We start from the raw sequence: 144,179 nt of genomic DNA, 5'->3' as shown, positions 1-144,179 counted from the left end.
TTACGATATAATTTAAATCAGTTTTTGTTAAATTTCGTCCCATAATTGTTGGTTGTCTCTATCCGCCTGGAATCGGACGAAAAGAAAAAAAAAACTTTGATTTCTGCCTCATTATTTCTTCATACTAATTCTGGACTTGCATTATGTATAACACGGCCATACGGATTCTTTTCAGAATAAACGAATATGTAGTGTTGACAGGCGCTCACTGCGTCAGATGGATCAGGCACGGGTTTGCTCCTTAGTACTAAGCTCCGGGGTCTATATTGGGTCCCCCACTTCCTCAGTATGGTAGTATCGGTGCTATGTGTGAGCTGGTGCAATAGGCCAGTACTTTGATTTCACCTCTAGGACCTCCACCGAACCTGAGAATTAAGGGGACAGCGCTCTGGCTGGTGGGTTTCCGTCCGCCTCCGTGAATCTCTAGTATGGCCGCATTCAAGTGAATGGCCAAGTGCTGCGTTTCCATTACGGACGGGTGGGTTTCCAGCACTGCGCCGCCTTCATTCTCAGGATTGGCACAGGTCGGACTCCCACTGATCATAGTGATTGCTTATCCTAGCCATGCTCCATTAAATGGCCCGTGACAAGACGTTTAGAGGCCGTATGTTGAGAATATGAGCTTTTCTGACCAGCTCATCCTTCTAATATGAATCCCTTTTGTTTAAAGATGATCTGTGCTCTCTCCTATAATGTATTGAGTTCACAGTGATGAAAAAAAGAATAATGGTAAACTTTTGTCGTTCCTCTGTTGTTCCTCCTGGCACCTACATTGACAAACATATGTCCCCTTTCCCTTTTTGGTAGGGTCTCTCCACTTTGACATACAGTTATATGAAAAAGTTTGGGCACCCCTATTAATCTTAAGCTTAATGTTTTCTTAAAATTGGTGTTTTTGCAACAGCTATTTCAGTTTGATATATGTAATAACTGTTGGACACAGTAATGTTTCTGCCTTGAAATGAGGTTTATTGTACTAACAGAAAATGTGCAATCTGCATTCAAACAAAATTTGACAGCTGCATAAGTATGGGCACCCTTATCATTTTCTTGTTTTAAATACTCCTACCTACTTTTTACTGACTTACTAAAGCACTTTTTTTGGTTTTGTAACCTCATTGAGCTTTGAACTTCATAGCCAGGTGTATGCAATCATGAGAAAAGCTACTTAAAGTGGCCACCTGCAAGTTGTTCTCCTGTTTGAATCTCCTCTGCAGAGTGGCATCATGGGTTCCTCAAAACAACTGTCAAATGATCTGAAAACAAAGATTATTCAACATAGTTGTTCAGGGGAAGGATACAAAAAGCTGTCTCAGAGATTTAACCTGTCAGTTTCCACTGTGAGGAACATAGTAAGGAAATGGAAGAACACAGGGACAGTTCTTGTTAAGGCCAGAAGTGGCAAGCCAAGAAAAACATCAGAAAGGCAGAGAAGAAGAATGGTGAGATCAGTCAAGGACAATCCTCAGACCACCTCCAGAGAGCTGCAGCATCAACTTGCTGCAGATGGTGTCACTGTGCATCGGTCAACTATACAACGCAGTTTGCACAAGGAGAAGCTGTATGGGAGAGTGATGCGAAAGAAGCCGTTTCTGCAAGCACGCCACAAACAGAGTCGGCTGAGGTATGCAAAAGCACATTTGGAGAAGCCAATTTCTTTTTGGAAGAAGGTCCTGTGGACTGATGAAACCAAGATTAAGTTGTTTGGTCATACAAAAAGGCGTTATGCATGGCGTCAAAAAGACACAGCATTCCAAGAAAAACACTTGCTACCCACAGTAAAATTTGGTGGAGGTTCCATCATGCTTTGGGGCTGTGTGGCCAATGCTGGCACCAGGAATCTTGTTAAAGTCGAGGGATGCATGGATTCCACTCAGTATCAGCAGATTCTTGACAATAATGTTTAAGAATCAGTGATAAAGTTGAAGTTATGCGGGGGATGGATCTTTCAGCAAGACAATGATCCAAAACACCGCTCCAAATCTACTCAGGCATTCATGCAGAGGAACAATTACAATGTTCTGGAATGGTCATCCCAGTCCCCAGACCTGAATATCATTGAACATCTGTGGGATCATTTGAAGAGGACTGTCCATGCTCGGCGACTATCAAACTTAACTGAACTGGAATTGTTTTGTAAAGAGGAATGGTCAAAAATGCCTTCTTCCGGGATCCAGGAAATCATTAAAAGCTACAGGAAGCGACTAGAGGCTGTTATTTTTGCAAAAGGAGGATCTACTAAATATTAGTGTCCCTTTTCTGGTGAGGTGCCCATACTTATGCACCTGTCAAATTTTGTTTGAATGCAGATTGCACATTTTCTGTTAGTACAATAAACTTAATTTCAAGGCAGAAACATTACTGTGTCCAACACTTATTACATATATCAAACTGAAATAGCTGTTGCAAAAACACCAATTTTAAGAAAACTTTAAGCTTAAGATTAATATGGGTGCCCAAACTTTTTCATATAACTGTAAGTGCGATCAGACTGAAGAGACGCACCCCGGGTTATTCATGTATTTCCAGGAAGTAGAACAGAGGCGCAAAACTGAAATGATTCTACAGGATTCCAATGTTCAAGCATTTGCTAACATGGACCCGATACAAAGAGAGGTCTCATTAATTATGAAGTGGTGGTCTCACTTACCGAAAGGCCTCACTAAATCTCATCGTGGCCCCTAAGCTTTGGCCTAGAGCGTAGATCATGTGATTGTGACAGTAATGCCGAAAGGGGCTTCTTCCTCCTCATGACCGGGGGTCTCTCTTTTCAGGGATCGCAGAACGCCGTCCCCTCTGATTTTGCTCTGTGGGTGCTGCTTGGCAGCATCTCCTCCAGGTGAGTGTGCACTTAGTATTCCTCACACTCGGCTCCAAACACTGAATGTCATAAAATATTTACTCAGCGACATAGAAGACAAAAGCCGAGGGCTTCAGTTTCCAGAAAACCATCTGCCGCCGCCGCTCTCTGTAGATGAGATCAGGTTACAGATTGTCATGGACGTCACAGGCCCAGAAAAGCTCATTTTATGACTGTTCTGTGGAAGGAAGAACTTGCCCAAAGAAGGAGAGGAGCGACCGCAGGATCACAAAACGCAGGGCTTGTTCATAGTCTGTAATCTATAGACAGCGTAGGAGCTGCGTACACAAAACGGGGGGATACTTCTATAACTAGACTCTTTCCAGGATTGTCTCAATTTTTAAAGTTTTCACTCTAATACATCTGTCTCCAATCCGCTCACAACTCCCACTCCTAGCATGGCAGCACAGCCAGTGGATGTCCAGGCAGGCTGGGAGTGTTAGTTCCACAAGAGCTGGAAAGTAGCAGGTTGAAGTCCACTGTTTTGTTAGAACCAAAGTCCATTAACTCCTTTTGACGATTTAACTTTTTGCACTTTGGTTCTTGGACTACGAGGAGAAATAAAAAAAAATAAAAATAAAACTTTTTTTTTTTCTTCAGTCAACATGTCTTGCGAAAAGTAACCCCTTCTACCATTTTACTACACCATGTGATGTACGATGGTTATTTAAAACAAAAAACAGCCATTTGTCTAGTTTGTTTTTTTACGGCATTCATTGTGCGGTACAAATGTACCGGTAACACAAACCTCCAGGACAGCACGATTATGGTGGTCCCAAACTCCTCTCTTGTGTTTTTTCTTTTCGCAATACAATTTAGAACATTGTTTCAAACTTTTTTTTATTTTTTCCTAATCTTTTTATTTTTTGCTTATTTTTGAGACCGTAATTTTTGTGCAAATGTAAGCATTGCATCTGCTTTTACTGGATCATGCTCTAAAAAGGTGCATAAAAGACAAGCGGAGAGCATTTTACTCTGTAAAAATGTAATTTTGAAAAATGTGTCGCAAACACAAGAAAACCACTAATGCCACAAAACTATGAAAAAAAAAAAATCCTGATTTCATTGTTTTTGTTTTATTCTTTAAAGTAAAAATTAAGACCCCCATCGGGGATTGGAAGCTGTCATCCATTTATATACATTATATAGTAAATATCGCCATCCCTCATGAAGCCCACCCTGTGACTGGTCTTGGTGGGAGTATGACAATGGCAGGGTCGGAGGCTTTCATGGTAACCCATCGGCAGCAGAGCGATAGACTTAAACATGGATGCACCAGCAGGACTGCGCCACTTCATTGCAGTTGTCAGAAAACAGCAGCACTTAAGTGGTTAAATAACTCAAGATGGCTGATGTTACAGGACGGTGCCGGCTGTATAACGGCTTTATGTCATGGAGCGTGAGGGGGTTAATGTTCTATTTGCTCCGGTTGTGTTGACCTCGTCTTTCTCTTTTTTTTTTTTTTGCATTTGTTCGATCCTTTTCGAGTTAATATTTAACACGACTGATCCAGGTATAAACCCGCACAAGTGTGGCCGGAAACGGAGCAAAACCTAAGGGGTACATTATATAGGTCTCAGGAGTATTCCTCGCCACATGCACCCCGTGTATATCTCAATGGCCAACGTATACCGGCTGGTTTCCCGTTTTTTTTTTTTTGCACTTTCATTTCTTTTATGGCTTTTATACATTTTGGCTAATAAGGGGTAGCAGAGGTGGCACTTACATTAAACAAGAAGAAAAATGAGCCTTGGTCCGTCACCAGTAAATATGGCGCTCATCACCTTCTGTGGTTAAAGGGATCGTCCAGTTCCTAAAACAAAAAAAAAAATAACCTCAGACTGGTGTAAAATCATAATAAAAGTCGTATTTCTCTACTCTGTTTTAACGCTCCCTGGGTCTGTCTGGATGGACATGATGCTGCTGCAGCCCAATCGCTGGTTGTGGCAAAGTGCTGATCGCCTCTGCAGCCAGTGATTGACTGCAGTGGTCACATGTCTGTGTGAAGGTGGGCACAAAAAATATAAACACTAGGGGATCTGCGCAGCCTCTGCATCGGGGGGAGATTACTAATCTTTATATTACATCCCCCTTTTACACCAGTCATCCGACACTCATCTTGAGAGTAGGACCGATGTGATGTTCCCTCGTGGAGGCCTCGTTATGGCGTCATCCACATGGTTTCCAGACTAATCTCCGGCTAGCAATGCGCCCAAGACAAAAGCGAGGCTCATTACTGACGAGGATAGACCTCTATTGCAGCCTCCATTTCTGTTTTGCGCTGCTCCATGATGACTTTTGAAAGTCAAAAGGTCAATGAAGAGGCCTTCACTTGGGAACGTCACACTCCCGGGATTATGGGGTGGTGCGCAATGTACGGCAGCCGGACTCCTGTAGTCTTCCAGGTGCACTAACCGCTCGTTGTTACATTGATTGATGGTGGAACCAGTGGTGCCGCCATTTCTCCATGGTGACAAAGGAACCATTTTTCAACATTACAATGTTGTACTACTGTGAGCAGCCTGTGTGGCGTAAACCTGCTCCCATGGCTGCAGCATCTCTGGACTTTTCTCCCATCGAGCACATCTAGGACATCAGTCGGTAATTACACAGGAGCTGCCAGCAGAGGATCTTGATGATTTTCCCAAGTACATGCAGCGGCAGAACCTTCCTCAGACGACCATTAATAACCTCAGTGATGGCAGCCGAGGCTGGGGGTGCCGGGATTTCTGCACGTGGCTCTCACACTCCAGACTGCATAAATGGAGGTTTTTTTTAGTTGTCTTCATTTTTTCTCCATTTGCAGACTTCTCTCCATCCTGTGATTTTTGTAATTCCACAACTTTTACTTTTTGCTGTTGTAATCTCAATATTGAGGATTATGTGTATATATGTGACCTATAAAATATTGTTTTTCCCGAAGCCACATCTGGCTGATTTTTGCAACCCTAAGACCTCATTCACACGTCCGTGTTTAAACACGTGCAGAAGGAAATGGTACTGGTGTCTGTTCTGACAATCAGTTTTTTTTATGAATGGATGAATTAATTACACAGCTTCTCCCGTAACATTGTTGCGCCCTCCATGTTTTTCACGGACCTATAGACTTGTATTGGCCCTTGTCATCTGTGCTGCCCAAAAGAACAGCCATGTCTGTGTGTTTTGCATGGACACACGGTCTGTGATAAACATGGACATGTGAACAGCAGCATAGATTATAATGGGTATGTGTGGTATCTGTGCAAAAAAAACGGATAAAACACAGACGTCTGAATGTGGCCTAATGGAAGATACTCAAGCATGTGCACCCAGCGAGGGGGGAATCCGAAAAGAGAACATTTGTTCCACTGCGATTCTTTCTCTATTCCTCCTTGCCCTTTTAGGTTACCTGCTCATGGTGGGTGGTCATACAAGTTGGCAGGGACTAGGGCCTTGGTTCATCAACGTCGATGTTGGCTCACACTGGTCTTGATGAGGGGGGTGCTCCTATTCATGAATCAGGACCGTCTTTGTCCCAAATCTTACTACAGTCAAAGCTCATCAGAAATTAGACAAATGGGCGTCACCACTCCCCATTCCTCCCCAGCTCTGCCTGTTTCGGTGGAGCTTGCCAAAACTTGTGAAAATGCCAAAAGTTGCAAAAATTTTGCGAAACTTTACATTGCACAAAAACTTTGCAACTTTTCAAAGTTTACATGTAAGATTTTTTGGTACAATTTTTGACCCATCGGTGGCCACGGTGTTTCCATAGGAGCATCTTCTGACCTGTGATCTGCTGCTCCACATGGGATGTCAGGGGGCGGCCTGTGAATGGGGATTGATGGAGAAAGAAGTTAATTTCCATTGAAGGCTGAATGACAAGAAAACTGTTCTTGTAAATTTAATTTTTAGCCTTGATGTGGAAGGAATCAGGAAAAAACACAAGGTATAGAATAAGAAGAAGGCGATGAACCCTTCTCTTGTTCTCCAAATTCTGCTCTGTGCCTTTAAAAGTAATGACCTCTCGCAGTTCCAGTATCGGTGGGATGTAGCAGCTCTTTCTGTTCAGTTGTGGTCGTTTACCGGCATACGCGCCAGCGACAGTGACAACGCTGCACCCCATCCATCCTCCGGATCCACTATCCAAATCTTCATAGGAAATGTTCTATGATGGTATCCTTACGAGTTTAGATTTGTTTGAGTGCAGTCAGGCCCCGATCACTCTAAGGGCGTGTTCACACTGAGTTTTTTTTTTCTGCTGAATTTTCTAACTCTCTAATAAAAATCTGTAGTTTTTAAACTCATGGATTTTGTACATTTTTTTGCTCTATAAACTGCAAAAAAAAAACATGTTAACACACCCTATGGGCGCTGAGATTATGGCTGCTGTATGCTGCAAAGTAGCTTAAAGGGTTTAGGAAAAAAATATATATTTTTCGGGAGTTTAGAGAGAATATGATCCTCATCTCTCGGCCAGAGTAGAGAACGGGAGGATCGTCCCTGCCCAACTTTACACTGATCTATTGATGTACATAGACATTGTGTAATGCCTCATCCCTCCTGTGGTGGCGCTGCAGGGAAATTGAACACTTACTGTCAAGTTTTCCTAACTGATCGCTGGAGGTCTCGGAAGGCAAATCCTTTCTGATCTGCTCATTGTCAGTGAATTCTTCGGAGTAGGGATTGGCCAAAGTTAAGATCCCCCGCAAGCTGTTTTTATGTCTCCATAGGGGTGGGGGGCAGTCGCGCTGCTTTGGCTCAGGCAGGATAAAAACACGACTGAGATTTTGTCTCTGACAATAATTCCTGAATTGATCAAAGTAAAATAAATCTTATTTGACATCTGTTCCAGGTGACGCTTAAGTTCAGATCTTCCTTGTGACTACATTAAGCCGGGCGTGTCGCCAAGATTTAGTGCCGCAGGCAGCGCTAACAAGACGCCGCATGTTTACTCACCTGTACGGATGTAATTCAGTGTAAATGGAACCAGATGGGATGTCTTGTATGTAAGAGATCATCGATCACGGTGCAGGATCCATTTTTTTTTTCTTTTTCGCTCCAATAGATCTTTACTTAAATACAGTAAAATAAAATCCTACCGTTTTGTGCATGCAGCTCCACTGCAGAACTATACGTTTCCATGGTTACATACTACAAATAAGTCTGAGCCTGGAGTAAATAGAAGAGGGAGCAAGCCCAGTTTCGGATGATCAACTGATTTGCGAAGATTATCCCCCCCAACCGGCACGTGATCCATTCATCTTTGCAGTAGCAGCGTGTAGAAATGCAAATAATGTGTGAATGCCGCCATATAATTAGTTGCAAAAGGGAAAGGGCGCATGTGTAGACTCACAGGGCTATTTGGATAAATTAAAAAGTGCCAGTGCACTCAAAAATCACTCAATTTTTTCGGGTGGCCCCAGGGCGACACCCCAAAAGAAAAAGAGAACAAGAGGGTGTAGAGGCAGTGGAAGAGCTAGAAGAAGAGAACCCCACGGCACAGAGCACCACTCTGAAAAAGACCAAATCAGGTTAAACCCTGTAAGCATGATACAAATAGGGGATCCTGATGATCAGGATAGTGGAATATACAACTTATCGAGCTATACACTTACTAATGATGAACTCTCCCTTCTAAGTAAGCGGCTCTCATTTTGTCCCACAGCAGAAATAGACACATTCTCGCTTTACCTTGACTTTAATGAGTTTTTTAGGAAACTCACCGTACAAAGACATTTCTTACTTGAAGAAAAAAATGGTAAAAATGTTAAGAGGAAACTCCCCCATGATGAACAAGAGACAGGAAAGGATAGAACCACAATAGATGAAATGATACATGTAGAGATCAAACACCCAAATATAAAATGTTATCCTCTACACCATAAGGGGTCGCATATTGAGGCATTCCAACAACTAATATTAAAGGAAGTAAGAACAATTCCCCGCATGAAAATGAGAAATAATTTGAAAAAAGAAGAGAGAGCAGCCATTGAATCCATCAGAGAAAATAATGATCTCATCATTCGTAATGCAGATAAGGGAGGAGGAATTGTCCTTATGGATAGATCTTGTTATGTGGAAGAGGGCATGAGAATATTGAGGGATACGGAATTTTATGAAAAATTGGAGGATGATTCTAATATCAGTATCTTTATAAAGTATAATCTTCTAATTAAGAAGGCTTACGAAAAGGGGATACTCAATAAAAAAGAAAATAACTTTTTAGATATTGCGCAGTATAGAATACCTTTTTTCTATTTTCTGCCCAAACTGCATAAAGACCCAAAAAATCCTCCTGGACGCCCAATAATATCAGGGATCCAATCCATTACAAGTAATCTATCGCATTATGTAGATTTATTTTTGCAGACATATGTGCTGAGATTAACATCATATCTAAAGGACTCGTCACAATTAATTAAAGGATTAAGGGCTCTACCACCCAGGGCCGGCTCCAGGTTTTCGTGGGCCCCGGACGAAAGAGTCTCAGTGGCCCCTTTAACACATACAGCATTCATGATGCACAGATACGGCGGAGAAATGTAGGTATACAACACAGGGCAAAGGCTGTCCCCTCACCCTTCACATATGCAGACATGCGCACGCACACACGGTACACAGACATGCGCACGCACACACGGTACGCAGACATGCGCACGCACACACGGTACGCAGACATGCGCACGCACACACGGTACGCAGACATGCGCACGCACACATGGTACGCAGACATGCGCACGCACACACGGTACGCAGACATGCGCACGCACACACGGTACGCAGATACATGCACGCACACACGGTACGCAGACACGCGCACGCACACACAGTACGCAGACACGCGCACGCACACACGGTACGCAGACATGCGCACGCACACACGGTACGCAGACATGCGCACGCACACACGGTACGCAGACACATGCACGCACACACGGTACGCTGATACATGCACGCACACACAGTACGCTGACACATGCACGCACACATGGTACGCAGACACATGCACGCACACACGGTACGCAGACACGCGCACGCACACACGGTACGCAGACATGCGCACGCACACACGGTACGCAGACACATGCACGCACACACAGTACGCTGACACATGCACGCACACATGGTACGCAGACACATGCACGCACACACGGTACGCAGACACGCGCACGCACACACGGTACGCAGACACGCGCACGCACACACGGTACGCAGACATGCACACACGGTACGCAGACATGCGCACGCACACACGGTACGCAGACATGCGCACGCACACACGGTACACAGACATGCGCACGCACACACGGTACGCAGACATGCGCACGCACACACGGTACGCAGACATGCGCACGCACACACGGTACGCAGACATGCGCACGCACACATGGTACGCAGACATGCGCACGCACACACGGTACGCAGACATGCGCACGCACACACGGTACGCAGATACATGCACGCACACACGGTACGCAGACACGCGCACGCACACACAGTACGCAGACACGCGCACGCACACACGGTACGCAGACATGCGCACGCACACACGGTACGCAGACATGCGCACGCACACACGGTACGCAGACACATGCACGCACACACGGTACGCTGATACATGCACGCACACACAGTACGCTGACACATGCACGCACACATGGTACGCAGACACATGCACGCACACACGGTACGCAGACACGCGCACGCACACACGGTACGCAGACATGCGCACGCACACACAGTACGCTGACACATGCACGCACACATGGTACGCAGACACATGCATGCACACACGGTACGCAGACACGCGCACGCACACACGGTACGCAGACATGCACACACGGTACGCAGACATGCGCACGCACACACGGTACGCAGACATGCGCACGCACACACGGTACGCAGACACATGCACACACGGTACGCATACACACGCACGCACACATGGTACACAGATATGTACACATACAGACATACACACATTTTTACACAAATTCTTAAAAACATATATAAAACAGACAAATATATATACACAGTCATACACACTGACATTCACATACATGCACTCACACAGACCCATTACAAATATTTTTAATATGGTGATTGGGGAAGCCTCACTCACCTGTCCCCAGTCCAGTGTCCTGTCCAGCAGCTCCTCAGGTATGGGGCAGTGCAGGGCCCCTGGCGTGTCACAGACTTCATGGCCCTGGAACATCAGAGGGGCCCACTTGCGGTCAGGTCTGGGCCGCTCCCCCCCATCTGTGCAGGACCTCCGACGGTGTTTGATTGCCGGCACTCCCCCAGACATGGCCGCGCGCTGTGCGGCTGTGTCTGCTAGTAATGACGCGGCAGGGGCGACACACAAGCACAATTAAAGGTGCAGTGCCGTCGACCCTGCCGTGTCGTTACTAGCAGACACAGCACACTGTGCGCGGCCATGTCTGAAGTGCTGGCAATCAAGCAGCGCCTGCGTCACTGAACAGGTGCCGAGGAAGCTGCCAGGGCCCCGACAGTGAGTGGGCGGTGGGCCCCGACAGTGAGTGGGCCCCTCTGATTTTCCAGGGCCCCGGCACTTGCCCGGGTACGCCGGGTGCTGACGCCGGCCCTGCTACCACCCATGGAGGGATGCATCTTCCTCTCTCTGGATGTAGTGGCCCTCTACAATAATATTTCACATATATCGGGAATAAAGGTCATCGAAGAGGTTTTAACTGGAGACACTAATATGCCTATAAACCAAAGAGAATTCATTCTGAGCGCAATAGCGTTCATATTGGAGAACAATGTGTTTTCTTTTGAGGATGGATTATATAAACAGATCAAGGGCTGCGCGATGGGGACGAGATTTGCACCAAGCTATGCCAATCTCTTTATGGGTGCGGTGGAATCCGTCCTCATCGCGCAGCCGGGATCATCCACGAGTGGAGTACTTTTCTATAGGCGCTTTATAGATGATTTATTCATTATATGGCATGGATCAATGGAGGAGGCATTGAGCTTTGCGGACAAACTAAATATCAATGATTGGGGGATAAAGTTCACGGCCACAGCATCATCCACTTCTCTCCAATTCTTGGATCTATGGGGGCAGTTCGACCACCTGAGGAGAGTATCCACATCCACGTTTTTTAAACCAGTGGATGTGAATAGCTACCTCAAATTCAACAGTGGACACCTTCCCGGATGGATCAAAAATGTGCCTTATGGGCAGTATTGGAGAGTCAGGAAAAACTGTACTCTGGATTCTGACTTTGAGGTGGAATCCAAGATTCTCAAAAAGAGATTCTTGGAAAAAGGCTATCCAAAAAAACTTTAAAAAGATGCATATAAAGGAACGTGCACCCTATCACAGGACTCGTGCTTGGACAGAAGGGAGAATCCGGATAGGGCTTCTTTAAGAACAGAGGAAAAGACAAAGTGGAGTTTAATTACTACATTTTGCCAATCCAGGTCAGTAGTACGGGAGTTATTACAGAAACATTGGTTTATTCTAAAAGGTGACCCCATTCTCTCCAAAAGCATTCCAGAGAAACCAAATATTATCTTCAGGAAGAATAGAAGTGTAAAAACCTTGCTTGCTCCCAGCAACACGAATAGAAAGAAAAAAATAAGGGATGTGACGACTAATACTAACACAGGAGGCGGCTTCACATGCAATACACCTAAATGTATGTGCTGCGGCGTTATAACCAATAATGCAAAAACCTTTAAATCTAATACCACTAATGAGGTTTTCCAGATCAAGCAGAGATTAACATGCCAATCCACCTATGTAGTATACCTGCTGGAGTGCCCTTGTGGCTTGCAATACATCGTCCGGACAATTCAGACGGCCCATGCCCGATTAAATAAACCCAGATCTAATATAAGGGCAGGATATCAATTACATAGGGTCTCTAGACACTATGCAAACCATCACCACAAAGACCCGAGTAAGATGAAAATAACCATCATTGACCATATGGTGGATAATGGACAAGAATGATTGAGTACACTTATAAAGAAAGAAAGTTTTTGGATATACAAAATGGGTACTTTGCACCCTGAGGGTTTGAACCTTACAATTGAAAACACATCAAACCATTAAATCTGAGAAGGTTTAACGTTGTTCCCCTCATATCTTTCCCGGGTTGTCATCAGCCGTTTAATGATGGCTTGCGGGGTTACCTGCACAGGATTGAAGGTATGGTATGAGGCAGCCTAGCAGGAGACTTGCTCGCCCTTTCGGGTTGTCATTTAGCTCATTTTTACTATTGTCGTCGGTTACTTGGTTTATTGGAAGCATAGGTTCCGATCATGATAATGATAGTATTGGGTTTTAGGAGCTTTATAATAGTAGTGGGCAACCGTACGAGGTTATTTTCGCCCATTTTATATGAAAATGTACTGTCTCTTTAAGAAACGTAACTTTTGAATTGGGGGTTGGTAATCACAGTATAGCATTGTTAGGACACCCTGGGAAGGTTCCCAGGGTGTTTTTAAAAATTTATGGGGTTCATAATCGTAGTGGGCAACAGTACAAGGTTATTTTCAGCCATTTTATATGAAAGTGTACTGTCTCTTTAAGAAACTTAACCTTTGAATTGGGGGCTGGAAATCGCAGTATAGCAATGTCAAGACATCCTAAGAAGGTCCCCAGGGTGATTTTAATAGTTGGTAATAAAAAAAAATAAAAAAAATGTAAATTTTTTTTAAACACAAATAGGAAGTTTTTATTAAGAATTGCGAGTTTATGAATCCATGTAGGGATTTTTAAACATGAGTGCACAATGCTGTTTCAAGGGGAAATAAGAGGTTAATTGGTAAAGAATGCATTATATGGAGTTTTTCAATGAAAGGGTTAATTGATTACAACACGTGGTCTAAATGATGTAAAATACCATCCCTTTATAAAGCTGTCATTGTAACATTCTCCTTTACCCCACCTGATGAAGACGGCTTAGACCGGCGAAACGCGTTGTGGCAGTGGTATTGGAGGAAGAATAAAGGTGGGTTATCATCTAGTAAATTGTCCAGTATTCCTTTGGCGCTCCCTGAGACTGCTGCACCATTGTTTACATGTCGTATAATTAGTGGCAGCTTCGTATTTGGGATCTAGACTAGGATTACATCGCATGAGTTACGCATGTGTACAAGGTCTTTAAGGGGCCGTCATGGAATCTAGTCTGCCGCGCCGATGTGATCCTTTTGAAGATGATCTGACGGTGGCAACATCCAGAATTGTCCAGGCTGCTGCAGTGATCATCCGAAATCTCCAGAGTTGGCAGCAACTGTTTCATTTTCCTGCAGCACCCCCACAGGGCAGATGAAGTATTACACAGCTCTGCTAATGTACAGACGTGCTCGGTCCTCCACAATTGGATCCTCTCTTTGCTGCCGTCGGACCCTGTACTTTATCCTGACAAATATTTGCACATTATCGTTCCCGGACCGTTGTCCTCATACAGCGCTGCGTCTACAGGGTCAGACAAGGATCTCTGACAACCAATTCTACATGAGAAAATAGCAGAAATCACGTTTTTCTCAATGTACAGCGTCCATGGATCCCCTAAGGGCGCAGAGGACTATATTTGCAAACAGCGCCCATGTACTAGTGTAATAGTGGGGAAGGACGTAGCCTTCCCTTGGCACTGAAGTAGTTAAAGGAAGTGTTCCTGTAGTTAGACCTCTCTGAACTGTTGGTAGGCCAAGCTAAGGGGTTAGCTTCAGTGGTCCAGTCAGTAGAGTAGAGGGGAACTTAGTGCCCTGATCAAGCCTTGAGAGTTATAGAGCTTGTTCCTGGCATAATGCCTTGTGGGCTGCAGTACTTGTAATCAGTCACAAGATGCCACTGTCCTGGGTGCAGATGTCAGGTTGAGTCTGCTAGCAGTGTTACAGACAGTGATGGGGTTAATGCTGTGTGATGACAGTCCACAGAGGGTGAGCACATTAGGAAAATCTCTGTTTAGTTTCCAGAAGCAGGAAGTGATGAGTAGTAAGAGATAGGACAGTGAACTGTACGGGCAGCCTGACTATATGGTGGCTGCTAGGGTAGACGGGAGCTCCATACCCTCAGACAGTGGGATCACCAGTGTAAAAGTCTCCCTACGCAAGAGTCCTGTTAGCCGGCCGGAGAAACTCAGCAGAGGTATTGAGGACCTGGGGCACTTCTAGTCTGCAGGAAGCAGAGGAAGATAAATAGGACTCCAGGCTAAGACGTGGGGGAGATATCGGATCCAGAACACTGTTGGTATTGCAGAAGAGTCTCTTGGGCTAGAGATTAGAGTCACAGAGATACTTCACTTAAAGAGGGAACCAGGGCTGAAGATGTTGCCAGCGCCTGTGAGGGAGATAATAACCTGTCGGGCCTTATCCATTATATCTGCCTGTAAATACTGTACATATTCCTCTTCCCCAAGTAAAGTCCAAGTTATGGTTAAGAACCTCGTGTCCTCTGAATTTATTGCTGCCCTGGTCCCAGAAGAGAAATGCCTGGAGACAGCCGCGATCGGATGGTTTGAAGTAAGTGGTGAGCCCCGCGTACACAGCCACACATTAGAGGGAGGACACGTATTGTCTGTAGGGTGCCAGAGCGAGAGGGGGCTACAGCTCGCCCACGACTACCTCGCTGGGGCACCTTACATTTGGCGTAGTCGGCAGGATGCGAGCTCCTTGCATGAAGAAAACGGGGAAGAGCCGACCAGAACACTGAGGAGGAAGTGTTGGAAGACATGCGGCCCAAGATGGCGGCCCGAAGCATGGATTCCAAGATGGTGACAGTGGCGGTAAAGTCTAGCAGAAGAACCGCCTATCGTGGGAGTGGACGGTGCCAGAGGGCGCGAAAAGATGTCCAGCCACTACGAGGTCCAGCCCAAAGAAGGATGGGCCCAGCAGTGAAGATGCGTCCCAGGATGGGACGTCCAGTGAAGAAGAGGGCGCAGCGTAAAGCGAAGTCCAGCCCAGTGAGTACCAGCGTGCCCAGAGAAGGGGCGCGGCTGAAGGCGGAGCTGTCGCGAGTGACACGGTGGTCTCGTCAGAAGGCCGTCCCAGAAAGAGGAGGAGTTGGACGCACAGGACGCGCGTCACCGGTAAGCGACCAGCGCCATTTTCTGTCCAGCGCACGAGAGGAAGGAGGTGCTGCAGTGGACGCTCTAAGAAGATGGCAGCCGGAGGATCGGATGACCTGTCCGGGATGAGCGGTGAGGAGGAAATCCTAAAGCTGATCACCCCAGGGGCCGCAATCGGAAGTCACTCACCTGCGGACGCTGCTCGTGAGTCTTTGCCTTTGCCCCCAGTGGCCGTCCAGTGGTCCACTAGGCCTGACCCGGAGATGGGTCTGCTCATCCATGAATTGCGTGTGTGGAGTTGGAGCCGGATGCGGGAAGATGCTTCCTCCTCGGCGGAGGGCGAAGTACATCCCTGTGGGGCCGAAGCAGCAGCCACAGCATGGCCTGATGAAGGTGAGCGGCCCATACCCCGGTGGCTGGCCCCGCTTGCGGAGCCGCTGATGGCAACTTCTGGGGCAGCGGAGGGAGTCCCTAGGCCTGAAGGAGCTGATGCGGGGCGCGAGGCCTCCTAGAAGGAAGGCCACACGGGAGAATTTCTGGCAGTTGGCATTGGAGGCCCTAAACGCCCCCTCGGCAGAGCGGTACGCCGAGCTCGGTAGTCTGAGGTGGACTACCCGCAACCCCCCGATGACGCCACGAGAACAGCGGCGATGGACTGATACCTTCCTGAGAGGCTGGCTGGAGGGGTCCAACGCGGTGCGGAGGGAGTTGGTAGAGGCTTCCCAGATCCGGGGGTGGGTCATAGAGTTCTGTATCCGTGAGGGGTATGGGTTTCTAGAAGAGGAGTGGACCGGGCACGAGGTGTTCATGGCCCATGAAGTGATTAAGCGGGACTATCTGCCCGACCGTCTCCACAACCTGCGTGTGGGAGACATCGTACACTTTGTAAAGTGTGAATGCTCTAGAGGGTGGTATGCGGCTGCACTCACCCGACCGTATAAGTGGGAAGATGTCCTTGAGAAGGACGAGGAGGTCTTTCGGCGAAGGGCCAAGAGAGAGGCCCTGCAGCGCTGGGCTAGAGAAGCCCCTAAAGGATTCTTGCCCCCTCCGAAGGCCGGCGTCCTGCAGGAGGACGAATCCAGGAAACAGCAGTGGGGAGAAATTGTAAGTGAAGAGGAGGAAGACTTCACGAGCTGCAGTAGAGCTGACTCTCCCAGTGAGACGCCTGATGCTGATTCAGCAATTAAATACCCAGGAGGGGCTGAGGCAGTTGAGCAGGGAGCTGCTGGAAGATTTCAGGCTGGCGCCAGTAATGTGGTGCACAATTTTACAGTTACCAGCTATGACCCTACTCAGGTTGGTTGCGGCAGTGCCACATCCTCGGATGAGGACCCTGGGCCCAGTAGGTACCCTGATCAGCCCTGGAAGTGGAAAAATCCACCTTCATCTACAGCATGGGCTGCCTTTATGAAGGAGCGGAAGGAGGCTGGGAAGAAGTGAGCTAATTGGCTAAAAGGTCCGTTGACCTTCTACTTCTTCCTCTACTAGGATCCACCAGTTGTGGTTCTGTGTCCGGGACTGTTTCCCAATGGGGGCAGAGTGCCCCATGTTGAGTTAAGTCAAGAAAAAAAATTGAGGACTGTTTCCCTGCCTCCCAGGCCAGGAAGGCCCTAAGCAGCACTGAGTTGTGTGCCCAAGAGAGCGCTGTTTTTGTTTTTACTTTTATTTTTGTTGCGCTTGTTGCGCCTTTTTCTGCTGGAATTTGAAACACTGAGGCACACTGTGAGGATGACGGTCCTCTAAATCTAAGAGACTTGCGGCCTAGCGGGAAGAACCGGTGACCCCCGCTAGGGCCAAGAAGAAAGTGACTCACAGGGTGTTCCCTGTGACCGTGTGCCTCAGAATGCAGCCTTCAAAGGAGATTGAGGGCTATTAGTGTGTGACCTGTCTTAAAAAGATATGGACATGGACATTGTGTTTCCAGGGTCCTTACCATGAAGGACCGGTACCTTTGAGAAGTTTGAAAGTTGATAATGGACTGTCCTGAATTGCAGTTCCGGGGCCCTTAACCTAGAAGGGCCGGTCTCCTACTCAAGAAGAAGACTTCAGGACCAGTCGTGTACTAAAATGTTTTAGTAAATGTAGTAATGTGATATGATGTCATAGCTGCTGATATGTATTGATTGTTTAGTGTGCTCGGGGACGACCAACATTAAAGTGTAGGGGAATGTAATAGTGGGGAAGGACGTAGCCTTCCCTTGGCATTGAAGTAGTTAAAGGAAGTGTTCCTGTAGTTAGACCTCTCTGAACTGTTGGTAGGCCAAGCTAAGGGGTTAGATTCAGTGGTCCAGTCAGTAGAGTAGAGGGGAATTTAGTGCCCTGATCAAGCCTTGAGAGTTATAGAGCTTGTTCCTGGCATAATGCCTTGTGGGCTGCAGTACTTGAAATCAGCCATAAGATGCCACTGTCCTGGGTGCAGATGTCAGGTTGAGTCTGCTAGCAGTGTTACAGACAGTGATGGGGTTAATGCTGTGTGATGACAGTCCACAGAGGGTGGGCACATTAGGAAAATCTCTGTTTAGTATCCAGAAGCAGGAAGTGATGAGTAGTAAGAGATAGGACAGTGAACTGTACGGGCAGCCTGACTATATGGTGGCTGCTAGGGTAGACGGGAGCTCCATACCCTCAGACAGTGGGATCACCAGTGTAAAAGTCTCCCTACGCAAGAGTCCTGTTAGCCGGCCGGAGAAACTCAACAGAAGTATTGAGGACCTGGGGCACTTCTAGTCTGCAGGAAGCAGAGGAAGATAAATGGGACTCCAGGCTAAGACGTGGGGGAGATATCGGATCCAGAACACTGTTGGTATTGCAGAAGAGTCTCTTGGGCTAGAGATTAGAGTCACAGAGATACTTCACTTAAAGAGGGAACCAGGGCTGAAGATGTTGCCAGCGCCTGTGAGGGAGATGATAACCTGTCGGGCCTTATCCATTATATCTGCCTGTAAATACTGTACATATTCCTCTTCCCCAAGTAAAGTCCAAGTCATGGTTAAGAACCTCGTGTCCTCTGAATTTATTGCTGCCCTGGTCCCAGAAGAGAAATGCCTGGAGACAGCCGCGATCGGATGGTTTGAAGTAAGTGGAGAGCCCCACGTACACAGCCACACATCAGAGGGAGGACACGTATTGTCTGTAGGGTGCCAGAGCGAGAGGGGGCTACAGCTCGCCCACGACTACCTCGCTGGGGCACCTTACACTAGCCACTATTCTGTCTAGGGAGCATTAAAGACTGAGGTGTAATAATTGATGTGCTCAGGGAATTATATCCTCAGCATTTCCTCATTGTTTGTAGGGACTTCCGTAATACTAGACCCCAAAACTGGCGGGACGCGTCAGACGGACGAGCCCTTTGTTCCCGTGGTGGTGTAAATGTCAGACGCTTTACACAGCCTTTTTTTCCATCTATAGGAGAGTTATTCTAGGTACTTAGAAGAGCTGTTCGGCAGCAACGGTCGAGAAGACGTGCACGCTCGGCCAAATCCAGCGTGCATGTGTCTGTTAGCCTCACAACCATTACTCCTAAGGGTGCATGGCTTCATTATGGGGGGAGTGTACGCTGCCGACAGACGCCCTTGGCAGTTGCTTTTCTTTCCTCAACAGAAAAGAATGGGTGGTCCCACTTTGCTAAACAGCTTAAAAGTTTATTCTTAAAGTCATAAGTTATGTGTAAAATAGGGGATAAGTTGCTGATTGCTGGGGGTCTGACTGCTGGGACCCAAAAATGCATAGAAAGGGCTCCAGTCATTGTCTATGGGACTGTCAGTGGAGTGCCGCGTTCTCAATGTCCTGGTAGTCCCGTAGACCATGAATGCAGCAGAGGATAAGTGCGCATCTCTGCTCCATTCAAGACTTGGATGGATCCTGAACACTTGTGCACTGAGCCCTGCAGACCGCATCCTGATGTTTTCCAGTACATGGAAGTGTCAGAAGCACCGCGGTGTATGGCTGCTCTCGCTGGTCTCTTGTCTGAGGCTTTCAGGCATTTTCCCATCTTCATAGACAGTATACAGCCTGTTGTTGCTGATGGGTGTTACATTGATGACCTTACCCTAGTTAGCTCATAGCAGTGTGATACCTCAGTGGTTAGCAGATGCTTTTCATTGCTGGGGTCATTGATTCAACTCTGACTGAGGACAATGAGTTTCCACCTCTCAGGCACATCTTAGAAACGGAAATCAGTGACTGCAAAGAAAACCTGCTCCTCCTTTTCATGCCCTGCCCATAGGTGCTGAGAGTCATACTGATGACGTAGCCAGAGCTCAGCTCTTGGGCAGCATGGTGGCTGAGTGGTTAGTGCTGGTGCTGTGTTCTGCTGGGGTCCTTAGGTTGAGTCTAGTCAGGGATGATGAGATTCTACCACTCAGACGCGTCATTGTAGTCAGAGATGGAGCCTGCTCCTCCTTTTCGTCATCTACTATAGTCATATTGATGACCGAGCCATCAGGTAGCACAGTAGCGCAGTGCTTAGCTCTGCTGCCTTGCAATGCTTAGTTCTGCACAGACTAAGGTCAATGTGTTTCTACCTCTAAGTCACATCTTGGAAATAGAAATCAGAGCCTGCTCTTCCTTTTCATCGTGGGGTCTGGGAGTCATATTGATGACCTACTAGCCATCAAGAACCTCTCAGCAGCATGGCAGCTTAGTGGTGAGCTCTGCTGCTTTACAAAGCTGGGGTCCTTAGTTCAACTCTGACCAATGGCAATGAGATCCCACCTCAGGTATACATTAGGAAGTGTTATCAGTAAGTACAATGGGCTCCTGTCCTTCCTTTTCATGACCTGCCCATAGGTGCTGGGGTTAGTATTGATGACTTAGCCAGAGGACAGCTCTTGAGCAGCACAGTGGCTCAGTGGTTAGCACTGGTGCTTTGCAGCATTGGAGTCATTGGTTCAAATCCCACCATGGATGACATCTGCAAGGAGTGTGTATGTTCTCCCTGTGCTTGAGTGGTCTCCACGCCCTGCTCCAAAGACATACAGGTAGGGGCCAGTGATGAAAGTACAGGGGCAACTGATGGCATTACCTGTATTAAAGGCTTGTGCAGCATCCAGGAGGGACATTGCTGCTAGGTGGCTGCTTGCCTGTCCACTTCATTGGGCAAGTATCCTGAACAGTGTGTCCTGATACGAGTAGAAGCTAATTATTGATGACTTGCTATATATTCAGCTCAGTTGCCAAGAATGGTAACTGAACTGTGAAAAGCATTTTTGCACTTAACAAACTTTTACATTATTTTCTATAAACAAACCCTTCCCATCTAGAAATCCACTAATAACTGACTTCAACTTATATCAGAACACCCACCCAATGAGGACAAACACTCCTCAGGATCCATGCACAGGCCAGCAGCCCCATCCCTCCTGGCCACTGCACAGGTAACTCCATCATTTGGCACAGCACTTTCATCACTGGCCCCTGTATGTCTTTGGAGCAGGGTGTGGAGACCACTCAAGCACAGAGAACATACACACTCCTCACAGATGTCATCCATAGTGGGACTTGGACTTGAACCCAGGACTCCAATGCTGCAAAGCACCAGCACTAACCACTGAGCCACCATGCTGCTCAAGAGCTGACCTCTGGCTAAGTCATCAATACTAACCCCAGCACCTATGGGCAGGTCATGAAAAGGAAGGACAGGAGCCCATTGTACTTACTGATTTCAATTTCTAAAGTGACCCTTAGGTGGAATCTCATTGCCCTTGGTCAGAGTTGAACTAAGAACCCCAGTGTTTCAGAGACAGTGTAACAGAGGTAACCACTAAGCTACCATGCTGCTAAGAGCTACCTGATAGCTAGTAGGTCATCAGTATGACTCCCAGCAGCCACAGACAGGTCACAGGTTCCCTTTGCAGTTACTAACATCCACCTGAGAGGTAGAACCTCATTGTCTTCAGTCAGAGTTGAAGTAAGGACCCTGATGCTGTAAAGCCATGGATCTAGCCCCTGAGGTCCAGCGCTGCCCAGGAGTCGTCCTCTGACCAGGTCACCCATATGACCCACAATAAACCCCACAAAGCCTCATCATCAGAATGTAGACAGTATTCAATCAGTAGAAAAGTACTGGAAAACTTTAATGAGGGGGGTTAACCTTTTGGTAGGATTTACAGCGGAATATGGCTGTACTCATATACAACAGGCCTGTCTCCATGAACTTATTCTTTAGCGCTCCAGATCTGAGGAGGGAGGGGGCTGACACCTTTTAGGGGTACGGCTGCTGAACGCCTCTGTTTGCAGTGACCATCAGTCCATGATCAGAGGATGTGACTCTGATGCCCACCTGAACACCAGTGTGAACGATCTGTGCCATTTTCAGGTGGGGGTTTTCCACCTCGTGCTTGTTCTGTCCTCCGGCTGGAGCCTGATCTGCACAAACTATAGAAAAACATTGGTGTCAGTGAACCCTCAGAGCCGAGTACGAAACAGGCAACAAGTTAGCTGACCCTTGTATGATTGATGGCCTCATCCTTCCGGACTCAGCTCATTTCCTGGGAAAAAGAATGCCGGTTATGATAAGAGCCGCTGAAAAAAAAACCCAAAATCTGGACTTGTAGTGCACCATGGTCTGCAGACCGCATCATGGGGTTTATTACAGATGTTATTGTACATGGAAGTGTCAGAGGTGCATTGTAGTATGGCTGCCGTACATCGGAGATATACCTGAGCATCCACCATTAAAGGGACTCCGAACAGAATGACTGCTCAAACCAAGCACAGGCGCTTGATGCATCATGGTGCGGCCAGTCATTTATACAGATCTTCCCACCTGCTTGTTTTCCAACTATCTCCACCATTCTCTCACTCTATGAAGCCAGAGCTGTCAATCAAAGAAGAGGGGGAGGAATAGATGGAAACAAGCACATGGCCGCACCATGATGCATCGAGCGTCTGTGCTTGGTTTGAACAGTCATTCTGTGCTGAAAGACTCCTTTTAAGGCCCCCTTCACGTGGCCGTATAATACCAGAAAAAAATAGTACTGGTGTCATTAGTGTTTTGGATCCGTGCGCCATCCGATTTTTTCCGGTATGGCTTAAGAAAAATCTTTTCCAAAGCTTCACCTATACTTTGCAGTGTTCACCACGGACAGCACATGTATGGTACATGGATGACACCCGTGTGCTGCACGTTTTCACAGGCCCATACACTATTGGCTCTCGTCATCTGTGCTGCTGGTGTAAAAGTCATGTCTCCATGTGGTTTGCACAGACACACGGACATGTGAGCAGCATTGTAGATTAAAATGGGTGCGTGTGGTAGCCATGAAAAAGCAGATGCCACACATACCTGAAACACAGATGTGTGTAGGGGCCTGAAGAGGTATCCCAGTTTAATTAAAATGGTCACCTAACCACTGGCAGATTGTTGTGGATCCATCCACTGGGGCCCTCATCGGTCTCAATGCTTCTTGGCTTTCTTCTTCGGTGTTCTAGCCTTTGAATAGAGCGGCAAGGACATGACCGGCCAGCGCTTCATGTATCTCCTGTTACACTCTTGCATTTTTTGCGAATAGGATCTAATTTCTAGTGATTGGTAGTAGCGGGTTCCAGGGGTCCAGCTCACCCTAAACTAAGTTTTCACCTACAAGTGTATCTATTACCAGACTTCACTGGATGAGACTGGTGTACTTACTTTGACAATCCATGGCAGAATTGCTATATAATCCTTTTTGAAAAGTTTCCTGCCTAGTCTAATATTTTACTGATGTTAGAATGTCCGTTACACTAGCATTTTATTTTTAGCCTAAGTTTGACATTAAGATGATTAACTACATAAAGAGCACAATCACTTATTACAGGAACCCAGAACCAAGGGGGCATCACTAGGAATATAGTCTATAGGCTGGTGAGCCTGAGCATCAAAGCTTGGGCAGGGGGTCCTTTGTGGCCAGGCAGGTCATTGCCCATTTTCTATAGTGGGGATGGGGATGGGGGAGTTTAAGAAACAAGGCATATAATATGCCTAATTAGCTCATGGCCCAGTTACAGACTTGCAATTTCAACAATACTATCTAGGCTGTACCGGAAACTTGAGCCCAGGACCAGGCATATAAGAGATGGGATATATAATGTAAAGGTGTTCACATGTGGGGGTCAGCAGGAGCTGGATGTGATCCATAAACACATTATTATTATTATTATTATTATTTATTATTATAGCGCCATTTATTCCATGGCGCTTTACATGTGATAGGGATATACATAACAAAAGCATTTACATAATCTTAACAAAACGAGTCAGCGACTGGTACAGGAGGAGCGAGGACCCTGCCCGCGAGGGCTCACAGTCTACGAGGGATGGGTGAGGATACAGTAGGTGAGGGTAGAGCTGGTCGTGCAGTGGTGTTTACTGCAGGTTGTAGGCTTGTCGGAAGAGGTGGGTCTTCAGGTTCCTTTTGAAGGTTTCCACGGTCGGCGAGAGTCTGATATGTTGGGGTAGAGAGTTCCAGAGTAGGGGGGAAGCACGGGAGAAATCTTGTATACGAGTGTGGGAGGAGGAGATAAGAGGGGAGTAGAGCAGGAGTTCTTGTGAGGATCGGAGGTTGCGTGCAGGTAAGTACCGGGAGACTAGGTCACAGATGTATGGGGGAGACAGGTTGTGGATGGCTTTGTATGCCATGGTTAGAGTTTTGAACTGAATTCTCTGGGCAATAGGGAGCCAGTGAAGGGATTGACAGAGAGGAGAGGCCGGGGAATAGCGGGGGGACAGGTGGATTAGTCGAGCAGCAGAGTTTAGGATAGATTGGAGAGGTGCAAGAGTGTTGGAAGGGATGCCACGGAGCAGGAGGTTGCAGTAGTCGAGGCGGGATATGATGAGGGCATGCACTAGTGTTTTTGCAGAGTCTTTGCTGAGGAATGCACGGATCCGGGAGATGTTTTTGAGTTGGAGTCGGCAGGAGGTGGAAAGGGCTTGAATATGTGGTTTGAAGGAGAGATCAGAGTCCAGGGTTACCCCAAGGCAGCGAGCTTGTGGGACTGGGGAGAGTGAACAGCCATTGACGTTGATGGATAGGTCGGATGGGGGATGTGAATGAGAGGGTGGAAAGATGATGAACTCTGTTTTATCCATGTTGAGTTTTAGAAACCTGTCGGAGAAGAAGGATGAGATGGCGGACAGACATTGTGGGATTCTGGTTAGTAGGGAGGAGATATCGGGTCCAGAGAGGTAGATCTGTGTGTCGTCAGCATAGAGGTGATACTGAAAGCCGTGAGACTCTATGAGCTGTCCCAGGCCGAAGGTGTAGATGGAGAAGAGCAGGGGTCCTAGAACTGAACCTTGGGGGACACCGACAGATAGGGGGCGAGATGAGGAGGTGGTGCGTGAGTGGGAGACGCTGAATGTCCTGTCTGTTAAGTATGAGGAGATCCAAGATAGAGCCAAGTCCGTGATGCCAAGAGATGAGAGAATCTGGAGTAAGAGGGAATGGTCCACTGTGTCAAAGGCAGATGACAGGTCCAGAAGGAGGAGGATGGAGTAGTGTCGCTTGGATTTGGCATTTAGTAGGTCGTTTGTGACTTTGGTCAGGGCAGTTTCAGTCGAGTGATGCGGTCGGAAGCCAGATTGTAGACGGTCGAAGAGGGAGCAGGAGGAGAGGTGGGAGGACAGTTCAAGGTGGACATGTTGTTCTAGAAGTTTTGAGGCAAAGGGGAGAAGTGATATGGGGCGGTAGCTGGTCAGAGAGGAAGGGTCAAGGGAGGGCTTTTTGAGGATGGGTGTGATTGCGGCATGTTTGAAACATGAGGGGAAGACTCCGGTTGTTAGTGATAGATTGAAGAGGTGGGTTAGGGTTGGGATGAAGACTGAGGTGAGGTTAGTGATGAGGTGGGATGGGATTGGGTCAAGTTCGCAGGTGGTGAGGTGTGATTTGGAGAGTAAAGAGGAGACTTGACCTTCTGTAATGGTGGAGAAGTGGGGTTTGGAGGAGGATGGTTGAGAAGATATGAGGAGGGGTTGTGTGGACTTTAGGCCAAAGTTTTGTCTGATGGTGTCAATCTTCTGTTTGAAGAATGAGGCAAAGTCGTCGGCTGAGATGAGAGAAGAGGGAGGAGGTGCTGGGGGACGAAGGAGAGAGTTGAAAGTGTTAAATAGCTGTTTAGGGTTGTGAGATAGGGAGGATATGAGAGATAAGAAGTAGGTTTGTTTTGCTGTAGTGAGTGCGGACTTGAAATTAGTGAGGGATTGCTTGAATGCGTTGAAGTGCTCGATGGAGTGAGACCTTTTCCATCTCCGCTCCGCAACCCTGGAGGCCCGGCGCAGTTCTTTGGTAAGTTTAGTGTGCCAGGGTTGCCTGTTGAATGTGCGAGGTGTGGTGTGTGTGAGAGGGGCGATCGAGTCTAGAGCTGCAGCTATTGTGGTGTTATATGAAGCAGCAGCAACGTCTGCATCGTGCAAGGAATTTATGTCTGTGAGAGGAAGGAGGGATTCAGAGAGAGAGTGTAGGTCAAGGTGTTTGAGATTTCTGCGAGGGTGTGTGAGTTTGTGGAGTGGGGATTGTGCACCCGGAGAGGAGAGGGTAGAGAATGTGAGGAGGTTATGGTCAGAGAGAGGGAGTGGTGAGTTAGAGAGGTTAGATAGGGAACAGAGGCGGGTGAAGATGAGGTCCAGTGTGTGGCCATCTTTGTGGGTGGGTGTGGAAGACCATTGAGTGAGTCCAAAGGAGGAGGTGAGGGATAGGAGCTTAGAGACAGACGAGTGGGGAGTGTCAATGGGGATGTTGAAGTCACCCATTATGATAGTGGGGATGTCAGTGGAAAGGAAGTGAAGCAGCCAGGTAGTGAAATGGTCTAAGAAGGTGGTGGCTTGCCCTGGGGGTCGGTAAACGACGGCCAGTTGGAGGTTGGAGGGGGAATAGATGCGCACACAGTGCACTTCAAAAGAGGGGAGTGTAACGGAGGGTGGCAGTGGGATTTTGGTGAAAGCGCAGAGTTCCGATAGGAGGAAACCTACGCCTCCACCATGTTTGCCATTGGGGCGGGGGGTGTGGGAAAGGTGGAATCCGCCATATGAAAGGGCAGCTGGGGAGGCTGTGTCAGAGGGGGTGAGCCAGGTTTCGGTGATGGCGAGGAAGGAGAGTTTGTTTGTAATGAAAAGATCGTGGATGAAGGAAAGTTTGTTGCAGACAGAGCGAGCGTTCCATAGAGCTCCTGTTAGTATAGCTGAGGAGGTGGGTATTAGTTGGATGGGTATGAGGTTAGAAGGGTTGCGACAGTTTGAGGAAGGTCGTGGATAGGAGGTAGAAGTGACTGTGGGGATATGGCGAGGAGGACCAGGATTTGGAGAGATATCTCCAGCAGTGAGGAGGAGCAGAGAAAGTGTTAGCAGGTGGGAGGAAGAGAGAGCATGAGGTGGCTGTCTGTGTTTGGAGATCCAGGATTGAATGCTGAGGAATAATTTGGAGGAGGAGGTGAGATGAATGGGGAGTATGGAGGGAGAGATGAAGAGTTTCTTACTTGGTGTAGGGATTTGAGGGGTTATTAGAAAGTGGAGGACTATAGAGGAAAAAGTGAGAGCTAACAGAAACATAGTTAAAAGAGACTAAGTGGTCAAAGTGTGGGTTACCTGACTCCTGCCCTGACTAACTGCCTCTGAAATAACTGCCACTTCTCTCCGAAGCCACTTTGCACAAGAAGACGCGTGCACACCCCAGCACGCGTGCACCCCTTACAGAGAGTCTAAATATATAGGCCACATTAAACTATATCAGGTGTAGGGCATTGTGGGAACGGCTTGTGGATAAATTAACAGCTGGTCATTTGAACAGGAGATGGCTGGGTGATCAAAGACAGAGCCAGGACACAAGTCTCTGCAGTTTAACACCTCTAAAAATCAGATAAGGTATATAGTGGGGAAAGAAGAAACATATGTGAATATTGATTGGAGTGGGACAGATGAAGCAGGGGAATTATGCAGAGCATATACCAGAGAGACGGGTCAGCAGAGCGTTAGCAGACAGCATACATAGGAGCAGGGGAATTATGCAGAGCATATACCAGAGAGACGGGTCAGCAGAGCGTTAGCAGACAGCATACATAGGAGCAGGGGAATTATGCAGAGCATATACCAGAGAGACGGGTCAGCAGAGCGTTAGCAGACAGCATACATAGGAGCAGGGGAATTATGCAGAGCATAATTCTCCTTACCTCAAGGAAACAGAAGTGCAACTTTAGATGGAAAAGTTTCATATTTCTTAACTGTTCGTGTGTCGCTTTGTTTTTCTCTTTTTATACCTTTTTCTTGTAAGCAATGTTTTTTTTTTTTTTATATATATATTAAAACTTTAATAAGTCTAACCTAATCCTAACCCTTTAGTATCAGAATTACATAGCCATTGTGACAGCTTTTAAAAGCAAGTACCCCAGCCTCATCAGCTCTAAGTGACTCTAATGCACATAGTTTCTTTTGCTAAACCTGGAGACAGATTCCTATAAAACCAGACGACCTCTGTAGCTTATAGTCCTGCGTTCCCTCTGGTATTATGTCTGATGGATTGATATTTGGTTACTGTGAACCAACTGGACACAATTTCAGACTTCTTTGATAATGGGCTCGATATAAAATAAAGCATTAAGTCAACTTGTAGCTGTGGAAAAACTACAACGAGTAGTGGTCCGGAGAGTTGGATGTAATGCAGTGAGCCAATATCTAAAGGTTTGTCTACATATGGTAAAAAAACAAAAACAAAACACACATCACACAGGACTTTTTTTTTTTGTTAAATTTAATCTGCAACACAAAAACAATAATGAATTCTTATAACGCTTTGCTACAGTGGGATTTTTGGCCCCGGTAACTGCTGAATGTTCAGTCGTTGCCAGATTCCAGCAGCAGGAGCCATTTTCTACTTGTTTCGCCAGGATCCATTCACAGTTTTGGCAAAGAAATATACAGCGGAGACACGGACCAAAAGGATAATACATTTGTAAACAGGTTCAGGAAATCTTTATCTCTTTGGCACACAAAACAATAACTTATCATTAAGGCACAACCATCTTCTAGAAGAAGCAAACAACGCACAGGTCCAAGGGGGGGGGGGGGGGGGGCTGTCCGCAGCAAGGGAGATAAAAGTATCTTTAAAGGGGATGTTCACCATTAGAAAAACCTGACTGGTTTTGCCAATAAACAGCGCCACCCCTGTCCACAGGTTGTGTGCGGGATTGCAGATCAGCTCCATTAAAGCAAATCGGAATGAGCTTAGATACCACTCACAAACTGCAGACAGGTGTGGTGCCATGGAGCCATGTTTTTATTATCTTGTACAGCCCCTTTACATTAGACATTGTAGAATTGAATACTTATATTCCCCATAGGATAACACCGGGTTAAAAAAATGAAAAAAAAAAAAAAAAAAAAAAAATACGTTCCTCTGTTATTCCTCCAGGAAGTTATGAATGAACAGACTGCTGGGCGTTTAAATATAATATATATCCTTGACAATTGGACGTACCCCAACAGCATTGATAAGATGTATGATAATAGACTTCCAGGAGAGTTAACAGAGGAACTACACAATGCAAAGTTAGACGCCCCAGAATTATCTCACAGGGGAATACTACTGAAGTAAACATGTTAGGAAGACTGAGATACTGATCATGTTCGGCCTAGCGCAGTGGATGGCAGATATCAGTGTACAACGTCGACAGGATCCGTGTACCATGTTGCGCCCTGTACTAGGCCGAACACATCAGTATTGCCTAAAGGAAATGTGCAAAATCCAAACATAAGAGAAGATAGAAATACAGTGCCCACTCCCCCTAAAAAACATGAAGGGCTCAGAGCACTGATTTGATTTTGCCTCACGCAGGAGATACTATCATGCCATGGTAGTGGAGGTCAGGACACCGACTCCTGGGTACGGCCTCATTCATACGACCATATTTTCAGTTCTGTGTTAAGGCCGTGGGTCTCCTAACCTGAACTAACAGCATCAAATCATATACTAGGGCTGTTAGTTCAGGTCGGGTATTGCAGCGGTAACAGATTGGAAAATACAGCCTAATGCGCTAAAGCCCCAGAGAATAGAGACTGAGAATCCAGATCCCCCTGTATTCCACCTTCTCACATATTAGGAGAGCCTAGAAATCCAATCCATGCTCAGTACCGGCACATGTCTGACAAGTTTGATATAACAGAAAAAAAAAAAAAAAAATGCAACCTCTAAATAGTGATGGAATTAAATACCGCTACCCAACCATATCTGCACATAATAATCAGTCTAGATCAAACAACAAGGCATTGTCAAACGCAAAGGCACACTGTGTTCTGTGGTCGGGGAGGACGAGGGCAGAGCTGTCGCAGGAGGCCACGTCCTGTAGGACCTGCTCTGTATTGGAAGGGTTGGGCAGAGGATTCCGCACAAGCTCTGCACATTCCGGCAGATCATCTTCATCAAGTTCCTTGGCCGGTGTGCAGAGATACTCATCATCCTCAGTGGAGTGATCGGTGCCCGGTAGCTGGACAGGACACTGTGCAGCGGGTGAGGTAGGGCGGTCTACGGCTGGGTGTGGGCTTTGCCATCTTTCTTCTGTGGTGTCATCGGTATCGGATTGGTCTGTGTTATCAGAGCGGCTGCTCCCCAGCTTAGTCACCCCGCTCAGGCCTGATGATTGATCTCCGTCTGTCAATAACCTTTCCTCCTCAAGTTCAGGTTTCTGCAGGTTAAAAAGAGAAGTCATGAAATATTCATCAAGATCCTAATCCTGTTACATTACAATGAGGGGGAAGGTTGGAAAAGCCATTAATATAAACAATAATGGAGAGAATTTCAGTTTTTTGGGGGTTGGAAACAGTCAGCAAGGCTGTAGACCAGCATATCACTAACAGTTTGGCCCATATAAAAAGGATCAAGACGTTTCTGATGGACTTTTTTTGGGGAATGCACAGAAAAACGAGCAGTCTCACTCCATTATATGGGCACAGCCGTTGGTGACGTGCTGGTCTACAACCTTGTTGACAGTTTCCAATTAGCTTATCTGTTTCTACATCCCAAAAGACTGAAAGAAATTCTCGGCATTAAAGCTTTTTATATCAGTGGATTTCCAACTTTCTCCTCACTGAGGGGAAGGTCGGAAAAGCCATTAGTATAAAAAACAATAATGGAGAGAATGTCAGGTTTTTTGGGTGTAATAACTGATAAGCTAATCGGGAACAGTCAGCAAGGCTGTAGACCAGCACGTCACTAACAGTTTAGCCCATATGAAGGAGTAAGACTGTTTTCCGAGGGACACTCCTTTTATCCATATAATGTTAGTGATGTTCTACAGCCTTGCAGACCATTTACAATTAGCTTTTCTGTTTCTACACCCCCCCCCCCACCCCGCCAAAAAATAAAAATAAAAAAAAATTTGCACTAGTTCTCTCCATTATGGCTTTTATATCAGTGGATTTTCCCAACCCCCCCCCCCCCCCCATTGTAATACATTACAATAAAGGGAAGGTTGGAAAATCCATTAATATAAAAACCATAATGGAGAGAATTTGTGGCAGAGTTTTTTTGGATTGCATGGTGTATTGTGTACAGACATGTTCACATGCAGCATACTTCTGAGACAGGTCTTCTTGGGTAATGGGATTTGCAGATCTCCATGGGGAGGCTGCAAGTACCAACCACAATACACTGTACTGCAAAGACTTTGCAAGTGCACACTACTTACCTAGGAATCCAGTAATCTCTTATATACTGCAACGGTGGTCGGTGACGTTGGTAATGAGCTGCGGACTATAGAACAAAAAAGGACCTCTTTGCAATTTTTTCCACTTGATAGATAACAAAAACAAGAAGAGGCTCCAGACCGAGGTCCCTGATCCAACTGGTGCCCGACCTGCATTGCCAGGAGAGGTGGCTGCGCATGCTCCAGCTCCACACACAGAACACACAGGCCTTGTGGCCTCCTCTCCTGTCACTGCAGGTCGGGCACCAGCTGAAATTGGAAACAGCTCAATGCTTGTGAGACCGTCTCTTTAAATACGAGCATGACATGAAAAAGCAAGTATATAAATAAAGAGCACGAAAAAGTATATGGCAACATTTGCTGTATACAGGTCCCGAGAGTTACATTGGCAGTATGGTCACATAGGCAGTCTGTCACTTATGTAAAAAAGGAAAGACTATAGAGCCAGAGTGAAAAACCCCCAAATATTATAATTATATCTATCGCATCTATCCACAGGACAGGGGGTCCTAACACACATACAAGTCTGGGGGTAGCAAGTCCTTTATGTGAATGGAGTCCATGCATATGCATTATCCCAGCTCCATTTTCTGGCCATATGAGTTGTAGCCATCAGTCTTGAGCGAGTATGTTCTGTCCGAGCAGTTACAGCTGCTTGGTGATGTGGTTGAATCGCTCCCGTGTGCATGATTTGCGACTGTTTGACAGTTTTATTACATGGGAGGAATGTCTATTTCTTACACATTCCTCCCATGGAATAAAGCTGTCAAACAGTCGCAAATCATGCACACGGGAGTGATTCAACCATATCACCGAGCAGCTGTAAATACTCGGAGCTCGGCCTGTGCATACTCGGACAGAACATACTCGCTCAACACTAGTAGTTATACATGTGCACAAATGCCCTCAGACAAAAAAAAAAAAAAAAAAAAAAAATGGGATGGTGGGAACATGTGCACTGGCACTCCATTCACATAGAGACCCAGGACAGTCAAACCCCATTAAGCATACATTTATTATCCATGTGTGGGATAATAATCCCTTAAAAAAAAATATATAAATATATACAAAAATTGACACCAAGAAACTCAGCCATTGTCTGGACCTACAAGGGACATGTATCTATATTGCATTGGATGACACTTTACAAACACATTAACCTTAAGAATTTCTCCACCACTTTTTCATTGATGTCTGATCGGCAGGGGGTGCGGGTGTGGGTGTTGGACCCCGGCCGATCAGCTGTTATAGGTGTTGGCAGTAAGATATACTCACTCCTGATAGTGGCTGTGGCAGGGTACAGCACATCCGCCTCCTATTGATTTGAATAGGAGGATGTGCAGTACCCTGCCTCGGCCACTATCAGCAGATGGAGCAGCTCCACAAGTAAGTACTTCTGGCAGCAGACACCAATATGGCTATGTGCCCACGATGCAGAAATGCTGCATATTGTTTTACGCTTCTCCCTGGCAGGAAAAACGCATGCGGATTTCCCGCCAGGTAGAAGAGTCTGTGAAGAGTCTTTGCATACATTTCTGCATGCGGGTTATCAAGCGATTTTAGCATCACTTGGAAAGTGCTTGACAACTTGGTCACACTATATAAATCCATGCAACCGGCATGGATTTATAGTAGTGTGACCAAGTTAGTTAACAAAAAAAAAGAATAAGAATGGTAAAAAAAATAAATAAAGTTTATACTCACCTTCAGATGTCTTCCCAGTGTTTTGTCTGCTCCGTCCAGTGTCTTGCACTGCTCGCGGTTGTGTGAAGGACCTGCGATGACGTCATTGAGCCATGTGACATCATGGCAGGTCCTTCACAACAACGCAAACATTGCAAGACACCGGGAAGACATCGGAAGGAGAGTATAAACTTTATTTTTTTATTTTAAATTCTTATTTTTACAGGTTCTATGGTACCCAGGTCTGGATGAGAGTCTCCTCTTCTCCAGACTTGGGTACCATCCGCATATTGAAACGCATATAATCCGTGAGCACAAATGTACCGGCACTGATTATATGCGCCTGAATGCAAGGCAATGGCGGCGATTACGCCACACTTCCACAAAATTAATGGACATGCTGCGGATTTTTGAGTGTAGCATAAACGCTGCGGAAAAAAAAGCAGCATGGGCATTGACATTGCGACTTGTCATTGGGGACCATGGGGGGGGCGGATTACCAAGCGTTTATGCTGCGGAAATTCCGCAGCATAAACGCTTGAAAAAAGCATCGTGGGCACGCAGTCTAATAGCTGATCAGCGGGTGTCAGACCCCGGCCAAGCAGATATCAATGAAAAAGTAGTGAAGAAGCTCTTTAAAGAATAGACATTTAGGTGGGAGCTTACGTTCAGCCGGATGTGGGTCCTTCTATCAGTCATTTCCATGACATCTATCAGCGGCTGATCCACCGTGGTCGACCATGGAATAGTAGAAGGGCGCAAACCATTTTCTAAGAACTCAGACACGTTCTCCTCGTTAATAAACCTTCTCTCCTACAAAATAAAAAAAGGGAAAAAAAAAAAAAAAAAAAAAATGTGTCAGATATCATCTTGCATACAATTATGAAAGTAGCCATTAACCCATTCTGGAATTTTATTACTGGTTAAACAAGCACATTCATTCACTGGTTAAACAATGGGAAGGTATATTTTAAGCAAACCTGGTTTGCTGTGTACATGTGGCTGTGCACTGAGAGATAAATGGATATATCTCCATCTACAATGACCCAGGACTCAGACAACCCACCTATCATGTTACAGCTTGCAGTTATCACACGTGCCAACAGGTGGCAGCACTGAGTCATCACAATGTAATGCTACACTAGGCCCGCAGCCTCGCACCCACATCCAGATCAATGTTTCCAAAACGCCAGTCCTCACAGCCCCCAACAGATCATATTTTTTTTAGGATTTCCTTAGTATTGCACAGGTGAGAGAACCCAAGGCAATTTCTGATGCCTTGATAAGTATTCCATCACCTGTGCAATGCTGAGGATATCCTGAAAACATGATGTGCGGGGGGCCGTCAGGACTGGAGCTTGGGAAACAGGGTACCTGTACCACTGCAGACTCAGACTACAACTCCCAGCAAGCCCTGGACCGCCTGAGGCTGATAACACCAAAGAGAACTGTACACTAATCAGCTTTTAAAGCCAAAATGATCTCAATTCACTGCCATAAAGATAGTAGCTAACAACATGGGAAATACAGAACAAGAACCAATAATGTAACTGGACCCCACAGTACACATCACTCAATTACATAGAACCGTGTTCACACATCAATGTGTCACACACCAGTTGTAGGTCTCCAGACTCAAACTCAACAGCCTCATGGGAATATAAGAGGCTGTCAAGTTCAGATCAAGAGACCTGCAACATTAGTTCACATGGATGTGTGAATCCGGCCTAAGGCTGCCTGTGTTAAGATTTTTAAATTGGACCACACCCAGACACATCCTCAAAATCAGATCAGAATAGCACATGCTCCCAGATCTCATTTTCATATATGTGATTTTAATGCAGAGTCAAACTGTGAGCATGTAAAATTCTGATACATCAATGGGTCCGTGTGCTGTCCAATAAAAAAAAAAAAAAAAAAAAAAAAAACAACCAGGTCGCACACTGACATCTCACATGGATGTGTGAACGCCGCTGAATACTGATCTACCCCATTACCCACCTGCAGAGAATTGCTGTTTACACCAAAGAAGAGGTTCTTCCACGGTCCGAAGCACTCAGAGGATTTGGTCAGCTCGATGACCATGTTGTCCGCTGACACGTTGACGGCAATATAATGTGTATTCAGGTTATACTGTGGCAGGAACGACACAAATAAAACGTACGGAGAGTTCCCAGTCTTCACACAAAACCGGATTTCGCACTGGTAGCTGCTGGCCTCTGAGGTGACGCTGTGCTTGTCGATATCCTTCACGTGGATGATGAGAGTCAATGTGGTGGCATCCTGGGAGCAAGTAAATATGGGACATTCGGGGTGGTCTTGAGGTAGAGAACATAGGGGGGGCATCTCGGTATTTTCAGCGATCCCGTTGGGTTGGGGGGAGTCATCGTCTTTGGGGGTGCTGGCTGGTGGATGAGCCGGTATAAGTTTGGGGAGGTTCTGCTGTACTACGGGCACCGTGATCACCAGCTGCCTCTTGATCTTGTTGAATTGGGCCGTGCCCCGCTCGTCCTCCACCAGGTAGGGCAGCTTTAGCTGCAGCTTGTAGGCCGGTTTCTGGGATTCCAGGCTCAGATCTTTGTCTTTGATGTGAAGGTTGACGTCATTCCCGCAGCCCAGCAGTGGCATGTCCACGGTAATCACCAGCTCCTTGGGCACGGGGCTGGGCGCAGAGTCCCTGGCGTCACGGTAGTCCTGTAGGTCCACGTAGGAGCGGTGTCGGATGGTGTACCGTGGGACGGTGGGCTCCAGGGGAGTTGGCCTTTCTCGGTGGGGCTTGCTGGGCAGGGGCCGGGTGGTCTTCCTGCTCCTCTTCTTCTCATCGTAGGGATAGGGGAAGCGTAGCGGGTCGGCAGGGTCCTGTGGCTTGGGGGCCGCTCCTGCCAGGGGTTTGCGGATTACGGCAGTTTGGGGGACCCCCTTATACTTCTCGCTCAGGGTGGTGACGTTTCCGGTGTCCAGGTTGACGTTGAACTGCTGGGACACGGTGTTCAGGGCGGTCAGGTCCACCATGGAGCGGAACTTGTCACTCTTGGAGGCCAGGCGCAGGGTGTCCGGGTGGAAGACTACGTCGTAGATGAGCTCCCTGCCGCCCCCCGGGCCCTGCTCCTCTCTGGGTAGGGTCAGAGTGCAGGGCAGGCTCCAGTGCGTGCCGAGCCGCCCGTCCTTGTCAGTCCCGGCCACACAGTGCGGCTTACGCACCACAGCATTGGTGCACAGGTTCAGGTAACACGTCTGCCGCCCGTCCACACTGGTCCGCAGCACATGTCCGGCCTCGGGGTGCACAAACTGCACGTCCATGCCTCGCTCCCGCTCCATCTCACGGATCTCCTCCTCGTAGCGGCGCCGGTTCTCCGGGTTGCTCAGCTCCTCCGCATACTGAGCGAAAAGCTCCCGGAAGCGGGCGTCCTGGAAAGCGACCTTAAAGCGCTCCAGCTCCTCCGAGGTCACGCTGAGCTCCTCCAGCTTGGTCGCCATTCTAATCCTGCACTGATCACCTAGGAGACAGGCGCACAGTGATGAGCCGAGAACTGATCTGCCAAAGGACGCGCAGTGATGACAAGATAAGGGCACGGAGACAGGGCGCTGATTGGCTATCAAGTGATCACATGTTTGAAAGCCACACCCTCAGCCAATGGGGAGAAAGCGTCGTGCTGGTTGCCATGGTGATCAGAGACCGCGGTTATTTACAGAATAAGCGGCCGTAGAGCGTGTACGGAAAGCTGCTGTGTACACAAGGAGGGGGCGGCCGTGTCCCAGCCTGCACTGCAGTACAGCCTGGGGGGCTATATTGTATAGAACATGGACAGTCACATACTGGCTACAACAGGTTTAATCACAGCAAAGCTGTTTAGTAATTAATAATGGTCCGGATGTATGATCGGGGGGCTGTGACCTCCCGGGGTCAGACCCTCTGCACAGTCTGCTGCATATGATGCTTATTGGCTGTTTTCCGTTATGAAGGTTGAAATTTGCAAAAAAAAAAAATCTGGGGCAAATCTGCATCTAACACCTGTAAGATTAGCTGTAGCCAAAGAGCAGGAGGGAACAAGGGGCCACATGTGAATCTATAGAGAAAAGGGTTATTCTGTAGGTTACATGCACAATCACAACGCAGGAGCTCAGATAATCAGTGTGCCGTGTGAACGCGGCCAATGAGCAAAACCATCATTGGGGGGGAATTAGCTTTTTGGATGCACAAAAGATTGTTGTTGTCGTGGCGTCGTCCTGCGCACACGGCTCGCGCTGATGGGAACTATGGCAGCTTGAGCGCACTGATCTATCTATTCTCTGAAGCACAGCCTGATAGTGTGAACAGGCGATTAAAAGTCCACAAATGGTCCCAACAATGCAAAATCAGGTCCTATAACCCATCGTCAGGTCTCATTCAGACCTCTGTAATTGTTCTACATAAAAACGTGGATCTCTGTACATCAGTGGCTCACATACGAGTGTCCTCAGTGTTGGGTCAGTTTTACCATCACGTATGTAAGAATAAATAGACATAAGCTTTCATTACATGTTCCTCATGGACGGCACACAGATTGTACACCGATGCCATCCATGTGATTTTCATGGACCCATAGACTTGTATAAGTAATTAGGATCCGTGACGCGTTTATAATTATTTTTGAAAAAAAAAAAAACTAACGTGTGACTAGCACCATAGACTGAAGGATACATGTTCTATCCATGAAAAATAGAAGTCTGACTAAGGGGTTACGGATCATTGGGGTACGATCCAGACAGGGAAACTTACACTGGATTTTTCTCTGCAGACAAGATATAATGATATCTGTTTGACAGACGCCTGTCTGTCATTGTGAAAATCTGTGTATACAACAGAAATCCTTAGCTTTTTTGGAAAGAAAATGTGGAATTTGCACAAATTAAGTAAGCCGAATGGTGTCATTAAAATAAGCCTGGAGCATGTGCCGTATCTGTAGAGGGGTCTTATAGTGCACCTTCAGACACTTATTACAAGGATTTATGTTTGTGGATCACCTATGACAATGGAAAACACAATGCAATGACTCATGCAAACCATCATGTATCATTTCTGAATTATGAACCCAGTACAATCATTTACATATTATTTATTACAAAACATTTTCTAATTAGCAAATACATAAAATACACAAAATGTACATTAAAAAGCACACATTTTTGTACGGAGAGGGTCTTAAAATCTTCGGTCGCCACAAACTTATCCTCATTGTCCAGTCAAACATTCTGCAGTTTGCTAAAACACAAAAAAATGAATGTTATTTCACATCACAACAATAAAAGCCTCTAATCCAGGATTCCCATTGAGAGAATGACTTTAAATGCTCCACTTTAAATATGACCTACCAAGTGTGGGATAGAAGTAAACATATTTTGGGAATTGGAGGATTTACAAACTATACACAATCTGAAATATATAAATTAATAGGTTTTAGCAATTGGGAACATAGTGGTATATTCCTGGTATCTCAGCTGCTGAGAGACGGGTCACTTAAAAGTTTTGAACAATTAAACACTGATTTTATTCTTCAACATAAAGGTTTTTTTTAACAATATTTGCAATTGTGCAGTGTATTCAATGCACAACTAAGAGAAAACACCATTATAGTTCATGCAATTGCCAGGTCTGTGAACACAAGGGGCTTAATCTCGTCAGTATATACAAACAATTATCTCTATTTAGATACAACAAAGTGTGAGGGGGGATTTGTGTCCCATATCTGAGGAGCAGTGCAATGAGATGCTGGACTTAACACCTAAACCATCCTTGTCTGAGTCTCAAAGATGATCCCAACTTTTCCTTATTCATAGTGTTCAAGATTCCTGGGTATTTTATTTTAAATTGGAATATGGGTGGATGATACATCTCCAGGATGTGAACAACGAGGTGCCCACCTAATGCACATGATGTGTGAATATTGGGAGCTATTGGAATGGGACAAATGCCCTTATTGAATATGTATTTGGGGTACAAGTACAATCAGAACAAAAAATCTGCATTATCGGTGGGTGCGGATTCACATTCTTGATATAGCCATTTTACAAATGCTATTTCAAGCTAGAAAGTGGTTGGCATTGAACTGGATAGACCATACCGCCCCAACAGGGGAAAAACTACAGTCTAAAATAAATAATATTTTATGTATGGAAATGGGAACTTACATTAAAAGAAATAATCTAAAAAATAAAAAAGTAAAGATATGGGAACAATGGCTAATTACACTGGGTATAGCATCTGAAAATCCTAGGAACACTATTCTATCCATTTCTATATAATAAATTAGACGACTCTATAGACTCTTATATGGGTCCATAAACATTTATTCACATTGTCAGATATTATGCTGCATAATATAACGCACGTTTCCATCCGAATAACATTCATTTGTTAGTACAGTGAGTGGGCGGTCCGGCTGTATTCAATTATCTCTTTATCCCTAAGCGACTTTATATTTTGCAAATACAGATGTGTACGTCAATGTTGATAAATCTATATGAATTGGTTTTCATATAGGTTGAAGTTTGTGTACTGTCGGTTATTGTCTTAATGTTTGTAAAAAGGAATAAAATGTTGGTGAATTTCTTTGTTCACAATAAAAATGATATCATTTAAAAAAAAAACTCCTCTAAATCCTGCACAAGCCAAACTGATGGAAGCTTCTAATGGATGTGTTTTATGCGCTGCGTGTTTCCATAGATCTGGTGTAAGAAATAAGGTCGATGTGATCAGTGTGTACCACCATGGAGCTAAATTTGTAAAGGTCATGGACTTCACACCTAAGACTCCTTGACATGCCCGGCCATCAGACATGCTGTCTGCACTGCCAGATCGGGAAATGTGATCACTTGACAAGTTTTTATCAAAGGGGAGAATCACTTTGCAAGTGAAAGGCAATGCGCTTCTGAATAATCTAATCACCTTTTAGCAGTAAGATAACATTAATGGTGGCCATATGTTTGAACTGTTTTACATGCGCTCATACTGCTGAAATCTACTCCTTGTGTCTCCCCGGCTTTCCAGTGAGTGGTGGAAGTTAAGCTGCACTTTACACTTCAAGATAATCATGACCGAGCATTGATAAAACCACTCGACAATTATTTTGCCATGGAAACAGGCTGCCGAATATGTTTATTATTGCTGCTGTTTATTATTATTTATTATGCTTTGCTTATATAGCGCCATCATATACTGCAGCGCTTTACAGACATCATCATCACTGTTGTCCCCATTGGGGCTCACACTCGACATTCAGCAGTCTTCCAGTATTGTCTACCTATCAGTTTGTCTTTGGAGTGTGGGAGGAAACCGAAAAACCTGGAGGAGCAAACACGTGGAGAACATACAAACTGCTTTCAGATGTCCTTGGTGAGATTCGAACCCATGACCCCAGCGCTGCAGTGCTACCCACTGAGCCACCGTGCTGCCCCTGCTCAAAAGATCAGACGGACATAGGTTCACCGTCCTATGTAAATAGGACTCGTGCTGATGAGAACTATGGCCGCCAGTGCGTACTGAGCGATTGGCGGTTGTATCGTGTCGTGAGTCATTCCATGTAAACGGACCCTTAGCCACTTCCAGACAAATGATCAGAAACATTGAAATCAAATAGTTTGATTCATCTTTCATCATTTTGGAGTCAAGACTGCATGTTATATGGTCATACAGTCCAACAGACTGGTAGACCAGCTGATGAATGGGCTATTCCCATGATTAACAGATCTAAATGTTTTCGCAGTCCAATAGACAATGAATGAAGCAGTCAGGCATATGTGCGGCCATCGCTTTAGGCCTCATTCACACATCCTCGCGTCAATATATGAGTACGGACCAGCTGCAGGTCTCCTAATATGAACTTGGCAGCCTCATAGATATGGAGTTGTTGTGGTCGGGTGGGGAGACTCATGGTCCAACACTAAATTGTGACAAGCGGATTTGTGAATGCGGGCTTATTCCAACCAGGCATTTCAAAGCCCCATTCTCGGGATCAGTGTGGGCACTAGCAGACAGATCCTTGGGATAGGTGATAACTGGAGATGAGCAAACCCGAACTTAAAAGTTTGGGGTTCGTTGCAGACAGAGTCCGGTGCTAAACGCCGAACACAGACTTCTCCCGGGAGCCCATTGCAGAGAAAGAGAAATTTCCAGCTCAAAAGTTCGGGTCCCCATTGTTTTCAATGGGGTTCGGGTTCTGGTTCAAGCTCGGGTACAATTCGGGTACCTGAACCGAACTTTGGAATAAAGTTCAGGTTGTGTAACAGAACCCAAACTTGCTCGGGTCAGCTCATCCCTAGTGATAACTTTTAATGATGTGAAAAAAACCTTAAAACAAGTTGAAATAGAATAAAATCCACCAGATTTACTACGTGGCGAGACACAATCCCTGAACCCCTGCTGCACACGGAGCAGCCCCGGCATGTACTTGTACCCAGACTCTTACCTATCTTCTGCTGTTTTATTAGAAGGATAATAGACTTTAAAGGAGAATCCACTTCTTGGAAATGAACCCTGAAAAAATAATAATTAAAAATGAATAAATGCCGTGTAGTACATAATGACCGCTCCTCTGTGCCCAATGAGCGGCTGCCATGTTTTATCCTCCACGTGGTAAATGTAGCACATATTGATATGTTTAGACCTTTTCAACGCCATAATAATTCAGAGAAGGGTCACATCTAAGTTACTGACATATTGGACAGATTACCAACTGTAGTTTATTAATGCCAGACAGGTTAATTGCCTAATGTGATCTTCAGCAACACATTGTGTGCAAAATGCATCAACTACACAAGCAATTATGCAAGTAGAAGGGAATAGGTTTCTGTTCTTGACTCGCATAAGTAGTCATGTTGTTGTGCAACTAAGCCCAAATACTTCCATAAAGCCTTCAGTATATTTTATAGCACAAGAGCCTGAACTAAAGGCTGCTTCTGTAAGAAATACAAATGTAAGTGAATTTAACATATCTAAAGGCATTTCATAAGGTGATTGAGTCAGGGGTTTGGCTGCATGTGTGAAAGGAATCCCTCCATTACTATGCAAAATTCCCATTGTTCACAATGATTTTAACATCAATAGGTCTGTGGATAGAGCGGGGTGAGATGCTAACCTAGGAGGGAGAACAATGCCCCTCTGCCCTGCAGATACAATGTGTGAAGCAACTGGTTGATGGCTCCACCACTGTCTCCACATATTGTCTGAGCTGGGAAGTTTCACCTGCCCTGCTGCTCCATTAGAGATTCACCATTTATGCTGCTAATTTGCAAATACTAAAATGAAAGAAAACTTCAGCCGCAGGAAAAAAAAACAGGCAGAGGTAGTAAAGAGGTTTTCTTACAGGATTAATGGTGAGACACTCCGTATTCGAGATGGAGAAAGGGTCATATTTATCTGCGATGACTATTAAATCAGGAAGAGGATATAATCGCAAAGTGTAGTCATATGCCCAGTACACGGGGCTGACGAACAGCGGAAGAGGCGTCAAGTGGCCCTGAGACAGGATCGTCTTCACAAACTAGGGAGAAAGCAAAATGTATTAGCAAAGACATCTGATTACATCTAAAAAGAAAATAATGAGAGAGGGGGCAAATTAAGGTCCCCAGACACATTAGGCTTAAATTGTCCAAACCTGCTGATAACGGCAGACAGACTAATGTGAATGGAGAGGTCCTAAAGGTCGGTCTACACCAGGGATGTCAAACTCAAACACACAGAGGGTCAAAATTAAAAACTTGGAAAAAGTCTCGGGCCAACCAGTATACAGTATAATGGGCCCCACATATTCCTCTATACAGAATAATGGGCTCCACATAGTCCTCCATAAAGAATAATGGGCCCACATAGTCCTCCAAAAAGAATAATGGGCCCCACACAGTCCTCCATACAGAATAATAGGCCCACATAGTCCTCCATAAAGAATAATGGGCTCCACATAGTCCTCCATACAGAATAATAGGCCCACATAGTCCTCCATAAAGAATAATGGGCCCCACATAGTCCTCCATACAGAGAATAATGGGCCCCACATAGTCCTCCATACAGTATAATGGGCCCCACATAGCCCTCCATACAGTATGATGGGCCCCACATAGTCCTCCATACAGAATAATAGGCCCCACATAGTGCTCCATACAGAATAATGGGCCCATATAGTCCTCCATACAGTATAATGGGCCCCACATAGCCCTCCATACAGTATGATGGGCCCCACATAGTCCTCCATACAGAATAATAGGCCCCACATAGTCGTCCATACAGTATAATGGCCCCACATAGTCCTCCATACAGTATGATGGGCCCCACATAGTCCTCCATACAGAATAATGGGCCCCACATAGTCTTCCATACAGTATGATGGGCCCCACATAGTCCTCCATACAGAATAATAGGCCCACATAGTACTCCATAAAGAATAATGGGCTCCACATAGTCCTCCATACAGAATAATAGGCCCACATAGTCCTCCATAAAGAATAATGGGCCCCACATAGTCGTCCATACAGAATAATAGGCCCACATAGTCCTCCATACAGTATAATGGGCTTCACATAGTCCTCCATACAGTATAATGGGCCCCACATAGTCCTCCATACAGAATAATGGGCCCCACATAGTCCTCCATACAGTATAATGGGCTCCACATAGTCCTCCATACAGTATAATGGGCCCCACACAGTGCTCCATACAGAATAATGGGCCCCACATAGGCCTCCATACAAAATAATGGGCCCCACATAGTCCATTATGTGCAGTCACTGCCATTTTTATATTGTTTAGGGGCTATTTTTATGCATTGCAGTGTTATCGACAAAGTCTCGGGCCTACCAGTATGCAGTATGATGGGCCCCACATAGTCCTCCAAACAGAATAATAGGCCCACATAGTCCTCCATACAGAATAATGGGCCCCACATAGTCCTCCATACAGAATAATGGGCCCAACATAGTCCTCCATACAGTATAATGGGCTCCACATAGTCCTCCATACAGAATAATGGGCCCCACATAGTCCTCCACACAGAATAATGGGCCCCACATAGTCCTCCACACAGTATAATGGGCTCCACATAGTCCTCCATACAGTATAATGGGCCCCACATAGTCCTCCCTACAGAATAATGGCCCCACATAGTCCTCCCTACAGAATAATGGGCCCCACATAGTCCTCCATACAGTATAATGGCCCCACATAGTCCTCCATACAGAATAATGGGCCCCACATAGTCCTCCATACAGAATAATGGGCTCCACATAGTCCTCCATACAGAATAATGGGCCCCACATAGTCCTCCATACAGAATAATGGCCCCACATAGTCCTCCATACAGAATAATGGCCCCACATAGTCCTCCATACAGTATAATGGGCTCCACATAGTCCTCCATACAGTATAATGGGCTCCACATAGTCCTCCATACAGAATAATGGGCCCCACATAGTTCTCCATACAGAATAATGGGCCCCACATAGTCCTTCATACAGAATAATGGGCCCCACATAGTCCTCCATACAGAATAATGGCCCCACATAGTCCATTATGTGCAGTCACTGCCATTTTTATACTGTTTAGGGTTTTCTTTATGCATTGCAGTGTTTTGTTTGTGATGGCATATTGTAATCTTTGTATATCTGTCTTGTGGAGTAATTTCGTTATTTGTCCTACATTCTATGATACTGATTTTACCGCAACCAACAGTGTGGTATATACCATCTGCCTCCCGCTTTGTTATTTTCCAACTGTTGTTTTTATCCTTTTCTTGATTTTAATTTGACAATCAATCAATAAACAATTATTTTTATTTTAATACTACAATGGTGTGTAGTTCTCTGTAGGTATTTTGTTTTTCCCCAGTATGGCAGCGTCTCTCTCATAGAGCACACAGTAACGCTCGCCAGCCCTCCCTGTGTATGGGGGAAGTCGCTGCCGGCCATTGCTTCTGATCTGATCGTGTCTGAGGCTTTCACTCACGTGATTAGGAATATCCAAACTGCTGCTGGGGAAGCGCACACAGTTCCTGCACATTTTGTTCACCAGATCCTCCCGAAACACAACTATTTCCTGAGTGCAGTACTGGATTCTGAGAATGGAAAGAAGTTACATTCAGTACACCACATTCACTTCTCTATTCGGCCTTTTTTTTTTTTTGTTTCCCGAACATTGAGAATTTTTTTCTGTCAAAGCTGATGAACGTTGCAATTCCCAAACCAGTCATCTCCTCAAATTGTGCAGTGACTGCACCCGTACACAGCTCCATGTTCCTGGTCGTATCATGGATGGTGCATAAGCTGCTGAATCTAGCACCGTCTCGTCCTGAGAAACAAGCGCTTCGTGCATACCGCCAGCACTCCTATGGGCGCATAAGATCGCTCATGTGGCTGATGTTGGTCCGCGTGCGGCCTGATCTAGGAAAGCATGCTGACTACAATTAGGTTTGTCTGAACATAGCCTGACAATGTAAAGTGAATGTATCGGCACGAGTAACATTCAATGGAGTTATCATGCTCATTCTTCCTAAGGATGAATTTTTCCCAGTGCCAAAATCATCATTAAATCCTGACCATGTGAACAAAGCATAAAGTAATATCATGTATTACTATATTTGATATTATGTATCAAAAAGATAAAGAACAGCAGCATTGCAGCCCAATGGAACACATTAGAAAAATCTGCATGTATTTTCTAAGTTGCGCTATTATCTGGGTCGGGTTGAGTACAGTTACATCTTTGTGACATTAGGAAATATAATTAAAAAAATGACAAAATGATAAATTATTCCTTGGTTAAGCGACAAGTAAACTCCACCTGCAGGGGTTCGTAGTGAAAATGGAGAAAGGCACTCGTTGTCTGAAGTCGGCTGTAATGTGTTCTGCGATAGGAGGTCTGAAAAGGAAAAAAGGATTCAAGTTCAGCAAAAATAAGATGTGGAACAATTACACATAACAGAATGGATACAATGTAACAAAGTCTAATAAACTGCAATTATACCTGGGCAGGATGAAACCAGGGCCGGGGTCCTCGGGACCAGGTACAAACACAAACCGACTGCTGGGGAACGTGAAGCCATACAAGCAATTAAAGGAGAAACTTCATAAAGGCACATGATATTTGTGAACGTTTTTAAAGGTACGTTGTCATCTTATACAGTGATGATATATCGCAATTATATGTGATCACTTTATGGCCTGATCTGTGTAGCTGCCACCAATACAAAGAATGGCGAGTATGCATTCCTGGGGTAGGGTTTCATCTCCTTCAAAATCATCTCTGCACAGCGGCGCTCCCGGCCACCAGCTATGTGCGGGAACCACAGCGGTCCCAATTTACTACTACTACTACTTTAAAAGTTAGACCTAAAAGATCCAAGCGTGGGGTAAGAAAGAAAAAACCTATGGTATACTCTATTCACAGACTGGGGCTGCTCCTCAGCACCTACTACTTAGGTCCCCACAGGTCTTCTGGCATCAGCACCCGGTGGGGGGGGGGGTCAAGTGGCAAAAGGAGACTATGTGACCGCTGCAGCCAAACGAGAAGATAGAGTTTTCCAACATGATGAAATGTGACTGCTGCAGCCGATCAGCGGTCACGTCATTCCCCTTTGCCTCTTAGACCTCATGTTGATAACAAAAGACTAGTGGGGACACAGTACTGTCTGTCAGCCTGGGAAGTTATTATTATTTTTTTAGATTTCTTACACTATCCTGAGCTCATTAAGTGTAACTTATAAAGAAGGGGGACCATGTTACACCAGTGCAATCCTTTATAAATCTCAGGATCGGCGGCAGTCCCAAGGATCAGCCCATCACCAGTCATAAGCTGATGGAATAAACTTACACTATATACTTTACAATGTGGGAATACCCCCTCCGAGTGCTCATGTAATGGTAGAATTATCTGAAGAAAACAAGTATGAAGCAAACATGGCATTCTTACCTTTTGTGTATACTGGGGTACTCGCATATCACATCTGCCAGATTCTTCAAAGAGTCTAAATTTCAGAAGGAGAAATTCAGAGGGAGTAATAATCTTAGCTACAAATGATCCTCTCTTTCACACACCATCCTCTTTTCTTTACATTTATGATCTTAGCCATAATTCTGGATTATTTCGTTTATTTCCCATGGCCAAGTGCTTGCGCTCCAACTTTTAGGACTCACAAGTGAATGTACAGAGCCAAGCAATCATGGTCAGTATGTCATTTCTCCACCACTACAGGGCGCTATTTTCAAAATAGATATTGGACCCAGTGATAGAAAGTGCATCTATCAGACATGACAATGTCCAAGACAGGACAATTAGAAAACTATAATGATGATATACGAGCTCTTTTGTGCCTGTACTTTTCTCCTCGGTGTTCTCGTGCCCATAACTTTACCTTTCAGTGACTGGTTTTGATTTTTCCCATATGGTGCTGAAGAGAAATTGCCGCAGAAGATGAAGCAAGTTGGAGGAGCTGTTGAGTAGCCTAAAAAAATAAAAATATTATTTATAACTTTAGATGTGGGAAGTGCTAAACATTTGCCATTATAACTTCTGCAGACAAGGTTCCTATTAGAAACCAAAAAAAGAATTTTCCAATGGGAAGAATAGCATAAATATATTTATTTTGATAATTCATTGCTGGAGACTTTTTACAGGTTAAGGTGCCTATTAGGAATGATTTGTAAATGGTAGCATGGAAGGGCTACATATAGACTTTCAGCACAACAGCTTCATTTCTGTCGACTACAAGCTGCAGCGCAAATAAATTAGACAAGTAGTGAGTATATGTACTTTTTAGTGAAATTTTAATGCAATGATGCATTTTTTTTTATTGACAGTCTGAGGTTGTGATTTCTCCACCAAAGAGGGAAAAAAAGGGCAGCTTGACACAGAAAAAAGTGCACTAGGATGTAATCCAACAAAAGCTCTCTGACAAGAGAGAAGGGTTCCCAATAAACCTATTGCAATGGACAAGATGGCTACAGCAAGGGTAGGTTATGGGATGCCTCCGATCGTCAAAGTGAAGGTGAAGCCCAAAATTGCACCCAGCGTCTAACTGTGCTGCCACCCCAGTGTCGCCTGTCTAAATGTCATAAAGGAGGAGAGGAAAGCGTTACAGCGGCGAGTGCAAAACGTGATGGCCACGCTCCACTCTAAACCAGTCAGAGGGTCTGATACGACAGATCCATTTCTATAGGTAGCGGTCCAAAGTTCTTAAAAAAAATTAAAATAATAAACAGCTTCTTTCTTCCAGAATTAGCATCACACCTATCCACAGATTGCATATTGTATTGCAGCACAATACCAGACAATAGTAGCCATGTTTTTTTTCTAATCCCAAGAATCTAAGTGATATTTAAAAATACCTGAAAACATTACATGAAGTTTCTCCATCACTTCGACCTGATCTAACCAGAGATCGGACAAAAACACGAACATGGCGTCCTCATTCTCTTCTTCCAGCTGTTTCAGCTTGGCTGAGGATTTTACAGATGTTGCGGATGGTCCCCCAAAGAAATTCGTATTACCGTAATATGCACTGAAAAAAAAAAAGGAAAGGATGAGAAGGTTTTCAATTGGACATAAAGAGCTTTGCTATACTTTTCTCATAAGTCTGGTAACAAATATGATCATTGCGATGATGAACTGGAGGGTCGATGTACAATTAATATGTCAACTATGATAACATGAGACTGACCCTGACTCTCCCCTGGGGAAAAACTCTTTGTCCGTATGGATTTTATATGTGGAAACCCTTATAAATATTAGGCATCTGCCTAGAGCCACACCACATCACTCCCTTATAGTGGCACGAGATGCTGTTATACATAGGGCTATACGCAAAATAAACCCCTTCTGGCTATCATTCAAACCTCAAGAAAAGGATCAAGTTTCAGGTCCAGATGCCCTGTTATATATAAAAAGGAAATTCTCCCCTACTTGTTGAAAATGTATGAAGCTTCTTATGATACCGTCTCCCTGCCCAACTTATTCTATGAGATTGTATAAATATTAAAGCCGGATAAAAATCCTTTATATTGCAGGTCTTATAGACCCATATCATTATTAAATATGGACTATAAACTTCCTACTAAAATATTAGCCAATAGATTAAATACGGTCATATCTAATTGAATACATCTTGATCTATGGCTTCATACCAGGCAGAAGGACCTCCGATAATCTGACAAGAGCGCAGGTTGTTACACAGATTTGCGCAGATAGAGAAGAAGATTGGATTCTGATTTCTTTGGACGCAGACAAGGCCTTCGATTCCACTGAGTGACCTTTCCTGATAGAAATTTTAGGCTATGTTCACACATCATGGTTTTTTCAGCGTTATTTTGATGCATTTTTTTAATGCAAATTTTCATCTGCGTTTTACAGTACCAGCAAAGTCTATGAGATTCCAGAAATCTCATGCACACATCATGGTTTTTTTTTTTTTGTTGAGGATTTTGTGCTTTGCATTTTTATTTGCAAAATAGAGCATGTCACTTCTTTCAGCATTTTTTCACCCATTGGAAGTAATGAGTGGTGAAAAAAACCCCAACAAAAACGAAGGTGTCAAGTTTTCAGTGTTTTTTGCGCCTAAACCAAAATGAGATTTTTTTTTTCACTGAACTTTATGTACATGCATAACAGAGACAAAAGAACAGTGAAAAAAAAAAACGCTGAAAAAAAGCACCAATAAAAAAAAAAAAAAAGGAAGAAAACAGGAACAAAAATCCTGGACAACCTCCTGGCAAAAGATCATGTTTTTCTGCAAAAAAATAAACACTGAAAAAAAACATGATGTGTGAACACAGCCTTACATAGATTCGGCTTTGGAACTAATTTTATAACATGGATTAAAATTCTCTATAAAAAGCCTAAGGCTAATATCCATGTAAATGGTGTCGGTTCTGGTTCCTTTGCATTGTATAGAGGCACCTGACAAGGACGCCCCTCGTCTCCTCTGTTGTTCGCTTTAGCAATGGAGACCTTAGCTAATCATTTTTTTAATGGAGTGAGGCGTAGGACAGGAGAGGATCGCCTGGCATTGTATGCAGATGACCTGCTATTATATGTTTCAGCCACAGAATTGATTGACCTTTATGGGATAAATTGGACAAAGTCTCCTAACAGAAATAAGCTTGTGGGTTCAGTGACTCGGGGTCTTCTGTGGTAAACCACCAAGTACCTAAGGAATAATTGTGTGCTAGAACCCTTTGGAGATGATTACTCTGAACGTGATCCCACTATTTAAAGATAAATTCCAGTAATGGGGGGATCCATCCTTTATCAGTAGCAGGCAGGATCAATTTAATTAAAATGGTTATCCAACCTAAGTATCTATATATTCTCAGAGACATTTTTACTCAGATACCAAGATCCTTCTTTAAAACACTGGATTCTATGATCAGCTCCATTATGTGGAGATCTTCTAGAGCTAAACTACAACTCGCAAACTTGTAAAGACCTAAGGAGACGGCCGGGGTGGTCCTTTCAGATATGTTTTGGTATTATCTATCAGGACAACTTAAATATTTCAAATCTTGGACTATAGTTGATAAGGACAATAAATCCTGAGAGATACTTGGGAGATTTTATTGATTTAGAGTTACTTTGGCCCATTTTGGAAAATCAGAAACCCCATAATAATAAGAAGGTGCTTCCTATCCATAGATTGGCCAGCAAAGTATGGAGAGAGGCTAAAAAAATATATATATAACCATGTAGATACCCCCTTAGGATCGCCGTTATGGCATAATCCCAACCTGTCACATTTTCTTAAACTTCAGGATTTTGGCTCCTGGGAAAAGAAGGGCATAATGTCTATTAGTCAAAGTGTTTTGTACTTTTTCCCACCTACAAGCTAGATTCCAGCTTCCAAATTCACACTTCTTTAAATCTCTTCAGATCAGACATGCGTTTCAAGCCCAATTTTCCGGTCGTGAAGAATGCATGTCTTCTTTTCCATTGACTGGAATTATTAGGTCTCAGGGTCCGGTGGGCCTGATTTCTAAACTGTACTCCTCAGTGATACATGCTAAAGTACGGAAAAACCCCATTGGCAGTTCTACACAAACGGAAATCCAAGATACCTTCTATACATGATGAGATTTCTGGTGATATTCTAGAATCTCACTTATAGGGTTCACCTGCTAACTCAGCTATATATTATCCATCAGAGCTACATCACTCCAATAAGGTGGAGGAAAATGGGTAGACTATATGACGCCAAACGCCCAAGATGTAGTTTTCAAGAAGCGGACTTCTGGCAAATGATTTGAGATTGTCCAGTCATAAAGTCCTTTTTTTTGGGGGGGGGGAGATAATTACCTTCCTATCAACAATAATAAATATCGATATAGAGCTGGATCCCCTAATGTGTTTGTTCGGGACATTGGATGAAGAAGAGTGGTCACATTATTCACTCACGTTTCTGAGAGAAAAGCGATTACCACTTGATGGATGGACAGACGTCCCCCCAAAAAATTCCATGCGGATTAAAATTATAAAAGTATTCAAAAGACAATATCGAGTTTATCTTCAAAAATAAAAAATGCCCAGATAAATTTGACAAAGTATGGGGACCATGGATCGGTTCCCTACAAACAGGAGGTCCTCCTTAGGGGATCTAGTTGAGGGTGGGGGTCAAAACTATTAATATTATATAGATAGGCTACATTTCTCTATTGTATATAGCTGATGACAAGTATTACAACAGGATGTTGCTGTTGAATGTTATTTTATTTGTCTTGAGACGATACCATAATATGTACACTGTAATCCTGGTTTGACCTATGTATGAAACTCCTACAAGAATTGATGTTACTGCTATGTTGGTTATAATTTCTCTGTTATATCGTTGACATTTTTTAATAAAACGAGTTTAACACGGCACTGACACAATGGGAAAGGTAAAGTTTATGTCAAAGGAATAAGAAAAGTATGGTTACCGTGTTGTGCTGGAAGGTTCAGTGGGAGGAAATCCAAAGGCATTTACGTGAAATACTTTGTCTTCATACCAACCTGTGTAAAAGGCAAATCTCACATTATATATCTACTCTATACAGCAATGAAGAGAAATGATCAGCGGCAATATTACCTTCCGCAAGAACAAAGCAGGATTCTGTGTACAAGCCGCTGTGGAACTGGTGCAATGATGTTAAAGAAATATTTCATTACATATTTACAGTGAAAATGATTGAAAAGAAAAATGCAAAACAAGTGAATATAAAAGTATGTAGGTTTGTATAACAAAAAAGTAAGGATATTGCCTTGCTGAGTTCAAGCTGAACTGTTCCAGTGGGATCTTCCAGGAAATATTTGCCCTATGAATAGAAAGTAAAGGTTTCTAATAGTTAATTAGAATCAAGACAAATATTTATCAAACACTCATCGATATAATAACAAAGAAAATACAAGACATAGTGAAGTCCAGACAATTTATAGGGATCTTCCATTTTATATCACTAGGATACACCATTACTTTATGATCAGTGGGGTCTGACAGCTTAAGACCCCCCCACCACCACAGCACCAATAATGAAAAGGAAGAGTCAGCAGCGCTGATTAACCACTACGTCTTCTACATTTTCAAGAGAATTAAACTGACAAAAGGTAACGAAGAAGCCGGTGCGGCAAAAAGACCCCTGTGCGGGGAAAGCATTTCTAAATCCACTCATTCTCAGGACCGATGACAGTTCCCAGAGATCAGACCCAATCAATCAAAAAGTGATGGCAAATCCTAATAATAAGTCATCACTTAATAAAGATGGGAATACCCCTTTAACAATTCCCAGTAGCAGAGTTCCCTTAGATGACGGGGATAATGAAGACCTTGTTTTCCGCTCACCTCCTTTAGCTGTGCTATCATGCCGAGCACAATCACTTCTCCCATCTTTGCTGCACTGCCTAAAAGGTTTTCCACAGTTTTAAGCTAAAAAAACACAAATACAGAATAAGAAAAAAATTAATAACAGTGAGAGCTAATCTCCATCCTGATAAACATATGACATTGTGAGCCCGGAGGGGCCTTCATGCTGTTCATACGCCCCATTAGGACACATGGATGGGTTCATACACCCCATTAGGACACACACACACAGGTTCATACGCCCCATCAGGGCACACGGATGGGTTCATACGCCCCATCAGGACACACACACACGGGTTCATACGCCCCATCAGGACACACACACGGGTTCATACGCCCAATCAGGGCACACACACGGGTTCATACGCCCCATCAGGACACACACACGGGTTCATACGCCCCATCAGGACACACACACGGGTTCATACGCCCCATCAGGACACACACACGGGTTCATACGCCCCATCAGGACACACACACGGGTTCATACGCCCCATCAGGACACACACACGGGTTCATACGCCCCATCAGGACACACACACGGGTCCATACGCCCCATCAGGGCACACACACGGGTCCATACGCCCCATCAGGACACACACACACGGGTCCATACGCCCCATCAGGACACACACACACGGGTCCATACGCCCCATCAGGACACACACACACGGGTCCATACGCCCCATCAGGACACACACACACGGGTTCATACGCCCCATCAGGACACACACACGGGTTCATACGCCCCATCAGGACACACACACGGGTTCATACGCCCCATCAGGGCACACAAACGGGTTCATACGCCCCATCAGGGCACACACACGGGTTCATACGCCCCATCAGGGCACACACACGGGTTCATACGCCCCATCAGGGCACACACACGGGTTCATACGCCCCATCAGGGCACACACACGGGTTCATACGCCCCATCAGGACACACACACGGGTTCATACGCCCCATCAGGACACACACACGGGTTCATACGCCCCATCAGGACACACACACGGGTCCATACGCCCCATCAGGACACACACACACGGGTTCATACGCCCCATCAGGACACACACACACGGGTTCATACGCCCCATCAGGACACACACACGGGTTCATACGCCCCATCAGGGCACACACACGGGTTCATACGCCCCATCAGGGCACACACACGGGTTCATACGCCCCATCAGGGCACACACACGGGTTCATACGCCCCATCAGGACACACACACGGGTTCATACGCCCCATCAGGACACACACACGGGTTCATACGCCCCATCAGGACACACACACGGGTTCATACGCCCCATCAGGACACACACACGGGTTCATACGCCCCATCAGGACACACACACGGGTTCATACGCCCCATCAGGACACACACACGGGTTCATACGCCCCATCAGGACACACACACGGGTTCATACGCCCCATCAGGACACACACACGGGTTCATACGCCCCATCAGGACACACACACGGGTTCATACGCCCCATCAGGACACACACACGGGTTCATACGCCCCATCAGGACACACACACGGGTTCATACGCCCCATCAGGACACATAGATGGGTTCATACGCACTATTAGGACACATAGATGGGTTCATACGCACTATTAGGACACACACACGGGTTCATACGGCCCCATCAGGACACACACACGGGTTCATACGGCCCCATCAGGACACACACACGGGTTCATACGGCCCCATCAGGACACACACACAGGTTCATACGGCCCCATCAGGACACAGACACGGGTTCATACGCCCCATCAGGACACACACACGGGTTCATAAGCCCCATCAGGACACACACACGGGTTCATACGCCCCATCAGGACACACACACGGGTTCATACGCCCCATCAGGACACACACACGGGTTCATACGCCCCATCAGGACACACACACGGGTTCATACGCCCCATCAGGTCACACACACGGGTTCATACGCCCCATCAGGACACACACACGGGTTCATACGCCCCATCAGGACACACACACGGGTTCATACGCCCCATCAGGACACACACACGGGTTCATACGCCCCATCAGGACACACACACGGGTTCATACGCCCCATCAGGACACACACACGGGTTCATACGCCCCATCAGGACACACACACGGGTTCATACGCCCCATCAGGACACATAGATGGGTTCATACGCACTATTAGGACACATAGATGGGTTCATACGGACTATTAGGACACATACATGGGTTCATACGCACTAGTAGGACACATACATGGGTTCATACGCACTATTAGGACATATACATGGGTTCATAAGTTCTATTAGGTCACATGGATGGGTTCATACGCTCTATTAAGACACATAGATGAGTTGTACAACTTTCAAGCCAAAACTTAATTAATGTTTCCTTTTGCTGTACCTGAAATTTGCTTCTGCTCTCATCAGGGTTCGCACCAATGACAGGCGGTGTGAAAAGCTCATGTCTGTGAGTTCTCTGGAATTCACAAAAACATTTAATTACTTTCATTCCTTATTTCAAAAGCTGGAAATGTATAATAATCAGGAGACACATTTTACATAGCAATCCATCAGATATGGGTTGTGGTATTTTGCAGACCCAGGTGTCTCACCTGCTGCAGTATTGTGTATCTCTCTCGGAATAACTCGGCTTTGTCTTTTGCACTTCCAAACAGATTTGGTTCAGGATAGTTGGCTATTTTAATCCTGCAGAACACAGGTAAAGTTATGGAGACGCTTGTAACTAATGAAATGTTGCGTACAAATCTACACTGAACCATTGCGCTATTACAGACAATTAATAAGAAGGAAACAAGGTGGAGTGTGTGAGCAATTACATGTTTTATTTTACAATATCATTTGTGAAATATGAAAATATGTAAAGGGAACCTGTCATCACCATCTCTGAAAAGCGCCAGTGTTTCCAAGAAAATACCGTAAGAGGATCTGGCCGGGGACCATCACCGGAGACCAGACTATGGGGGCTCGGCTCCCTCTTCCCAGCGCCGCTTCAAGTGATTGACAGATTTCTGCCATAGTGAAAGATCTGTCAATCACTTCTAGCAGCGCTGGGAACGGCCAGCCGAAGGTGGCGCTGGACTGGTCTCCCCTCGGCCTACGGTTCCCGGCCGGATCTCCTATCTATATACAGTATATCTGGCTGCAGTCATGCAGTCAGGCTCTGATTTATGCTGCCAGTGATTTGGGCACCATGTAGCAGATGACATGCTGCCTTCAAGTCACTAATGACACTAGCACTTGCAACAAAGAGGGAACAAAAAAATGGATCAACTCACGGCAAGAACTTTTTTCTTTCAGAGTTATAGATAAATCGTGGGATGTCAAATGCTCCTATAATGTTGAAGATGTGATCTCTGGAATAGATAATAAGAGACAATCCAACGTAACATGCTGTCACAGAAAGCTAATGGCGGATTAATCATGTTCATTGTGTGTCGAGGAAAGAAGGATTCGGCATGCTTGATTTCTACATACCCAATACTCTGTTCTCAATAAAGATAAGCTGCCAACAGAAATGTCTTTTGAGAACACAGTAACGTCCCTGTATATATATCCCGTATACATCGATGGGGAGGAATAGCTGATGGCTAAAAAATGAGTTTACAGCGAGCCTCTTCACATCATGTCTGCACCGTCCACCAGAAGAAAACATCCGAACTATTGCTCAACACACTCTGATGGGAGGCTCTATTGGCTATACCAGTCCGTATAGCAGTCACGCTCACTGAAATTACGCAGATCAGTAGGGTTATGACAGATCTAGTCAGTGGCTTAAGATCCAATAGTTGGAAATCAGCGCTTGGACAATGGAATGGCCGATCATTCGGATAGAGGCTATGAAACAAGAAAAGAAAAAACCGAACTTAGTCCTAAAACTCAGATACCACATGTACTTAGATAATTAAAAGACCTTTATTACTTGTTGGGTTAAAGTGGTGCTTCAAACAGAGAAGTGCTCGCACAATATGCAATGGCATCATATGCAACAAACAATAAGGCTGAGTTCACACGATGCGTATTTCATGCGTTTCCGCGGCGTTTTTGCAGTTGCGTAAACGCCGCGGAAACGCATGAAAAACGCATGGTAGAAGGGCAGCAATGTTCCCCAATGGAAATCCGCATGTGCTGTGCCCGTGATGCGGATTTTTCCGCAGCGTTAACGCTGCGGTCAAAAATCCGCAGCATGTCAATTAATTTTGCGGAAACGCGGCGATTTCGCCGCCATTGACTTGCATTAGAACGCGCCAATTCCGCAAGACAGCATTTGTACTTGCGTTATTGGCGCGTTCTAATATGCGGATGGTACCCGAGTGTGGAGAAGAGGAGAGTCTCATCCACACCCAGGTACCATTAAAAAAAAAAGAATAAAATAAAAAATAAATGTATTCTTACCTTCTGTCGGCCCGCGCAGCGCTCCCGCTTGGTTCCCGGCACTTGCAGTGAGTTGTAGGACCTGCGGTGACGTCAGAGTCATGTGACGGGTCACGTGACGCTGACGTCGGCAGGTCTTTCAATTCAAAGTTGCCGGCAGCCGGGAGAACGGAGTGAGCAGGACAGCGCGGGCCATCGGAGGTAAGTATATACACTCTCTCGGGTCACACTATATAAATCCATGCTGTTTGCATGGATTTATATAGTGTGACCTAATTGTCAAGCACTTTCCAGGTGATGCTAAAATCGCCTGGAAAGCGCTTGTCAATCTGCATGCGGAAATGCATGTGAATCTGCATGTGGATCCGCATGTATTCTGCAGGAAAAAAGCATGCACAATCTGCATGCGTTTTTTCTGCCAGGGAGATGCAGAAATGATGCAGAAATTTTCTGCTTCATTTCTGCATCGTGTGCACATACCCTAAAAGTTAGCAGGATCATATGCAACTGATAGAATTACATGTCAAATTTGCAGAATATGTAGGGCCCACACTGTGTAGATATACCATATACGTTAGAATATAAAAGTAACTAGTACACACTAGACCGTAAATAGTATGGCATAATACACGTGTGTTAATACTAGAAAAAGCTCATAGGTAGTATGTCCACTGTGCACCTCACCTAGATTAGGAGCACACACAATAGTCAGCAAGCATGGACAGATAAGAGGTGTGATGAAACAAAGCCATGCGCTATGTACAGTGTGTCACCATGGACACAAGTAGATAGAAAAGGCTGTACAATTGAAGCAGATCAGATGTAAGAATATAGTAATCCGTATAGCCTGTCAGCACTACATGGGACATGTGGGTTACCTAAGTGGTCCTTAATTGTGCGATGCACGCCCCGATGCGCCTTTCGGACAACAGTCATTCGTCAGGGGTCCTGCTAACTTTTGTTTGTTGCATATGATGCCATTGCATATTGTGCAAGCACATCTCTGTTTGTAGCACCACTTTAACCCAACAAGTAATAAAGGTCTTTTAATTATCTAAGTACATGTGGTATCTGATTTTTAGGACCCAAGGTTCGTTTTTTTTCTTTTTTTGTTTCACAATCCACAGAGCGGACTGGACATACACCAGTCCACAGAGCGGACTGGACATACACCAGTCCACAGAGCGGACTGGACATACACCAGTCCACAGAGCGGACTGGACATACACCAGTCCACAGAGCGGACTGGACATACACCAGTCCACAGAGCGGACTGGACATACACCAGTCCACAGAGCGGACTGGACATACACCAGTCCACAGAGCGGACTGGACATACACCAGTCCACAGAGCGGACTGGACATACACCAGTCCACAGAGCGGACTGGACATACACCAGTCCACAGAGCGGACTGGACATACACCAGTCCACAGAGCGGACTGGACATACACCAGTCCACAGAGCGGACTGGACATACACCAGTCCACAGAGCGGACTGGACATACACCAGTCCACAGAGCGGACTGGACATACACCAGTCCACAGAGCGGACTGGACATACACCAGTCCACAGAGCGGACTGGACATACACCAGTCCACAGAGCGGACTGGACATACACCAGTCCACAGAGCGGACTGGACATACACCAGTCCACAGAGCGGACTGGACATACACCAGTCCACAGAGCGGACTGGACATACACCAGTCCACAGAGCGGACTGGACATACACCAGTCCACAGAGCGGACTGGACATACACCAGTCCACAGAGCGGACTGGACATACACCAGTCCACAGAGCGGACTGGACATACACCAGTCCACAGAGCGGACTGGACATACACCAGTCCACAGAGCGGACTGGACATACACCAGTCCACAGAGCGGACTGGACATACACCAGTCCACAGAGCGGACTGGACATACACCAGTCCACAGAGCGGACTGGACATACACCAGTCCACAGAGCGGACTGGACATACACCAGTCCACAGAGCGGACTGGACATACACCAGTCCACAGAGCGGACTGGACATACACCAGTCCACAGAGCGGACTGGACATACACCAGTCCACAGAGCGGACTGGACATACACCAGTCCACAGAGCGGACTGGACATACACCAGTCCACAGAGCGGACTGGACATACACCAGTCCACAGAGCGGACTGGACATACACCAGTCCACAGAGCGGACTGGACATACACCAGTCCACAGAGCGGACTGGACATACACCAGTCCACAGAGCGGACTGGACATACACCAGTCCACAGAGCGGACTGGACATACACCAGTCCACAGAGCGGACTGGACATACACCAGTCCACAGAGCGGACTGGACATACACCAGTCCACAGAGCGGACTGGACATACACCAGTCCACAGAGCGGACTGGACATACACCAGTCCACAGAGCGGACTGGACATACACCAGTCCACAGAGCGGACTGGACATACACCAGTCCACAGAGCGGACTGGACATACACCAGTCCACAGAGCGGACTGGACATACACCAGTCCACAGAGCGGACTGGACATACACCAGTCCACAGAGCGGACTGGACATACACCAGTCCACAGAGCGGACTGGACATACACCAGTCCACAGAGCGGACTGGACATACACCAGTCCACAGAGCGGACTGGACATACACCAGTCCACAGAGCGGACTGGACATACACCAGTCCACAGAGCGGACTGGACATACACCAGTCCACAGAGCGGACTGGACATACACCAGTCCACAGAGCGGACTGGACATACACCAGTCCACAGAGCGGACTGGACATACACCAGTCCACAGAGCGGACTGGACATACACCAGTCCACAGAGCGGACTGGACATACACCAGTCCACAGAGCGGACTGGACATACACCAGTCCACAGAGCGGACTGGACATACACCAGTCCACAGAGCGGACTGGACATACACCAGTCCACAGAGCGGACTGGACATACACCAGTCCACAGAGCGGACTGGACATACACCAGTCCACAGAGCGGACTGGACATACACCAGTCCACAGAGCGGACTGGACATACACCAGTCCACAGAGCGGACTGGACATACACCAGTCCACAGAGCGGACTGGACATACACCAGTCCACAGAGCGGACTGGACATACACCAGTCCACAGAGCGGACTGGACATACACCAGTCCACAGAGCGGACTGGACATACACCAGTCCACAGAGCGGACTGGACATACACCAGTCCACAGAGCGGACTGGACATACACCAGTCCACAGAGCGGACTGGACATACACCAGTCCACAGAGCGGACTGGACATACACCAGTCCACAGAGCGGACTGGACATACACCAGTCCACAGAGCGGACTGGACATACACCAGTCCACAGAGCGGACTGGACATACACCAGTCCACAGAGCGGACTGGACATACACCAGTCCACAGAGCGGACTGGACATACACCAGTCCACAGAGCGGACTGGACATACACCAGTCCACAGAGCGGACTGGACATACACCAGTCCACAGAGCGGACTGGACATACACCAGTCCACAGAGCGGACTGGACATACACCAGTCCACAGAGCGGACTGGACATACACCAGTCCACAGAGCGGACTGGACATACACCAGTCCACAGAGCGGACTGGACATACACCAGTCCACAGAGCGGACTGGACATACACCAGTCCACAGAGCGGACTGGACATACACCAGTCCACAGAGCGGACTGGACATACACCAGTCCACAGAGCGGACTGGACATACACCAGTCCACAGAGCGGACTGGACATACACCAGTCCACAGAGCGGACTGGACATACACCAGTCCACAGAGCGGACTGGACATACACCAGTCCACAGAGCGGACTGGACATACACCAGTCCACAGAGCGGACTGGACATACACCAGTCCACAGAGCGGACTGGACATACACCAGTCCACAGAGCGGACTGGACATACACCAGTCCACAGAGCGGACTGGACATACACCAGTCCACAGAGCGGACTGGACATACACCAGTCCACAGAGCGGACTGGACATACACCAGTCCACAGAGCGGACTGGACATACACCAGTCCACAGAGCGGACTGGACATACACCAGTCCACAGAGCGGACTGGACATACACCAGTCCACAGAGCGGACTGGACATACACCAGTCCACAGAGCGGACTGGACATACACCAGTCCACAGAGCGGACTGGACATACACCAGTCCACAGAGCGGACTGGACATACACCAGTCCACAGAGCGGACTGGACATACACCAGTCCACAGAGCGGACTGGACATACACCAGTCCACAGAGCGGACTGGACATACACCAGTCCACAGAGCGGACTGGACATACACCAGTCCACAGAGCGGACTGGACATACACCAGTCCACAGAGCGGACTGGACATACACCAGTCCACAGAGCGGACTGGACATACACCAGTCCACAGAGCGGACTGGACATACACCAGTCCACAGAGCGGACTGGACATACACCAGTCCACAGAGCGGACTGGACATACACCAGTCCACAGAGCGGACTGGACATACACCAGTCCACAGAGCGGACTGGACATACACCAGTCCACAGAGCGGACTGGACATACACCAGTCCACAGAGCGGACTGGACATACACCAGTCCACAGAGCGGACTGGACATACACCAGTCCACAGAGCGGACTGGACATACACCAGTCCACAGAGCGGACTGGACATACACCAGTCCACAGAGCGGACTGGACATACACCAGTCCACAGAGCGGACTGGACATACACCAGTCCACAGAGCGGACTGGACATACACCAGTCCACAGAGCGGACTGGACATACACCAGTCCACAGAGCGGACTGGACATACACCAGTCCACAGAGCGGACTGGACATACACCAGTCCACAGAGCGGACTGGACATACACCAGTCCACAGAGCGGACTGGACATACACCAGTCCACAGAGCGGACTGGACATACACCAGTCCACAGAGCGGACTGGACATACACCAGTCCACAGAGCGGACTGGACATACACCAGTCCACAGAGCGGACTGGACATACACCAGTCCACAGAGCGGACTGGACATACACCAGTCCACAGAGCGGACTGGACATACACCAGTCCACAGAGCGGACTGGACATACACCAGTCCACAGAGCGGACTGGACATACACCAGTCCACAGAGCGGACTGGACATACACCAGTCCACAGAGCGGACTGGACATACACCAGTCCACAGAGCGGACTGGACATACACCAGTCCACAGAGCGGACTGGACATACACCAGTCCACAGAGCGGACTGGACATACACCAGTCCACAGAGCGGACTGGACATACACCAGTCCACAGAGCGGACTGGACATACACCAGTCCACAGAGCGGACTGGACATACACCAGTCCACAGAGCGGACTGGACATACACCAGTCCACAGAGCGGACTGGACATACACCAGTCCACAGAGCGGACTGGACATACACCAGTCCACAGAGCGGACTGGACATACACCAGTCCACAGAGCGGACTGGACATACACCAGTCCACAGAGCGGACTGGACATACACCAGTCCACAGAGCGGACTGGACATACACCAGTCCACAGAGCGGACTGGACATACACCAGTCCACAGAGCGGACTGGACATACACCAGTCCACAGAGCGGACTGGACATACACCAGTCCACAGAGCGGACTGGACATACACCAGTCCACAGAGCGGACTGGACATACACCAGTCCACAGAGCGGACTGGACATACACCAGTCCACAGAGCGGACTGGACATACACCAGTCCACAGAGCGGACTGGACATACACCAGTCCACAGAGCGGACTGGACATACACCAGTCCACAGAGCGGACTGGACATACACCAGTCCACAGAGCGGACTGGACATACACCAGTCCACAGAGCGGACTGGACATACACCAGTCCACAGAGCGGACTGGACATACACCAGTCCACAGAGCGGACTGGACATACACCAGTCCACAGAGCGGACTGGACATACACCAGTCCACAGAGCGGACTGGACATACACCAGTCCACAGAGCGGACTGGACATACACCAGTCCACAGAGCGGACTGGACATACACCAGTCCACAGAGCGGACTGGACATACACCAGTCCACAGAGCGGACTGGACATACACCAGTCCACAGAGCGGACTGGACATACACCAGTCCACAGAGCGGACTGGACATACACCAGTCCACAGAGCGGACTGGACATACACCAGTCCACAGAGCGGACTGGACATACACCAGTCCACAGAGCGGACTGGACATACACCAGTCCACAGAGCGGACTGGACATACACCAGTCCACAGAGCGGACTGGACATACACCAGTCCACAGAGCGGACTGGACATACACCAGTCCACAGAGCGGACTGGACATACACCAGTCCACAGAGCGGACTGGACATACACCAGTCCACAGAGCGGACTGGACATACACCAGTCCACAGAGCGGACTGGACATACACCAGTCCACAGAGCGGACTGGACATACACCAGTCCACAGAGCGGACTGGACATACACCAGTCCACAGAGCGGACTGGACATACACCAGTCCACAGAGCGGACTGGACATACACCAGTCCACAGAGCGGACTGGACATACACCAGTCCACAGAGCGGACTGGACATACACCAGTCCACAGAGCGGACTGGACATACACCAGTCCACAGAGCGGACTGGACATACACCAGTCCACAGAGCGGACTGGACATACACCAGTCCACAGAGCGGACTGGACATACACCAGTCCACAGAGCGGACTGGACATACACCAGTCCACAGAGCGGACTGGACATACACCAGTCCACAGAGCGGACTGGACATACACCAGTCCACAGAGCGGACTGGACATACACCAGTCCACAGAGCGGACTGGACATACACCAGTCCACAGAGCGGACTGGACATACACCAGTCCACAGAGCGGACTGGACATACACCAGTCCACAGAGCGGACTGGACATACACCAGTCCACAGAGCGGACTGGACATACACCAGTCCACAGAGCGGACTGGACATACACCAGTCCACAGAGCGGACTGGACATACACCAGTCCACAGAGCGGACTGGACATACACCAGTCCACAGAGCGGACTGGACATACACCAGTCCACAGAGCGGACTGGACATACACCAGTCCACAGAGCGGACTGGACATACACCAGTCCACAGAGCGGACTGGACATACACCAGTCCACAGAGCGGACTGGACATACACCAGTCCACAGAGCGGACTGGACATACACCAGTCCACAGAGCGGACTGGACATACACCAGTCCACAGAGCGGACTGGACATACACCAGTCCACAGAGCGGACTGGACATACACCAGTCCACAGAGCGGACTGGACATACACCAGTCCACAGAGCGGACTGGACATACACCAGTCCACAGAGCGGACTGGACATACACCAGTCCACAGAGCGGACTGGACATACACCAGTCCACAGAGCGGACTGGACATACACCAGTCCACAGAGCGGACTGGACATACACCAGTCCACAGAGCGGACTGGACATACACCAGTCCACAGAGCGGACTGGACATACACCAGTCCACAGAGCGGACTGGACATACACCAGTCCACAGAGCGGACTGGACATACACCAGTCCACAGAGCGGACTGGACATACACCAGTCCACAGAGCGGACTGGACATACACCAGTCCACAGAGCGGACTGGACATACACCAGTCCACAGAGCGGACTGGACATACACCAGTCCATAGAGCGGACTGGACATATACCAGTCCATAGAGCAGGCTGGACATACACCAGTCCATAGAGCAGGCTGGACATACACCAGTCCATAGAGCAGGCTGGACATATACCTGTCCATAAAGCAGACTGGACATATACCAGTCCATAAAGCAGACTGGACATATACCAGTCCATAAAGCAGACTGGACATACACCAGTCCATAAAGCAGACTGGACATATACCAGTCCATAAAGCAGACTGGACATATACCAGTCCCGTATAGGCAAAATTAATTATAATTTTTGTCACCATCAGGAGAATGCAGTCAGTCATTATCTTTCTGGACCTATACCATGCCAAGGACCAGTCATTATGCTTCTGAAACAGATCGGTCCACTGTCCCCAGAAATTTTGAGAACATAAATCCTTATAAAACTCACATGGTTTCATCACACGTGCGGCTGCACTCCTGGACGGCCGTCTCCACCGTGCTCTTCTCAATCATGTTAGAAGACACTAAAATATTGTTATAGTCAGTAAAAGCCACAGTGCATCATCATCACAGCAAGGATATCCAACATACACATGAAATCAGAAAATAACAGAAAGGCTTGTGGATTGCCGGCCACCTGCACATAAATGTTACAAATGGATTACTCTTATTCTTCTACCCAATCCCCTTGTGAATGGCCCTTTGCTAAAGATATTGTTGCAGAGATTTCTAATGATGGATAGTTTTCGCAAAAATATTCAAGAGGTTCCTGGGATGTAGTTGCACAAAGCATTTAATATGAGGTGGATAGTCTGTGTGCCGCTGTATACTTTTGGGCTTCTGTGGAGCATATCAATTGTTTTTTTTAACCAAGATTCATTTAATGTCTGAATAAGAAAAAAAATGTCTAAAATCAGAGGGCAGCGGAGGGACAAGATGAGCCACTGGCAGCTTCTGGACATCACATTCCTGCATTAGGAATGTGAACACGAGGTCTGAAGAAAGGCAAGAAAAAGCAAACACCTACATGGCTGCTTCTCCACCGCATCGATGACGCTGTCGATGACATCCTCCAGCTCCACTTCATTGACCGACCTCAGCACCTCACTCAGGTACCTGCTGGCCTCCCTGAAATACAGACATTCAGGTTGGCCAATTACTTTTCTGCTGTAGCCATTTCTTACCCTGAGGACCACTCTGTCCCACTCGTCAGGAAGCCGCTGGTCATCACCCCAGGAGAAGTAGGTGAATATCAGTCAATGTACCACTTGAAGGGAATGTGCCATAAAGCACTTTTTTTTTCCAACAATTGAAACAAAATGTAAAGTATTAATGTTTTATTTAAAAAAATCAACTTTTTTTAATGGTATAAAATATGAAAAATAATTTAAAAAGGTTTAATATTTTCCACACTAGGGGGAGCCATGAAACCTAGTGTAGTGTTAAAGACGTTGTCCACTACTTTTACATTGATGCCCTATCCATAGGATAGGGGATCAATGTATGATCGTCCGGGGTCCTGCACGCGGCACTCCCGCCAATCAGCTGTTATCAGTGCCAGCGGCGGCGGTCGCCGGCCGGAACTGCTCACCTGCGGGGCTCCACCGTCAAGTGGTAGTGGCCGCCGCAGTGTACTGCACATCCGCCTCCTATTCAATTGAATGGGAAGCGAATCTGCAGTACACCGCAGCGGCCTCTAACATTTGACGCCGTATGTGCTGTGTATAGGTGATGTGCACAGGGGCTGCCGTATGTGTATTGTATAGGTGATGTGCACAGGGGCTGCCGTATGTGTATTGTATAGGTGATGTGCACAGGGGCTGCCGTATGTGTATTGTATAGGTGATGTGCACAGGGGCTGCCGTATGTGTATTGTATAGGTGATGTGCTCAGGGGCTGCCGTATGTGTATTGTATAGGTGATGTGCACAGGGGCTGCCGTATGTGTATTGTATAGGTGATGTGCTCAGGGGCTGCCGTATGTGTATTGTATAGGTGATGTGCACAGGGGCTGCCGTATGTGTATTGTATAGGTGATGTGCACAGGGGCTGCCGTATGTGTATTGTATAGGTGACGTGCACAGGGGCTGCCGTATGTGTAGTATATAGGTGACGTGCTCAGGGGCTGCCGTATGTGTATTGTATAGGTGACGTGCGCAGGGGCTGCCGTATGTGTATTGTATAGGTGATGTGCACAGGGGCTGCCGTATGTGTATTGTATAGGTGATGTGCACAGGGGCTGCCGTATGTGTATTGTATAGGTGATGTGCTCAGGGGCTGCCGTATGTGTATTGTATAGGTGACGTGCGCAGGGGCTGCCGTATGTGTATTGTATAGGTGATGTGCGCAGGGGCTGCCGTATGTGTATTGTATAGGTGATGTGCACAGGGGCTGCCGTATGTGTATTGTATAGGTGATGTGCACAGGGGCTGCCGTATGTGTATTGTATAGGTGATGTGCACAGGGGCTGCCGTATGTGTATTGTATAGGTGATGTGCTCAGGGGCTGCCGTATGTGTATTGTATAGGTGATGTGCACAGGGGCTGCCGTATGTGTATTGTATAGGTGATGTGCACAGGGGCTGCCGTATGTGTATTGTATAGGTGATGTGCACAGGGGCTGCCGTATGTGTATTGTATAGGTGATGTGCTCAGGGGCTGCCGTATGTGTATTGTATAGGTGATGTGCTCAGGGGCTGCCGTATGTGTATTGTATAGGTGGCGTGCGCAGGGGCTGCCGTATGTGTATTGTATAGGTGATGTGCACAGGGGCTGCCGTATGTGTATTGTATAGGTGATGTGCACAGGGGCTGCCGTATGTGTATTGTATAGGTGATGTGCTCAGGGGCTGCCGTATGTGTATTGTATAGGTGATGTGCTCAGGGGCTGCCGTATGTGTATTGTATAGGTGATGTGCTCAGGGGCTGCTGTATGTGTAGTATATAGGTGACGCGCTCGGGGGCTGCTGTATGTGTAGCATATAGGTGACGTGCTCGGGGGCTGCTGTATGTGTAGTATATAGGTGACGTGCGCAGGGGCTGTTGTATGAATAGTGTATAGGTGACGCGCTCAGGGGCTGCCCTATGCGTAGTATATAGGTGACGTGCTCAGGGGCTGCCGTATGTGTAGTATATAGGTGACGTGCTCAGGGGCTGCCGTATGTGTAGTATATAGGTGACGTGCTCAGGGGCTGCTATATGTGTAGTATACAGGTGACGTGCTCAGGGGCTGCCATATGTGTTGTATATAGGTGACGTGCTCAGGGGCTGCTATATGTGTTGTATATAGGTGACGTGCTCAGGGGCTGCTATATGTGTAGTATATAGGTGACGTGCTCAGGGGCTGCTGTATGTGTAGTATATAGGTGACGTGCTCAGGGGCTGCTATATGTGTTGTATATAGGTGACGTGCTCAGGGGCTGCCGTATGTGTAGTATATAGGTGACGTGCTCAGGGGCTGCCGTATGTGTAGTATATAGGTGACGTGCTCAGGGGCTGCCGTATGTGTAGTATATAGGTGACGTGCTCAGGGGCTGCCGTATGTGTAGTATATAGGTGACGTGCTCAGGGGCTGCCATATGTGTAGTATATAGGTGACGTGCTCAGGGGCTGCCGTATGTGTAGTATATAGGTGACGTGCTCAGGGGCTGCCGTATGTGTAGTATATAGGTGACGTGCTCAGGGGCTGCCGTATGTGTAGTATATAGGTGACGTGCTCAGGGGCTGCCATATGTGTTGTATATAGGTGACGTGCTCAGGGGCTGCTGTATGTGTAGTATATAGGTGACGTGCTCAGGGGCTGCTATATGTGTTGTATATAGGTGACGTGCTCAGGGGCTGCTATATGTGTAGTATATAGGTGACGTGCTCAGGGGCTGCTATATGTGTAGTATATAGGTGACGTGCTCAGGGGCTGCTGTATGTGTAGTATATAGCTGACATGCTCAGGGGCTGCTATATGTGTAGTATATAGGTGACGTGCTCAGGGGCTGCTGTATGTGTAGTATATAGGTGACGTGCTCAGGGGCTGCTGTATGTGTAGTATATAGATGACGTGTTTAGACCAGATAGACATAGCAGCTGCTGAACAAATAATACATAAAAAATGTTAATATCGGAGATTTAATAATGTATTAGTGATCATATAACACAATAATCATCATCGCGGCTCCTTTAGTGTTAAGATCCCCTGTAATGAAGAGCTGAGCGCGCACACACAGCCCCACATGACCTCTCACCCCCGCCCTGCACACCCGCCGTGTCCGGGTTACTCACGCCCGCAGGAGGAGGCCGTGCATTTTAAAAGCCGAGGACACTTTACTCTTCAGTCTGTCAGCTGCCATCTCGAATCGTTCGCGCCAAATCGCGCAGACAGCTGTGATGACGTCACACGAGACTGACGCCAGAGCTCCACCGGCGCACTGCTCTGATGTCCGCGGGATGCCGCCATCTTGTTGGAGACCAAACTTCGCTGGACTGTAACGTTCTTCTTGCACTGTTCAGCTGTCGCGTTTTCTATACGTCTTTGCTGAAACCTCCTGAACACAAGGAACGAATTAGAAGCTTATTAGGGTTTAGTTCTCTGTCCAAAAAGGTCGTTCATCGTAAACGCTGATTGGAGGTTTGTCCCTCTCTGCCACCCGTGCAGTTGTAGTTATACCTGCTGCCAATGCTGAACGTTCGGGATTAGTTGTGTATCCCCTGAGACCGGACTATGGCCACTGCACAGCGCTTCTGTGTGGCGGAGGAGAGGAGCGGGCACTGCGCTGCCATGGACCGGCACTGCCTGTATGTGTGGGGCGGATACGTGGTAAGAGGAGGCTGGACCGTGTGCGCGGATTTTGCAGCTGATTTGTCACATTTCTTCCTGTCCTGTCCAAAATCTGCGACGTAAATCGACATTTACGCGGATCTAGGGACTTGTGTAGAAATGAAGCCGCTTCTCCAGAGCGTGCGAGCTGCATTCATTGTGTGCGTAAAAATCAGCAAGTAACCCAGATTAGCGTGCCTGTGATCTCATCAGACCAGAGTTTTTTTATGCATTTTTTTTTTTTTATTTCTAGGTTATCTGAATAAAATTCAATTGCATTTATAAGTGCAGAATCGCAGCCTTTCTACAATAAAGAAAAACGCATATACAATGTAAAGGGGAAAATAAAGTTAACTGCAAAAAAAAGTATCAATAATCAGAGCAGATTGCTATTGAATATTTTAGTGCAAAGTCCTGCAGGAAAAAAAAACACAACTGGTGGGCTAAATGGGAACATGGGGCTCAGCATAGGGACAAGATGGCAATAGAAGAGCTACTTTACTGAGGAGTTTTTGGAAGGTTTGGACAGCAGCTTGTTTTAGAGAGGTTTCCTTCAGGATCCGCTTCCAAGATAGAAACTTTTTTTTCCCCAAAAAAGCTCGAAAACCTCCTCATATGATGAAAAGCAAAAGTTGATTTCCCTTAGAAATTAATTGGAAGAGTTTTTGAGATGAATTTAGCTGAGGATCTGCTCCAGAAAAATCTCCAAAAAACCTCAGTCCCCAAGATTTATCCTTGTTGTTTCTCCTCTTTTCTGTGCTGTAGTGTCTGCACCTTATTCTCAATCTGTTTTGCACCACTTTATGTTTTTTTTTTTTTCTGAAAACGTTGCTTATCCATGTTTTAAACACATTAATGAAGTGCGACTTAACAACTGTCTCCTGTCTTGGTGCTTCTAACTCCAGTCCCTGCCTGAAGTAAGATTTCTAGAGGAGTTTTCAATTTGCTGCATTTTATTTTTGCTTTTGCTTTGCAATTTTTGATGCAAAAAAAGTCTTTAAAAAAAAAACAGATAAAGACAAAAATAAAGAGTATTTTTGATTTTTGCGCCACGTTCTTGAACAGTGTGTGCAATTTTGAAAAATTTGATGCAAAAATGACAGCATATACCTCAGAGCCAACATGTCTCCCCTTCCCTCTGGCTGTGTGCCCACTATGCGTTTTTTATGCGGATTTTTCGCAGCGTAAACGCTTGCAGAACGCTCGGTAATCCGTGCCCCATGATCTCCAATGAAAATCTGCATGTTCTGTGCCCATGCTGCGGATTTTTCCGCAGCGGATTTTCCTTGCGGAAAAATCCGCAGCATGTCCATTATTTGTGCGTTTCCGCATGCGGATTTGAGGTCCCAATGCATCTGAAAAACGCAAGTCAAATCCGCATGTAAAAACGCTTAAACGCGTGTAAAATCCGCAAGCGTTTTTGACTGCCAAGAACATGCAGAAATGCTGAAGAAATGTTCTGCATCGTGGGCACATACTTTCTTTCTTTCTCTTCTTTCTTTCTTTCTCTTCTTTCTTTCTTTCTCTTCTTTCTTTCTTTCTCTTCTTTCTTTCTTTCTCTTCTTACTTTCTTTCTCTTCTTACTTTCTTTCTCTTCTTTCTTTCTCTTCCCTCTGTCTGCCCTTCTTTCTTTCTTTCTTTCTCTTCCCTCTGTCTGCCCTTCTTTCTTTCTTTTCCTTCCTTCCTTCCTTCTTTCCCCTCTGTCTGCCCTTCTTTCTTTCTTTCTTTCTTTCTTTCTCTTCCCTCTGTCTGCCCTTCCTCCTGTCTCCTTACACCATATATTTTTTTTCCCTTTCCAGACGATTGAAGAGAATGAGGTTTACCTTCCCCATGATGAGATCTGGGTGTATGACTCTGAGAGCGGCTTATGGTACGTCATCCTGTACTATCTCCATTGCGGAGTCCGGTCTTGTAATACATAGTTCAGACTACTGTTTATTTTACCTTCTTAGCTATTATAGATTCTTGATACTAATTTTAGGGAAATGCACCTGACAGACGGCGACCTGCCCCCTGCCATGTCCGGCAGTTGTGGGGCTTGTTTGAATGGAAGACTGTATATTTTCGGTGGATATGACGACAAGGGCTACAGCAATCAGGTAGGCACAGAATTATGTACTTTTCTGTGACAGAGTGTTAAAGGAGTTGACCCCATTTTTTTTTTTTATTTATTTATTTTTTAATGGGTCCTTGAAAGCCCCTCAGTATTGCAGCCGCCTGTAGTCCCTGACTGTCTACTTGCTTTATCCTCTAGTCACTGATGGGCTGGAGCAGTGAAATGCTGTCTGAGCTGGAGCATACAGTCTCCTCGCTTTGTTACAGCTCAGACGACAGGTATCCGCTGCAGCAACCACATGATGTCCGCCGCCAAAGGGGCAAGGAGACCGTCAGGAGGGGAGAGGCAGCCGTACCAAGGAGCTGCCAGAGTTTGTTTTATTGCTGTTTCATTCATTTTTTTTCCTACCATCCTGACCCCATTTTAAAACTTTAACAAGATTCGTAAATGGAAATTTAAGCAACTTTTTTAGTTAGTCTTCTTTAAATAATTTCTGCAATTTTGTGACAGTCCTTTATCTAGCTGAGTTGTCTACAAAAGTGTTAAAAATCAATCAGAGGTCTCGCTCCTGGTTCTGATGTCTCTCCCTGCTTCCCCTCTCCCTTTTCTCAATGTTAGAGATACCAGGAGGTGAAGGGGGTTGTGCACAGATCTGCACTTGCAAGGGGAAAGAGTAAAGTTTTATGGAGTGCAGAGAAAACCAGCTATAGATAACAAGGACAGCCCTGTTATGTGTAGGACCTTTATTCTTGGTGTCGGAATAAAGAACATCTGTACCGCTGTGTTTTCCTGCCATTACATTTCGTGACCATTTGTATATTTCTACAGCTGTATTATGTGGATCTGCGACCCGGCATGGGGGAGTTCACCTGGAAGCAAGTGAAACATTTTAAGGGTCAACCACCAACAGCTCGGGACAAACTTTCCTGCTGGGTTTACAAACGCCAGTAAGTAGCGGAAACCATAAATCCTTCAGGCCGCCCTACACGGGTGTCCGATATTGTATCATAGGCGCTAACATGGCTCTAATGTCTGTAGGCTAATTGAAAAAGAAAAAAATAAATATACATTTATTTAAAAGGTTCGTCCGATCTTCTTTAATGGACTTTGTTGGAAATTGTTTGTAAAAACAAGCGCTTTTCTAGATTAATGCCTATTAAAATTTGTAGCCGTTCTTGAGATATTACACTTTTGTTTACAGCTCGTTGCCTAGGAGACCGACCACCGCTGCGGTCTGGTTTATAAGCACTGTGCTGAAGCTGGTCAGGGTTAGCTGGTAACAGCGCTTTCCAGCGACCCTCGCCAGCTACAAATCTGTACTGAAAAGGTCAATATAAAACTGCTTGTTCGGCCACCGCTGCTAGACAGCAGTTGTGGTCGGTCTCCTAGGCACCGAGATGGAAACAAAAGAAGAGCTTTAACCTCAAGAACGGCTGCAAGTTTTTAAAAGCCGTAAATTGCAAAACTGGTTATTTTTACAAGCTCTATCCAACAATATCCATCTATGAAGACATTTTAAATTTTTCTTTCTTTCTTTGTCCAGCTTCTATGCAGACGTGTGCATCTCCATGATAACAGGGAAAGAGCAAATCTGGACTCGTGTCTCATCCTGCGTTTAGCTTTCCATGTAGTGGTTGTCTGCTGTATGATAACTTATGCTTACACAGTGTGTTGGCTCCTCTCTCATCCACATCGGGCGCTGAGCTGTGCCAATGACGTTGCATCGCCCTATACCCATCAGAGCGCGTGCACAATTGTCAGGAATTGTACACCTGTCCAGATGGATAGACCTTAAAGGAGCGGTCAGATGACTGACAGTTATGGCAGATCCACAAGGATATGTCTGATAGATGCGGGTCCCAAGTTGCCGTCTCTTGGACCTGCACCCATCTTCAGAAAAGGGGGTCCCCGACTGGTGCATCAGCCACAGTGACCAGAGATGGCCACACATGCCCAGTTCTACCCCTTCATACCTCTGACATGTAGCTGCTTTGCCCGGCGGACACATGATGGCCAAGTCCAGCAGAAGCATAGCCATTGTTTCTAGGTCTCCGGCCATCTCTGACAGTCAGGGACCTGACCTCCTGCTAGATTGCTGCAGCCACAACGATCAAGATGGGATTTATAGCTTAGCAAGAAGTGGAGACACATATGTCTGCAAAGGAGCTATAAACCCAAAGCTAGCGCCACGTCTGCCTCCGAGAGCCACCTGCAGCCATCCGTCTTCCTCCTCCTCTGTCCCACTGCAAACACTAATCCTGAACATTTGTCACGCAGGTTGATCTATTTCGGTGGCTATGGAAGCCGAAGACACCATGAACTTAATGACTGCTTTGATGTTCATGATGCATCATGGGTAATATAACTGCATTTCTTTATTTTATAAGTCAAACACAGATATTCTGGGCTAAAAACCATTTTTTTCTAATCATGTAGGACGCCCCTCTGGTTCCAGGTGTGGTGCACAGCTGTCAGAGCCGCTATCGGCAGCAATGTTACCGCTCAGCTCTCGCTGGTATCGCTGCACCTGTATAGCTTGACGGGTCAGATAGGGCGGCTAATCAGCCATATCTGAGCCGGTGTGGCTATTCCCATCCATGATAGGAGACTGTACTGTTTATCCCGTGTATCTCAGGCTATCAGATATTATTCTATGATGTGTGAAAGTTTATAAATTCACATTACTGACCTGTAGCGTAACATGAATGTAATAAAAACAAGTCCCAACAGTAGAATTAAGTTTTGGTTTTTTTACTTCTTCAATTCCACCCTATTTGGAATCTTATTTTCCCGAGTTTTCAGTACATAACGTGGTAAAATAAATAATGTCATTCTAAAGCGAAAAATAGCTGCTTGTCCAAGGGGTTTATTAACATGAACCTTTAATTTTGCACAATACATAATTTTTCCAAACCTTTTGCATTGCCAATTTTGGCAGCACGGACCGGTTGTGGTTCATTCTGCCTCCTAGGTTTTCGTTTCACAGCAACTACAGATGAAACCTGATACAGACAGCGGTCAGTGCCGCTCTTCAGTGCAAATATATATGCAAAGCCTACAGAAATACACTCCCATACAACAAATAAATTAATACATCTTTATTGGAAATTTCAGAACAAACACATTTAAAACCAGAATAAAAAAGGAAAGGGGGCCTAGGCTGATAGCTATTGTGTGTACTTTATTCACATGCAGGTTGGTGGTCCGATCTCTCTCTGGGGGGGTGTTTTTTGTTCCCTTGGGGAAAGTATTTGAACATGCACTTGCACTTTAATTATCATTTCTTAAGTGAACACTTGCATATCCCCCTGAAGCATGGACACACTTACTTACATCATGATCTACAGTAGTTTGAGTTTAGCTGTATATGCCTATGTTTACAACTGGAAATTCCTTTAGGACACCACTAGGTGGAGACAGAATATTACTTAGTGTTCTATCTGCATACTCAAAGGTGTTTTCTTCTGTGAGCATATATCTCTCTCCATGTGGACTAATATGTGAATATATAAGTATTTATTATCAACTGCATGTGAATCACACTTGTATATACTGTTACTTGCCAGTATAATGTATTCTGCAGTCTATTTCCTTTTTATTCTGGTTTTAAATGTGTCTGTTCTGAAATTTTCATTAAGGATTTATTCATTTATTTGTTGTATGGGAGTGTATTTTTGTAGGCTTTGCATATGTTTTCATACCTCCCCTGACTCATATGACCTATTTAGGCTGTTTAGCAGATAAATATATATATATATATATTTATAACGGTATATGTGACGTCACCGGTCCCATGCACCTCTCCATGTGGAAGTGAGCGGAGCAGGACTAACCTTAGTGCACCATTATCTGTCCTCTGTATGATTGCAGCTAGACTTCACCTACTGTACTGTTTCCAGGAAGGTCTGATGTTTTGGGGATGGAACAATGACATCCACGTGTTTGACACAGAGGAACAAGCCTGGATACAGCCTGTGGTAAAAGTAAGTTTCATGGCGTGAGTCGCCACCTCTTTCTTTTAGGGTCTTCTAATATCCTGCCCTTGTCTTATTCACAGAGCACCCCCCCTCAAGCCCGTGCCGCCCATTCCTGCGCCCTCCTTGGAAGTAACGGATACGTGTTTGGTGGGCGCGTTCTGGTCAGCTTCACCTTACACTGCTGTTTTACTATAGGATTTCCTTCATTACAACTACTGGGCTTCATATCTACTTTAGCGTTTTGTTTATTTCTAGCAAACGAGGATGAATGATCTGCATTCTCTGAACTTGGACACGTGGACTTGGTCCGGAGGGTAAGTTTAATTAGTAAGCAGAAAGAAAGGGTAAATTCTGTGTTTGTGTACCCAAATGATTGTGTAAGGTCAGTCACAGACGGTTAGAAGTGAATGTGACATTGGAGCTTTCATGATTCACATCCTAGTAACTAGTCTCCACCAGTCAGCTCAGAGACAACTGGAAATTGGAGAGAAGCCATGCAGAAGGGTAAAGTAGTGACAACATGCAGCACCCAAGACATATCATCTGACTTTATCTGGACATAGCTTATTGCATATTCTTACTTGTTCCTCATGTGGCAAGGAGGCATCGTGCCCAAACAACACTTTGATGAGTTTTGGGTATTGCAGTGTATAAATCAATGACAATCTTTTTGTGAATGTTGCTTGCACCAACATGAATAACATTTGATCAGTCCCTGCTTTACCTTGGTTTTCATATAATTCTGTGCATGGTATATAGACTCTAGACAAACCTGGCTATAATTCTGTGCCATTTTTTGCCTATTGCCACAATTACCCATCCATCAATTTACACGTCTCTGTTTCTGTTTTTATTGTTTAATTAATAAAAATACATATTTTATACTTCGTTCTCTGTCCGCACATTGTTTCTATATGATCTTAAGACACATAATGGCTAGAAATATTCTTAATTTTATGTGCACAGCTGAAAGTTTATTCTAAAAACTCACTTAAAAAGTCATGTATAATTCAATAATTTTTTCCCAGGGAAGAATATGGTGGCGAATGACTGCACATGCTCCGTACATGCATACACCTTGCATACGTATCACTCATACAAATGTATTCTGCTCACTTTAGGATCCGAATTATTGGAGAAACCCCCCATGGCAGATCCTGGCATACATTAACCCCAGTGGGAGACGATCAGTTGTTCCTTTTTGGAGGTCTCAGTGCGGAGAGTGTACCTCTAAGTGAGTGATTCCTGGCAGATCCCCGGGTGTAATGCCTGACAGGTGTTTCCTGTAGCTTGGACAGTCTGCACTGGGGATCATGTAGTAATGTAAGTTTCTGCTAAATCCACTTATTAGAGAACATACGTGCCAAGGGTGATTTGTTTTTTTTTAGGTGACGGATGGGTTTTTAACCTCAATAGCAATGTATGGACGGAGTTTAAACACCTCCCCAAAGATCAGCCAAGGTAAGACGTTCCAGAATCTCCGCACTATGCCGTCGTGTATACATTATCTCCAATCGCATTATTACTCTATGTTGGTATAATATTCTGAGTGGGAGACATTTAGAAAAAGCGATGCTATGGAAAAAATGGTGTAGTGTTCCACAGCGACTAATCAGATTGCCTATTTAATTTTTAAAGGGGCCTCTGAAAATGAGAGCTTGCATCTGATTGGTCGGGAAGCAGCTCTGTTGCTTCTTTGCACCAATTCTGTGAAATCTCTATGAAATTTATTGCAATTTGCAGTGTATTGTGTCTGGGGGCGACAGCTGACTGATCGGCGGGGGAGATGACGATTGGGCATGTCCACTTTCAGACTGTCGATCATATGTTCTCCCGGAGACTAGCTGCCGCCAGACATGTCATCTGAGAGTACAGGAGCGCTCGGCTGAAATAGCGAGAAGCCAGTCATTCAACGGAGAGCCATCTAATGTGTATGACCGGCAAAACTCCACTCTAATCCTTAGATATGACAGCTCCCAATATATTTGACCATCCATGTTGCATTTACAAGTGTTCAGGAAGCCGAGATCTGGTGAGCTGTTAGGGATCCTTTTTATTCTTGAAGGGTCTTTGATGATCTTCTCACATTAGAGGCCCCCATGCACTTGGTATGCCAAAACCGCCAATGTCGGCCTACCATCTAATGTGTATGGGGTCTTCTTATTCTTCTGGTTGTCAGCCGGACTATTGCTCTAATATGTACAGGGGTCTTAACAACAGCTACTTTGAGGTCAAAGACCTATTTTCTTCCTGATGGGATAATACTTCATGGCTTTCCCCTTCCCTACATGCCAAGTATAGGTGTAAGGACCATTAAGGTAACTCTCCATTGTGAGGACCCCATAAAATATCTCCCCGTTTATCTGCTTTGTCAGTCCTAGAAGAGTGGAACACTAGAGTTTACCTTGTTTTTCTCTGTTTTGAGTCAGGGTTACACTTTAATTTTGTACAGAAAAGGATCCATTGAGCATTTGAGAGAACTTTAGTGCCCATCCTCGACTTGATCCGATGGGAATGCTAGTCATGACTAGAATAATGGATATCTTGTGAATAACCTGCTTTGTCAGACTGTTTAGATGCTAAGTTAGAGCAGCTATGAGGGCGATGTAGGAGTGAGTGAGCTGAGATACCAGCCACGTCAGGACAGGCACCCCCATCTCACCGGAGAAAGACGCCCAAAGGAGAGATGCCCCACTGTAGCCAGATCTACCAGCGAGGAAGAGGTGAGGAAGAAGAGGGTATCCGTCCACAGGCGTCTAAGGCCACATTAATAAGTACTGACAAATCCTAAAATGCTATTCATACTCTAAAGTGCACTGTTGGGTCGACTTTTCCGTTCTCTCTGATATTAGGCCGGCAGAAACACAACTACATGCTGGGCAGAGGCAACCGAGCAACATCGGCAACTAAAATGCACAGCGCCCAGCACGTCTGAAGGCAAACTATAACCCATGTTCATTCCCGGAGTAGGAGTGATTAAAACAAAATTACTATTAAAGGGAACCTTCACATAGGAGCTGGGAATGGGCACCCATTCATCTGGGCTAGTCCCTGTTGTCTGTGTTTCACTCAGCCTGACTCGGCTACATTGGACTCGGAGGAGATCTGTCTATTGATCTCAGCCAGAGGATGGAGGAGGCTCGTGGGCTCCCGCATGAATGTCTTGTCTCTGTTTCCTGCTCCGCAGCTTTTCAGGTGCATATATAGATTTTTGCCCATTGCCTTTATTCTGCCTGTGATTCGGACAGCGTGAATCACCTGACAAGTGCCATTTAAAGCCAGTTTCACTCTTCTAAAATGGACCACAATATCCAGACTGGCCACTGGTCTCCTGTCCCGAACATAACATCATAGGCATATATGAGGATGTAGAGTTTGGGTCATGAGACCCGTGGCCAGTCCGAACATCATTATCCATACTCGGACTGAGAATGTTGGACACACGAAAGCCAGACTAAAGGTTACAAAGGCTATTAATTCATAGGTGAGTCTAAAGCTAGCCTTAGTCAGTACATCTCATGTCCATGGTGGCCAAGACTTTAGGAAGCAAAGCGTGGATAGACAGGATAGACTTTACTGATCTCTATATCCACCATATAACTCGTATATAAACCGCACAGTTATAGAGGAGAAACCTGACTATTCTATAGCTGACAGAAGGGAATAGGAGGGGATGTAAATGTTTCCCCTTAGTAATCCATGACATAAACCACCCTGCCCTCAAATGGAAATATTTTCTTCTTGATCCCAATATATGTGCTTAAATCTCCATAACCGAAACTAAATCCAGTCATACGCCCTGTGATGTGCTAGATGGCGTCTTCATCATGTTGCCTTCTACAGATCTTTGCGGCCACATCTTCTGACGCTCCTGAAAGTCGTGTTGTATCGCAGTCGCCCCCGTTCACTTCAATGGAGCTGAGCTACAAAGTGAGGTTTCCAGAAGCAAGATGACGACTTCTCCTACTCCTGTGTAACCCCCTATAACCACTGTCTTCATTATAAATCAACATTATTTGTCTTGGGCTTCGGGATTGTTAGGACTGATTGGGTTTTGATTTGCGGGAAGGTTAATCTTCACAGGATGCGTCTGGATGTGACCGCAGAGATGTGATCACTAATTAGTATTTCATTGATTTCTAGACTGTGGCACACGGCCTGTCCTGGGACGGATCATGAAGTGATGGTGTTTGGTGGCAGCAAGGACGACCTGCTCTCCTTAGACACGGTTAGTAGGCAGAACATGGCTACTGATGATTGTACCCACAGAAGGGGCTATCTGTGAACAGACATGTGCGGATGTATTATCTGATATATATAGCTGTATGTATGTATGTGTGTGTATATTATATAATATATATATATATGTATATGTATGTATGTATGTATATATATATGTATATCTGACAGAAGTTTCCAATGTTCTGCCATTGAAAACAAAAAAAGATAAAGTAAACCTGCCGAAAGTGCCACAAATGACACGGCTTTGGCATATACTGGATAAAGGCAGTCCTGAAAATAGATATATATTTTTTATTTTGTACATGTCAGGAGCTTTCCTAGTGCAGATGCTAGATGTGAATTACAAATGAGGAGAGAACAGAATTTACAAGAGTCAATGCAGACAGGTAGAATAAGGCCACGGCCCCAAAACCAGGTCAGGAACAATCAGAGAAAAGGTATAATAGAAAGAAGTCACCAATTCTGCATTTATCACTAACTCGTGGTTTTGGCTCCCACTCCTGAGAAACAATACTGACCGAATACTGATAGTGGAGCCGCAGCCTAAGAGACCGAATCCAAGCATCGGACTTCACGGTGCATGGAGATTCGGCTGACACAACCTGGGCGATCTCTAAAGAAACCAAACCCTGGTGGCAGCACTCTGAGACTGCTGAGAACACGACACAACAGGACGATCTCTGAGCAGATACAAAGCGACTGAGGGTTTCTTCTAATCCGTTCATCCAGCAGTCGTTACTCACTTCAGTGACCTTTGTAAGATCATTTCACAGGTTTTCCCCTTTTCATTACTGGTTATAACTCGGGAGAACATGTCTTTCTTTCTTGCAGGGTCATTGTAATGACTTGCTCATCTTCCAGACACAGCCATACCCGCTCCTCAGGTGAGAACAATCCTCTTCTATTGTTTATTAATAAGACAGCCCTGACCCTGCGCGGAGCGTCTGCCATTAAACGCTGATGGCCTCACCTACCATGGACGGAAATGTGCTGCGTCCTCACTAGATGCATATGTCCCCTAAAGTTAGAGATACGCAAGATAAATATTTCAATTTTTCCCCATTGATTGTCTCTGATTAACCCACTCAAGGCCAGTTCTAGATACTGTATTGGTACGGCATAGCATTGATCCTGGATTTTTTTTTTTTAGGTTGTGTCTGGACAGCATTGGGAAGAACGCTTTCCAGTTAAGAAACCAACTATCCTGCTTACCCCAAAAGCTCCGTGAGCAGGTCAGGAAGAGGATCACGTTCTGGGCCGCGGCTCACTTCCGCCAGATCAGAAGGGAAGGTCATGAAATCAACAACCACAAGAGCTGATGGCGACATCTCACCCTAAGGCCCCGGCCCCACTATCAGTATTTGCTCAGTATTCGGTCAGTATTTTTTCTCAGGAGTGGGAGCCAAAACCAGGAGTGGGTGATAACTGCAGAATTGGTGACTTGTTTCTATTATACCTTTTCTCTGATCGTTCCTCACCTGGTTTTGGCTCCCACTCCTGAGAAAAAATACTGACCGAATACTGATTATTTGCACTGTTTTTTTCATTGTTACGAGAAGCATGAAGTGCGACGCCGGGTACATGGTGTGCAGGGCTGTTTTCGGTAGATAACTGATGTGACATGTTTCTTGCCCTAATGGATCGAATGGGAGCGTGACTCCTACCGGGAGGCGTTCATGATCGGCAGACATGTGCAGAAACAACGTCCGCAGTGCCGGACAACCACTTAACTCATCAGGTTGGTTAGATGTAGAAGTTTTACAAACTAGTTATTTGTAATCATTTTTAAAAGTGAACCCTCTGAATCCATCTTGGCCTCTGTTCACATGTCCAGCAATGATCTGTTAGAAATGGACAACATTAACGGATCTGTTGGTCATTGACTTTAGTGTTAAAAAAACTGATTCGTCAGAGATCGGTTAGAGAATAACGAACTAAAACGTTGTGTCAGCCCAACTGTTTTCTTAACGGATTTCTGGCTCCATTCTAACAGATCGTTACTGGATATGTGCAATAGCCTTACTCCAGCAGATCTGTCTCAGTCCAGCATAGAATAAACAGAGAGAAAGCCTGGGAGTCCTGCATCCCCCCCCCCTACTCATAGAGAAAGCCTGGGAGCCCTGCATCCCCCCCCCCCCACACTACTCATAGGGAAAGCCTGGGAGCCCTGCATCCCCCCCCCACTACTCATAGAGAAAGCCTGGGAGCCCTGCATCCCCCCCCCCACTACTCATAGGGAAAGCCTGGGAGCCCTGCATTCCCCCCCCCATCCCCCTACTCATAGGGAAAGCCTGGGAGCCCTGCATCCCCCCCCCCACTACTCATAGAGAAAGCCTGGGAGCCCTGCATCCCCCCCCCCATCCCCCTACTCATAGGGAAAGCCTGGGAGCCCTGCATCCACCCCCCTACTCATAGGGAAAGCCTGGGAGCCCTGCACCCATCCCCCTACTCATAGGGAAAGCCTGGGAGCCCTGCACCCATCCCCCTACTCATAGGGAAAGCCTGGGAGCCCTGCACCCATCCCCCTATTCATTGGGAAAGCCTGGGAGTCCTGCATCCCCTCCCCTATTCATAGGGAGAGTCTGGGAGTCCTGCATCCCCTCCCCTATTAATTGGGAAAGCCTGGGAGTCCTGCATCCCCTCCCCTATTAATTGGGAAAGCCTGGGAGTCCTGCATCCCCTCCCCTATTAATTGGGAAAGCCTGGGAGTCCTGCATCCCCTCCCCTATTAATTGGGAAAGCCTGGGAGTCCTGCATCTCCCCCTCCCCCCCACTACTCATAGAGAAAGCCTGGGAGTCCTGCATCCCCCCCCCCCCCCACCCCACTCATAGGGAAAGCTTGAGAGTCCGAGAGTCCGGCAACCCCCCCCCCCTACTCATAGGGAAAGCCGCCTGGGAGCCCTGCATCCCCCCCATCCCCCTACTCATAGGGAAAGCCGCCTGGGAGTCCTGCATCCCCCCCCCTACTCATTGGGAAAGCCTGGGAGCCCTGCACCCATCCCCCTATTAATTGGGAAAGCCTGGGAGTCCTGCATCCCCTCCCCTATTCATAGGGAAAGCCTGGGAGTCCTGCATCCCGTCCCCTATTCATAGGGAAAGCCTGGGAGTCCTGCATCCCCCCCCCTCCCCTATTCATAGGGAAAGCCTGGGAGTCCTGCATCCCCCCCCCCACTACTCATAGGGAAAGCCTGGGAGTCCTGCATCCCCCCCTCCCCTATTCATAGGGAAAGCCTGGGAGTCCTGCATCCCCCCCCTCCCCTATTCATAGGGAAAGCCTGGGAGTCCTGCATCCCCCCCCCACTACTCATAGAGAAAGCCTGGGAGTCCTGCATCCCCTCCACTACTCATAGAGAAAGCCTGGGAGTCCTGCATCCCCTCCCCTATTCATAGGGAAAGCCTGGGAGTCCTGCATCCCCCCCCCCCACTACTCATAGAGAAAGCCTGGGAGTCCTGCATCCCCTCCCCTATTCATAGGGAAAGCCTGGGAGTCCTGCATCCCCCCCTCCCCTATTCATAGGGAAAGCCTGGGAGTCCAGCATCCCCCCCTCCCCTATTCATTGGGAAAGCCTGGGAGTCCTGCATCCCCCCCTCCCCTATTCATTGGGAAAGCCTGGGAGTCCTGCATCCCCCCCTCCCCTATTCATAGGGAAAGCCTGGGAGTCCTGCATCCCCCCCCTCCCCTATTCATAGGGAAAGCCTGGGAGTCCTGCATCCCCCCCCCACTACTCATAGAGAAAGCCTGGGAGTCCTGCATCCCCTCCACTACTCATAGAGAAAGCCTGGGAGTCCTGCATCCCCTCCCCTATTCATAGGGAAAGCCTGGGAGTCCTGCATCCCCCCCCCCCCACTACTCATAGAGAAAGCCTGGGAGTCCTGCATCCCCTCCCCTATTCATAGGGAAAGCCTGGGAGTCCTGCATCCCCCCCTCCCCTATTCATAGGGAAGGCCTGGGAGTCCAGCATCCCCCCCTCCCCTATTCATTGGGAAAGCCTGGGAGTCCTGCATCCCCCCCTCCCCTATTCATTGGGAAAGCCTGGGAGTCCTGCATCCCCCCCTCCCCTATTCATTGGGAAAGCCTGGGAGTCCAGCACCCCCCCCCCCCCTCCCCTATTCATAGGGAAAGCCTGGGAGTCCAGCACCCCCCCCCCCCCTCCCCTATTCATAGGGAAAGCCTGGGAGTCCTGCATCCCCCCCCCTCCCCTATTCATAGGGAAAGCCTGGGAGTCCTGCATCCCCCCCCCTCCCCTATTCATAGGGAAAGCCTGGGAGTCCTGCATCCCCCCCCCTCCCCTATTCATAGGGAAAGCCTGGGAGTCCTGCATCCCCCCCCCCTCCCCTATTCATAGGGAAAGCCTGGGAGTCTTGTATTCGGATTGATGTCTCTCCTTAAATTCTGTCAATCATTGCTTGTGGACAGGGTTTTTTTCGGTGGGCCGGGAGTATAAAGGGGAAGCTGTTTTCAAAGTCTTCCTCTATGATCAGGCCGGGGACGGTTCATTGTCTTTCCTCAGTGGACAGCGATGAGCAGATTTCATGGGGAAAATGGACCTTGCCGGTTTCTCTGAGGGAGCAGCGGAGCAGACTTTGCAAGCTTTGAATGTATTTGCTGATTTCGGCTTGTGAGTATCTTGTTACCGGCAGCACCTGGCTCCTACCCGGCACATATCAGCCGATCACACGACTAAATCTTTTACGTGATCGCCGCCATATTCACACGAGCTCAGAATCGGGACGGATTTACATGAAGTCAATCTATAGAAAACTGCGTATCTCCGAACTCTGCATCTCACCTTCTAACCCACAGCGAGGGCCACATCTGCCAGACCCTCACAATGTACAAAGTGGAGGAGCGGCAACACGAACCAGAACAAGGACTTTGTGCAATCACCTCTGTATCCAGGAATAAAGGTTTGGGGCTCTGTGGAGCGTAATGGCCCCTTCTTTCTATATAATGGTGGTGGTCTGCGCTCACCGGCCCCCTCTGATGTTGTTCTGACAATAAAAAATATATTGTCATCAGTTACATTTTAGGCAGATGTCACCTTCAGTCCAGAATATTCGCACCGCTGCTTATCTTGGGTATATCCTATAGGTAAATCCTCCGTGTCTCAGAGATGGGTCAAATCTACATCTAATCTGACATCCAGAGGCGCCACCGGCCCCAGGATAAATGTCTTCTGCAGTAATGTCTGCGGCTATATTGCATCTACGGACAGTGAATGTGTTATCCTGCGACAAAAGTCACCAAGGAAATCCAGTGTTCCTACACGTGGCCACAAGGTGCCGCGGAGCCGTTATCACAGACGCCAGTAATCACCGTCTATCTTCGGCCTTTTCGTATTGATACAGATGAACCCATGCACATTATCCTGCCACTGATTTTTTTGGGACTTTTCTATATATTGTTAATTTTTCAATGTTTTGTTAATAGAAATGAACATATATTTTTATATATTGTCTTCTAATTTAAGGATATAAAGCGTTCACTCTGCTGTGTAAAGGGTGGTCTCAGAAATGTAAATCAAATATGTTATAGAAGCATTGGGGGTCCTGCAGCGAGACCACAATGGTCTCCATAATAAGCAGGAGTTGGCCCCTACAGGCGGGTGGGTGTCCCAGCCGTACGTCAGCGGCCCACCCCTGCGGTGCGGTGACGTGACTAGTAGGACTTGTTTGGTTAACAGGAGTTTTTCTGGCAGAGCGCCCGGAGTTACTGCTGATACATTTCCACCCTGGGATAATGTTGTTTTCTGTTTAGTTACTTTTATTGTACAATAATGAATAAAAATATTTAGACATTGAAGGGTGGCGCCACGTGTGAAGCATCCACCGCTGTCCTCTCCCCATGATTGGTGCTGTGGTGGCTGATAGACGTGTGATACGTAGGTAAACGTAGTCCCGCAGGACAGCAGGGAGGGAGGAAAACCTATTGGCGTGACTTTCCACCATGTCGCAGATACACAAAGTCCCCGCACCAGAAAGTCGCAGAAAATCAGAAGTTTATGTCTCCTATCTTAGAAAAGCGAAGGATCGTCCTCCTACTTCCGAGACACGAGCGGATTCTGTGCGAATAGCAGCAGCCGGCCACTCGGATCTGTGCACCGAGAAATAAAGCACCAGACTCCCTGCACTATAAGGATATGTTCACACTACGCAGTCTTGTCGCACTTTCTTTTCATCCCGTTATTTTCCACTGTAAAAAATGTGGTGTTTTGCAGCAATTTATACTCCTAAGATGTTATCCTGATTTTAGAAAATTACAACTAGAAATGCCATGAAAATGTATAGTGTGAACATCCACTTATTGTTCTCCATACTGGACCTGGTACACTCTAATGCTGTCTCTGATAGAACGGCCTCGGCACTCGCAGTGAATTGCAGACTGTCAGATATGTGGCTGTGTAGCTACAGACCCCTCTACCCAGGCCTCCTCCTGGCTCTGTACTCCTACCGTCTACTGTGCAGATGTCCTCTCTACCTACCTGTACACCACCCCTCTACCTGTACTCATACTCCCCTCTACCTGTACACCTCCCCCTGTACACCACCCCTCTACCTACCTGTACACCTTCCTTCTACCTGTACACCACCCCTCTACCTACCTGTACACCTTCCTTCTACCTGTACACCTTCCTTCTACCTGTACACCACCCCTCTACCTACCTGTACACCTTCCTTCTACCTGTACACCTCCCCTCTACCTACCTGTACACCTCCCCTCTACCTACCTGTACACCTCCCCTCTACCTACCTGTACAGCTCCACTCTACCTGTACTCCCCTCTACCTACCTGTACACCTCCACTCTACCTGTACACCTCTCCTCTACCTGTACTCATACTCCCCTCTACCTGTACACCTCCCCTGTACAGCTCCCCTCTACCTGTACACCGCCCCTCTACCTACCTGTACACCTTCCTTCTACCTGTACACCTCTACCTACCTGTACAGCTCCACTCTACCTGTACTCCCCTCTACCTACCTGTACACCTCTACCTGTACTCATACTCCCCTCTACCTGTACACCTCCCCTCTACCTACCTGTACACCTCCAATCTACCTGTACACCTCTACCTGTACACCACCCCTCTACCTACCTGTACACCTTCCTTCTTCCTGTTCACCTCCACTCTACCTGTACTCCCCTCTACCTACCTGTACACCTCTCCTCTACCTGTACACCTCTCCTCTACCTGTACTCATACTCCCCTCTACCTTCACACCTCCCCTCTACCTACCTGTACACCTCCACTCTACCTGTACTCCTACTCCCCTCTACCTATCTGTACACCTTCCTTCTACCTACCTGTACACCTCTACCTGTAATCCTCCCATCTACCTATCTGTACACCTTCCTTCTACCTGTACACCTCCACTCTACCTGTACTCCTCCCCTCTACCTACCTGTACTCCTCTACCTGTAATCCTCCCCTCTACCTACCTGTACTCCTCCCTTCTACCTACCTGTACACCTCCCCCTCTACCTACCTGTACACCTCCACTCTACCTGTACACCTCCTCTCCACTCTACCTGTACACCTCTCTACCCACCTGTACCCCTCTACCTGTAATCCTCTACCTACCTGTACACCTCCCCCTCTACCTGTACACCTCCTCTCTATCTACCTGTACTCCACTCTACCTGTACACCTCCCCTCTACCTACCTGTACTCCTCCACTCTACCTGTACTCCTCCCCTCAACCTACCTGTACACCTCCCCTCTACCTATACTCATCCTCCTCTCTACCTGTACTCGTACTCCCCTCTACCTGTACACCTCCCCTCTCTACCTGTACACGCACTCCCCCTGTACTCGTACTCCCCCTCTACCTGTACTCGTACTCCCCCTCTACCTGTACTCGTACTCTACCTGTACTCGTACTCCCCTCTACCTGTATATGTACTCCTCTCTACCTGTACTCGTACTCCCCTCTACCTGTACACCTCTCCTCTACCTGTATTCGTACTCACCTCTACCTGTACACCTCCCCCCTCTACCTGTACACGTACTCCCCTCTACCTGTACACCTCTACCTGTACACCTCCCCTCTCTACCTGTACACGCACTCCCCCTGTACCTGTACACCTCCCCCTTCTACCTGTACTCGTACTCCCCTCTACCTGTACACCTCCCCCCCTACCTGTACTCGTACTCTACCTGTACACCTCCCCCTTCTACCTGTACTCGTACTCCCCTCTACCTGTACACCTCCCCCTCTACCTGTACTTGTACTCCCTCTCTACCTGTACACCTCCCCCCTCTACCTGTACTTGTACTCCCTCTCTACCTGTACACCTCCCCCCTCTACCTGTACTTGTACTCCCCCTCTACCTGTACACCTCCCCTTCTACCTGTACTCATACTCCCCCTCTACCTGTACTCGTACTCCCCCTCTACCTGTACACCTCTACCTGTACTCGTACTCCCACTCTACCTGTACACCTCCCCCCCTACCTGTACTCGTACTCCACCTCTACCTGTACTCGTACTCCCCCTCTACCTGTACACCTCCCCTCTCTGCCTGTACTTGTACTCCCTCTCTACCTGTACACGCACTCCCCCTGTACTCGTACTCCCCCTCTACCTGTACACCTCCCCCTTCTAGCTGTACTCGTACTCCCCTCTACCTGTACACCTCTACCTGTACACCTCCCCCTCTACCTGTACTTGTACTCCCTCTCTACCTGTACACCTCCCCCTCTACCTGTACTTGTACTCCCTCTCTACCTGTACACCTCCCCCCTCTACCTGTACTCGTACTCCCCTCTACCTGTACTTGTACTCCCCCTCTACCTGTACACCTCCCCTTCTACCTGTACTCGTACTCCCCCTCTACCTGTACTCGTACTCCCCCTCTACCTGTACACCTCCCCTCTCTGCCTGTACTCCCTCTCTACCTGTACACCTCCCCCCTCTACCTGTACTCGTACTCCCCTCTACCTGTACTTGTACTCCCCTCTACCTGTACTTGTACTCCCTCTCTACCTGTACACCTCCCCCCTCTACCTGTACTCGTACTCCCCTCTACCTGTACTTGTACTCCCCCTCTACCTGTACACCTCCCCTTCTACCTGTACTCGTACTCCCCCTCTACCTGTACTCGTACTCCCCCTCTACCTGTACACCTCCCCTCTCTGCCTGTACTCCCCCTCTACCTGTACACCTCCCCCTCTACCTGTACTCGTACTCCCCTCTACCTGTACTTGTACTCCCTCTCTACCTGTACACCTCCTCCCCTCTACCTGTACTTGTACTCCCTCTCTACCTGTACACCTCCCCTCTCTACCTGTACACGCACTCCCCCTGTACTCGTACTCCCCCTCTACCTGTACACCTCTACCTGTACTCGTACTCCCCTCTACCTGTACTCGTACTCCCCCTCTACCTGTACACCTCCCCCTTCTACCTGTACTCGTACTCCCCCTCTACCTGTACACCTCCCCCCTCTACCTGTACTCGTACTCCCCCCTCTACCTGTACACCTCCCCTCTCTGCCTGTACACGTACTCCCCCTGTACACGCACTCCCCCTGTACTCGTACTCCCCCTCTACCTGTACACCTCTACCTGTACTCGTACTCCCCCTCTACCTGTACTCGTACTCCCCCTCTACCTGTACACCTCTACCTGTACTCGTACTCCCCTCTACCTGTACACCTCCCCTCTACCTGTGCACGCACTCCCCCTGTACTCGTACTCCCCTCTACCTGTACTCGTACTCCCCTCTACCTGTACTCGTACTCCCCTCTACCTGTACTTGTACTCCCCTCTACCTGTACTCGTACTCCCTCTCTACCTGTACACCTCCCCTCTCTACCTGTACACGCACTCCCCCTGTACTCGTACTCCCCTCTACCTGTACACGCACTCCCCCTGTACTCGTACTCCCCCTCTACCTGTACTTGTACTCCCCTCTACCTGTACTTGTACTCCCCTCTACCTGTGCACGCACTCCCCCTGTACTCGTACACCTCCCCCCTCTACCTGTACTTGTACTCCCCTCTACCTGTACTCGTACTCCCCTCTACCTGTACTCGTACTCCCCTCTACCTGTACTTGTACTCCCCTCTACCTGTACTTGTACTCCCCTCTACCTGTACACGCACTCCCCTCTACCTGTACACGCACTCCCCTCTACCTGTACTCCTCTAATACTTCCAGCATCTGCCTCTAAAAGCAGCGACCTGAGCAAGCGCTGATCACTGCTGATTAACCGTTTAGATGCCCCCACAGTCACAGAGCGCTGATGTGTAAATGTGGCCCCCGGGGGCATTCTGAGGACCCCTGGTGCTGCCGTATTTATGCACCTATAAAGCCGCATAAAAGGCTTTATACGAGAACGTTATTGTGCCCATATACTACTGACGCGCCCCCTGGGCCATGCTCGGGGAATACCCTGGCCGGATCTGATAGGGGTAGTACTCCTCGTGGCGACGATCCGGTCCGTGCCCAGGGTGTCAAACCAAGTGGCAGAATTTAGTATAAGAGGTTATAGTGTTCGACTACGCCACCCGTTGAATGCCTACCTGTACTCCTCCACTCTACCTGTACTCCTCCCCTCAACCTACCTGTACACCTCCCCTCTACCTGTACTCATACTCCTCTCTACCTGTACACCCCCCTCTACCTGTACTCGTACTCCCCTCTACCTGTACTCGTACTCCCCTCTACCTGTACTCGTACTCCCCTCTACCTGTACTCGTACTCCCCTCTACCTGTACACCTCCCCTCTCTACCTGTACACGCACTCCCCCTGTACTCGTACTCCCCCTCTACCTGTACACCTCCCCTCTCTACCTGTACACGCATTCCCCCTGTACTCGTACTCCCCCTCTACCTGTACTCGTACTCCCCCTCTACCTGTACTCGTACTCCCCCTCTACCTGTACTCGTACTCCCCCTCTACCTGTATATGTACTCCTCTCTACCTGTACTCGTACTCCCCTCTACCTGTACTCGTACTCCCCTCTACCTGTACACCTCTCCTCTACCTGTATTCGTACTCACCTCTACCTGTACACCTCCCCCCTCTACCTGTACACGTACTCCCCTCTACCTGTACACCTCTACCTGTACACCTCCCCTCTCTACCTGTACACGCACTCCCCCTGTACTCGTACTCTACCTGTACACCTCCCCCCCTACCTGTACTCGTACTCCCCCTCTACCTGTACACCTCCCCCTTCTACCTGTACTCGTACTCCCCTCTACCTGTACACCTCCCCCCCTACCTGTACTCGTACTCTACCTGTACACCTCCCCCTTCTACCTGTACTCGTACTCCCCTCTACCTGTACACCTCCCCCTCTACCTGTACTTGTACTCCCTCTCTACCTGTACACCTCCCCCCTCTACCTGTACTTGTACTCCCCCTCTACCTGTACACCTCCCCTTCTACCTGTACTCGTACTCCCCCTCTACCTGTACACCTCCCCCTCTACCTGTACTCGTACTCCCCCTCTACCTGTACACCTCTACCTGTACTCGTACTCCCCCTCTACCTGTACACCTCCCCCCTCTACCTGTACTCGTACTCCCCTCTACCTGTACTTGTACTCCCTCTCTACCTGTACACGCACTCCCCCTGTACTCGTACTCCCCCTCTACCTGTACACCTCCCCCTCTACCTGTACTCGTACTCCCCTCTACCTGTACTTGTACTCCCTCTCTACCTGTACACGCACTCCCCCTGTACTCGTACTCCCCCTCTACCTGTACACCTCCCCCTTCTAGCTGTACTCGTACTCCCCTCTACCTGTACACCTCCCCCTCTACCTGTACTTGTACTCCCTCTCTACCTGTACACCTCCCCCTCTACCTGTACTTGTACTCCCTCTCTACCTGTACACCTCCCCCCTCTACCTGTACTCGTACTCCCCTCTACCTGTACTTGTACTCCCCCTCTACCTGTACACCTCCCCTTCTACCTGTACTCGTACTCCCCCTCTACCTGTACACCTCCCCCCTCTACCTGTACTCGTACTCCCCCTCTACCTGTACTCGTACTCCCCTCTCTGCCTGTACACGCACTCCCCCTGTACTCGTACTCCCCCTCTACCTGTACACCTCCCCCTCTACCTGTACTCGTACTCCCCTCTACCTGTACTTGTACTCCCTCTCTACCTGTACACCTCCTCCCCTCTACCTGTACTTGTACTCCCTCTACCTGTACACCTCCCCTCTCTACCTGTACACGCACTCCCCCTGTACTCGTACTCCCCCTCTACCTGTACACCTCTACCTGTACTCGTACTCCCCTCTACCTGTACTCGTACTCCCCCTTCTACCTGTACACCTCCCCCTTCTACCTGTACTCGTACTCCCCCTTTACCTGTACACCTCCCCCCTCTACCTGTACTCGTACTCCCCCCTCTACCTGTACACCTCCCCTCTCTGCCTGTACACGCACTCCCCCTGTACACGCACTCCCCCTGTACCTGTACACCTCTCCCCTCTACCTGTACTCGTACTCCCCCTCTACCTGTACACCTCCCCCTTCTACCTGTACTCGTACCCCCCCTCTACCTGTACACCTCCCCTCTCTGCCTGTACACGCACTCCCACTGTACTCGTACTCCCCCTCTACCTGTACACCTCCCCCTCTACCTGTACTCGTACTCCCCTCTACCTGTACACCTCCCCTCTCTACCTGTACACGCACTCCCCCTGTACTCGTACTCCCCCTCTACCTGTACACCTCCCCTCTACCTGTGCACGCACTCCCCCTGTACTCGTACTCCCCTCTACCTGTACACCTCCCCCCTCTACCTGTACTCGTACTCCCCTCTACCTGTACACGCACTCCCCTCTACCTGTACACGCACTCCCCCTGTACTCGTACTCCCCTCTACCTGTACTCGTACTCCCCTCTACCTGTACTCCTCTAATACTTCCAGCATCTGCCTCTAAAAGCAGCGACCTGAGCAAGCGCTGATCACTGCTGATTAACCGTTTAGATGCCCCCGCAGTCACAGAGCGCTGATGTGTAAATGTGGCCCCCGGGGGCATTCTGAGGACCCCTGGTGCTGCCGTATTTATGCACCTATAAAGCCGCATAAAAGGCTTTATACGAGAACGTTATTGTGCCCATATACTACTGACGCGCCCCCTGGGCCATGCTCGGGGAATACCCGGAGCCGGATCTGATAGGGGTAGTAGTCCTCGTGGCGACGATCCGGTCCGTGCCCAGGGTGTCAAACCAAGTGGCAGAATTTAGTATAAGAGGTTATAGTGTTCGACTACGCCACCCGTTGAATGCGGTTATGAAACCGCCGCTGCAGGGCAGACCGCTGAGGCCGGTGGTATGGTTGTGCAGCGTAGTTGGAACAACCCCCAACGGGAGAGGTATAGCCTCAGGGCAGCAGGTGAAGCGGGTAATGATGATAGTGGTGTTGTGGTAGTTCCCGCACTAATGGTGCTGGTGCGACAAGGAACCTCAGAGACGTGTGGTGCAGTTTCCAAAGCTTTACTCACAGTTGTTGCTCCGGTCACTTCGGCCGAGAGTGACCACCCGAGCCGTGCTGCGCCCACCAGGTGCGGGACTCGGCCAACTCCCAGGCAATTCCAGAGCGTGGTTCAGAGCTCCCTTCTCTTCCTCTCTACTGGCCGTCCCCACCAGGGACCCACCTCTGTCCGGCTTCCTCAGGCCTTCTGGCGGCGAAACCTCTCCCGATTTCCCTGACCCTATATGGCGTGCCTTCCTGGTGGATATGGCGAGGAGTCGCGCCAAGACTTGACCACGACCTCCGGTTCCTGGCTAAGGATAATTGGCCTCCACCAGTTTGGGATCCGGTACCCTGCTCGGCCAACCCTTCACCCGTTATCTCGTGGGATCTTAGGGTTCCCTCTTTACTTGCGTCTCTGGGCCTTTCCCTGTGTTCCTGTTCCGGAGCTGGGCCCGGACTGAGCCACAGCTCCCTGTCAGCCCTCTCTGGCTGAACTCTCTCTGCTTCTCCTCCAGACTGAACTCCCCCCTCCTCCTAGATGGTGCCCACCTTTTTATACTTCCTTCTGACACCCGAACCCAGGTGACTAGCACCCAATGGGCTCCTACCTATGCCCAGAGTCCCTCCCCTCTCTGCTCCTACACCACTGGGATATTCCTCCCCCCTTCCCACTCCAGCCAGGGACAGACGCTGTCGTACCTGCACATCTATCTGGTGGGAGTACCGTAGATCTGTCCCCCGGAAATGGGGTGAGTGTAGTGTATGCAGCTAACTGAGCCCCGCTCCACACTCCATCCTTACCCGGGAGTGGAATATCACACCTCTGGTTCGAGGTGCGACACTCCTGCAGCAGCCGAGTCCTCGGGGTGCTACATTCCCCCCTGGTAAATCACAGCACGTCCTCGGGCTGGAAAAGAGCAAAGACAATAGTAAACATACAAAAATTTTAAAGTGTACACTTACATATAAGATATATCAACTTTTCAATCATCCCTTGATGGGAGGTCCTTTTCTCTTTAACGTTACTGGTCAAAACTACCGGAACTCTTTTAGCATATAACACATTATAGAACATCACAGATAACTTTTACATTATTATTCTAGCAGCATTTAAACTTTCAATATAAAACTTTTTCAAGTAAAACATTCTCATATAAAACGTTCTTCACAAACACATTCTTGATCTCTGGCCACGGCGCAACTTGTGACCAGGTAAAGTGCAACAGTCACTAATTCCGAGGTAGAAAAACAGTTCTTATAAAACCAGTAAGGGGCGCTTAAGGAAGCGCAACTATGTACAAGGGATATGGCCGCTCACAGTCCTCGGCCCAATAAAACAAAGGGTGGCTGTTCTCAGTCCCCAACCAGGTTAGGGATTAGGGCAAACCAGTCAACAGTTTCAAAACAGTCCCAACGGGGACCACAGTTCAATTGGCAGCAGGTCGGGTACCCTAACGGGTAACTATATACAGTCCTCCGTTCACGCTACTTCCCTTCAGTAGCTATGTCCTCTCTGTGCTCCCTCCTGAGGGTAGTCTTCAGACCCGTCCGGGTCCTCTTGGCTTTCCTCGTACTGCAACTCCTCCTCAGTTAGCCGGTGTACGTGAAGGGCGTACGGCCCCTTGGCACACTCATGCCGGGTGAAGGTGACCACGTCACCCGGGTAGAGATCACGTCCACGGTGTCCTTCAGGTAGGTGGCTCTCGACATCCCTGCGGGTAACAAAGACGTCGCCGGGAGCTCGGTGGTCCCGGATAAAGCCCCAGCCATGCTCTAGCTGGAACTTTATTACGGTCCCGTTGGCGCGGGGACCGTGGGCCGTACGGGGGTTTTGTCGGGCCCTACGCTTCTGTTCCGCGCTTCGGGCCTGCAGCTGTTCCTCGCGGATCCGCCTCTCTCGCCGTTCTCTTCCAAAGACCTCCAGCTGTTGACGGCAGCACTCCTCACGCCGGGCTGCGTCCGCCCGGGTCTCCTGGGTGAACCCCATGAGGTTCTCACCGGTCGGATCCCATTCAAATTGGGCGTCCTCTAACGGGAGCGGAGCAATTTTGGCGGGCGCCGGGGCCGGGATCAGAGGCTCACACAGGGGCCGTTCCCTCCGGAGTCGGGGGTTGATGTACTCCGGTGGTCACACGAAGGGCAGCCCGTCCGGGCTGGTATGTTGCGCGAAGAGATCTGCGCCCAGGGGTGGCACTGTGGAGGTGGAGGGCGCTGTGGGGGCAGCGGCGCCCGGGTTCACCAGGCCTTGCGACCAGGCCGGTGGCACTTCCTGTTTTGCCGCGCTCAGGGTCGAGGGGCGGGGCGTGAAAGGGGGCGTGACCGCGGCTCCTGCCGCTTGAGGCCTAGTTGGGGGCAGTGGCGGTGCGGCAACGGGCGCGGTGAGTAGGACTTCGGGCTCTGCGACGGGGAGCTGGGGCAGGCTTACGGCTACTCGGCTCGGGGTAATGACGTCCCCATTACCTGCTTCCATCCCTGCGGCTCCCTCCGCGGCGGCGTCTCCGGCCTTCGTCCCTCCTGCACCATCCTCAGGGGCAGACATGCTCCACGTTGCGGGTAGCGCCCCCTGCTGGCGGGTTCCAGCCTGCCGGGCCATCTCCCTTCTCCATTCGGCCAGCGCTTCCTGCTGCGCTCGGGCCATCTTCCGGGCCAAGTCCTCCAGCGCAGCCTGTGCCCGCTCCCGTTCTCTGGGGAGCTGTGCCAGGATCTCCACCAGGCTGTCTGGGGTGGCGGCCTGCAGCAGGCTCCGGACCACGGGGTCGGCACTGCTCGATGCTTCCTCCATCTCCGGGTGCGGTCTGTCCAGATTGATCCAGGCCGCGCCCAGCCCCTCAGTTTTGTTCCCCATCCGCCCCCATTGGGAGTGGCCCCGGGGCAACTTAGCGACAGTCAGTTTCAGGGGCAGCCCCCCCACTCTGATGGCATCTCCATTGTTGCAGTCTCGGCTGGTGGGGGCGGTCTCCTCCTTTGGCGCCACTCTGGGACCATGCCCACGATGGGAGGTGGCCTCTTGCCACCCTCTGGCACCCCCACAATGGCGTCCGCTCTGCCAAGGCGGGAAAACGTCCAAGATGGCGGGAGTCGTCCCCTGATGGCGGGAAACTCCGCGGATGGCGGGCAAACGGCGGGAAACGACCCGAGATGGCGTCCGATGGCGGGAATCCTCTGGAATTGGCAGGAGACTTCTTTTTGAGGTACATGTGAACTTTTCTTCAGGCACGCAGTACCCGGTGGTTGCGGGCACGAGATCCTGCCGACTACGCCAAAGTTGACGCGCCCCCTGGGCCATGCTCGGGGAATACCCGGAGCCGGATCTGATAGGGGTAGTAGTCCTCGTGGCGACGATCCGGTCCGTGCCCAGGGTGTCAAACCAAGTGGCAGAATTTAGTATAAGAGGTTATAGTGTTCGACTACGCCACCCGTTGAATGCGGTTATGAAACCGCCGCTGCAGGGCAGACCGCTGAGGCCGGTGGTATGGTTGTGCAGCGTAGTTGGAACAACCCCCAACGGGAGAGGTATAGCCTCAGGGCAGCAGGTGAAGCGGGTAATGATGATAGTGGTGTTGTGGTAGTTCCCGCACTAATGGTGCTGGTGCGACAAGGAACCTCAGAGACGTGTGGTGCAGTTTCCAAAGCTTTACTCACAGTTGTTGCTCCGGTCACTTCGGCCGAGAGTGACCACCCGAGCCGTGCTGCGCCCACCAGGTGCGGGACTCGGCCAACTCCCAGGCAATTCCAGAGCGTGGTTCAGAGCTCCCTTCTCTTCCTCTCTACTGGCCGTCCCCACCAGGGACCCACCTCTGTCCGGCTTCCTCAGGCCTTCTGGCGGCGAAACCTCTCCCGATTTCCCTGACCCTATATGGCGTGCCTTCCTGGTGGATATGGCGAGGGGTCGCGCCAAGACTTGACCACGACCTCCGGTTCCTGGCTAAGGATAATTGGCCTCCACCAGTTTGGGATCCGGTACCCTACTCGGCCAACCCTTCACCCGTTATCTCGTGGGATCTTAGGGTTCCCTCTTTACTTGCGTCTCTGGGCCTTTCCCTGTGTTCCTGTTCCGGAGCTGGGCCCGGACTGAGCCACAGCTCCCTGTCAGCCCTCTCTGGCTGAACTCTCTCTGCTTCTCCTCCAGACTGAACTCCCCCCTCCTCCTAGATGGTGCCCACCTTTTTATACTTCCTTCTGACACCCGAGCCCAGGTGACTAGCACCCAATGGGCTCCTACCTATGCCCAGAGTCCCTCCCCTCTCTGCTCCTACACCACTGGGATATTCCTCCCCCCTTCCCACTCCAGCCAGGGACAGACGCTGTCGTACCTGCACATCTATCTGGTGGGAGTACCGTAGATCTGTCCCCCGGAAATGGGGTGAGTGTAGTGTATGCAGCTAACTGAGCCCCGCTCCACACTCCATCCTTACCCGGGAGTGGAATATCACACCTCTGGTTCGAGGTGCAACACTCCTGCAGCAGCCGAGTCCTCGGGGTGCTACACTACGATACTGAACTATTTTAGGACATGGTACAAATGATCACAAGTTCAAGTCCCCTAGGGAAACGACAGACACAAGTCATCTGTTATAAAATGTTTTAAAAAATGTTAAGAACAATCAGACTAACTCAACCCCTCTTTTACTTCTGAACACAAACGAAAAACATAGAAAAAAAAACATATTTGGTGTCTCCTCGTCTGGTAAAGTTCAACAGTAACAGCAGCTGCCGCCAGAGGGCTCTAGACCTCTTACGTAGTGGTAACAGCGGCTGCCGCCAGAGGGCGCTGGACCTCTTTCGGCTCTCAGAGGCTTTTTACTCCTCTGCCCTTATTAAAGATGGCGCTCTGAGTTCTGTTATTTACATGCGACCTCTACGCATAACATCCGCGACTCGAGGCTGTGACGAGTTTTGGGGATGGCGGACGGCAATGAAGATGCCCCTGTTGAACTAGTGGAAGAAGAGATCGACGAGGATGATGAAGAAGACGAGGATGAGGAGATGGAGGAGGCGGGAGCCGGCGTGGATAACAGTTTGCCGGCAGAGCGGAGCGGGCACGTGGCTGTCACCGACGGAATCCGAATGTTTGTGTGGGGAGGATACAAGGTGACAGCTGGCAAAAGCTGGGCTGTTGTCCAGAGCGACCAATCAGATTCCTGCTCTCATTTTTTGAAGGCAAGTTGAAAAATGAAAGAAGAGAGCTGATTGGTTGCCAGGGGCTACTGCTTTTTATACAAAGGAGGCCTGTCCTGTTCACTTCCCAGGAGTTCCCCAGCACTGGGCGGTGCTGGTGCTGGTGCTGGTGCTTGAGCTCAGCTCGGGTCGCCAGCTGCGGCATCTCAGGTTATCTCCAACTGACTTATTAATGACAATAAATGTATGGTTCCTGTATGAGCCTTGTGCTCACGCCGGAAATGACTGACTCCATTCTAATTGACAAGGACGATTTTTTGGGGGGATTCAAAATGGCAGCCAGGAAAGGTTTACAAGAAAAAAAGAAATGGCCTGTTATTCCTTTTCCCGCTCCTACTTTCTCCTAATACCCCTGATCGAATTTTAGGAGACTTACTTAAAGGGATTTTCCATCTCCACAGAATAATCTAGTCAGAGTTTGTACAAGCACTTTTGCAATTTACAGCTTATTTACATTTGCAGCCGTTCTTGAGATATTGAAGTCTGTTGTTTATAGCTTGTTGCCTAGGAGACCGACCACCACTGCTGTTTGGTTGTAAGCTGTGCCTGGAAGCTGGCCAGGATTAGGTGGTAACAGCGCGCTCCAACAGCTTCACAATAGTGCTTACAAGCTGAACAGAAAAGGGCCTGGAAGCGCTGCGCTTGTCCTGCTGTCTAGCAGCGGTGGTCGGTCTCCCAAGGCCAGAAACTGTTAACAAAAGAAAAGTGTTTATCTACAGAACGGCTGACAATTTTAACAAGCAGTAAATTGCCTGATTGCTTGTATGTATAAGCTCTATCCGACAATAGCCATTTATGAAGATGAGCCCAACCCCGTCACTATTCTCTTCACTACACACGGCCCCTCCTGCTGCTCCTCAGGGAAAGGCCGTGAAGGTGGATGCCGCACTAGATCAGTACTGCAAATTCTTATTCACAGGAACCAACCCCTGGAGCCCAAATGTCATAAAGTGATGACATACCCTAGTGAGACACCATCCCTTTTGTATATTGGGGCTTTGACTTCCTTTCTTTTATTCCAAATAAACACTTCAGACTCTGGGCCAAACCGTCTGTTTTGGTTTACAGTCAGGCCTGGACTGCCCGACAGGAGAACAGGAGAATCCTCCGGTGGGCCACCACCCTCTTATAAGAGCAGTACTTGGCACTGTATACTGAATCACTATGTACAGATAAAGACGGCATCTTATTCATGTAACAATCTACCCAGATCATTGTTATACACATTTGTGATTGAGGATAAAGTCTCATTTGCATGTAGCTGATAAGTGGAGTCGGTTGCTTGTGGCCCTTGGCACCCCAGTCCGTCACGGTTTACAGGTCTGGGATCTACTAATTTAGGCACCTTTACAAAAACACACATACTAAATTGACCCCTTAACGACCGCCTGTACATGCTTTTACGCCCGCCATTAAGGGGATTTATTCTAAAGTGCCGCCTTCTTCTTCACCAGGAGAATTATCCGGATATCCCTCTCTAGTATTGCCTTCTATGGCAGCACTTTAGTAGAAGTTTGCATTGCGGGGCGCTGTACAATCTGGATGCCCAGACGTTGGTTGCAATCCTTTACAATGACAGCTGAGGACCTCACAAGGGTCCCATGGTGGTCTGCCATAATTACATGACCTGAGGTCCTGCTTCATATTTTACAGCAGCATATAAGGGTTAAAAGGGTTTCATATTCTCCTTAATAAACCCCGTGTGTAAATGAATACACTCTACACTCGGCTCCCGGATCGGCGGCGGTCCTCCGGTCTCGGCCCCGTGTCACCTGCCGGTGTGCTGACAGGTTAAGACCTGATTCACACACCCAGGATTCTGCAAAGAATGTAGGCATTGATTCTGTATCCATAATGAATGAATTCACATTTATTTCTTTATTTTGCAGAATGCTCCTGTTCGAGGATTTTATGATTTCTACTTGCCGCGGGATGAGATCTGGATTTACGACATGGTAAATGGAGTAACCTGGTGAGTGTAAATCAGAACTGTGAAATAAATTGGTATTGCCAGTTGTAGTCTCTTAAATGTTTTTTTCGTGACTTGATTTCTATCTGTGCCACGACTCGTAAGCTGGGCTGCTAAAGCCGTCGTATACATATAGTGTAGGAAGCCAGAAAGCTCCGCTCCATACACTGTTGTGGCCGTTCTCTGGTACTGCAGCCCAGCTGCCATTAACTGTAATGGGAGCTGAGTTACCGGAGTTCAGCTATAATCTGTAATCCGGCTACCAGCCGATCACTGGGCTGCCAGGTATCAGACCCCAACTAATCTGTTTTTAGTGACTATTCCTAAGCATAGTGATCTTAAATCTTAATCAACCCTTTAGCTGCCAGAAATATTTAGGTATATTGGTGTAGAGGGCGGAGTGAGGCCGTCTGCCCGGTTGGACTTTATCCCGGTCTTTGGTTCTGATGACTGTGAGGTGTGTTCTGACTCTCGTTATGGGAGTCGTCTAGTACAGATCACCTTCACATTGATGGCGAGTGGAGCCAATGCCATTAAGACCCCCACATAGATCTGTGCACGATACCTGATGATCATACGACCTAACAAAGCTGCAGAGACTTGTGTAACGGTGTCGGCACCAGTTACCTCCTGCGAAAAAATGACCCACACTAGAAAACCCGTAAAAAGACAGATGTCGGTGGACAGCAGTGGTTGAGGATGTTGAAGCATTGGGCTTGGTATCTTATTTTCCACGGGGCTATAGGACGCAGGTCTGACGTTGGCTTACTCCCCTCTCCCCATTGAGAACATGCATGTATATGGCCACATATAGACCTGCTGCCACCTTACTTGAGCTGGGGGCACAGTAGAATAGAGGTGCCCCTACCTTTGTTACCTTCTTTCCTGCGGCTCCTGGTCCCTAGGAGTTAAGGTGGGTATTTCTAGGACCCCGTGTAATGATATTTGACACTAGATTTCCATTTCGATTCATTGTTGTTTCGAAACATTTTCCAGTTCTCATTTTTTAACTTTATTTTGTGAGATTTTTTTTGCTCTCAGTCTTCCAAAAGCGACAGGTGAGGCCACAGGAGGCCTTGTTTTGTTGTGTAGTTTTTAATGACGCCATTTAATTTCCTATATAATGAAAAAAAAAAATCTATTTTTGGGGTGTTTGTAGGCAGGTGTCAGCTGCAGATTAACAACCCCTTTAACACCTTAACGCTCCATAATGTACTATTATGTCATGGAGTGGGGTTGGGCGTATGGAGCGGGCTCAGGAGCCGAGGGTGGGTGTTGTACATCTTGCTCCTATCGCTGCTGTTTAACCATTTACATGCCACTGGCAGCAGCGATTAAGTGACATCTAAGTCCTGCTTTGGCGTCAGCTCAGGGACCCATCAGCTCCCCAGCAAGGAGTTGTTGTGCTGATGGATTACCATAGCAGCCATGATAGAAGACCACGATTTTCACTATATTCAGCATACAATACAGATTCAGGCTCAAGTGAAATGTTAATAAAAAACATATTATATATAAACTGGAGGATCCTATTCCCGCACATTGAATACCTTAATCACAAACTCCTATAACAATCAATGACAGAATGTGTTTTTTTTCACTATTTTACCGCACTTCAATTTCCCCACCCTCTCCTTTCAGTAGATTATGGTAAAATTTAATGGTGTAATTCAAAACTACAACTCATGGTGCAAAAACAAGCCAGTGTTGTACTTAATTTCTCCATTTTTTTTACCTTAATTAAATTTATATTATCTGTGGTTCTTCTATAATGTGCCATGATATTACAGGCAAAGAAAGAAAACCAAGGGAAGCATCCCCCCATCCATGTCCGGCAGCTGTGCCACCTGCGTGGAAGGCGTGCTGTACCTGTTCGGAGGTCACCATGCCCATGGGAACACAAACATGGTGAGTCTTTAACCTGGAGCATTGTGGGACAGTTAACTTGATTATATATGGATTATTTTTGTTATTATCTGTTTCTTTCCAGCTTTTCATGTTAAACCTGAACTCTAGAGACGGTGATCTTTTCTGGGAAATGATAGAGTGTAAAGGACCTCCGCCATCTCCCAAGGATAAACTGGGGGTGTGGGCACATCAGTACAAGTGAGTGTCAGCATTGCTTTAAATGTCATTATTTCATTTTGGATGCGACTTCTTCTTTTCTCTTATTTTTCACATAGTTTTACCTTCTCCATACAAGACGTTTAACTAGAAGTTTTGGGTGTTTTTTTTTCTGTCTTCGCTTGCATTCACACATGTGAGTGTCACATCCTAGAGGAATGGACAATTTTGTTTTTGTCTTTTTGCCCCTCTGGAGTCTTCCTAGTTGCATCCATTTGTTCCTCCTCTGTTTTATTCACTGCAGCAGGTATAAACTGTCTGAGGCTTTTTTTATCCATTGACTCTTTCCAATGGATCCGTTAAAAAACTGATGGAAAACTGTAGTACACAGCCTGTCTTCTGTTTTACTTCGATCCCCATAGACTTTAATGGCCGGGTCTGATCCAGAAAACAGATGAGGATAGGACCTGCTCTGAGCCTCATGGACCGGAGACAAATCCATTTTTAGTGAAACTCTGTGGGTCCTTGTGCTGTGTGAGAAATGAATGGACGTCACAAGGACGAGTGACTGCAGCGTTACCTTCGCCCAGTGCCGCTGTCTGTGCAGACGCTGTCATGGCTCTTATCTTTCTTCCAGGCTTATCTACTTTGGCGGATACGGTTATTATGAAGACGACCCAATCGGGACATTTGAGTTTGATGAAACCTCTTTTGGAGTAGGTGTATCAGTATTCACTACTGTTTCTGGATTTGGCTTATGATGGGGAGAGGGGTCCACACACGAGCACATCTATCTCTGTTATGGTTCATCTACTAATGATGGGGAAATGTTGGAAGGACTATGGGTGTAGTTCAGAGTTCCCGGTGGTGTCGCTCTCTGGGATAACTGCTGCACTTCTGTCCTGACCAAGTTAATTGATTATCTTGATAGTGTAACGACTTTAGGGTGATGCAGGATCCAGGGAACGCTGCAGAATAAAGGTTCTTTATTGGAGGGTATAAAAAGTCTCAAATTAGTTTTGTGCTCAGCAACAGAGCAGTCATCAGGTGAATATTGGCTTCAGTGATCCGTGTGGATTAGTGTAATTATGTTCCCGGATAACTGCGCACCCATCGGATCCAGTATTATCCTAAAGTCATTATAGTGTAAAGCAGGACCATGGAGTCGGTAAGCCCAACCTCCGACTCCTCAATTTCCATGACACTGACTCCACACCTCCGACTCCCTCATACATGGCTCATGTTTAAGTGATAAATTTACTGTAGCACAGATTCTCAGCTAAAAGTCTAGACCAGGGGTCCTTAAACTACGGCCCGCGGGCCACATCTGGCCCGTGGAGGATTTTTATGCGGCCCGCCGGGCTGTGGGCGGAGGAGAGCGGTGTCAGCGCCCGCTCCCTCCCGCTTGCTCAGGGCCCTGGCAGCCGGATACTTCCCTCTCCCCGTGCCTCCGCAGATCCGCTGTCTTCCTGCTGTGCGCTCCCTGTGACGTCTCAGGTCAGAGGGTGCGGTGACGGCTTTACACCGCACCCTCCCCTGAGCCGTCACAGGCAGCGCCGAGCGGGAAGACGCTGGAGTCCGGACCCGAGCAGCTGCAGCAGGTGAGAGGGGGTGATATCCTGCATGGTGCATTATATGGTGGGAGAAAGGGACATCTTGCATGGGGCATTATATGGGGGTGACATCCTGCATGGGGCATAATATGAGGGAGGTGACATCCTGCATGGGGCATTATGTGGGGGAGTGACATGCTGCATGGGGCATTATAAAGAGAGGGGGGTGATATCCTGCATTGTGCATTATAACGACAGGGGAGTGATATCCTGCATGGGGCATAATATGGGGGGTGACATGGTGCATCGGGCGTTATGAGGGGTGACATCCAGCATGGGGCATTATATGGGGGGGTGACATCCAGCAAGGGGCATTATATGGGGGGGTGACATCCTGAATGGGGTATTATAAAGACAGGGGAGTGATATCCTGCATGGGGCATTATATGGGGGGAGGGGGTGACATCCTGCATGGGGCATTATAACAACAGGGGAGTGATAGCCTGAATGGGGCATGGGCATTATTTGGGGGGGGGTGACATGCTGCATGGGGCATTATATAGGGGGGGGTGACATCCAGCATGGGGCATTATATGGGGGGGGGTGACATCCTGCATGGGGCATTATATGGGGGGGGGGTGACATCCTGCATGGGGCATTATAAAGACAGGGGAGTGATATCTTGCATGGGGCATTATATGGTTGGAGAAAGGGACATCCTGCATGGGGCATTATAAGGGGGGAACAGCCTGCCTATTGAGGACCTATTCTGCCTATTGGGGACATTTACCTGCCCATTGAGGACCTATGCTGCCTATTGGGGACCTATGCTGCCTATTGGGGACATTTACCTGAATATTGGGGACCTACAGTCATGGACAAAAGTATTGAGAATGAGACAAATAGTAATTTTTCCAAAGTTTACTGCTTCATTTTTTGTAATGGCAATTTGCATATACTCCTGAATGTCAAAGAGTGATCAGCTTAACAGCAATTACTGTACTTGCAAAGTCAATATTTGCCCAGAAAATGAACTTTAACCCCCAAAGTACATTTCAACATCATTGCAGTCCTGCCTTAAAAGGAGCAGCTAACATCGTTTTAGCGATTGATCCATTAACACAGGTGTGGGTGTTGATGAGGACAGGGCTGGCGATCAATCAGTCATGATTAAGTAAGAATGACATCACTGGACACTTTAAAAGGAGGCTGGTTCTTGGTATCATTGTTTCTCTTCAGTTAACCATGGTTATCTCTAAAGAAACACGTGCAGCCATCATTGCACTGAACAAAAATGGCCTAACAGGGAAGAGTATCGCAGCTACAAAGATTGCACCTCAGTCAACAATCTATCGCATCATCAAGAACTTCAAGGAGAGAGCTTCCATTGTTGTCAAAAAGGCTCCAGGGCGCCCAAGAAAGACCAGCAAGCGCCAGGACCGTATCTTAAAACTGTTTCAGCTGCGGGATCGGACTACCAGCAGTGCTGAGCTTGCTCAGGAATGGCAGCAGGCTGGTGTGAGTGCTTCTGCACGCACTGTGAGGTGGAGACTCTTTGAGCAAGGGCTGGTTTCAAGGAGGGCAGCAAAGAAGCCACTTCTCTCCAGAAAAAAACATCAGGGACCGACTGATATTCTGCAAAAGGTACAGGGAGTGGACTGCTGAGGACTGGGGCAAAGTCATTTTCTCTGATGAATCCCCTTTTCGATTGTTTGGGACATCTGGAAAACAGCTTATTCGGAGAAGAAGAGGTGAGCGCTACCACCAGTCTTGTCTCATGCCAACTGTAAAGCATCCTGAAACCATTCATGTGTGGGGTTGCTTCTCAGCCAAGGGAATCGGCTCACTCACAGTCTTGCCTAAAAACACAGCCATGAATAAAGAATGGTACCAGAATGTCCTCCAAGAGCAACTTCTCCCAACCGTCCAAGAGCAGTTTGGCGCCCAACAATGCCTTTTCCAGCATGATGGAGCACCTTGCCATAAAGCAAAGGTGATAACAAAATGGCTCATGGAACAAAACATAGAGATTTTGGGTCCATGGCCTGGAAACTCCCCAGATCTTAATCCCATTGAGAACTTGTGGTCAATCATCAAGAGACGAGTGGACAAACAAAAACCAACAAATTCTGGCAAAATGCAAGCATTGATTATGCAAGAATGGACTGCTATCAGTCAGGATTTGGTCCAAAAGTTGATTGAGAGCATGCCAGGGAGAATTACAGAGGTCTTGAAGAAGAAGGGGCAACACTGCAAATATTGACTTGCTGCATTAACTCATTATAACTGTCAATATAACCTATTGGTACTCATAATATGATTGCAATTATATTTCTGTATGTGATATAAACATCAGACAAACACTAATAAAAACCAGAGGCCAGCAGATCATGTGAAAATATAATTTTGGTGTCATTCTCAAAACTTTTGGCCATGACTGTATGCTGCCTATTGAAATACCGGTTGATTTAACTTTACTTGTTCTTCATTTTAAATATTGTATTTGTTCCTGTATTGTTTTTTTCACTTCAAAATAAGATACAGTGCCTACAAGTAGTATTCAACCCCCTGCAGATTTAGCTGGTTGACACATGCGGAATTAACTTGGCATTGTGACATTTGTACTGTAGATCAGCCTGGAAGTGGGAAATGCACTGCAGCAAATTATTATTTTTTTTTTAAAAACGTAAAAAGTTAATTCAGAGTGTCATTTATTATTCAACCCCTCAAACCACAAGAATTCTGTTTGGTCCCCCTAAAGTATTAAGAAGTAGTTCAGGCACCAAGAATAATGAGCTTCACATGTGTGGATTAAAGATCTCTTTTGCCAGCCTTTTCTGACTATTTAAGACCCTCCCCAAACTTGTGAACAGCACTCAGACATGGTCAACATGGGAAAGACAAAGGAGGATTCCAAGGCCATCAGAGACAAGATCGTGGAGGGTCACAAGGCTGGCAAGGGGTACAAAACCCTTTCCAAGGAGTTGGGCCTACCTGTCTCCACTGTTGGGAGCATCATCCGTAAGTGGAAGGCTTATGGAACTACTGTTAGCCTTCCACGGCCTGGACAGCCTTTGAAAGTGTCCTCCCGTGCCGAGGCCAGGCTTGTCTGAAGAGTCAAGGCTAACCCAAGGACAACAAGGAAGGAGCTCCGGGAAGATCTCATGGCAGTGGGGACATTGGTTTCAGTCAATACCATAAGTAACGTACTCCACCGCAATGGTCTCCGTTCCAGACGAGCCTGTATGGTACCTTTTACTTTCAAAGCGTCATGTCAAGGCTCGTCTACAGTTTGCTCATGATCACTTGGAGGACTCTGAGACAGACTGGTTCAAGGTTCTATGGTCTGATGAGACCAAGATCGAGATCTTTGGTGCCAACCACACAAGTGACTTTTGGAGACTGGATGGCACTGCATACCACCCCAAGAATACCATCCCTACAGTCAAGCATGGTGTTGGCAGCATCATGCTGTGGGGCTGTTTCTCACCCAAGGGGCCTGGCCATCTGGTCCGCATCCATGGGAAGATGGAAAGCACGGCCTACCTGGAGATTTTGGCCAAGAACCTCCGCTCCTCCATCAAGGATCTTAAGATGGGTCATAATTTCATCTTCCAACAAGACAACGACCCAAAGCACACAGCCAAGAAAACCAAGGCCTGGTTCAAGAGGGAAAAAGTCAAGGTGTTGGAGTGGCCTAGTCAGTCTCCTGACCTTAACCCAATTGAAAACTTGTGGAAGGAGCTCAAGAATAAAGTCCACATGAGACACCCAAAGAACCTAGATAACTTGGAGAAGATCTGCATGGAGGAGTGGGCCAAGATAACTCCACAGACCTGTGCCGGCCTGATCAGGTCTTATAAAAGACGATTATTAGCTGCAATTGCAAACAAGGGTTATTCCACAAAATATTAAACATAGGGGTTATATAATAATTGACCAACACTTTTATGTTTAAAATTTAATAAAATTCAACTGAGCAACATAACTTTTTGGTTTGTAAGATTTATGCTTCTGTTCATAAAACCTACTCTCGAATGCAGTTTGAAGGCTCTAACTTATTTACATCTTATCAAACCAGCTAAATCTGCAGGGGGTTGAATACTACTTGTAGGCACTGTATGTGCAGTGTGCATAGGAATTTGTTCATAGTTTTTTTTTTAAAAAAAACTATATTCCGGCCCTCCAATGGTCAGAGACAGTGAACTGGCCCCCTGTTTAAAAAGTTTGAGGACCCCTGTTCTAGACCCTTAGATCAGGAATAGGACAGACATTTATAGGACATTTCATAACTTTCCCAAATTCTTATAAAAAAAAATATTCACTACAAACTGCATTGAACTACTGTACCCAATTTATTATATATTTTAGGAGTTGGAGTCGGTCCATTTTATTCCGACTCCACCAAAATGGACACCGACTCTGACTCCACAGCCCTGGTGTAAAGGGGTATTACATTGATGATGGGTTATTAGGATAGTCTGTCAGTGTGGGGTCTAGGGGCGTCTGACCCGTGGCACTTGCTGACTATGGATGTAAGGCTAAGTGCACATTGCGTTTGTGCATTAATTGACAGTGTACATCGGCAGTTTTCCCGCCTGGCCCCAATTCACGTGTGCTCTTTTTGCGCTGTGTAACTGTATAGGGAAATGCAGCAGACTATGCTTTCATATGTAGGTGGTCTTTGCAGAAAAAATGTAGTGATAATATATTATTATATAATTTTATTTATTTTTTTTACACTTGCTCTCTATGTTGGGCGGACTGTGGCCACTGTCGGACTATACTCTTGAGCATATGTGCCTGACAGTTTGCAACAAACCTTACTGTGTCCACGACGCTTTAGCAAGTGCAGCCGTTACTTTATCCTTTTGGGTCATGAGGATGGGGATCTCCACCAATCCAATATTGATCACCTAGCTTAAGGATAGACCATCAGCACAGATCCCATTAAACTCCGTGGTTATGCCATAAATGTCCTTGGCATACCCCTATAAAGCGTCAGCAGTATGTGATGCATCTACAGGGGTGAGACGACCCAGCGCTTTCCTGCTGGCACAGGAGTGAGATGTTTTGCTTTGGCAATGGAGTACAGTGTGGACAAGGAGTTATGTACATCGCTGTAATAAGGATGATTTATGTACTGATCTATCGCTGATCCTGTAATTAGTCTGTGTCTGGTAATCTCCAGAATATAGGACTTCCCAGAGGTTGGAACAATCACGTCCATGCTCTTCATCTAGACAGCTTCACCTGGCATCGCATTGTGACCACGGTAATAATTACTTATATCCACAACTTCGATAGGAGGAAATAACTCTTTATGAACCGTGCAAAAAAAAAAAAAAAAACCTGCACAATCGCCTATCTTCTCTACAGGGTAAAAGTCCCTCTCCTCGAGCCGCACACGCCTGCGCCAGTGTTGGGAATAGAGGCTATGTGTTTGGTGGTAGATACAGGGTGAGTGCCACTTTATACAGCCGAGTATCTTACACGGCCTTTGTGACATTGCAAGAGTTTCCTGTAAACCATTTTCCTTTATATTCTAGGACTCTAGAATGAATGACCTCTATTATCTGAATTTTGACACCTGGGAATGGCATGAAGTGTAAGTAATTCGGAATATATCAGCCCTTTTCTGATCTGTCACATGATGCTGCCCTTTAACAGCATGAAGACGTCAACTCCACCGGGAGCACAAATGGAAAAACAAAAATAAAATATCAAATATTTCTCAATAAAAATACAGTGGAGTCAGTTACAGTATATGGACTGTAATTATGAGGGGCACACTGACGTCGGCCATGCTTGCTTCACCAGAAACAGGACTAGAGTGCCGTCAGTGAGTCTGCTGAATCCGGATGATCTCTGTCATGTCTGAGTTTGATTACACTGGGCACTGTGTGACTTCAGAAGCATGGACGAATTACTCTGCCGCTCACAATTAGATTTTGTACCGATTTTCACATAATGACTCGGCTGCAAAAAGCGTCCGCATGCGCCAGCCGCCTACAACCGCCTGTGTCCGCACGCGCCTAGCCACCTACAACCGCCTGCGTCCGCACGCGCCTAGCCACCTACAACCGCCTGCGTCCGCACGCGCCTAGCCACCTACAACCGCCTGCGTCCGCACGCGCCTAGCCACCTACAACCGCCTGCGTCCGCAGCTGCTGACCGGGCTGAACTTTTTTCCATTCGCTTGATCACGATAGGTATAACTAAATTCTGTTTAATTTGAATCACTCATTTCTTTCATTCTTTAATTGCAGAATTCCTCAGGGGGTGATTCCAGTGGGCAGATCCTGGCATTCATTAACACGAGCCTCAGAAGACACCCTGTTTCTCTTCGGTGGATTTACAACTGACAAACAACCATTGAGTAAGTCTATGATGAGCGTGATGCAACATGCACAGCTCTGCTGAGCATAAAATCATTTCGCTTCCCCCGTTAAAAAGAATTTAAATTAAAGGGTTACTCTCATCACTGTCCTGCTAGAGCGCACCGTTTAACCGTTCAGCCAGCGGCTTAAACTCTGCTCTCTGATGCTTCAAGTAGTGGCAGCTTTGCCTCTATCATCGGAGGAACGCTGGGCACTGAAGCTGCCCGCATCCAGTGATCAGGACCGCTTCACAACAGCCCTTACAAGCTCTATAACATAGGGCTTGTAAGCATTAAGCTCCTTGCCTCCTAAGATAGAAGCAGTCATCAGCCTCCTGGGTCTTCTCGGAGCCACAGCTGTGCGCTCATCCTGCTAGAAACATCAGACCTGTGCCATTTACAATGGACCAAGTATTTATCCCAGGGCCACACATCATACATTTACAGCGTGAACAAACGTAACTCTAGAAAAGCATGACGGCATCGTGAACAAGAGCGCTCCTGCTTTCGGCATAGAAGCTATAGATTAACCCTTCCATTCTCGCCAGTAAAGGTCTCTATGTGTAGCTGTGAATCTGATGTGTATTTCATGAAAAAAAGATGCGCCCACAGTACTGAAGAGGTGCGATCCAAGCAATCACTTATAGATAATAGCCGCACTCAAACTCTTGGTTGCAAAGAGTGATAATTTTACTATAATACAACACCACACCGTAGAAAAAACGTGCTTAGTAGCGATACATGACGTTTCGACCTGGATAGGCCTTTTTCAAAAACATCGCTAAGGCTGAGTTCACACGATGCGTATTTCATGCGTTTCCGCGGCGTTTTTGCAGTTGCGGAAACGCATGAAAAACGCATGGTAGAAGGGAAGCAATGGAAATCCGCATGTGCTGTGCCCATGATGCGGATTTTTCCGCAGCGTTAACGCTGCGGTCAAAAATCCGCAGCATGTCAATTAATTTTGCGGAAACGCGGCGATTTCGCCGCCATTGACTTGCATTAGAACGCGCCAATTCCGCAAGACTGCATCTGTACTTGCGCTATTGGCGCGTTCTAATATGCGGATGGTACCCGAGTGTGGAGGAGAGGAGAGTCTCATCCACACCCAGGTACCATTAAAAAAAGCTGTAAAAAAAGAATAAAATAAAAAATATATATATACTTACCATCTGTCGGCCCGCGCAGCGCTCCCGCTTGGTTCCCGGCACTTGCAGTGAGTTGTAGGACCTGCGCTGACGTCAGAGTCATGTGACGGGTCACGTGACGCTGACGTCGGCAGGTCTTTCAATTCAAAGTTGCTGGCAGCCGGGAACTTTGTAAAGCAGGACAGCGCAGGCCATCGGAGGTAAGTATATACACTCTCTCGGATCACACTATATAAATCCATGCCGTTTGCATGGATTTATATAGTGTGACCTAGTTGTCAAGCACTTTCCAGGTGATGCTAAAATCGCCTGGAAAGCGCTTGTCAATCTGCACGCGGAAACGCATGTGAATCTGCATGTGGATCCGCATGTATTCTGCAGGAAAAACGCATGCACAATCTGCATGTACAATCTGCATGCGTTTTTTCTGCCAGGGAGATGCAGAAATGATGCAGAAATTTTCTGCTTCATTTCTGCATCGTGTGCAGATACCCTAAAAGAGAGAATTAAGATACATTAATAGGGTGTTATAGAAATTAAAGAAAAGTTTTATATTTCCATATATACCAATATACATAGTTACACCATTTGCAAGTAAATAATCATTTGAGAGTACACAGCCAGACGCAAGTAGTAGTAGTAAAAAGGGTACCAGGGATAGGGAAAAGGGTAGGGGATCCGTATATGTCCATTGATGAAATATATCACAATAGTAAAAATATGGGCAATCAATATCCAAACATACTAACCTATATACTGCACCCAGAGGGGATAAAGCTAAGTGGATAAATGGAAACACTGGCTTGGAAAAGGCCTGGAGAAAAAATAAATAAGAGATCGCTATTGAAGCACCAGTGGGATCTATAGGAGGCAAGACAAGTAGACTATACCTTGGTGGTGTGGTAGTGTAAACTTGCGTTCCTGCTGCTTTTCCGGTGTGTGGGAGGCATTAGCGGCAGTGGATCTTAAATATAGGTGCTGCTGAGAGCTTCCGGCGGAAGTGTTAATGAAATGGAGGCTTGGAACGCAGGGAAGACGGAGCGGACCTAAAATGTAGGGGCTAAAAGGTGGAGCGGGTCTAAAATGGAGTGGCTGTAGGGTGGACACCTTAATTCAGGCCATAGAGCGCAGAGAGAAGAAAGGGGCACTTGTGCAACTTTGCAGCAGTGAATAACTATTATAATAGGGCATAGGGAGAGAAGGACAATACCTTCTAACACCAAAGGAATCACACTCCAGATACAAAGTGGGGAGAGTAATCTATAGAATGGATAATGTTTAGTATATGAATAAAAAGGAAAAATAAGAATAAAGATTAAAAAAAAATGGAAAAAATGAAGGGAAAAAAAAAAAAAGGTCCGCTCCATCTTCCCTGCGTTCCAAGCCTCCATTTCATTAACACTTCCGCCGGAAGCTCTCAGCAGCACCTATATTTAAGATCCACTGCCGCTAATGCCTCCCACACACCGGAGAAGCAGCAGGAATGCAAGTTTACACTACCACACCACCAAGGTATAGTCTACTTGTCTTGCCTCCTATAGATCCCACTGGTGCTTCAACAGCGATCTCTTATTTATTTTTTCTCCAGGCCTTTTCCAAGCCAGTGTTTCCATGTATCCACTTAGATTTATCCCCTCTGGGTGCAGTATATAGGTTAGTATGTTTGGATATTGAGTGGCCATATTTTTACTATTGTGATAGATTTCATCTAGGGATCCCCTACCCTTTTCCCTATCCCTGGTACCCCTTTTTACTACTACTACTTGCGTCTGGCTGTGTACTCTCAAACGATTATTTACTTGCAAATGGTGTAACTATGTATATATGTAAATATTAAACTTTTCTTTAATTTCTATGACCCCCTATTAATGTATCTTAATTCTCTCTTTTAGCGATGTTTTTGAAAAAGGCCTATCCAGGTCGAAACGTCATGTATCGCTACTAAGCACGTTTTTTCTACGGTGTGGTGTTGTATTATAGTAAAATTATCACTCTTTGCAACCAAGAATTTGAGTGCGGTGATTATCTATAAGTAATCTGATGTGTATGACGTTTAATCGGGGATCTGTTTTCAGGTGACACCTGGATCTACAGTATTAAAACGAACGAGTGGATTCCCTTCCAGAGCTGCCATGCTGGTAAACCAAGGTGAGAAGCCGGACAAGCAGCATGCAGTTAGTGGATAATAATAATAATAATTATCTTTATTTATATAGCGCCAATATATTCCGCAGCGCTTAACAATTCAGAGATTCATATACTACCGTCATAAGTAACATAGATAAAGATAATACAATAATTAAAGCAAAAATAATCACGACCCTGCTCGTAAGAGCTTACAATCTACAATGAGGTGGGGGGTGATACAAAGAACAGGGGGTTATTTACAAGGATGGTCCAGCCATCTGGAGGGGATGAGGGATAGATAAAGGTTGCAGGAGCTCGTCACCGGCCAGTATCTGTAGTGATTTTGGGCTTGGATAGGAGCCATTTTTACTTATATGCAGGACCTCTAATAATTAAGACTTGTGTAAGGTGCCAGTCACACTGGTCCATGTAGTGCAACCTGCCGGGTCACAGCCTATTGGTTACACCTGTATTATTAGATCAGACAGGCTCTCCAGCAATATATAAGTGCACCCTATAAAGGACAAATGCCCTAGTTCCCCCAATAGTATAGGGCCAGGCTGTGTATGGCAAAGATATACATGAGGTTTTAGTTGGTATTTTATCCAACATATGTAAATGCACAACCTGCGTCCAGGGTAATCATTGTCTTGAGAGTCTCTTACAAATTTAGCTAAAATCATGTTGCCGTTCTTTTAAAATAGTTTTAATCATTTTAGCCAATGTAATTGTAGAGAAGGATAAACAATGGGAGATTTGTACTGATTGTAAAATCACTTTCTTGGTAACTATATTGGGGCACGTAGCACCATATTGAACGACGCCTGGGTCAGGGAGGTAGTGCTGGTGGGTTATAGGATATAATTCCCTTCAAGACCATCCTGCCCAGGACCCTCGTACAGAAGTGAATGGATTATAGGACGGTTAGGACTCACCTGCTGAGGTGGATTCGCAAAGCCCCAGGTCAGGGTGGACATGTGGATCCAGGGCGTCGGTACAGCTGGCTGAAAAGCCAGTGAATCAGGAAGGCTATGCTGATCGGCCGAATAGCAGGCTAAGCAGGACATGTTGGAAGCCACAGGACCAGGAGGCCAGATGAAGAGGAAACTGGCCCGTCTGAAGCAGGACTTGGATGTAGGTTGTAGAATTTACAGCAGATTGTAGTGTAATGTGAACAGACTCAATTTGTGATGCTTGCAGCAATTGATGGGTTAAGCAGCAGGTTTTGTGGAGCATAAGGTGGAAACTGTAGAAATCACAGGAGTCTGAGGAGACTATGGCAACAAAGAAACTGGATGCTGGCCAACTCCGAACAAACGGCCACTGCACACATTACATTTTCAGTACACAGACACCCGGGTAGGTCCAAGTGGGCCTTAGAAGTCCTTGGGAGATGTCACTGAAGAAGGCCAGGCCTCTTGTTAGACTCAACAAGGAGCACAACAAAGGGTGGCACGGCCATCGGGGAACTGGGACTTTGGTCCAGAGACTCCACAGACTGAATTCTCTGAGGGGAGAGAAACTTGGCTCACACAAGTATTGAATATCATCCCCAGAAAGTCCATGTGCCGAGAGCAAATGAACCATCATTTCTAATGAGTCAAGATCCATCTGAAGTATTCCAGGGAATCGAGGGTTATATGAAGGCTGGACAGGTCGTGCTCCTTGGTCAAATCTGAAGGTCGTCCTGGTGTGGGAGGATTGTCACTTGCCTGACATTGAGATTATGAGGCACCAGGACCTTGGAGAAGACCCTCGGATCTGAGGCCAAGCTGGACAAAATGGAGTTGAAAAGAACCTGCAGCAAATCTAAAGAATCGCTGATGGGATTGTGAACATACGACAAAGTTTCCTTGTTGTAAACACAACCACTGATGGCAGAATATTGTGTGAAATCTCCAGACACTATCAAAATGGTTGGTTAGCTTGAGATCTAGAGTGACCCTGACCGAACTGCACGTCTGAAAGTCGGGGGTTTCCAGGAGGAAATAAGTTCAATTTCTCCCTGTAGCCGCACTGTATGGCGGCCGGGCAGCACTGTACTATTTACCTGTAGGTTAACCCCATATCTGTAGATAAATAGAGCTTTGAGGTGAAGGTTCCCTTTAAATATTAAAATGCCCCCTGAATGTCTTCTGACCGATACACAGGGCACAGTGTGTAAAATAAATGAAAAAAAAACGCTGCCAATCCAAATAGTTACCAACCCTGCCCCCATTGGACAAAAAAAAAGTCTAAGTAAGAATAATCCTCACAGCAAGGGTTCACATTTTAAAGTGCATTTTAGTGGTCCTTTATGGTCATAAAAAAACAAAAATCTGGAAAAACTTTTTTTTTTAAGTTTTCCCACAAATAACCAGTATTAAAAATAATATACAAATAACAGAAAAATGAAGCCCAACGTATCGCGAAAAATAGATGAAAAATTATTTGACTGTCGAATATGAAATTTTACAGCGGTTTAAGCCACATGAATGAAAAATCCCAAAAATGTGTTGAGTCATGGGGGTAAGTAGCACACCACAGCCCATAAAATGCCACCCGGCTCTAAGCCCGGAACAGTATGTAGAATATGTAAAAGCACAAGTGTATGACACAAAGTGGATAGTGGAGGAACTTTCCGAAGAATTGAAAACACTTGATCTTAAAACTTGGTTACATGGAGGAATAATTACGAGGTAGAAGGATGAGTGATGGGCGTATCGATGACATTGAGGCGGTGCCATACCGGTCAGATGGTGATATACTGTGTGATGTTGCAGGTTGTGGCATACGGCGTGTGCCAGTAAGGAGGGGGAGATATTTGTCTTCGGAGGATGTGCCAACAATCTACTCGCCCATCACAAAGCGGTAACTATTCATGATTTATTCCCAGGTTTGGAGGAGACAATGGTTTTCTTTAAAAAAAAAAAAAAAAAAGTTTTAAGTCCCCAATGTGACTGTAGCCATAATGAGCATGTGCCACCACTTATCTATTAACTGTGGCCGGACATGCTCACTACAGCTCCATTCACACCAGTGTATGTGGATTGGGGTGGTCTCGGCGTCCCCCAGCGAGCGTGCATTCATCATCTATCCTCAGGATGTTATGGGACAATCCATTTTAGCTGATGACATTTGATGAAATAGCCCTTTAAAAAGGTTTTGTGAGTGCGCGGTACAGGAATAACCTCGCATCAATGACAGCTCGCTCCTTTTCTGTTCACGCTTCGTGTTAGTACAAAAGCCCTTTACTATAACAGAACTTGTGTTTTATGATTGATCACTATTAATAACGACTCTGTATAGAGGAAAGCGCCAGCGGAGTTGTGTCTTGTAACTAATACTTTGCAGGATTCAGAGCTCATCTATTCTTTCTCCTGTTACAGGCTCATAGTAATGCCGTCCTGGTGTTCTCTGTGCAACCAAGGTCTCTCCTTAGGTAAGTCCCTGTGCTGTTTATGGGGTCACCCTCCGGTCTAATCTGATACTGGGCTTGGAGGAGATAGGTGCCAAGGCACCAAACAGTCTAATACCCAGTGAGTATTGTTCACCCCTCCTCTGATTTATGCGCAGTACTCACCGGGTAGTCGTCCTGTTCACACTGCAATGAATTGTCTCCATGTCTGATTGTGTATTGGGCAGGAGAGTATGTGTGCCAATATATAAATTTAAATGGTAGAATTTAAAACCACACATCCCACACAAAAAAACTACTCACCACTCACTGTGGGTCCAACCAGTGGGGTCCCCATGGGCTCAGCCCTGTCCGGTGCAGGTTGAGTGAGCAGCACCACACTGCTGAGAATAGCATCATAAGAGGCCAAGCAATGGAAAACTGCCAATTAATGCTTGTTTTTATGAAAAAATGCCACAATTCTCAAACCAACCTCAGAACTACCAGCCTGCTAGGCAGATAAGAGGCCGTCAGTCTGGGGTGGGAGACCTGCAGTCTGTCTGGACTTTATGGTCCAGATTTGGACTTGTGAATTCTAGGAATAATTATTAATCTGATATGTATTTTCCTTCCTCAGACTTTCCCTAGAGACTGTGATTTCTCTTAAAGACATCCTGTCCGACTCACTGGATTGTCTCCCTAAGCACTTACTCCACTGCGTGCATCAAAGGTTTGCGAGCGTGAACACATGTGGGTCCTGAAGCGCAGACCCTGCTGTTTACAAGTCACTGTTTGTGTTTTTTAGGATTTTTTTTTCCCGTTGGATCTTATTTTACTGTAAATATGTTTAATACTTGTGGAGAATTCACGTTCTTGTTCATTATGTGGGAGCCGTTATTTAGCTCCATTTCCTGCAGCCTTAAGGGGGCGCCGTTCACTCCTATTGTAATGTACAATTTGGACTCAAATTAAAATGAGCCCCTCTGTAAAATGAAAATAAAGAACCATGGAGTTAAAATTTCTTAGTTTTATTTCTTACCAAATTATTTGCAAGGAGGAATAGGTTTCCCACATTAAAAGCGCAAAAATATTACATAGTAATTACATTACTTTTCAAATCAATACTTCTTACAGGCAGATGGGTGTAGGGCAGATTCACGTGACAATATTGGGGTGGGATTCTCTCATCCATCTTATCCCGACATTCTCCGGCAGCAGATTCCAAACTCCGCAGCCCTATAGTCCTATCTGAGGCCGTTGTGTTTGATTCGGGAGACTCACAGCCGAACCGTGATTGACAGATGGGTGAAACTGGTGACACCAGCCTGACCTCCACAATACCAAAGCGCAGGTCATAGCCACATCTGATGCTGTCAGTTCAGGATATTACAATGAATTCACGTCACACGACTCCCCACTGAGCTGGGGCCAAAATATGAGAGAGAGCAGCGACCTGCCAGACTCCAGCTGTTGTGCAAAATGATTAACACAACCTGGTCTGTCAGACTCAACAGTGATCTGAGGCTGTAGGACGGGAGCCGTACCGCCTCTTAGCTGACGAAATCCGCGGCGGTTTTGATTTGCCAGCTTTGTATGACATCATCATTGCGCGACGACATCACACAAGACCAGCTAATCACTAGCAGAGCTGAGTATGTCATCAGGTAACGGGCAGATCTCACGGCTCCCGTCCTACAGCCACAGATTACTGCCGTTACCGATGGGCCAGGTTGTGCATATTGTTTTGCACCAACTCTAGTTTTAACCCCCCCGATTCAACAACCAGCCACGTTCCCAGGATTTACTATTTCCATCATGGAAACATGGACTGCTGTGGAAAGCCATGTAGAGCGGAGAGTCTGACCCCCACAAAGTCAACTTTTCCAACCCCACCCAAAATCAATAGGTGCAAATCATCTCTAGCTCCGTATTTACATGTATGAAGTGTAGAAAAGATCATTTCTTCTTTGCATGCAGCAGATTCGGTGCGGACACTTTTACTTTCCCCGGCATGTTTCTCGATAGGTCGGTGTCCTATGGAAAACAATAGTGTAGTAAAAAGCCGGATATGGTCCTTATACAGCATCTACGGACATGGACAAGTTACTTGGCTTGCTAAAAAAATGGGCCCTTGTCTGTGGGCATATGAGAAAGTGGGGCTCACAATTTTTTATATTTCTTTGTCGGAAAACAAAATTTGTGGGAGGGGTGGCCTCAATCAGCCAGATTTACTATAGGTTATGCCAGAAAGAGGCAGAAGTATACTCCGGCTAAGGACTGGAGTCTGTTTCTTGCGCACAGCCTGAAAAATGCATTTAACGTTAGAGGGAACTTTATCTGTACTGGTGTTTTATACAACATTCTTGGATTAAAAGTCCTCTAAGTGTTTAACCATATTTACTAACTCGATCCAGAACCTAGTACCACTTCTGCCCACAGGCCTTGTCTGGTACTGAAACTTATTCCCATAGATGGGAATGAAGCTGAACTGAATTCTCTAGTACAGACCATAGACACGGAAGCTGCTGTGACCTCTAATTACGCACACAAGACTTTTTTTGGCCCGTTATATTTATTAATATGCATTGATAGTGCATTTACTAACAGTCTCCGGGGCTGTGCCATTCCTAGTCCTCTGAAAGTGTATTAGTGAGTTTAATAACTTTATAACATTTAATTAGATGCCTTTGTAACCAAATATCCATCCCTTTATCAGGCCCAATTTTTTTTATTTAACATTCAACTTAAAAGGTAAAATTTGGCAAATGATTTAAAACTTAAAGGGGTTGGGCAGGAATTGCAACTGACCACAGACCATCACTGGAGCTTCGGATCAGAACGAGGGTTAAAGAAGTGGAAAAACCCAAAGATCATCAACTTGCAATCCTGGTGGAAACCCTGAAAAGGAACCTGTCAGGCTGTCTTTACCTATGGAAGTAGCTGGATAGGGGCTTGTCCCCCTATAAGGCCTCTTTCACACGTCAATGTCTCTGGTACGTGGGTTGACAGTTTGCACACGTACTGGAGACACATACACACGCAGACCCATTCAAATGAATGGATCTGCGCACATGTCAGTGTGTTTCCACGGACCATGTGTCCGTGTCTTGAATGCCGCAAAACGTCCAACATACGTGCACACAGATGACATCCATGTTTCATCAGTGTGACACATACCGGTGCATGGGAATCAGCGGTACAGTTAGTGCTGTTCCCGGGTGCTGAAGGAATCTTTCATTGTCCCCTGCTGGCGCTACGATCAGCGCCAGCAGGGGACAATGTTGAGAGTAGTATTCTGCTCCCGCTGTCTTCAAAACCTGTAAAAATAAGAAAATAATAATAAAAAAAAAATTATATTAACCTGGCTTGAGGTGACCGCACACGCTGAGGAGCAGAAGAGATTGACTGACCTGCGCTGAGTTCAGTGAGCGGTGTCCTGTCACTCAGGGAGCTGAGCGCAGGGGCCCGCTCGCTGCAGCCCGTCATTATCCTCTGCTCCTCAGCGTGTGTGGTCGCCTTAAGTCAGGTGAGTATAATGATTTTACTTTATTCTTATTTTTACAAGTTTTGGAGACATCAGGAGCAGAATACTACTCTCAACATTGTCCCCTGCTTGAGCTGATCGCAGTGCCAGCAGGGGGGCCAATGAAGAGAGATGCCTTCAGCACCCGGCGCTTGTGATCCTGATTCGCCTGACTGTTGCAACACAGGTACACACGGACATCTCCGGTATTGTTTTTTTATAGTGACGGAAATATCAGGACATGTGAAAAAGGCGTAAGATAGATAGATCTATCTATATAATTTTTTTGTATAGAATTAAATGTCAGTCATGAGAAATGTAGCATAGAAGCCACATGCAGATCAGGCTGGTGGTGCATTGAGGGCGTGGACGGCTCTTTTCCTGTCTGATTTGCATATGACATGTATGCTACATTTCTCATGATTGACACATCGGACCTGACAGGTTCATTATGAATATTCATATCTTACTACTATGCAGAGAGAAAACATGCTTTCCTTTTTCCTTCTGATTCTTTAGGAAACCATCGATATCTACATAGTGCTTGGCTTATTCTATGTGGATGTTGATGTATATGGTGCGGCTCGGTATCAGTCGGAGGAGGTCTGATTTCATATAGGAGCTGCAGACGCTACATTGTAGGGTTGTACCTTAACACTTCGCAGTAAATCCTTCTCTCGGCTGGAGGTTTCCTTGGAATGCATGAAACTGTTCAGGGCGGTTTTAGCAGCTGTGGAAATAAAAAATGAGCGTCAAAGTCTTCAGCACCAAAAATGGCAAAAACAGCTGCAGAATAATCCAAGTATTTCTATTCTGTAATAATGGTGCCTCATTGCTTTCTGCACCTGGTTATTAAAATATGGAGCGAGAGCAACCTCATAAGCTGATATTTCTTTTTATTATAGATTTCTAGTAATTGAGCGGGTAAAATAAAGGCAGATGTGGACTGCGCTTTAGCATCAGCTGTTGAGCGGAGCCTGTGATCTCGCGTCTAATATGTACAGGACAAGTGTCTTTGGCAGATATTATCCACCTGTCCTAACAGTTGCAGTTTTGCTATGTATATTTTTGGCCACAGCCTACTGGGTTGTACATGCACCGTTACGTTGCGTCCATATTTAATTTCATGACCACGGTCATTCTGCTGCAAGTTAATTAGATTTTACCTTTTCCTTTCTTTTGTGTTCCTGGAGTTAATTTAACTTTGTACCTGAAGAAAGAAAAGAAAGTATTGGTGAGAGACCATTTACACTGTAAATGAGAATACTTAGCTACATGGGGAGTTGCGGCTTTCTTTAGGAAAATCACATTTGGAGAAGCTTTGTCATTAACGAGACAACACCTTTAAAGTAAAGCAGCATTTCCTTCCATGGCTTAGTGAGACATCTACAGAATTTGCCAATTACTGATTAAAACTAAACTTAGGATTATTTACACATAAAAGACAAATCTGGCACCGGTGGAGAGGAATGGTACAGTCGCCCAGAACATTACTGATCTTACTTATAACTGGTCATGGCCGTATACGGGGCACAGACTGGCACAGAGAATAACAGGACGTCTTCTTGGTCTGGTTGCCCAGTCAAGGAATTCAAGAGATTTTCAGCGTCCTACGACAAGACAGAGACATAAATCCTGCACATCCCCATTCTAACAATAAGATGCAGGCGGCGATGTGACCACCCAGTGTCACCAGGAATACAGGGGAATCGCGACACTGAGTGCAGCGGTCAGGCAGTCCGCACATACAAACCTCGGAGCCTGCAGCATCTTGATCTACATCATCCTGAAAATAAAGAAAATGTATAGAATATATTAGACTTTATAAAAAAAAAAATATTCAAGAATATAATGAAGATATTTCTGTGATGGAGAAAAAAAAAACTGCGGGTGATTATGGGAAAGCTCCATCCACTATAAAGGCAATGATTCTCATTATACTGGGGAGTAATTTATGCAGGATCTATTCTTCATGGTGGATAACTGGGGACTCAGAACACATGAGGCACTGTTCACACTGCTATATTGTAAATCAGTGCTGCATCCACAACACAACAGCACAGACGGCGTCGGTCTATTTCATTCATGGGAAGACAGCACAGCAGACCCCACTATTCTCCCAGTCACATGTGACCGGCTCGGACAGCAGTTGACCCCACCTTACTAACAGTACTGACGCACCTTGTCATCCTGTTCTTCTAAGGTCATTTCTTGTAAGTCTTGTGTTAAGAAGACCTCAGCGGATCCAGTCCCCGGCTTCTTCCCAGGGCCACCTTTTCCCTTCTGCGGTTGCTTCTTTGCAGGTTCTTCCTTTGTTTTTCCTTTCTTTCCTTTCTTGCCCTTCTCTTCCTTGATGGACCCTGCAGACTACAAAGCAGATGATGCTAGGACTTCCATCAGAAATACGAGACCCCAATACGGTGCCATACCCCAAGCTGGTTCTTACCCCGAGCAACTGCATGATGAGTTCCCGATCTTCATCGTCCTGATCCTTGTACTTTTCCTTCATCTTTTTCATTTTGCTCTGATGGTATAATAGAGGGAGAGGAAGAAGCAAGACATCCGTGATAAGAATGGAGTCATCCATAGCCAGCATGGGCAAAGAAAATTACATCACTAATCCAAAAACGCCAGCTCCTAAGGTGAACCGTGCCGACACGCTGACCAAATTAAGTGCACCTAAAATTAGTTTGATGGCAAATGGCCACGCGGCAAAGTGCACTTTACACACTGTTAACGACCAAACTGCACAAACCACCACGCGGCACAGAGCGGGTCCAACATGTCATCCCATTCATGGTTGTCTCAAGCACATAATATATTTTCCCAGAAAGCCGCCTGGTTGATCAATGATCACAGAGAATCTGGAACCTGACGATTAGATGATAGCAGCCACTACAGGGGGAAGGAGTACTGCAAATATATTGGCCGGTCAAATGCATGGCGGCTGAAGACCCCTAGTGGCTAATGTTGGTGATAAGTTCTTAGCAGCCTGGTCATCACTATGGATGAAGCAGATATGTAGATTATCAGCTTTGTAAGATAATAAATACCTTCTGTCCTCTCTTCAGTGTCTGCTGTGCTGCGTCCCCTTGTGTTGCGTTCTGGGGTACTGATGCTTCTGCGTTCTGGGGTACTGATGCTTCTGCTTTCTCTGCACTTTCCACTGATTTTGTTTCGTCTGAATCATCTGGTTTCTTTTTTTTCTTTATTTCACTGAAAAGAAAAAAAAAATAGATTAAAGAGGCACTCCTCCTCCTCCTCCTCCCATCAAAGTTTTTATCCTCCTAATATATTCTAGTCATCATATTATATAGCACTGTGCACTTACAATTGCTCATTTTGCCTTTCTGGGTAGAAAGGTAAAATGAGCAATTGTAAGTACACAGTGCTATATAATATGATGACAGCAATATATATTAAGAGGATAAAAACTTTGATGGAGTTGGAGGGGGGGTGGGAGTGCTTCTTTAACGTACAAGTTCTGCGGCCCTCAATTATTACCTTCCAGTTTACAGCAGAGCAACAGAGAATCGTTGGATGAAATGTATTCTCTTTATTGCTTATCTAAGGACCTGTCACATTTGTTCTTTCTTTCTGGCATGCGCTTGTTTTTGCCCATTTCTTTATTTTTTGTGAGATGAATAAAATAAATGTATTCTCAATTGGTAAAGATGAGCAAAATGATTTGCAGCATCCTAGTCCAACGTCCACATCGGTACTTTTTGGCAGTCAGACCTGGGTCCTATGAACTTCCTTGGCTGTGCCAGCATTCTGTGCCTCCATGACGTCACTTCAGTGACAGCCGAGGGAGAGTCACTGGACTCTGGTCTGATGGGCACAGAGTACAGAGATGGATGCCGGGCGAGAGTTCTGCAATTGTTTTGCTCATCTTTACCAATCAACAATTTTTTTTTTATTGTACATTATTTCATGACTGTATTTATTTTATACCTGCACCATTTTTCCCTAATTTTTCATTTTGATTTTTAACTATATATGTACTGGAGTAAAACTATGCCACTATATTTGCCTGTGTACTAGTAACAACAATATGGTTTAATAGCGCTGGGGCCCCATATTGGACCCCGGCCTGTCTATCCTTACTATGAGTGGGCCTCACATCACCAGGGTGTCCTGTGACGAGATCCAAAGGTGCGTCCTGCCGAATCTTCCCCTTTGAATTTGATGATGCCTATTTGTAAGACTGAAGCGTAGACACAGGAGGTGCTGCCTCTTCAGACAGGCATGGGCATAGTAGCTGTGCCCCTGCCATCACTATCACAGCATTCATGTCATTTCTTTTCAATTTTCCATTACAAACACTTAGTCCAGACGTACTAGAGTCTTCCCAGTAGGACGCACGCACACATCCACATGCTGCCCTCAAAGACTAGAAATCCGAACTCTTGGAAGTCTCCATACCTGGAGGTCCCTGATAAAGAGTTCAGGCGTCCTCGCTCTTTATCCAACTTTTTTGATTTGGCCAATCTGATGGGCAGGATAAGACCAAGCAATGCTATACTGCCTTATACCCATTCTGACAAAGATGGTTCCCATGAGGGAAGAGAAGATAAACCCAACATTCAATTCTGCCAGGCTTGTTATATATATATATTATATACACATTGATCCTGACAGCACAGCCATCCCTTACCGTCTTTCTTTAGCTGATAAATGTTTCCGACCAACAGACTTGTCATTCTAATAGGGGGAGGAAAGGGTTAACATTAGTGAAACAAAACATTGATTAATTATTGAATAGGCAGATAAACCAATAATCAGATCTCACCCCCTCTGCTGCTTCTCCATGATGTGCGACAGCCGCCTTGTTCTGTGTCCTATAAAGAATTACAATGGTGAGACCTGGGATTAGAGGGGTCACACGTCCTACGGGTGTCGATGAGACCCTATAAGAAGCTACCTCTTTGCCTGAAGATGGGACAAGTCGATGGCAGTATCAGGGTAGGCCACTTCCCCTTCCACTGCGGTGATATTTTCTGTAGAATGTGAGCTCCCAGCGTCACTTTCTTCATCCGAGCTCCCATCCTCTGAGACGTGTCCTTGATTAGGGACATCGAAGATGTCCTCAGACTTCGGCTCACCGCCATCCTTGTTGTTATGAGCCTCGTCTTCCTCTTCTTCTTCACTGCTGCCGTCAGTATCTTCTTCAGGGGCGTCTAAGTGGAAGCACAATCATCGTGAGATTCTGCACTTGTGACTGTTCAGTGCAGACTTTCTTAATACAGAGGACGGTTTTATAGATCGAATTCCTAATATTACAGTATGACAGATGTAAAGTGTAACACCATCTATCGGCACTAGATGGCGGTACACAATGCATTCATTATATTTGTATTCATTTTAGTCTTATATATTTAATGCATTCATTATTAATGGCCGCCTCACCCAACGGCTCATTCTCTTCCGCCACCAGCTCTGTGTTACAGCTCGTCACACTTTCTAGATCCTCATCCTGTACTTTCACTTTGCGCTCTCCTTTGTGTCTCCAAACACAAGCCTCATCCACCTAAAAGAAAGAATAGCCCAAATCTAATCCTATGAACTTGTTACGTTTAACCCTCTGCTGGCCAGACAGCAAAGTCATAGAGAGGGGCATACACAACAAAAGTAACGAGAAGACAAGTTAGTCTGTGACGTAAATGAATCTCTGATGTACAAACCTTGAAGAGAAACCCAAATCCCATCATCAGGTAAGAGGGTGGAAGGAAATTCTTTTTTCCTAAAAAAAAATAAAAGGTTCCAGTGTCACAAAGTGCTGCAGAAATCATGGATTTACTGCCGCCAGCATGAAGAGGACGTGCTCACCTCGGATCATGAAGCTTCCGGTGGTCAGGTACTCTCCTGTTGGAGCCGTTTTTGACACCTGAAAGGGACAGTACATAAATGTGTAATTGGACTGATGATGGGCCGTCTCGCCAGCCTTCTTAGAATATGACCCTCAGATCTCATTCTCTGAACCCCTGCGGGTAAAGCCAGGAGATCGCCGCATGGGAAAAGGACACGGCGGCCATACTGGGAAATGGTCATCAGGACAGGAGCTTGTACAGAGCAGAGATGAGTGAATGCATTAGCAGATCCCTGGTCCAGCGGTCACATCAGAAGTCCGTGCCCTGCGAACCACCGTCTACCCAACGCTATCGCCGGCTGCACTTCTGATTAGCAGGCTGTCAGCAAACACATCATTGCAGTGTAACTCACCCACAAGGTGGCGCCAGGCCGGCTAACCGGAGCAGGTGTTGGGGAGACCACAGACTACTAATGTGGCCACTGGACCCAGGTCCTGCAAATCGATTCGCTCACCTGTAGCACAGAGCATCTCTGCATTCTGGCTCATAGACCGAGGGGGTCCTGAGGAGATTATTACCCTTTATGATTTCTATATACCTGATTGTGATGGACCCACCAGGCGCTGGTAATAACTCGGGCATCCCACGCAGCACTATAGCACACAGCCATAGTGCCCGCTTCAGTTAGGGTTCGGGGTGGCACCGGCTCACCTAAGAGAGAACACATTAAAGCACAGATTGAATGGAGTTGGTCTTTTTTTTGTTGTGTTACCGTCTATCTGTATACTGGCTTCACGTAGCAGGACGTTACATCATGAATGTAGAAGTCTGAATTCAAGTCAATCACAAGCTGGAGGCAGTGAGATTTAATGCTAGAAAGCTGCAAATGTCCAGATAGCTGGAGGACACCAAGTCATGTTCTGCTCTACAAGTTGAGGAAGTGAATCTGGGGGCAGATAATGTGTGGGGACCCCCTCCTATCCTATAGGTGTGTCCGAAGGGTTCACGGCTGGAGCACCCCTTTAGGGTTATTCTATCCTAAACACTACAATATAATGAATATGAATCGAGATCATGTCTAATAACTGATCATTAAGGATGGAATCTCTGGGTAGTTTGGTACCTGCGGGATTCTTAATGACGCAACTGGTGGCCCCATGCAGGTCAGCGTGCACGTAGATGTCACCTAGACATAGAAACAGCCAATGTTACACAGATCTAGTACAAATATAGCATTCAGCCTAAAAATTAATATAGTCCGTTACTTGTTTCCAGCACAGAAATGCAGCAATTTCTAACACCAGAAGCTTCAGCTATGGATGTAGAGTGCCAAAGCAGCACGTTTATCCCACACTACAGGACGGGATAGCCACGCTGAAAATGTCACTTATATGCAGCGGGTGGAATAAGTATTGAACATTTCACCAATTTTCTAAGTAAATCTATCTCTAAAGGTGCTATTGTCGTGAAATTCTCACCAGATGTCGGTAACAACCCATCCAATCCACACAGGCAAAGAAATCACCATAGATGTCCATAAATTAAAGGGAAGCTGTCACCACTTTGGAGTTATCAGACCTCTACTATGGGCATACAGGGTATAGAAAAGTAAATCTATACTTACCTGTATGGCCCATAGTAGAGGTCTGAATGCAGAGAAAAGCGCTTTAATCAATTCTAACTTGTACAGGCTTGGCGTCCGGGGGACGCCAAGCAATCCCCGCCTATGTGCTTATTATTCCCCCAAATCCCCGCCTCTCTGCTTAATTACCATACTCCCCCCCCCTCCCCTGCATGTCACATGGCTGTATGGCCATAGTAGAGGTCTGATAAAGGGAAACTGTCACCACTTTTGGCGTTAAGTTATGTGTAATAATGAGAAATGACACAGGGAAAAAGTATTAATCACATGAAGAAAGAAGCATAAAAACTATGGAAAGTCCTGACACCAGCTGAAATCTATCAGTAATTAGAAAGCAATCCTGCCAATTAGTGAAAAATAATATCAGCTGGTTCAGCGGATGGCCTATAAAAAGGTGTCTCATTACCAAGGTGCCACACAAGAAAAATCTGATGATGGGTAAAACCAGTGAGCTGTCTCAAGACCTTCACAACCTTATTGTTGCAAAACATACTGATGGCATTGGTTACAGAAGAATTTCTAAACTACTGAAGGTTCAAATAAGCACTGCTGGGGCCACAATCCGGAAGTGGTAAGAACATTGTTTCACCATAAACCAACCACAACTAGGTCCAAGATTTCAGACAAAGGAGTGTACAATAAAAAATTATATTGTGGTACCGTGTTAGCCAGAAAAATCGCTAAAAAGTATTTACATGACAAAAGTATTCTCGGAGTGATACTTTTATAGGCTAACCAGAACAAAATATATATTTGCAAGTTTTCAGAGCACAGAGGCTCCTTCTTCAGGCAGGATTACAAATGAATTAATAACATAAAAGCACAAAATGTAAGAGATATTGCAACATGACATGGGGAAATGGGAAACATTTCTCTGGCCCGGGACACTCTATGACAGATCTAAAAGTCTTAATACTAAAAGGTCATTTTAAGGACAGAGAGAGGAAAATCTGGGAATTCAAACTGAAAAGGATTTTCAATTCTTTGACAATAGGACTCAATTTAACAGCTGGATTTATGGCTCACTACATGGATACAATTCACACCTCCACCAGGCGGGACTCTAGATAACTGAGTGAACATTCCCAATTCCTCCCCATTTCTCTATTTGTAACAAAACGCCTATTTGATTTCCTTGGCTTATCTTTAAGAGGCATCAACCCTTTCATGTCAATAGCTCCTTTGAAAATATTATATAATATATAAAATCACATTTTTCGGACTATAAGACGCACCTAGGTTTCAGAGGAGGAAAATAGAAAAAAAATGTAAGCAAAAAATGTGGTCATGATGCACTGTTAAGGGGGAGGGGGTCTGGTATATATGGCTCCCTCCTTCCTGTTATACGTGGCCCTCATCCTGATATGCATGGCCCCCCAATCGCCCATCCCGGTATGCATGGCCCCCTTCATCCCGGTATGCATGGCCCCCTCATGCCTCATCCCAGTATGGATGGTCCCCCTCATCCTTGTATACATGGGGCCCCCCCTCATCCTTGTATGCATGGCCCCCTTCATCCCTGTATGTAATGCCCCTTCATCCCTGTATGTATGGCCCCCCCTGATACCGTCACGCTGCACAGAAAAAAATAAACAATTATATTCCCCTCCTCTCTCCTCCAGCACTGCATCCCACTCTGTGCCAGAATAGTCACTGCTCCCCACGCTGGGACTGCGTGCATGGGGAGCAGTGACCATTCATTCTTCCTAATAGCGCGCACACTTTAGCTGCAGCACGGCTCCTGCTGCGCTCGGCGGTCAGCGTGCTCGTTATTAAAGGCCATGAATATTCACCACACCCATTTGAGTGGGGAGCAGTGAATATTCATTTTCTTTAGTAGCGGGTACAGTGTAGGCTGCAGGAGGCGCCTCCTGTGCACCGCTACTCCGCCACTGTCGCATCCCCCACCACCCACAGCCACAGTATTTATGTATATCGGACTATAAGATGCACCCCCCACTTTCCTCCAAAATTTTTATAGTCCGAAAAATACGGTATGTATGTATAATAGCAACCATTAAAGTCATACAAATGCTGGAATAATTATCATCATCAATGTCCACTGAGGTCAGTTCAATAAGATTGTCAACCATTAAACCTTTAGTGTTTGTTCTGCTAATCAGTTTTCTCCATGTGATTTCGTCCCTCTGAATTGTAAAGCGCTTTGAAATATGTCGGCGATAAATAATGATTATTCTTATCTGCGATAGCTAGGACTTATTCTGTATATACACAGTATATAGCAGGACGTATGATCTAACACTGAGTAATAAGAGAAGCTGCTCACCGGGCCGCAGGTATCTCTTCACAATCATCTCGTTCTGCTGCTGGTCTCTTCCCGCTATGACCAGGTAATTTTCAGAGCTTATAAACCAGAGGAATTTCTCAAACCTGATGATGAAAAAAACTATAATATTACAAGAACTGATGGAACGAACATAGCAAACAGCCCACACAGCACTGTGCCCCTCTTACACAACCATGGTCTCCCTCATGATCCAACCCTAAGCTATATGCTACAATCTGTTACAGCGCCAAGTCCAACCTAAGTCCTGGCGCATTGTTTGGCACGGGGCTGGGTAGTGACTTTTGGTGGTCTTACCAATACACTTTCCGGGCTTTCTGAATGGTGCTGACAGTCTGCACCTCTTTCAGCGTCTGTTTGGTTTTCTTTTCGGCAGACTTGAATGCCTGCGACACAAAAAGGAAGGTTTTCAGCTCTTCAATCCTAATATCGGCTGTAGCCTTGAGCAATTACAATCTAATAGATTTGACCTTTTCTGCCGCTTCCACCGTTTTCTGAGTTTTCTTGGCTGCGTGTCGCTTGTGATCATAATACCTGAAAAATACATAAGTCAGTGTAACATCTGCTGGATGGATATTGTATGTCCCCTGCAATAAGCGCCATATATGTGGCCTCTAGGGGCAGTATGGCACAGCAGACTTTCTATTAGATGGATTTCACTCACTTTTTGGCGTTGGCGTAGGCGGACAAGCTGAGGTCCACATCCACCAGGGTGGGTTTGTTCTTCTGCGTTTTCTTTGGTTGCTGTTTGTTTTTGCCCTTTTTTTTCTTTCCTTTGGGCTCATCGATCTCCTGTTTCTCGTCTTCCTCCTCATCCTCTTCTTCAGATAACGCGAACGGATTTCTACAAATAGAGAAAAAGTATTAAGTTAAAGCATTTTTTTTTTTCATTGACCTCGTAGCCATACACAAAGTCCTTGGTGGTTGCATATTGGGCAGTAGCAAGAGACATACCATCAGCATAGCTGCTTGACTGGACTTTCTACTCTCGCTAGACCTATAGGATCCCCATCCCTTATAGCGGCGGACATACTGACCCATCATAGAAGGTAGTCCCACCTTAGGACACCCAGTTACAGGAGCATGCCGTCTTACTTCAACAGCATGGTGATGTGATTTGTCTTCAGCTTTAGCTCCTTGATGGCGAGAGCAACGGGGTCTCCCTGAGCCTGCGCCTCCTTCACTATGACCCCAATCTCCGTCCAGTCGATCTGATTAGCTAAGGCGCTGCGTACGATTTGCACTGCGCGATCCACGATGTTCAGGTTCATTTCGATGAGTTCTCCTTTGGCTTTGTCAACTTCCTACAAGTTCACGACATGATGATGAGACCTTGTGTACGGTGCCCGATGCCCACGGGCCGGCGACGTGAAGACACACGTACCTGAGCCAGGTGCAGGGATTCCAGACGCTGCTCGTGGTCTTTACGGACGTTGTCCAATTTCTTTAGTGCTTGTTTCTCCTGAGGAAGAAAAGTCAAAGAAGCAAAACTAGAAATGTGAAGTCCTGAGCCTGGAATTTTACAGCATGCAAGAAAAAAAAAAAACTTTGCATACCTGATGTAAAGCTTTCAGATCAATCTTCTGACCTTCCAGCTTGGAATAAAATTCATCAACTGCCTTTAAGGACAAAAAGGAGATAAAAAGATATATATTTTTTAAATGATAAACTATCTATTTAAAGGAATATGGTCAGATGGCCGTATAAATCGGAGCAAAATCGGACCGCAGTGCATGAACTGGCCAGCAGCTTTCCCTTCCCGAGCGTGACAGCTGCATAGAAATAGATGACGGTGTCACGCTCAGGTCGGGAGAGCTGCCAGCCAGTCCGTGCACTGCAGTCTGATTTATACGGCCATCTGACTGCGCCTTAAATCTAATTGATGTATAAATGAGGCAAGTATACATATGCAATGATGCCGGGTAATACTGTACACAGTCACTGCTGAAATTGGGAACAATGTAGAGGAGATGGATCCGGCGCTAATCACAAAATGCCATTAATGCACCTTCTTGTTCTTTTATAGCACCAACAAGATGGGGGATTTGCGTGTTTTTGCCCCTTCTCTTTGGTTTGATTCCCAACTCCTTTGTGTGATAATGCTGTAGAGACTGTAAAAAGGGCATCGCTGAGGACACTGGCATCACCCCAAGCTCATGGGCCCCAAAGCAAAATGTCCAACAGGTCCCCCAATCACACATCTTTATTAATACTGGTATTCTCATATGGGTTAAAGTGACCTCTTGTGCCCCCCTATGCTCCAGAGTCAGGTGCGACTCCAAACCCTCCACCCACTATAGTTAAGCTTCTGTATGTGGGGGCTTCACCATCTGAAAGTCAAGTAGAGGAGGCCAACCTGAGCTGTGCCACTATCCAGGGGCCAAAAGCAATGGACATCGGTATCCATGGCCAAATGCCAATCCAGTGCAGGTGCTGCTACAGGTGGCGTGCTGGTCAGTGATGGTGGACTGAGAGATGCCACCTGCCCCTTACCATAAAGTCGTCATATGCAGACTATGGACGAACCTTATCAAATGTGTCAAATTCCACATACGGGAGGTTTTCATGCTGCGTGAAAAGGAACGGATGAAATTCTTCATACCTAAGTAAAAGAAAAACACCAATAACTTTCCACAATGATGTGCAGAAAAAAATGAGACATCAAAGCAACAAATCAGAAAGCAATGTTCATTTTCTGAGTCGTATTAGAATAGTAAGAGATGTAGTTTTTGGCCCCAATGCGAAACATCCAATGGGGGCCCTCACTTATTGGGGGTCTTTAGTTGTATTGGTCTTCTGAAATGGGCCAAAGGGACCCGTTAACCCCCTTAGGCTGCAGCCCCTGCATCTAATGTAGTTTATGCCCCTATAAATATTATAGTTCCCCCCCCCCCGTATATATATCTGTTAAGGGGGAACGCTCGTCTTAAGCACCTTGACAATGAGGGATAGATATTCCACCATTACATGCACATAAGACGACGGGGGTTTGGTTTATAGAATATACAGCTGCAGTAAAACTACAACTCCCAGGCTAAGCGGACAGTCCGGGGCTGTCAGAATATGCTGGGAGTTGTAGTTCCACCATCAGGGATGAGCCGCGGCCCAGACAATTGGAGATGAGTGGTCAGTGCTCACGTGAGGATATCCTCGGCGGGGCTGAGCGGCTCCAGGCTCGGCTTCTTCTCTCTCTTCTGGATAATGTAGCCCTGTGTTATACAGAAAATACAAAGTGCTGTATCGCAGGTCATCACCATCTAACAACAACTCCCATCATTCACAATAAATGAAATGGACTTTGTGGGATCTTATCACACTTATATGATGTCATCAATCATGGAAGAAAAGCTCGACCTCTGCGCCTCCAGCCTGTGAGCAGGTGACAGGTAATGGTCGTACCTTCCCTGTATAATGCAGTGTGCCCTCCATGTAGTCCTCCGCCCTCCTTAAAGCTGAATGCACCTTTTCCAAATCTAGAAATGATCGATGGTGAAACAGTTTGTCATTCATGTCCTATAAAGTCTGCAAATAACCATAAATAGTGCAAAGATCCAGAGTTAGGGGGGCACGGCTTCAGATTGGGGGTGCTCTGTGCACTGCTTTCTATGGGGGTCTCTTCTCCTGATGATGAAGTATACAGGTAACAATACCACATGTAAACCTCAGTATAGAGCCCATAGAAAATTCTATACAGGAGCCAAAATTACAGCAATAACCTCCATACAGAAAGTGGCCACATAAAGGAGAAGTATAGACTACCAAAATGATTGTCCATGGCTTCTAGCTTCCAAAAACAGCGCCCCCTCTCTACAGGGACAGGTGTGGTACTGCAGCTCTGCACCATTCACTTCAATGGAGCGGAGCTACAATGCCGGACACAACCTGTGGATAAGGGTGGTGCAGTTTTTGGAATAAGGTAGCCATGCTTTTGTTATCCTGGAAAAAACCCTTTAATATGTCCCATTTAGCGTGGGCAACTAGTGTGGCCTCTGACAGCTGACAGGTCATAGCCCTAATGTCGGATGCATATAACCCCTATAATCAGTAACTGACCTGCGTCCGCTGTCAGCTGCTCGACCTTCACATTGCTGGACAACCCCGACTCCAGCAGGCAATGCTCGATCAGGGTGGCGCCGTATGCTGTCCCAAAAAGAAGCGAGACATTACAGTCAGGATCTGGCCGGGTCCATCACTAGCGGCTCGGAGATACAAGTGCATCTCACTAAATTAGAATATCATCAAAAAGTTAATTTATTTCAGTTCTTCAATACAAAAAGTGAAACTCCTATATTATATAGAGTCATTACACACAGAGGGATCTATTTCTAGTGTTTTATTTCTGTTAATGTTGATGATTATGGCTTACAGCCAATGAAAACACAAAAGTCATTATCTCAGTAAATTAGAATACTTTATAACAACAGCTTGAAAAAGGTTTTTAAAATCTGAAATGTTCCCCTACTGAAATGTATGTTCAATAAATGCCCTCAATACTTGGTCGGGCTCCTTGTGCATCAATTACTGCATCAATGCGGCAATGTGGCATGGAGGCGATCAGCCTGTGGCACTGCTGAGGTGTTATGGAAGCCCAGGTGGCTTTGATAGCAGCCTTCAGCTCGTCTGCATTGTTGGGTCTGGTGTCTCTCATCTTCCTCTTGACAATACCCCATAGATTCTCTATAATAGATTCTCTATGGGGTTAAGGTCAGGAGAGTTTCCTGCCAATCAAGCACAGTGATACTGTTGTGTGTAAACCAGGTATTGGTACTTTTGTCAGTGTGGACAAGGGCCAACTCCTGCCGGAGAATGACATTTCCATCTCCAAAAAGCTTGTCGGCAGAGGGAAGCATGAAAAGCTGTAAAATGTCCTGGTAGACGGCTGCGCTGACTTTGGTCTTGATAAAACACAGTGGACCTACACCAGCAGATGACATGGCTCCCCAAACCATCACTGATTGTGGAGACTTCACACTAGACCTCCAGCAGCTTGGATTGTGGCCTCTCCACTCTTCCTCCAGACTCTGGGACCTTGTGGAGTGTGTCAATGACTGCCTTCTAGACATCTGTCAAGTCAGTAGTCTTCCCCATCATTGTGGAGCCTACTGAAACAGACTAAGGGACCTTTTTAAATGCTTAGGAAGCCTTTGCAGGTGTTTTTTGATAATTATTCTAATTTACTGAGATAATGACTTTTGTGTTTTCATTGGCTGTAAGTCATAATCATCAACATTAACAGAAATAAACACTTGAAATAGATCACTCTGTGTGTAATGACTCTATATAATATGAGTTTCACTTTTTGTATTGAAGAACTGAAATAAATTAAGTTTTTGATGAGATTCTAATTTAGTGAGATGCACCTGCACTTACGTAAATGGGGATTAAGGATCCTCTTCAGCTGATCGCTCTTTTGAGAATTTTCTAAAATTTCTTTCAATCTGATCAGACAAGGGATTAAAAAAAAAAAGTCAATAAAGGAAAGAGACGAGGCTGCTTTAAGAATTAGAAAGTAGAAAATTAAATGTAAACTATTACAAAGCTGTAGGAGCACCGCAGGTCCTCCCATATTTAACCCTTTGTTTCTTGCGGGACATGTTGCAGTTTTGAATGACACCGTTCATTCATTCTGCCATATAATGCACTAGAAACCGTGAAAGTGAAGTAAAATGGAGAAAAAAAGAAAAAAAAAAAAGTGTTTTTGTACTTAAGTGGGGAAAATAAATAAATTGCTATGTGCCGTTATTTTCGGACACCCGTAACGTCTCCACTGTTCCGTCGATGGAGCGGTGCGAGGGCTTTGATTTTTGAGTGGTGAGATGAAGTTTTTAGTCCTAATAATTTGGGGTACATATAACTTTTTGATCGTTTTTGGGGGATTTTTTGTAGTGAGGTGCAGAAACCAAGAAATGCAATACAAGCATTTTGATTTCTTTTCTTGTTTACGGCGTTTACCATTTTCTTTACGTTATTTTTTTTTTAGTTCCCTCAGGGAATTTAAACATAAGATTGTCTGATCGCTTATACAGTATATAGAGAAGTAGATGTTCTTCTACAACCACACACTGGGCTTCAATGGAGGTCCAAGATGGCAGCCATTGGGGCTGATGGGAGCCAGGAGGTGCACATGCCTGGGCTTCATTCATATGTCACCATCAGTGATCGACAGCAGCAATTAAGTGGTTAAACAGCAGCAATCGGAGCTAGCTCTTGACGCTGCTGTTACAGGCAGATGCTGTGCTGGGCTGTGCTGCGGGATCAGCTCCTGTAACCGCTCCATGCATGCAGACCTGACATAGGACAGTTATCACGTCGGTGAGATGTTTCATGGAGCCGCTGTTCTTTTTTAGGTCAGATTCCTGTCTGATTGTGAGAGATTGTAAAGCTGAAATTCTCTTTTAAAGAACATGTGAAACCCTCCGCTGTATGATAGAGCGCTGGAAGAGAGCGCTGTACAATAGAGCGCTGGAAGAGAGCGCTGCGATATCATCCAATCCAGGTATCACCTCTCCATCATGAGCAGAGGTTCGCGGGCTTTGGCGTTGTTCACAGGGTAATGCTCTCGTACTGCAAACTTTACATCGTCGGCCTCATCCGTACGAAACCTAAGTATGTTCAGGATGAGGTATTCGTGGTCTGTGAGGACGATGTTCCCCTATGAGAGAAAAAATATCTATATTTTTAAAGGAACTGTGCAAAATTAGACAGAAGATGGCTTTGTGCCCACGATGCAGAAATGCTCCGGATTTTTCCCTGAGTGTTTCTGCATCTCCCTGGCAGAAAAAACGCATGCGGATTGTACATGCGGATTGTACATGCGGATTGTACATGCGGATTGTACATGCATTTTTCCTGCCAGGGACATGTGGATGTGAAGCGTTTTTCACTTGCATTTCCGCATGCGGGTTGTGATTTTAGCATCACTTGGAAAGTGCTTGACAACTTGGTCACATTATATAAATCCATGCAACCGGCATATATAGTGTGACCGAAAGAATGTTTAAAAATAAATCTATACTTACCTTCCGATGGCCCCCGATGATAATCTGCAGCGGAAATTTCCGCAGCATGTGCACCGCACATGCGAATTATCAGTGGGGGACATGGCAGACCTTCTACCAAGCGTTTTTTAAGCGTTTCTGCAGCGTTTTTGCCGCTGCGGAAATGCTTAAAAAAAGCATCGTGGGCACACAGCCGATCTGAAATAATTCCAAAAACAGCACCACTCTTGTCCACAGGCTGTGGCTGGTATTGCAGCTCAAGTCCATCAACCAGACATGAAGGATGACTTGTAGCTTATGTATGATTCTTACCGCGTGTATAATACACATACAAAGCAATTCATAGCAAAATGGAGGTAATGAGGCCGAGCCTAACACAAGCATGGAGGGGCGCTGATGACCTGTTACAGAGCCCCTCCATGCTCGAAGTTCTAAAATAAAGGTCTCGAGTCGAGAGTAGATAAGGACTGAGACAACTCCCTGGTATGATTCCATGCCAACTTTACAGTCTCCAGATCAGTGACCCCAACCTGCGGCCTTCCGTCTACAACTACAACTCCCAGCATGTATAACATGCACATAATACTGCCAGGACATGCAAGGAGTCGTAGTTTCACTACATCTGGAATATGACAAAGTGTTTAGATTGGTAAAGTGCCCAAAAATAAAGAAAAAAATTATATTTATGTCTATCAATATCGAAATCTTTCTACATATATTGACAGAGAAACAGCTCAAGAAAAGAGACAGATCGAGCGCAAGAGAGAGAGATCTGATATATTTGCAGGACCTTGGTCCGGTGCTCACATCAGTAGTCCACGGTCGCTGGATCAGAGCCCTGTGAGCTCCTACCTCCTCGCATCCCTACTGCCTCTTCTGATTTTTAATGTCAGTGTTGTGGGTGACACCTGCATGAAGTCTCTCCATGGCTACTTATCACAAGAGGAGGTGAGGATGCCGGCAAGAGCCGGTGCACTGCGCTCCCGTCCAGCGGCCATAGACTACTGATATGAGCGCTGAACCACGGTGCTGCAAATCAAATTAGAGAGCGAGAGATGGATATAGTAATATAGAGGATGTTAGACAGACAGATCTCACCCGGTCGTACAGCTCAACGATAAGATGATAAGCCGCATTGTCTGAGCCAAACTGGAAGTCCACGATCCTGTCCACGCCGAGCTGTGTAATGCCGACCAGTCTACGGGATCTGAGATGTTTCCTGCACTGGAGGATAAAAAGGCAGAATCCAAGGTATCAAACAGAGAGGAGTGCGTGCGGACAGAAAGATGGAGGTGAACGCTGCTACAATCACTATGTAACTGGGATATAGGCCAGATGCCACATAGGGGCACCAGCGATGCCACATAAGGGCACCAGGCAGATTGCTGAGAACATGAAAGTACATGAAGAAGAATAGTATTATTCGGTTGGCAATTTATTCACACATTTCCAGAAGGAAAAACAGAAGAGCAACATAAAGCAGATATCTGAGAACAAAATGGTCCAACATTATGATTAAATGATAAATGCAAATATTTCCTTAAGCAGATGTCAGTAATGGAGGGGCCATCAATAGAGACAAGGACTTCTATAGGGACTAATATTCCTCAGATCAGTTTTGGCAAAATGAAATCGCAGCATCCTGAGTGCGGGTGACACATTATATCCGGCAGGTATAAAGAACCAAGCTGGGGAACGAAAAGTGTCTGGATCGGGGCACAGGTCCCTGGAAATGAGAGAAGGAAATGACTGCACGTGATCAAACCTTCATTGCAAACCCGGACGGCATCATGTTCTTGGGCCACTCGAACTCGGTGGTGTGGATCCTGATGCCGGACTCCACGAGGAGCACGGCCTTACAGTCCGGCCTGCAGGAGAAACAAACACTCAGAGGGATTTTCCATGTTATATCTCAGTTACTTTATGTTCTGATTAATCATTTGTACAGATCTCTGCCGCTGCCAGTGACTGACGGCTTTCTCCTAGACATGTATAGAATATGTGCAGCCTCTGGCCGTGGCTATTACTGATCTGTGCACTGTTAGGGTATGTGCACACGGTGTGTTTTTTTATGCGGTAAATCCGAGCGGAATTGGCCCCAAAAACGCATTGCAAACCTTATCCCAGCATTTTCTATGAGATTTTCCAAGATCTGTGCACATGATCAGGATTTTTCCTTACAGAATTTAATGTGCATTAAAAGAAGCAGCATGTCCATTCTTTCTGCGTTTTTCCTATACAATGCATTGGAAAAAACGCATGGCAAATCCGCAGGAAAAAACGCATCAAAAACCCATGAAAACGCCTCAAAAACGCTGCAGAATTTCTGCAAGTAAATCCCGATTGTGCGCACATAGCCTCAGACCCCCGGCTGCCACAACAATCCACCAGCTCCCTGCAATCAGTACATGGAGCATTACTGCAGTGACACAGAAGCCCCTTCCTCCGACTACTCCGAGGCCGCGGACACAATGGCCATTATTGGTCGCCGCCTCTTCATTAACAATGCAATAATGAGCGATCACCGCTCTGTATGTCCCCGAAATGGTATCAATCAAAACATCAGCTCAACGCGGAAAACACAAACCTCCCCCGGCTGCCGACAGGAACACGGAATAGTTATAGATGGTGGGAAAAGGAGGTAAAAGCAAAGGTGCAAAAAGGGAAAATTCCACAGTCCTGAAAGGGTTAAACAGCCTCCAACATGGATGTGGCACAAGTGCGGCCATATTGTGGATCAGTTGGATATTGTGATAGGACATTCGCAGCGCTGAGTCACGTCTGTGCCGCCTTTATATCAGCACTTGTTTCAATAAACTTTATTTGCACTTATGTTCTCCGACACGGTGTCCTGTCATCTTACTTCTGCAGGCGGATGAGATACGTCTTGGTGTCCACATCATACACATTGTACACTCTCATCCCCAGCAGGCTAGGAGAGAACAGACAGTAATATCAGACACAGACACATTACAAGAGTACTGTCACTTTAAGAAAACAGCAGCAGTAGCAGCAGCGCCCCCTGCCTCTGTCACCTGTCGCTGAGCTCCGCGATCACCGCCCGGATATCTATAGTACTAAATCTACTCTTCATGCTGCCCTCAGATCAGCCACTTCTTCCCCAGATGCTGCTGAGCCACAGCTTCCATACACTACCGCACATGCGCACATAACTACCGGGGCTCTTCAGCCTCAATTCTATATAGCGTTTATTTTTTGTTTTCTATCGCCATCGTGTGGCCGCATACAGAATGACAAGCTAAATAATTTTAGCGACCTCTTGTGGCTGCATGAAGAACGTCATGCTATATTATTTTTGGCGACCTTGTAAAATTGCAAGCCATATTATTTTTTTAACGCCATCGTGTGGCCACATGTAGAACGACAAACTATATTATTTTAGTGAGCTCGTGTGACTGCATTTAGAATGACATGATGTATATTTTTTCTAGCGCCATTGAGTGGCCGCATTTAGAATGACATGCTATATATATATATTTTTTTTACTTATTATTTAGCGCCACCGTGTGGGCACTTGTACAAAAGCACACTATATTATTTTTCTTCCTTGACCTCTTGTGACCACATTTAGAATAACATGCTTATTTTTTCCTAACGGCCCTCTTGTGGCCATATGGACAATGACATACTTCTTTATCGCCCTCTTGTGACCATATCCAGCATGTCATTCTATATTTTTTTTCAGCGTTCTCGTGTGGCCACATGTAGAATGACATGCCTTTGTAAAACTAGTGTACATGATTTACTAGTTTTCTAGCGCCATCAAATGGCCACAAATCGAATCTCAAGCTATATTATTTTAGCGACATCATATGGCTGTATGTAGAATGATATAGTATATTATATTTTTAGCAACCTCGTGTGGCCACATTTAGAATGACATGCTATATATTTTCTCGCAACTAGCACAGCCGCTACAGTGACACCTAGTGACCACACCTATCACTGCCGCTACAGCGACACCTAGTGACAGCACCTAGCAGTGCCACAACAGCGACACCTAGTGACAGCACCTAGCAGTGCCACAACAGCGACACCTAGTGACAGCACCTCGCACTGCCGCAACAGCTACACCAAGTGTCTGCACCTCGCACTGCTGCCTCAGCGGCAAGTAGTTAAACTGCAGTAATCATTGCCATATTGTTATAAATGTCTGAATTGTAAAGCGCTGCGGAATATGTTAGCGCTATATATATATAAATAAAAAGATTATTATTATTAAGGAGTTTTTCTATGATGTTCTCATCAGAGAATGCAATTGGGTCACCTATTGACCACACCTAGCATGGCCATTACAGTGACATCTAGTGACTGCACCTGGCACTGCCACAACAGCGACACCTAGTGACCACACCTAGCACTGCCACAACAGCGACACCTAGTGACCACACCTGCCTGCCACAACAGCGACACCTAGTGACCACACCTAGCACTGCCACAACAGCGACACCTAGTGACCACACTTAGCACTGCCACAACAGCGACACCTAGTGACCGCACCTAGCACTGCTGCTGCAGCGACACCTAGTGATCGCACCTAGCATTGCCACAACAGCGACACCTAGTGACTGCCGCACCTAGCACTGCCACAACAGCGACACCTAGTGATCGCACCTAGCACTACCACAACAGCGACACCTAGTGATCGCACCTAGCACTGCCACAACAGCGACACCTAGTGACTGCCGCACCTAGCACTGCCTCTACAGCGACACCTAGTGATCGCACCTAGCACTGCCACAACAGCGACACCTAGTGACTGCCGCACCTAGCACTGCCTCTACAGCGACACCTAGTGATAGCACCTAGCACTGCCACAACAGCGACACCTAGTGACCACACTTAGCAAAAGTGCCCCAGGAAAGGAAGACCAAGAGTCACCTCTACTTCTGAGGATAAGTTTATCCGAGTCACCAGCCTCAGAAATCGCAGGTTAACAGCAGCTCAGATTAGAGACCAGGTCAATGCCACACAGAGTTCTAGCAGCAGACACATCTCTTCAACAACTGTTAAGAGGAGACTTTGTGCAGCAGGCCTTCATGGTAAAATAGCTGCTAGGAAACCACTGCTAAGGACAGGCAACAAGCAGAAGAGACTTGTTTGGGCTAAAGAACACAAGGAATGGACATTAGACCAGTGGAAATCTGTGCTTTGGTCTGATGAGTCCAAATTTGAGATCTTTGGTTCCAACCACCGTGTCTTTGTACGACGCAGAAAAGGTGAACGGATGGACTCTACATGCCTGGTTCCCACCGTGAAGCATGGAGGAGGAGGTGTGATGGTGTGGGGGAGCTTTGCTGGTGACACTGTTGGGGATTTATTCAAAATTGAAGGCATACTGAACCAGCATGGCTACCACAGCATCTTGCAGCGGCATGCTATTCCATCCGGTTTGCGTTTAGTTGGACCATCATTTATTTTTCAACAGGACCATGACCCCAAACACACCTCCAGGCTGTGTAAGGGCTATTTGACCAAGGAGAGTGATGGGGTGCTACGCCATATGACCTGGCCTCCACAGTCACCAGACCTGAACCCAATCGAGATGGTTTGGGGTGAGCCGGACCGCAGAGTGAAGGCAAAATGGCCAACAAGTGCTAAGCATCTCTGGGAACTCCTTCAAGATTGTTGGAAGACCATTTCCGGTGACTACCTCTTGAAGCTCATCAAGAGAATGCCAAGAGTGTGCAAAGCAGTCATCAAAGCAAAAGGTGGCTACTTTGAAGAACCTAGAATATAAGACATATTTTCAGTTGTTTCACACTTTTTTGTTTAGTATATAATTCCACATGTGTTAATTCATAGTTTTGATGCCTTCAGTGTGAATGTACAATTTTCATAGTCATGAAAATACAGAAAAATCTTTAAATGAGAAGGTGTGTCCAAACTTTTGGTTTGTACTGTATGCCATGATGAGATTTCATGCTCAGAGCTCATCTCTGCAGACCTCCCTTTTCTCAGTCTTCAGGAGCACTTCCCGACATGAAGCTCTTAAAAATAAGAGTATCGTTATACTGCCCAATAAATAACTCCCATCCTGCGCCCCTGAATAAATAATTGTAATGCATCCTTCTCAAAATGTCCACACACACACTGCCCTTCTCCAAAATATCCCCCCATACTGCCCTTCTTGATAATATTCCCTTGCGCTGCCTCTCTGCAAAATATCCCCCCTCACACACACACTGCCCTTCAGAATAAAGTATCCCACCCACTGCCTCTCACAAAACTGTGCCCCCTTTCACAATTGTTCCCCCATTACGTGCCATAACCCCCTCCCTCACTCATCCACATTGATAAAACATTTAATCTTCGGCTCCGTCGGTGCCCGAAGTGTCTCTGCGGCACTAGCAACAGTGTGATAATGTCAGCAGCGTGCT

General features: G+C 46.7%; 6 protein-coding genes across 8 annotated transcripts in view; 3 read left to right on the top strand and 3 right to left on the bottom strand.

The window, feature by feature from the left end:
* Window positions 1-198, top strand: part of MGAT2 (alpha-1,6-mannosyl-glycoprotein 2-beta-N-acetylglucosaminyltransferase) — a 5,404-nt gene extending 5,206 nt beyond the window's left edge. For both annotated transcript variants that reach the window (XM_073638566.1, XM_073638565.1), the window contains exon 2: window positions 1-198. This exon is cut by the window's left edge and continues 1,655 nt beyond it. The gene's annotated coding sequence lies outside the window, so the exon portion shown is untranslated.
* Window positions 199-29,221: 29,023 nt separating this feature from the next.
* Window positions 29,222-36,806, bottom strand: DNAAF2 (dynein axonemal assembly factor 2). Its single transcript, XM_073637505.1, has 3 exons — window positions 35,236-36,806; window positions 33,901-34,047; window positions 29,222-30,531 (listed from the first exon to the last, which is right to left on the bottom strand). Exons 1-3 carry the CDS (start codon window positions 36,709-36,711, stop codon window positions 30,091-30,093), a joined length of 2,064 nt encoding a protein of 687 aa, XP_073493606.1. The 5' UTR covers window positions 36,712-36,806; the 3' UTR covers window positions 29,222-30,090.
* A 1,507-nt stretch (window positions 36,807-38,313) lies between these two features.
* Window positions 38,314-70,002, bottom strand: POLE2 (DNA polymerase epsilon 2, accessory subunit). The gene is made up of 20 exons (XM_073638564.1): window positions 69,837-70,002; window positions 69,452-69,714; window positions 66,207-66,307; window positions 65,628-65,703; window positions 56,385-56,462; window positions 55,701-55,794; window positions 55,490-55,564; window positions 53,061-53,144; window positions 52,480-52,536; window positions 52,311-52,359; window positions 52,162-52,234; window positions 48,583-48,755; window positions 47,610-47,699; window positions 47,168-47,222; window positions 46,223-46,282; window positions 46,040-46,117; window positions 45,206-45,314; window positions 42,576-42,752; window positions 41,679-41,746; window positions 38,314-38,476 (listed from the first exon to the last, which is right to left on the bottom strand). The coding sequence occupies exons 2-20, from the start codon at window positions 69,517-69,519 to the stop codon at window positions 38,458-38,460; spliced, it is 1,584 nt and encodes a 527-aa protein (XP_073494665.1). The 5' UTR covers window positions 69,520-69,714; window positions 69,837-70,002; the 3' UTR covers window positions 38,314-38,457.
* KLHDC1 (kelch domain containing 1) lies at window positions 69,598-82,361 on the top strand. The gene is made up of 13 exons (XM_073638563.1): window positions 69,598-69,986; window positions 71,786-71,856; window positions 71,968-72,085; window positions 72,871-72,989; window positions 74,320-74,398; window positions 75,942-76,025; window positions 76,100-76,180; window positions 76,275-76,333; window positions 77,141-77,253; window positions 77,408-77,480; window positions 80,163-80,247; window positions 81,093-81,145; window positions 81,412-82,361. The coding sequence occupies exons 1-13, from the start codon at window positions 69,891-69,893 to the stop codon at window positions 81,578-81,580; spliced, it is 1,200 nt and encodes a 399-aa protein (XP_073494664.1). The 5' UTR covers window positions 69,598-69,890; the 3' UTR covers window positions 81,581-82,361.
* Window positions 82,362-98,489: 16,128 nt separating this feature from the next.
* On the top strand, window positions 98,490-118,518 carry KLHDC2 (kelch domain containing 2). Of its 2 annotated transcripts, none has more exons than XM_073638561.1 (13): window positions 98,490-98,866; window positions 100,774-100,856; window positions 102,644-102,761; window positions 102,844-102,959; window positions 103,555-103,633; window positions 109,662-109,745; window positions 109,850-109,930; window positions 110,020-110,078; window positions 110,740-110,849; window positions 114,073-114,145; window positions 116,887-116,974; window positions 117,493-117,545; window positions 118,138-118,518. In XM_073638561.1, exons 1-13 carry the CDS (start codon window positions 98,609-98,611, stop codon window positions 118,259-118,261), a joined length of 1,326 nt encoding a protein of 441 aa, XP_073494662.1. In that variant the 5' UTR covers window positions 98,490-98,608; the 3' UTR covers window positions 118,262-118,518. The 2 variants fall into 2 exon arrangements, with proteins under 2 accessions (XP_073494662.1, XP_073494663.1); XM_073638562.1 differs by having other exon boundaries at window positions 98,492-98,797.
* On the bottom strand, window positions 118,513-140,983 carry NEMF (nuclear export mediator factor). The gene is made up of 33 exons (XM_073638560.1): window positions 140,814-140,983; window positions 140,642-140,710; window positions 139,544-139,646; window positions 138,877-139,002; window positions 137,284-137,432; window positions 136,151-136,218; window positions 134,834-134,920; window positions 134,180-134,253; window positions 133,919-133,989; window positions 133,307-133,382; window positions 132,337-132,399; window positions 132,165-132,242; window positions 131,876-132,084; window positions 131,445-131,624; window positions 131,251-131,314; window positions 131,078-131,166; window positions 130,763-130,866; window positions 127,957-128,019; window positions 127,432-127,544; window positions 126,853-126,910; window positions 126,708-126,766; window positions 126,433-126,553; window positions 125,948-126,203; window positions 125,816-125,864; window positions 125,681-125,727; window positions 124,077-124,239; window positions 123,470-123,547; window positions 123,205-123,390; window positions 122,777-122,809; window positions 122,527-122,633; window positions 122,190-122,233; window positions 121,674-121,753; window positions 118,513-119,534 (listed from the first exon to the last, which is right to left on the bottom strand). Exons 1-33 carry the CDS (start codon window positions 140,870-140,872, stop codon window positions 119,457-119,459), a joined length of 3,204 nt encoding a protein of 1,067 aa, XP_073494661.1. The 5' UTR covers window positions 140,873-140,983; the 3' UTR covers window positions 118,513-119,456.
* Between the last annotated feature and the right edge of the window lie 3,196 nt (window positions 140,984-144,179).

The sequence above is a fragment of the Phyllobates terribilis genome, unplaced genomic scaffold, assembly GCF_046119375.1.
Source record: "Phyllobates terribilis strain yellow unplaced genomic scaffold, ASM4611937v1 Scaffold_7__3_contigs__length_470593459, whole genome shotgun sequence".
In the NCBI taxonomy this organism is placed as follows: Eukaryota; Metazoa; Chordata; class Amphibia; order Anura; family Dendrobatidae; genus Phyllobates; species Phyllobates terribilis.
This window is presented reverse-complemented; position numbering and strand designations above follow the sequence as displayed.

Coding starts and splice junctions, on each gene's coding strand:
- KLHDC2 (XM_073638561.1), top strand. CDS start 98,609: ATGGCGGACGGCAATGAAGATGCCCCTGTTGAACTAGTGGAAGAAGAG. Junction 109,746..109,849: donor GGCATCGCATTGTGACCACG/GTAATAATTACT, acceptor TCTTCTCTACAG/GGTAAAAGTCCCTCTCCTCG. Junction 109,931..110,019: donor TGTTTGGTGGTAGATACAGG/GTGAGTGCCACT, acceptor TTTATATTCTAG/GACTCTAGAATGAATGACCT.
- NEMF (XM_073638560.1), bottom strand. CDS start 140,872: ATGAAGAGTAGATTTAGTACTATAGATATCCGGGCGGTGATCGCGGAG. Junction 137,433..138,876: donor TCGTTGAGCTGTACGACCGG/GTGAGATCTGTC, acceptor TTTCTCTCATAG/GGGAACATCGTCCTCACAGA. Junction 132,243..132,336: donor ATCTGAAAGCTTTACATCAG/GTATGCAAAGTT, acceptor TTTCTTCCTCAG/GAGAAACAAGCACTAAAGAA.
- DNAAF2 (XM_073637505.1), bottom strand. CDS start 36,711: ATGGCGACCAAGCTGGAGGAGCTCAGCGTGACCTCGGAGGAGCTGGAG. Junction 34,048..35,235: donor TAAACAGCAATTCTCTGCAG/GTGGGTAATGGG, acceptor TTTATTTTGTAG/GAGAGAAGGTTTATTAACGA. Junction 30,532..33,900: donor GGACCCACATCCGGCTGAAC/GTAAGCTCCCAC, acceptor TTTAACCTGCAG/AAACCTGAACTTGAGGAGGA.
- POLE2 (XM_073638564.1), bottom strand. CDS start 69,519: ATGGCAGCTGACAGACTGAAGAGTAAAGTGTCCTCGGCTTTTAAAATG. Junction 66,308..69,451: donor CACGGCCTCCTCCTGCGGGC/GTGAGTAACCCG, acceptor TCTGTATTTCAG/GGAGGCCAGCAGGTACCTGA. Junction 47,223..47,609: donor TCAAAACCAGTCACTGAAAG/GTAAAGTTATGG, acceptor TCTGAAATTTAG/ACTCTTTGAAGAATCTGGCA.
- KLHDC1 (XM_073638563.1), top strand. CDS start 69,891: ATGGCCACTGCACAGCGCTTCTGTGTGGCGGAGGAGAGGAGCGGGCAC. Junction 72,990..74,319: donor TGCTGGGTTTACAAACGCCA/GTAAGTAGCGGA, acceptor TTTGTCACGCAG/GTTGATCTATTTCGGTGGCT. Junction 77,481..80,162: donor CTCCCCAAAGATCAGCCAAG/GTAAGACGTTCC, acceptor ATTGATTTCTAG/ACTGTGGCACACGGCCTGTC.